Source organism: Trachypithecus francoisi, unplaced genomic scaffold (genome assembly GCF_009764315.1).
Source record: "Trachypithecus francoisi isolate TF-2019V2 unplaced genomic scaffold, Tfra_2.0 Lachesis_group2, whole genome shotgun sequence".
NCBI lineage: Eukaryota > Metazoa > Chordata > Mammalia > Primates > Cercopithecidae > Trachypithecus > Trachypithecus francoisi.
In genome coordinates, this window is record NW_022681465.1 from 47907948 (window position 1) to 48052126 (window position 144179).

Consider the following 144179-nt stretch of genomic DNA (forward strand, 5'->3'; position numbering starts at 1 on the left):
TTCTCTCCATTGTGAACATATGCAAAAAAACCACAGTGTTATTACAACCATTTTGGTGACTTTTTCACTTACAAAAATCACAAACATTTTCCTATTACATTACTATATTTGTAGATATCTCAAGATACAATTAGTATTATTATTTCAAAATTATACATTAGACCTGCTAGATTTTATTTAATGCAATAATAAAAAGTACATGTATAGTATACATTAAATATTTTGATTAACATATTTTAGTATAATTGATTTTATTTATAATCCTGTGCATTATATTTGACATACGAAAAACATTACTCTGAAAAGGACTCTCTAGGCTTCACCAGACTGTCAAAGGGATCTGTGGCATAAAAAAAGGTTAAGAAAATCTGTTACAGACTCTGGCATGGTAGTTAAGAGCATGTAGTCTGATGTCACACTGCTTGGGTTCAAATTCTGCCCTGTCACATATGACTTTGGTTATATTATGTATAATCTTTGTGTCTTAGATTCTTCATGTGTAAAATGGAGATAATAATGCCTACTTAAAAGTCTTGCTAGGAATATGAAGTAATATCAGTAACAAGCTTAATACAATGCCAGCATATAGTATCTTATTTACCCCTGTATCCACCCAGATGAAGAGTTTCATTTGGATCCTATTTACATTTATTTATCTTATATATTAATTATTTTTTTTACTGTGTTGTCACTAACACAGTTACTAACACTCACTAAAGTTTTTAATTATATTTTAAAATACTGACTAGTTTTAAATTATATTTTAAAAATACATGTATAAGGAAGAATGATAAAGTCCCACATGCCCTCCATCCAGTTTAAGGAGAAAAAAGTTACTTTTACTCTAAAAAGGATGCATATAATTTATTATCCAAACAGTGACAATTTGGGGAGTGACAATGCTACTAATCATAACACCAGAAAATCAGCAAACCAGAACTGTGCTAGGTAAACCACGACTGTTTGGCCAAACCAACACGTATAATTATCATACTCTTAAGCTCTTTGTTCACCTATTCCTTACTTCATTCCCTTCCCTCTGTAGCTAGAGGAAATCACTGAGTTGAATTTGTGCTTGTCATTCTTTTGCTTTAATTTATAGGTTTACTTCCTATGTTTGTACTCTTACGCTATTTACTTTCATTCGTTCTTTATATAAATGGAATCCTACTGTAAAATTATTTTGTGAATTGTTTTTTTGCTCAACATTTTGTTAGAGATTTATCTATGTCCACGAACTTGTAATTCATTTTTTCCACCACTATATTCTACTGTATGAGCATATACAATGTATTTAATCACTCTACTGTTGATGGACAGTGGATTTTTTTCCATGTTTTACTGTTATAAATGCAGTTATGAATTTTCTTGCTCATGTCTCCTGCTATACATTTTTCCTGGGTCACAGAAGATGTGCATCTTCAGTACTAGATAACACCATATTGTTTCCCAAATTGATTATATCAATTCATACTCCAACTAGCAATTATAAGAATTGCAATGATATTGCCAGACTTTTACATTTTTGTTCATCTGGTGGGTGTGAAATGGTATTTCCTTGCGGTTGGGTATCTTTTCAGGTTTTCTCCTGTATGAATTGCCTGTTTGGGGTGGAGAGCATTATCCTCATTTTTATTGAATTGTAGTGGTTCTTTACACAGTGTGAATACTGATCCTTTCGATAGTCATATGTGTTGCAAAGATCTTTTCTCAGTTTGTGACTTGTCTTTTATTTTCCTATGGTGTCTTTTTCCTTTTTAACTATTTATTATGGAAAATGAAAACATACCATAGTCTCCTTTTATCTATGGTTTTGCTTTCCACAGTTTTAGTTACCTGCAGTCACCTCCTGTCCAAAAATACTGAAATATTCCAGAAATAACTCATTCGTTTTAAATTACACATCACTGGCCGGGCGCGGTGGCTCAAGCCTGTAATCCCAGCACTTTGGGAGGCCGAGACGGGCGGATCACGAGGTCAGGAGATCGAGACCATCCTGGCGAACACGGTGAAACCCCGTCTCTACTAAAAATACAAAGAACTAGCCGGGCGAGGTGGCGGACGCCTGTAGTCCCAGCTACTCCGGAGGCTGAGGCAGGAGAATGGTGTGAACCCGGGAGGCGGAGCTTGCAGTGAGCTGAGATCCGGCCACTGCACTCCAGCCTGGGCGACAGAGCGAGACTCCGCCTCAAAAAAAAAAAAAAAAAAAAGTAAATAAATAAATAAATTACACATCATTTTGAGCAGCATGATGAAATCTGCCATTCTGCTCCATCTTGCCTAGTATGCGAGTCCTCCCTTTGTCCAGTGTATCAGTGCTGTATATGCTACCCACCTGTTAGTCACTTAGTAGACTTCTTGGTTATCAGATCAAGTGTAGCGGTATCACAGTGTTTGTGTTCTTTATTTTACTTAATGGCTCAGAGTGCAAGAGTGGTGATGCTGGCAATTTTGGATATGCCAAAGAGAAGCTATAAAGTGCTTCCTTTAAGTGAAAACATAAAAGTTCTCAATAAGGAAAGAAAAAACACAGGATATATAGGGTCCAGGACTATCCTCAGTTTCAGGCCTCCCCTGAGGGTCTTGGAACATATTCGCTGAAGATAAGTGGGTACTACTGCATGTAAAAGTACGCAGAACAGAATACTAAGTCCCCATATACTTATTATTCAACAATTCTCAACTCATAACCAATCCTGATTTATACTACCACCCACTTTCCACACCTCTTATCTTGAAGCATATCCCAGACATTGTATCACTACATCTCTAAATATTTCAATATGTATTTCTAAAAGGAATCTTTAAAAATTACTATGATCACACAGAAGTGGTTAATTCCCTAATATCATCAAATATTAAACAAGCATTCAAATTTCTATCATAAATGTGCCCTTACAAAATTTTTCAAAAAAGCAATTTGAATAATGATACAGATAAAATCCTGTGGTAGACAACCTCCAAAATGGCACCCAATAATCCCTTCTCATACTGTACTTGGTTGGTGTGTGTGTCTGTGTTAGTCTGTTCTGCATTGCTATAAAACAATACCTGAGGCTGGGTAATTTATAAAGAAAAGAACTTTACTTGGCTCACAGTTCTGCAGGCTGTAGAAGCATAGCACCAGCATCTGCTTCTGGTGAGGGCCTCAGGAAGCTTTTTGTCAGGGCAGAAGGGGAGGAGAGCAGCATTTCATATGGTGAGAAAGGGAGCAAAAGAGATGACAGGCTCTTTTAAACAACCAGCTCTTGTGTGAACTCACATAGCGAGAACTCACTCATTGCGCAAGGACAGCACCAAGCCATTCATAAGGGATCTACCCTCATGAACCAAACCAGCCCCACTTCCAACATTGAGAATCACATTTCAACACGAGATTTGGACGGTACACACATCCAAACCGTATCAGTGACCCACAGTTTGGCCACATGTCTGTGTAATAATGTCACTTTGGGGCCTAGGTCAAAAAAGGCATTAAAAAACCAGGGTGGCTTCTGCTTCTTTCTCTCTCAGATTACTTGTTTTAGGGGAAGCCAGGAAGCTCTATGAAGAGGTACATGTGGGAAGGAAGTGCGGTATTCAGCTAAATAGCTAGTGAAGAACTAAAGTGTCCTGTCAATAGCATGTGAAAGTGAATCCTCTAGTACTAGTTAAAACATCAGATGATTACAGTCTCAGCTGATGGTTTGACTGATAACTTCACGAGACAATGAACCAGAGCCACTCAGTTATGCTGCTTCTGGATTTTTGACCTTCAAACACTACATGAGATAATGAATGTTTATTGCTTTACATGATGTATTTTGGGGCAGTTTGTTATGTAGCAATAGAAAATTAGTATACATTCTGGTACTCGGAAGTGGGATGTTATCAAAAACCTAAAATGTAAGTGTGGTTTTGGAACTGGCAGTGAGCAGAAGGTAGAACTTGGAGGAGTTAATGAAAGTTTGAAGAGCTTTGAAGAAATTTTTTTATAGAAGCATAATAGAGGCCGGGCGCGGTGGCTCAAGCCTGTAATCCCAGCACTTTGGGAGGCCGAGACGGGCGGATCACGAGGTCAGGAGATCGAGACCATCCTGGCTAATACGGTGAAACCCTGTCTCTACTTAAAAATACAAAAAATTAGCCGGGCGAGGTGGCGGGCGCCTGTAGTCCCAGCTACTCGGGAGGCTGAGGCAGGAGAATGGCATAAACCCGGGAGGCGGAGCTTGCAGTGAGCTGAGATCCGGCCACTGCACTCCAGCCTGGGTGGCAGAGCAAGACTCCGTCTCAAAAAAAAAAAAAAAAAAAAAAAAAAAGCATAATAGATAACCTTTGAGGCGGCTGCAGGTGACATCTTAACAGATTTGAAATCTCTTGTTGGAAACTAGAGGGCAGGAGATCCTTGTTACATAATGGCAGAAAGTTTAGCAAATTTGTTACCCACAGATATGTACAAAGTAGAAAATATGCCTAATTAACTGATTGATCTAGCAAAGGAGATTGCCAGCCAAATGTTAAATATTTCATGTGTATTTTTTCTTGTTGCTTATAGTAAAATGTGTGAGGAGAGAGACAGGCAAAGGAAGGACTGTTAAACAAAAAGGAGCCATGGGTAGGCATGGTGGCTTATGCCTAAAATCCCAGAACTTTGGGAGGCTGAGGTGGGAGGAATGCTTGAAGCCAGGAGTCCAAGATCACCTGGCCAACACAGCAAAAACCAGACTCTATTACAAACAAACAAACAAGTCAAAACTTGCTGGATTTGAAGATTCCCAGCCTGTGCAGATGACAAATGATGCTAAAATTGGGGAATGTCTCCGAGCAAAAAGCAAATCCAGGACACTGCCAAACATAAAGTTGAGGGTGTAGTTATAAAGTCCTTTAATAGCTCACAAAGATCTTAATTTGTGCCTCAGAGTATTTTCATCAAACGATGTGTCTCAGAAAAATCTCTGAATAACATCACAGGTTTTAAAAAACTTTAAGGGTGTTTTCATCAGCAAAAGCCCGAGGTACAGGAGTTTATGTGGAAGAGATGTGTGTTTGTTGCTTTTGTCTAATGGAGTGAACTCAAAATTCACAAGTGAGCCACAAAGTTTTTGAGAGAAGTCTTTTAGCAGAAACACAGCCAGCCTGGACTGAAAGGCACAGAGGACCAAATGGAAAGAAGCTTGTGGGACATTCAAGCTTCTATAGGTAGAAAGCAGGCAAAACTGTAAACAAGAAAAAGAAAGGGTGACTCAGTGAGTAGATCCAAGATCCCAGAAAGCAGAACTAAGAGAATTCTAGCCTTGAAACTTGACCAAGGAACTACCAATCTGTGCCCAGGTGGGTTTCAGAATTTCCGTGAACCTATGTACCTCCAATGTTCCCTCTTTTTAAATATACATGTCCACATTTATTATCCGATTCATTTTCTATTACATGTGGAAGTAGAGACTATGTCTTTAGTGTATGGGTCTTCACATAAAAAAGAACTCTTCTTGAGGAGCTGTACTTAAGTGCACCTATGAGTGGCATCCACAATTGGAACTGATTTAGATTTCTAGACTTTGAACTAATGGTGTAATAAGATGAGAGCTTTGGAGAGCTTTTGGAGGGGATGAATATATTTTGCAAATCAAGAACTACCAATCACTGGGGCCAAATTGTGACAGCCAGCTTCCCAGTATTCATGCTCTTGTGTAATCTCCTCCCATATATTGTCAGGGAAATGTCTGTGTGACTAACAGTATAAAGTAGAAGTAATGGTTTATCACTTTGAGTGATCATGGTTTCTCTCTTGGATCACCTGTTCCGGAGAAAGCCAGCTGCCACGTTGCGAGAAAACAAGACAGCTCTAGGAATGAGCCCTCTAGGAAGTGGATCCTCTAACACCAGTCAAACTTTCAGACTACAGCCCAGCCAACATCTTGACTGCAAATTCATGAGACCTAGTGCCAGAATATATGGCTAAGACACCCATGGATCCCAAATCCTAAGAAAGTGTATAAATATTTTTAGATTTAAGCTAGGGTGATTTGTTATACAGTAAGATAACTAATGCAAGTTCACAGGCTGCTTCATATTGAACTAAGTCTCTTGTAATCTACGGTTTTCTCCACTTGTCCTTCTCCCTCTCCCTTTCTCCTGCAACATATTTGCTGAAATTAATTTGTCCCAATATTCTCCAAAATTGGATTTTTCATTTATATTTTCCATTCCAAAATATTACGTTGTGGTAGGTTTCATTGGCTTAAGGTTTTATTGGTGTTTATATTTCCTGCAAATTGGATGGATCTAAATACCTGATTAGTAACAGGGTCAAATTTTTGATAAGATTTTAAAATCAGTGGTGGTGTTTTTCCATTAAGAAGCATATAACGCTTTCTTGTCTGTCATGTTAGCAGCTGTTGAAATGCAATAAATAAATCCATGTGTTCATTAGGAATTTCAAAATGGCAATTTTCTATCACTCTTCTATTTATTAGCTGGAATACGTGTATAAAGAGAACCCTCCCCTCATCTACTATGTGGTTACCTACAGTTCACATAGAAGAGGCAGGACAAATGCCTACTAAAAAAAAACAAAAAAAAACTGGTTTTCAAAATAATGAATTGATGCAACAGCATCTTCTACTGTTGACCAACTAAACGCTGTTTTACAATCATTATGTACTCATAGATTTAAAGACGCTTGATATGTTCCAATCAATTGGCATTTACTGTCCTTATTGACACTCAAATGGTCTCATCTATGGCCAGGATTTTTTCAGTTGTCTCCTGAGTCCATTTGATATGACATCCTCGTAGTCTATAATAGCTTCCTTGCTATCTAGCACAACACCAGGCTCACCTTGTACGTTTCCTGTGCATGACTGAAATTAACCGCTATTCCAAGGGATTATGGAGTCTTTCGAACAGGGGTTTTTAACTTTAACGTTTTGGACATATACATTTCCCTTTACACATATTACATTTCCCTACCATAAGATCATAGAAATATTTTGCAATCTTTCTTTTGAAGGTTTAGTATGTTTTCCTTTCACACTTACATCTTAAAGTCATCTGAAACTACTTTTCCTGTATGGTGTTAGGTAGGGAGGACCAATTTCATTTTTCCCCCTATGAATATCCAGCATCATTTACTGAAATGCTCTAGCTTTTCCTGCTGGTACGCAATGTCATCTCTGCCATAAGTCAAGATTCCTTACAATCAGGATTCCTTATAAATCAATTTTTCCATCTCTAAGCCAGTATTACAATATCCTAATTACTATGGTTTTAACAGATTTATTGAGGTACAATTCACATATCAATTTACTCATTTAAAGTGCACAACTGGGCCGGGCGCGGTGGCTCAAGCCTGTAATCCCAGCACTTTGGGAGGCCGAGACGGGCGGATCACGAGGTCAGAAGATCGAGACCATCCTGGCTAATACGGTGAAACCCTGTCTCTACTTAAAAATACAAAAAAAACTAGCCGGGCGACGAGGCAGGCGCCTGTGGTCCCAGCTACTCGGGAGGCTGAGGCAGGAGAATGGCATAAACCCGGGAGGCGGAGCTTGCAGTGAGCTGAGATCCGGCCACTGCACTCCAGCCTGGGTGGCAGAGCGAGACTCCGTCTCAAAAAAAAAAAATAAAATAAAAAATAAATAAATAAATAAAGTGCACAACTGAATTCATTTTAGTATATCTACAGAAACGTGCAACTATACATTTTAGAACTTTATTGCCTCAAAAAGAAACCGCACCCTTTAGCTATCACTACCTTGGGCCCCCATCACCCCAAACTTTGCAAGCCCTAAACAACCACAATCTATTGTCTCAATACATTTCCTACTTTATACATTTTATTTAAATGGAATCATACGTGGTCTTTTGTGACTGGCTTCTTTATTTCAGCATGCTTTCAAGGTTTATCCACATTACAGCAGGTATTAGTACTTTATTCCTTTTTGCGGCCAAATATATCCCATTATATAAATGCATCACTTTTTGAGTATCTTTTCATGGATAAACATTTTATCTTTTGATGGGTATTTGAGTTGTTTTTATTTTTTTGCTGTTATGAATATCTACAAGTCAATTCTATCTTAAATTTGCTTCTGGAGTATCCTGAATTCTGCTCTTTGTCATAGGGACTTTAGAATCAGTTTGTCAAGCTCCTTGACAAACTCATTTGGGATTTCTATTGCAATTACCTTCATTGTGTAGGGGAGCATTGCCATCTTAACTCGAGTCTTTTAATAATTGAACATAGTAATTTTAAAATTAGACATTTTTAAATGTCTGCCAATAGTTTTGTAATTTTCTACAGAGGTCTTCTATACCTTTTGTTAATTACCTATAGATAATTTATATTTTCAAAACAATATAGTAAATGGTATGTTACAAAAATCATTTTCTAACAGTTCATTTCTGCTGGAGAGAAATGCAATTCACTTTTGTATATTGATAGTCATATCAGTCTGTTTTCACACTGCTATAAATACTGAAGACTAATTTATAAAGAAAAGGGGTTTAATTGGCTCATGGTTCTGCAAGCTGTACAGGAAGCGCAGTGGCTTCTGCTTCTGAGGCAGCTTCAGGAAGCTTCCAATCATGGTGGAAGGCAAAGGGGGAGCAAGAGCAAGAGACAGGGAGAGATATCACACAATTCTAAATTACCAGATCTCCTGAGAACTATTTCAGTTCTCAGAACTATTTAGTACCAAGAGCATGGTACTAAACCACTAATGAGAAACATATTCCCATGATCCAATCTCCCACCAGGCCTTACCTCCAACACTGGGGATTACAATTCAACATGAGATTTGGGTAGGGTCACAGATCCACACCATATCAATAGTATATTCAGAATCCTTGCAAAGCTCTTAAATAATTTATCTGTAGACTAAGTTATGGTTATTTCCAATTTTTAATCTTTTGTTTTTCTTGCCTTATAATGCTGGCTAGGATCTCCAACATAGCACCTGTTCCTGATTCTAATGGACTGCTTCAAATACTTCATCTTAAAATATTGTTGCTGTAGGTTTTATTGGCTTAAGGAAGTTCTACACAATTCTAATTTGCCCAAAGGTTTCTCCATGTCTGTTAATTTTTGCAAATAGTTTTCTTTTCCTGCATCTGTTTAGATAGCCAGATAGTTTTTCTAATCTTTTAATAAAATACATTCCTGGGTTAAATTCAACCTGATCATGTTTTATTGTCTTTTCTTAAAAACACATTTTCTGAGGTCTGTTTTATTCAGGATTTTTGTCTTTGTGAATACGACAGGGTTCTAATTCTTACTGCCCTTATCAAATCATTACTGCCCTAATAAAATCATTTTATTAGGTTTCTGTAACCTTGATGTTAAATTTGATAAGGGCAGTAAGGGCTAATTCCACAGTATATAAGTGGAATATATTATGTATGTAAGTAGAATATACTGTGGAATGGTTTGTGTAAAATTGAAATGAACTGTCCTTTGAAGGTTCAACAAAAGTCTCTGGGCATCATGATTTCTTACATCAACATCCCACCATTTATATTTTCCATTACTTGTTGGCTTTTGAAAAGTTACATTTTTCTGGAACTGCCTACTTCATTGATATTTTCCCATTACAAAGTTGTTCATAATTTTTCACCAATCTCTACAGCATTTGTAACAATGTCCCCATTTTCACTTCTAATATTTATTTATTTATTTATTTTTTCCAAGAAACAAAGGTCTCATTATGTTGCCTAGGCTAGTCTCAAATTCCTGGCCTCAAGGGATGCTCCTGCCTTGGCCTCCCAACGTGTTGAAATTACAGACGTAAGCCACCACACTCAGCTTGGACAAAATATAAAACGAACATCTGAGAGCGTTAGAGACAATGAAATATTCAGAAGGAAAAAACAGAGTTGTTGAATCCAGCATTTATATTAGCTTTTCCTCTGGAGTATCTTCTGATTCCTGAGATGATGGCTGAAAAGTTGAACAGAGCTTCTAACCCATAGAATTAAAAAGATAAAAATTGAAATTTAGGGCCTGGTCTGGTAAACTCTGCATGTTTGAGTTAGAACTTCAGAGGTCTACACTCTGAGAGAAAGTATGAACAGTAAGTAGACCTGCCTATATTCTAATTGTCTCTATTACTAACTGGATTAAGATGATCTTGGATTACTAGTGTCCAAAGGTCTTGACAGTAGACATAAATTCTTTCTTTAGAAAACACCATCATATTGGACTTCAAAGTATAGTTTTCCCATAAACAATTCAATCAAAACAATTCTGACATTCAATTAAAACATAGCCTAAACCAGGTTTTATATATTTATAATGTTTATAAAATAAATATATAACATAAAAATAAGGGACATAAAAACAAGAAAATGTGATAACAGCAAGAAACAAGAAAGTGTCAAATAATAGCAGACACCATAGTTATTAGATACAGGTTTTAAAGTAATTATGATTAGTATGTTTGAGGAAAGAAAAGATCCAGATATTGGGTAAACAACTGGAAACAATAAAACAGAATCAAGTAGAAATGTTTGAACTGATAACCAAAAATATAACTAAAATAAATGCTTCAAGAGAGTTTTTTTTTTTTTTTAACAGATTAGAGACTACTAAAAGAAAATAGTGAACTGAAAGTTAAGAAGAAATATCCAGGATGAAACAGAGAGGAAAATAAATGGATACAAGGGACAAAGTGAACTCTCAAATACACATGTAAAGGGAATATTAAAAGAAGAGGAGAAAGGAGAGTGAAGGCAGAAGCAATGTCTAATGAAACATACCAAGAATTTTCTCAAACAGCCTAAGGACATCACATCCAGATTCAAGAAACATTACAAATCTCAAAGAGAAAAAAAAAAAAACACACACACACACACACAAAAACAAACACAAAACACATGTGGGCACATCAAACTTAAGACAAACCTCTTAAAATTAGCCATTCAAAAAAAGAGATTATACCGTGGAATATACTTTGAAGAGAAAAAAACAAAATGGACATCATGTCTCAGAGGACATAATGGAAACCAGAAGGAATAAAATATATCTCCAAAATGATAAAATAGCTGCTAATTCAGCAAAAAGTTTCTTAGAAAATGAAAGTAAAATAAGACAGTTTCAGGACAGAAAATCTGAATGGAATTGCTACCAGTAGATATTCAAAGAAATATGAAAGTATGTCCTTCAAGAAGAAATAAGATCTTAGATGGAAGCTCAGAATCCAGGAACCACAAAACACAAGAGAAGAAGTTAATGTTTGGGAAATGTAAATTCATATTGTATAAAAAAATGTCTTGAGAATTTAGGAAATACATGCTAAGAATATATAATGTATATAACATGAGGTAGGGCAGTAAATGAAGTTGATGTGTTCTCAGGTCCTTTCATTGTCCCGGAAGAAGTATAATACCACATTATCTTAAAGATGATAAACCAAGGTTCCATGTTTTAATACCTGAGGTAAACAGTAAAAAGATACTAAAAGATATCTGTCAAGCTTATGAGGTAGAAAAAATGGAATAATTAAAAATAATCTAAAAGGTCTATATCCATACCACCCTGAATATGCCTGTTCTCATCTTATCTGGGAAGGTAAGTAAGGTTGGGGCTGATTGGCACTTGGAAGAGAGTGCCTGGGAATATCAGGTGCTATGGCCTAAGAAAGAAAAAAAAAATCAAAAAAGCAAAAGAGAGAAAATGAAAATAGGAGAGGTGGGACAGATAAAATAAAAATAATGACAAACTTAAATCCAAACATGTTAGTAATTATGTAACATATAAGCAGACTCTTTACTCCAATTAACAAATTACCAGATTTTAAAAATATATTATCTATCACTCTTTGCATTAAAATGCTCTAATTTTTTCCCCATTGCACATAGAATAAAATCTACACTCTTTCCCGTCTTTCAAAGGTAACATGATCTAGCCCTTTCCTATCCCTCCAAAGTTACAGTATTCGCCTCTTAAGTCACTATTCTCTAACCATGCAGGCCTTCTTTTGGCTCCTGAAATATTCCAGGCTAGATTATGCCTTAGATTTTGCAGTTGTCCCTTCTGCAAGCAAAGTTTTCCCCAATTTTTACAAAGCTGGATTCTCTTGTCATTTACATAGCAGTTTAAATGGTATTTTAGTTTCTTTAATCACCTAACCTAAAATAGTCATGTTTTAATTTCATGCCTAGTACTTACCACTATCTTCTATTTTTGTTAATTTATGGCTTATTACTACTAAAATGTAAATTTCCTCATAGTAGGGACAATATCTGCTTTATTTACCACTATTTCCTCAGAGTGTAGAAGAGTGACTGATACAGTTTGACATTCAATAAATATTTAATGGATGGATAAAGCTAATTAAAGTTTTAAACACATAGGTACTTTCAGACGGTTTTGTCTTTTTATTGCTCTTGGTGGTGCTGGTTGTTTAAACTTTATTGATACCAAAAAATATCAAATGGAGCCAAGTTCCCATTATGTATGTGAGTGGTCCTTGAAAATGTGCATTGTACAACCTGTGTAAAATTGTAAGGGTTATTTCACCAATTAATCAGCTATGTGGTATATTCCTAGATACAACTGTGGTAAGCTACATAAAAATAAAAACTCAGAAGTCTATTGAATTGCTAAAGGTTGCAATATACTTCAGAAAAACATTTAAAACATTTTTTTTCCAACCTAGAAAGATGAGAGTAATATAGTGGATGTTAAAAAGTATGTTGAAAACAAAAAAAAACCTCATCCTTTTTTTTTTTTTTTTCTTGAGATAGTCTTGCTCTGTCACACAGGCTGGAGAGCACTGGTGACATCATAGCTCTCTGCAACCTCCGCTTCCCAGGCCCAAGCGATCCTCCCACCTCAGCCTCCCAAGTACCTGGGGCTACAGGGGTGTGCCACCATGCCTGGTTAATTTTTATATTTTTGTAAAGAGGGTGTTTTGTCATGTTCGCCAGGCTGGTCTTGAATTCCTGGCCTCAAGTGATCTGCCTGACTTGGCCTCCCAAAATGCTGGGATTACAGGCATGAGTCACTATGGTCAGCATAAAATAAAATAAAATAAATTTAAAGAAAAAAATCCTCTAACATAGATAAGTTGTTTTACAGTGCTAATGCCAGCAGTGAGGATTGATATATTTTGGTTTTTACTCTTTGTGCTTACATTTTTTTTCATGTCAAAGCAATCATACTGGGCACAATTTTGTATCCTGCTATCTTAATATGGGCAGCTATAACCAAACTACCATAAACTGGGTGACTTAAACAACAGAAATTTATTTCTCACAGTTCTGGAGGCTGGGAAGTTAGAGAAGAGTGCCAGCATGGTTGCCACAAATCAGGCCCTCTTCCTGATTTGTAGTTGTCTGTTTTCTTGCTGTGTCCTCACATGGTGAAGAGCAAAGAAAGAGGGGAAGCAAGCTGTCTAGTGTCTCTTGTTGTAAAGGCACTAATCCCATGGAGGGCTTCGTCCGCATTATTTAATCACCCCCCAAAGGCTCCATCTACTAATATCATGTCATTGGAGATTAGGGTTTCAATATATGAATTTTGGTGTGGAGGGAGAGGGGACACAAACATGCAGTCTATAAAATGCTTTTTGATTTTTTGAGACAGGATCTTGCTCTGTGGCCCAGGCTGGAGTGCAGTGGCATGATCTTGGTTTACTCCAATGTCTACTTCTTGGGTCCAAGTGATCCTCCCACCTCAGCCTCCTGAGTAGCTGGAACTGTGGGCACACACCATCACACTCAGGTAATTCTTAAATTTTTTTAGAGAAGAGGTCTCTCTATATTGCCTAGGCTAGTATCTAACTCTTGTGCTCTAGTGATCCTCCCACCTCAGCCTCCCAAAGTGCTAAAATAACAGGAGTGAGCCACTGTGCCCGGCCTAAAATGCTGTTTTAACTTAGACAATACACATTTCCATTAGAAAGACTAGTCTAATGACTCTTTAGAAGAGCTAGATAAAATTCCACTAAGCATATATAACAATTGATCAATCTTATTGTATGTAAGACTGCAATAAACTTTTTACCATTATAGGTATTACTACAAATAAGTATTTGTCATAAAGCATTTTAAGGGCAATTTAAATGAAGTAACTTTTACAACATTCACTTAAATGATATTTCTTAAGGGGATGGCGAGAAAACAAAACAAGGTCCCAGCCTTGGAGGAATTTATAGTCTAATTAGGAGAACAGTATATATTAGGAAAAAAAAAAATTACAATGAAAGCATACGACACTTCTACTTCTTCAGAAACAGTAGAAATTTCTTAGCAGAAAAACTCATCAGAACATGTTGCAAAAAATATGGACTGAACTATGAAAAAGTGATATATCTTAATGGTTGAAAGAGTTCCAGGTCAGTGTGGGTATCGTAACTTTTTTTGGTCTTGAAAGCATTTGAGAACAGTTCTCACTCAGGATATTTCAACTCATCACAAAGCCCGAATGGTAAGCAACCAAGACTTTTCTCAAAGATTATGCTCCTAATTCCCTTGCTGAAACTACTGAATTTCTTTTCATCTCCATCATCTATCTTTTCTTCCCTTTCATAACTGTGCCCTTTCTTTGTATCTTCGTCAAAGACACCCACCTATTTTAAATAATGGAAACAGGGAAATTACTGTACTTCAAGGCAGGCAACCAACAGATAATAATATTATTCTACAAAATAAAAAAGACTGGGTGGCACTTCCTTAAAACATATATCCATTTTAATCATTAAATAGCATTACTTATATTACAGATTTTTCACATGTAATTGAGAGAACTGTATGAAATAGAACATTAAAGGATATTAATCAAGTTATTTATCAACTTGATTAAATAAGGAACATTAAACTCCGTGATCTATTAAAAATGGTAAGCAGATAATCAAAACTACGATTTCTTTTTATGGTTTTACTCTGGCAGGGATGGATTCCATTCTGATAGTAATCCCGGTTTTACTGTCACATAGAAGATACTTTGTGAACTTCAATGACTGCCAGGTTTAGGATAGATATTAAGAACCACAGTATCAGAAATGAAAGAGTACAACTTCACAGAATGTGTTGTTTCTGACAGGTTGATAGCCACTTACCTTTTCCATCTTTTCTTCCTCATGGATAGCAGCTACTTCCCACAGATACACCAACAGACAATTCCAGCCCCTCTCTACCACACTTACCAGTTGCAAGTGCCCTGTGGCTTGTCTATTTACAACCCTGTCCCTACACAGCAGAAGCGGAACCCTTCAGGAAGTTCTGGATTCATCCTCAGCAGGATCTGTTTCACAAACTGTTCTCCAGTCTCACCTCCCCTCCAGCTATTCTGTCAGTACCTACGATTCCTAGATCTTCTTTATTTGTCACGCTGCTCGTCCCCCCACAAAACCAAATTTAAATAACAACAAAACCCTCACACACTCAGTCTGTGTCCCTTTCCTGACATAAAGCAATTGACTCTGTGCATGCTTCTTTTGGATGGCTGAGAACTCCGATTCCTTTGGGTCATTTACAGCTTGGATACCATACCCTCCAGATACTTTGATAAGGAGGGTGAAATTTAGTATCTATACACCTTCCTACTCAACCTTCTTCTCTCAAAACTTCCTAGTTTCCCTTCCCAATTCCAACTTTATAAAAAACGTCACACTATGGCACAAAGTGAATTCATGGATGAAATTACTAACAGCTACAACTTAAGTAAGGATCCCCAAGTCGTGAGACAAATTTCTGGGTTGAAAGTGCTCTGTATATCCACTTCAAGCCTGCCTCCAGTACGACGTCTCATTATAATCAAATAAAAAGGCAGAAAAAGTTGACTGGAATAGAGTTTGGGAAAAACACAAAATTAAAAGGTGTATGAGAGTTTCACTTATTTGCATCTGATACAGATACATATCTATATATCGATAGATATCTAGGTATCTATCGATACATCTATAGAAAAAAAAAACCCTCATACATTCAATCTGTGTCCCCTTTCCTGACATAAAGCAACTGGCCCTGTGCATGCTTCTTTTGGATGGCTGAGAACCCCGATATATCGATACATATCTGTCTATATCATAGATATAGATCACAGATATAGACAGATATCTATATGGAAAACGTCCATATTGGAACGTATTAAACAGGCAGAATTTTCTTCCTGGTTTCTCTGCTCTTGGTAGATGTTCTTCCGACTTCAATTGCCACCTGTGAATAGTGAAGAAACTTCTCACTATGAGATTCCATTGCCATGAGGGAGGGAGAGCTACGGTACCCACTAAAGCAGGGAACAGAAGCAACTGAGGGGCAGGTCTGTGGAAATGAGGATATGCTAATAAGGGACCGAGTTGGGAAAGCAAGAGAGTAAAAAGAGGGCGTCAGTTAAGCTGAGACAAAACGACGGCCAAATGCGGTCTTTACTCTCTAAATCACCTGGGTCTGGAGTCGACTCCCTTCGTTCACCCTCACTCCCAATTCCGGCCCCCTCCCGCCCCCTCCCGCTCCCCACATCAACGTGTGCCTCCGTCACCTCTCAGACAGTGGATGCGTTCCTGCTGAAACCACCCAACTTACCTCGGGGTCCTGGCAAGCGCAGCCACTGCGCTCCGCCCGCCCACGTACCTGTGCTGCGCCTGCGCCTCCTCCGCGCTCTCAAGGTCAGCACCGCCCCCAGCCCATAACCTGGCACCCACGGAAGTTGCTTTAGAGGACGTCCTGCGTATCTTCACCTCTGCGTGGCGTGGGGTCGACGGCGCTCTGGAGAAGGGAGGAACTTCCTGTCCCGCGCGCGCACAACTTCCGGCAGAGCCGGAAGACCCTCTCTTTCGCTGTTTGAGAGGCTGCCGGGTCAAGGACCGGGAGGTGAGAGGTTTGGGACTGTCCCGGCGACTCCGGGGTGTCTGGTCCACGACTTATCCTAGGCGCCATGGTGAGTTCTTCTGTGAGGGCAGGAGTGACAACAGTGGGGCGAAAAGGGTGGGGAGGTCAGTCCTGTGAAAAGAGCCATCAGGTGCTCTGCTCAGAATGGAGTGAGTTGAGACGTTGGGATGAGCTGCTGGGCAGGACCCACCACCTGTCCCAGGGTGTCTGAGCCTCTGAGGAAGCACAGTTACGCCTGCCTGGCTGGGAAACTAGCGGGCCGGAGGTAGGGGCGTATCTGTCAGGGAGTATGGACTGGGTAGCCTGCCTGTTAATGGCCCATTTACTGTGTATGGCAGTGGCGCCAGGTGATCCCAGAGTTGACCTTGCCGGGTCAATCACCTCTTCTGCGCCCCCTTCCCCAGCCGCAGAACAGTGGCCAAGAACTTCGGATCTTAGAAATGCGTTTAGCCTCTCCAGGTGGACACAACAGGTCTCCTTCTTGTACAGGATCAACACCTGTCTTTTAAAGAAACGGCAGTCCCCTTATTCTTTACACTTAACCATTTCATAATTGAAAGGGGTGTCAAATAAAAAACCCGAATTAGTAAGGACAGACTTTATTTGAAAGGAATATTGCAAGGGTATGGAGGAGGTTGAAGGAACTGTTGCAGTAGGAAGAATGACCATAAGATTTGCATGCCCCTTAAAGATTAGGCAGAAAGGGTTTGTCTTTTATAGGGAGGGGTAAATAAGACGTCAGGAATTGGGATGAAAAGGTGGGTATGATCCGACAGTAACCAGATAATGTTTTACCCTGAGCCCATGTATTCTGAGGAGGAGCTGTTAAGAGAGGTTTGTATATGTTGTTTCAGACTGAGGAAAGGACAAAATTCAGGTATCCCACGGAAGAGAATCTTGAAGTTTGGCTAAGAAGTATTTTGTTCCGATTGATCTGTGGGACAGGTACTTCAGCAAGTCATTTACGGAGCAAAGGATGGGAATTAGAAGGGTCTGGTTATGGCCTTGTTTTAGGTAAACAAGGGGTTGGGGAGGGGGTATGGATCGACCCTTAGGCTTATCTGAGTTCTACAGGAAAGGTGATTCTTTGCAGCAAGCCAATTTCTCAGAACACAAACGGGGGCAAGGGGTTTCTTACCCTTTGCTGTTTTTCCAAGATCACAGGGCTCTGGTGAAGTTCATTATTATCATTTTCTTCACTGTATACAAGATTTCAAACCCTCGCCTGCAGAGGCGTCTGTCCTGGAATTTAACTTCAGTTTGCCATGTATTTTCAGGGCCAAATACTGCCAACGAACGTTAATGTGTGTGATGATTGGCTTTTGAATGGCTTAGAAACTTAAGTGAATGTAGAATAAAAACCTTCAAAATAATGTAGTTCCTGGTCCGCTTTAACAGATAACCTATCTCTTTAAAGTGTTTTTTTTTTTTTTTTTTTTTTTAACCTCAGTGGATAATATGGTTTGTATTGAGTTGTTTTTCTTTTGTATCAGTGAAATTAGGCAAGGATAGGGAAAACAGAACTGGGAGGAACTAAAGCCTAGTAATCACTCTTCATCCCCATTTTTACAGAAGAAAGAATCTGGAGTCTAGAAATTGACAGTGATTTATCTAAAGCAACAGTAGTTTGGCAGTCTGGACTAAAACTCATATTTTCATTTTTAAAATTTAAGATTAACTTTTGACTTTTTGGTCTGAAAAGTTGAAGATAAAGTATAATTAAAATACTTAAACTCATCGTAGTCACAGAAAAGCTGAATGTGAGCTTGTTCTCAGTGTTTTGGAATACTAGAAGTAGAACCCTTCTTATCCTATCAGTTCAAAAGAGGTGGTTAATGTTTGGAACTAATGTAATCTTACGCTGTTTTTCTGAATGCCATTTTAGAGCTAACTAGTTGGCTGTCTTCCTTCTGGAATTGCTTATATTTCTGAGTTAATTATCTTGGCTGAGTTTTATCTTTCCCAGCTATGAAATTGATAATGTCTGTATATGCAAGTGTGGTTAATGCTTGGAAGTTTTCAAAAGAAAGAGTTCAACCGTTAAATGGAGTGAACATGGACTGAATTTATTGAGGATTCAGCTTGTTGGAATCAGAACTTGTTTTGCATTGCTGGGGCCTAATGATATTACAGAAAGAACATTAGTATTGAACCCGGAGGACCCAGATTCTGCTCATTGTTAGTTATATAGATTTGGAAAAGTCACTCAATTTTGATAAGAGTTCCAAATTCCTCCCAGATAAGAGAAGTGAGACTTGATGGGTACTAAAGCACCTTCTTACATTTGTGATTCCATGACTGCTCAGAACATTTTTCAGGATAGTTATGTGTTTCAGATTAAATAAAAGTTAGTCTGATTTCCACTGTTTTGTTTCCATGCCATTTTGGTTTAAGTTTGATTTCTTTTATCATTCTCTTTTTCATTTTTTTCATAAGTCACATAGATAATACTTGGAATCTTTGTGTGTTTGGCCAAGTCTTTCACTACTGTCTTAAATACTGCTCTAGAATGGAATGCAATTCTTGGAATGTTTTGATTTAATTATTGTTTTAATTAATGATAAACTAATTCTGTGTTGTCATTCTCTGGTACATTATGTAAACCAAAACTCAATAGATACCTGTGTCTATAATAAGGTTTTTGTATTATGAATACAGGAGAATTAGGATTATGATACAGGCTGAAAATACTGAACTCACGCTTAATTTTTATGCTTTCAAGTTGTTGTGAAGACAAGTCTATGAGAAATTTACCAATGGAATAAAGCCATTTGCTCTATTGCACTTTCCTTTTTGAAAATTACAGATCAACTTTATCAAATAGAAATCTTTCTATCATTCAAGCTAATTTGTGGGAGATAGGTAGATTAGAGCTAGCTCCTGGAATTGCAGATATCATGGCTTGCATTTGTGTATCATCCTGTAGTAACTTACTGCTGGAATTGAACAATGGTTTGTGGGCAGGTGTGGGAGAGTGGGCCGTGGGGAAGTTGTAAACCTTTGCCATAATCAAGTGGATTTAATGAGAAGTTTTCTTTTTGAGGGTAGTGAGGGGAGTGTTGGGAAGAGTCTAGTAAATGCTATAAGAGAAACACATATAATAGTCTCAAAGAGTACAGTGGAAAGAAATTAATTCTGAGAGCAGGTTGGGTCATGTAGTAGGTTGCAGGTTCCCAACCCCTGGGACTGTGGACTCCTACTGGTCCATGGCCTGTTAGGAACTGGGCTGCACAGCAGGAGGTGAGTGGTGGGCAAGTGAGTATTAATGCCTGAGGTCCACCTCCTGTCAGATCAGTGGTAGCATTATATTCTCATAGGAGCGCAAACCCTATTGTGAACTGTGCATGCGAGGGATGTGGGTTGGATGACCCTTATGAGAATCTAATGTCTGATGATCTGAGGTGGAACAATTTCATCCCGAAACCATTCTCCCTCCACACTGCCCCCACCATGTGTGAAAAAATTTGTCTTCCATGAAACTGATTCCTGACGCCAAAAAGGTTGGGGACTGCTGTAGTAGGTGACTTCAACTGAGTTTTTAAAGTGGGTTAATATACTAGTTTTCAAGCTTGAGTTTGCATAGGAATCACCTGTGCTACTTTATAAAAACACTTCTCTGGGCTCATAATTTGGGGTAGCATGAAGTTTTAGAATTGTATTTTTAAATTTAAAAAAAAAGTTTACTTTAAGTTCTGGGATATATGAGCAGAACATGCAGGTTTGTTACATAGGTATACATGTGCCATGGTGGTTTGCTGCATTTATCAACCCATCATCTATGTTTTAAACTCTGGATGCATTAGGTGTTTGCCCTAATGCTCTCCCTCCCCTTACCCCCAACCCCCTGACAGGCCCCAGTGTGCGATGTTCCCCACTCTGTGTCCATATGTTCTCATTGTTTAACTCCCATTTATGAGTGAAACATGGTTTGGTTTTCTGTTCCTGTGTTAGTTTGCTGAGAATGATGGCTTTAAGCTTCATCCATGTCCCTGCAAAGGGCTTAAACTCATTCTTTTTTTATAGCTGCATAGTATTCCATGGAGTATATGTGCCACATTTTTGTGATCCAGTCTACCATTGATGGGCATTTCGGTTGGTTCCAAGTCTTTGCTATTGTAAATAGTGCTGCAGTAAACATACGTGTGCATATATCTTTAGAGTAGAATGATTTATAGTCCTTCGGATATATACCCAGTAATGGGATTGTTGAGTCAAATGTTATTTCTGGTTCTAGATCCTTGAGGAATCACCACACTGTCTTCCACAATGGTTGAACTAATTTACCCTCCCACCAGCAGTGTAAAAGTGTTCCTATTTCTCCACAGCCTTACCAGCATGTTGTTTGCTGACTTTTTAAATAATTGTCATTCTCACTGGCACGAGATGGTATCTCATTGTGGTTTTGATTTGTATTTCTCTAATGACCAATGATGATGACCTTTTTTTTCGTATTTCTTGGCCACATAAATGTCTTCTTTTGAGAAGTGTCTGTTTATATGCTTTGCCCACTTTTTGACGGGGGGTTGTTTTTTTCTTGTAAATTTGTTTGTTTCTCATAGATTCTGGATATTAGAATTGCATTTTTAGTAAGTTCTGCAATTAAGTTTTTTTTTAAATCCTTACTCTAGTACTGGATGCAGTTCAGAGTTACATTGGTGGACCTTAAACCCCTACTAGAGAGAAATGCAAGTATAAGAGACTTTGATGGAAATACTGGAGGTCCTTTTGCTAGCTGAGTGGTAATTTCACATGTACAGTTTGAAGGATGGATTTGGTCAGGTATTAGCAGTTAACTACTAAGGTTAACTTTTAGGTTTAAAACATTCAGGTTTCTTCTCAGTTCTCTGACTTTATTTTCTTCTGACTGCTTTCCTTCACTACTTTCTTACTACAGAGGCCTAGTTGAAATAATGTTATAGACTGACTTTTCTCTTGGTTAGTATTTAGTTGGTTCAAGGTTGTTTTTTAAGATTAGTTGATACCTTGGGCTTTGATCCACTTAAAAAAAAAATTGTTTCTTTTGTTTTCTCTGGGATAAAAGCCTAAAGTACATTAAGTTGATTTCAGAAAATCAGAAGATATTCCAAAGTGTTCATTTCTAAGAGAGAAGTTGTTATTTTCTTACTGTCATTAACATGGTTTTGCCCATGTTAATAAGAATGAATACAGCTTGTCTCAAAGGAACTTTTTAGAAATAAACTTAAGTGTAAACTGCCTTTCTACTCTTTGTATACCACTTACCTTTGAGTTATAGAAAAAAAGAAATCCTTACAGTCATGGTGAAATGAATATTCTCTTGGCTTCGAAATGACTGTAACTTTTATTTCACCAAACTTTAAAAAAAGTTCTTAAATCATTCATTTGTTATGTATTCACCATCTGTATGCCAGGCACTGTTCTTAGCAACAGGGATATAACTGCTTAAAAGCAGAGACAATCTCGGCCCTCATTTATTGGGAGAGGCTGATGATAATCTCATGATGAAATGGGCATGTAATATGTCAGTCATGATACGTTTAACAAAGATAGAGTAAGGGGATAGAAAATACCTGTTTTAGATAGGGCATGTAGGGAAAGCTTCAATGAGGAGGTGACATTGTAGCAAATTTGGATGCATAGATATTCAGCCCATGTGCCTGGTACCTATGCGTACATATTTATTAACTGCTCCTGAAAAATTATTGTAGTGCAGTGTATCTAAAAAGCAAGCACAAAGCTCATACTGTTTTCAATTGTATTCCATAAATTTATTTACTGTCAGCTTTCCAAACAGCAAATAGAAAAATAATAGAAGTGTGTGTTTTTAAAGATAGTAATTGATTATGTGAAATCTCATGTAATATATTTTATTTTTGTGTCACATTAAAATTTTTTTACAGACTTTTTAAAGAGTAGTTTTAGGTTCACAGCAATTTTAAGAGGAAGATACAAGAGATTTCCTAGATATTCCCTGCTCCCACATATGCATGTCCTCTACTATTATGAACATCCTTCACCAGACTGGTAAATTTCTTACAACTGATGAATCTACATTGACACACCATAATTGCCCAAAGTCCATAGTGTACTTTGGGGTTCATTCTTGGTGTTGTACATTCTGTGGGTTTGGATATAGTTGGAATCTTACAGTATGTAGACTTTTCAAATTGACTTCTTTCACTTAGGAATATGCATTTAAGGTTCCTCTCTGTCTTTTCATGGCTTAATAGTCCATTTCTTTATAGGGTTTAATAATATTCCATTGTCTGATGTACCACAGTTTATTCACCTACTGAGGGATATCTTGGTTGCTTCCAGATTTTGGCAATTATGAATAAAGTTGATATAAACATCTATGTACAGTTTTTTGTGTGGACAGAAGTTTTCAGGTCCTTTGGGTAAAAACCAGCAAGTGCAATTACTAGATCATATGATAGGACTGTAAGAAACCACAAACTGTCTTCTATAGAGGTTATATCATTTTGCATTACTAGCAGCAATGAATCAGAGTTCCCATTGCTCTACATTCTTGCCAGCATTCAGTGTTGTCAGTGTTCTGGATTTTGGCCATTCTAATAGGTGTGTAATGGTATTTCCTTATTTTAATTGACGTGATGTGGAACATCTTTTCATTTTCTTACTTTCTGTCTGTATGTCTTTGGAGAGGTGTCTTTTAAGGTCTTTGATGCATTTTTTAAATAAGGTTGTTTTCTTGTTGAGTTTAATTAAGAGTTGGTTATATTTTTTATAACAGTCCTTGTCAGATATGTCTTTTGCAAATATTTTCCCCTGGTCTGGTTTGCTTTCTCATTTCCTTGACATTGTCTTTTACAGAGCAGATTTTAATTGTAATGAATCCAGCTTATCAGCTCTTTCTTTCATGGATCATGCCTTTGGTTTTGTGTCTAAAAAGTTGTTGCCTTGTCCACAGCCATCTGTGTTATCTAACAGAACTTTTATAACTTTGTGTTTTACATTTAGGTCTATGTTCTATTTGAGTTAACTTTTGTGAAGAGTGTAAGGTGTGTGTCTAGAGTCATTTTTTTTTTTTTTTTTTGCACATGAATGTCTAGTTGTTTCAGAACGATTTGTTGAAATGTTTTTTTTTTTTTCCTCCATTGTATTGCCTGTGTCCTTCTGTCAAAGATCATTTGACTATATGTGGGTCTATTTCTGACCCCTCTATTCTATTCTGTTGATCTGTTTCTTCCTTCTTTCATCCATAACAGAGTCTTTATTATTCTAGCTTTCTAGTGAATCTTGAAGTTGGTTCATGTCAGTCCTCCAACTTTGTTCTTAGTATTGTGTTGGCTCTTCTGGGTCTTTTGCCTCTTCAAATAAACTTTAGAACATTTCTTTTTCTTTTTCTTTTTTCTTCTTCTTCTTTCTTTTTTTTTTTTTTTTTTTATATCCTTAAAGTAACTTGCTTGGATTTTGATTGTAATTGCATTGAATCTGTAAATTAAGTTGAGAAGGACTGCCTCCTTGGTAATATCCTTTTCATGAACGTGGAATATCTCTCCATTTATTTAGTTCTTTGATTTCAGTCATCAGAGTTTTGTAGTTTTCTTCATACAGATCTTGGCGTATTTTATTAGATTTATCCGTTAGTATTCATTTTTTTTCTGGGTGCTAATGTAAGTAGTATTTTTAATTTCAAATTCCACTTGTTCATTGCTAGTATGTAGGAAAGTGATTGACTTGTATATTAACTTTGTATCCTGCAACCTTGCTATAATTGCTTATTAGTTCCAGGATATGCCACCTATTTTTAGTCTTTTAAGTTATTGCAGTTCTTAGAGAATACAATTACAACTCACTTACCCAATGATTTTTATGTTCATATCTTTTAATTATATAAAACAGGCATAGTAGCTCTGTTGTTAAAGTAGGTTAAATATCTTTTGCGTTTTGGCTATAAACTATAAGATTTAGAAAACCTAAAACAGTTTAAACTTTTGCTACTTTGATACTGAGACTTGGGATCTTAGTATCTTACTTTACATTAAAAACATTCTTAATCATTATGAAAATCGACGTGCGTGAGGCGTGCTGGCAAGCACTTGTAGTTCCAAGCTACTTGGGAGGCTGAGGTAGGTAGATCACTTGAGCCCAGGAGTTTGAGATTGCAGTGAGCTGTAATCACGCTGCTGCGCTCCAGCCAGAGAAACAGAGTGAGACCCTGACTGTTATAAAACACAGAACAAAAACTAAAAATGACTATTTGAAAAGTAAAAATAAATACATGGCATTGAAAGTGTGCTTGAACTAGAATTCTATGATTTTTATAGTTTGATTCAAGTTTCTGTGATTCTGATTGTGTAAATTTGGAAATACTGTTGATGAACATTTAGCTGAATGTACAGTATAGGATACAAAGAGAAGAATATTCAGTTTCTGTGGAATTCGAGAAGGGTTTCGTAAAGAAAGGTTTAGATTAGATTTTTAAGGGTGAGTAGCAGTATGTCTGGTGGGTAAGAAATTAAATTTTACTTTTCCTCAATAATGATAACAGCTGCATTTATTTTGCATTTAATATTTACCAGGTATTATTCTACATTCTACTTATATTGACTCATTTACATCTTTATGAAGTAGTTAAATTCTGTTTTTTTAAACCTCTATCTTACAGATATAGAAATGGAGGCACAGCAAGATTAGATTAACTTGTCCAAAATCACACAGCTATTGATGACAGAGTTTGGCTTTTAACACAGGCTTCTTGTCCATTGTGTTGTTGTGCCAGTCTGACTATTGTTTATCTTGAGTAAGATTCAACTTATGAAAAGATCGAATTTCACAAGTTCAATCTCGTGTTTGAAATGCAAAAACATTTTCCTATAGAAATCATAGTTAGTAATGGTATTTTTAGAAAATGTTTCCCAAACCTAGTTAATACCTAATATATCTCTATATTATTCAAGCAATTAATCATTACTATCCGGCATAGCAGTACTGATTGACATTTCTAACTAGGTGTCAGACATATGTGCCACTGCTGCAGTAAGTCAAAAGATTCTTTCATATTTCTTCTACCTTAACTGCATCCACTTAAGGCACTGCTTTACACCAAAGCTTTAATTTCTCTTAGGCCTGAAGATGCACTTCTAGTAACACTGATGAGTTGAAGAGCAATTTGAGAAATTGAGGATGAGGAGTTCTGCTGAACTTGAATTTCTTATAAGTGTAATAAGCATTTAGTGAGTTGCACTTGTTCCAAGCCTATCTCACAGTTATCCCAGTTCTTTTCCTGAGGACTCTTCTTTCCACTTGGGCTATTTGCAACTAGAACTTTGTTTCTTCTTCAGGTTGCAAAGAAGAATGTAATCTTGTAGAGTACCTTGTCTTTCCTTCCATACATTCAGCAGACATAGTTCCTTTAAGAGATTTTACTGCTAGGAGAATTTCATAGGTCATATTCCCATGTTACTGCTTCACAGGTGTTTACTAATTTACTTACTTATCACAGAAATCCTCTAGGGGAAAAAGAGACAATAATGATGGGATGTTCTAGTAAATTTTTGGAAGTAGAGAGGTTCGGATTGTGAAGAGGAGATGAGATAAATAGTAAGTGGCACTGCAGAGAGAAAGGGAGATTTTTCTCTACTGGTAGAAGTGGCTTATGAAGAAGGAACTTCAACAAGCTGTTCTGCTCCATTTTATAAATATATGATTATAGACTGCCAACAGTTAATGCCATGAGTATTTGATACCATAAGGCTATGGCTGTTTTTAAAGTAAGATTAATACTTTTATCTTTGTGATAAGTAGTTAGAAGCCCTTTGAAATACTAATCTAAATTATTTGTTTATATAGCTATCTTATGTCTGCCCTTTACACAGCGCTTAGCTGATTTTTGTTATCTTTTACCTGGTGATTGCCACCACTTGCCCCAATGTACTGAACTACTTAGAAAAAGCAATGCCATAGTTTCCTGCTTTCTTTTTCTAGAAGAAAAAGTCATACAGCAAGGTTCTGTTACTGAAGTCAAGACTTCATTACCTTTACTATTATGGAGTAATTTTATTATTTCTGGAGATTTGAGGCCTTTTTACAATGAACATAAATGATCAAATTCTTATGGTTTATGGGGATATGTATTTAAGTATTCATGTTCCATAGCTAGAACCATTTGTTTCTGCATTCGCCCTTGGTCAAGAGAAAGCATGACATTTTTTCCTTGAAAGATTTGTTTTTATTGATGGTTAAATTTATTACTAGAATTTTACTTATGTTTAAATTAATGCTTACTTCCTCCTTCCTTCTTCTGAGAAGATTAATTAACATCAGGACAATGAAGCTTCATTGTGTCAGTTATTACTAGACAGTTTAGTTGTTTGGGTAGGATATTGCATGTCGAATGTAGAGGTCTTTTCTTATCACAGTTTTTAAGAAAAAGTAGAAAAGAGCCTGGATAACGGGAATTAAAAATAATTACCAACAAAATATGTTTTCTAGTTAGTAGGGACAGATAAGCAAGCTTTAAACATTGTACTGCAGGTCATAACTTTAATTGAGGCATTTAGTTCTTGATGATTCAAACTATTTTCTAATTTGATTTCAACTAACATTTACTGAATGCTTATTCTTGATTTTAATAGAGAGCTTCCCACTTAATCATTCTTATCAGAAGTGGTTAATGTCATCATAGTTCTTTCTCTTGATAGCCACTAAAAAGAAAACGTTTGGATTATAAAGAAAATGAATCATTTAAAAAGAGAGGATTGGCCACGTGTCTGAGAGATAGATTTTTTTTTTTTTTTTTTTTGAGGCAGAGTCTTGCTCTGTCGCCCAGGCTAGAGTGCAGTGGCTGGATCTCAGCTCACTGCAAGCTCCGCCTCCCGGGTTCCCGCCATTCTCCTGCCTCAGCCTCCCAAGTAGCTGGGACTACAGGCGCCCGCCACCTCGCCCGGCTAGTTTTTTTGTATTTTTAGTAGAGACGGGGTTTCACTGTGTTCGCCAGGATGGTCTCGATCTCCTGACCTTGTGATCCGCCCGTCTCGGCCTCCCAAAGTGCTGGGATTACAGGCTTGAGCCACCGCGCCCGGCCGATTTTTTTTTAAACTATGGAACTGTTGGCATATACAAGTCTTTCCTGAGAGAAATACCCACAAACTACTAATTGAGATGAATATAATGGGTGGTGGGCTAGGTGTACTCCTTTAATTTGGAACTCTGATTTCCTTTCAGGTCTTATAAATATTAGCTCATTTAATCTTTATGAGGAAGAATTATTCCTTGCCATTAGCAATAATTACACAGGCTTTTTTGGTGGTTTAGAAATGTTAAATCTGTGAATGCCAGTGATTAATTGTGTATTTAGCTGAAATATTGCAATCATAGACAATATGATCTGTTTGGTATTTTGGAGATCATTTGCCAGCCTTGTCATTTTGTAGATAAGGAATGAATCCCAGGGAGAGCTGTTCTCATTGCTGTGTAGCTAGTTATTGACAGAACTATTTCGATCCTAGCGTGTTTAATTATTTAATGCTTTAAAAATATTTACAATGAATGCATTTACCTAACAGTTAACATTAGGGGTACACATTAAATTTTCTTGGCTTTTGTGTATGGCTTAAAATTTAGTTAAGCTGAAATTTTTATATTAAATTTGTTTAATAAAGCTTTATCAGTGCACTTTGAGCAAAGTTTTGATTTTTAGTTTGTTTAAAGGAAATATTTTGTTTGTTTGTTTGTTTGTTTGTTTGTTTTTTGAGACAAATTCTCGCTCTGTTGCCCAGGCTGGAGTGCAGTGGTGTGATCTCGGCTCACTGCAACCTGTGCCTCCTGGGTTCAAGTGATTCTTGTGATTCTCGTGCCTCAGTCTCCCACGTAGCTGGGATTACAGGCTGTCGCTGCTACTCCTGGCTAATTTTCGTATTTTTACTAGTGAGGAGGTTTCACCATGTTGGCCAGTCTGGTCTGGAATTCCTGACCTCGAGTGATCTGCCTGACTCAGGCTTCCAAAGCCCTGAGATTACAGGCCTTAGCCACCGCACCTGGCCTTAAAAGGAAAGTATTTGTAACACAAAGCTATCGCATTAAACTGAGAAGATTGTCTTGTAAAAACAGATATACTCCTTCCTTTGAGAAAGGAGAAAGCACAATATATTGTATGTAGAAAGCACAATTTATTATCTTTTAAAGTGAATAATTTTCCTTATGCTAAAGCTTAGTGTGTGACACACAATAGGAACCTGAATGCAGTGAAGAACAGTTTATGTTTTATCCATTTATTTTATCAAAAGGTAAAGATTTATTCAACTTGTGTTGAATATCTGTCATCTCCCACCATCCTGGGAGTGGAGGCTGAAGAAATGAGATGAATGCCATTTTAGAGGGGGAGAGACCCTTAAATTAGTGGTCACAATTGAGCATGATACAGGTTATTTTGGAGTTATGCATATGTTCTTTAGTAGAAGTTGGAAAATCAATGAACGTTTTATAGTGCACGTAAATGTTGAAGACTGAGTAGCAGTTGGTCTAAACAAGCTGATTTGTACATGTCAAACATGTCTTTTCATTAATTGATTTTGGCTAATGACTTCTTTGAATATATACCTGTAGAGATGTTTTCTATAATGTTAGAAAATACTCTTAAAGAAGAGTGGCAGAATTTAGGAAGCTTTCTTCCATTGAACCTTTTATTTGTTACTTTTTAGTATTATAGTGAAATATTTATACGTGTCTTGGCTAGAGATGAAGTGGGTTGTTAATATGTTTAAGAATATTTTCTTCCTTGTCAACATTTTAATGACTATGGCATTGCTTGATATGAGGCATTACATTATTTATTCAAGCTCTTTTAACTGTGGAAAGTTAAATTTTAAAATAAACAATTTAATTTGAACACCAATATGTTAAAATGGTTTATGTCTTATGTTTAATTAGAATGTCTTCTATTCTTATGAAAAAGTATCTTTTTCCTTGCCTTCTTTGTTGTTGGTCTTCCATTTGCCTTATCATTTGTACTATGGAAAATGTCTTTTTATTTCTAAATTTAATCAAAATCTGATAAATGATTTTGTGTCGTCATCTTTATCTGAAAGTCTAGAGCTAGTATTTTTTAAGATAGTTATGTCAAGTTCACACATTCTACTGTTATAGTTCTAATCTTTAAAAAATTTAGACTGTATCTAGGCATTGAGGATTTATGCTTTTTGACCTTTGAAAGGGTCAAAAAGCTATTTTGAGGTATTGAGGATTTATGCTTTTTGACCTTTGAAAGGACATTAAATTTCTTGTTTTTCTGATTTAGAAAATGGCAAAAAAAAAAATATGCTTTCACTTCTTACGGAAATTAAAAATGTATTTTATGCTATAAAAAATTGGTGCTGACAAACCCAATTAATTCTGTAAACAATTACATTTGGAAATTTATCTGAGTTCAAATTATAGTTGTTGACAATTACGTTTTATATGTAATTCTAGTTGTAATATTAAGGTGAACTATATGAAATTGCCATTTTGTAGGTCAAGACAATTAAGTATTAGCAATTTCATAGGATTCAACCAATAAATGTGTACTAGATATCAATAGGTGATCTTATTCTTTAGCTGCTTTTCTACCAAATCTTCCTGTTCTTTCATTTCATGTTTAGTATAGCTCCCCACCCCCAGTTTTTACTTCCAGTCCAGTTTACGGTCTGTAAGGGCTGCAGGTATGTTAGAAAACCAGTAAAGGCCACGGTAGTGGGATACTAGAGAAGCTTTATGGGAAGGAAGTCTGCTGGTCTCTTCATGATTGTTTTATGCTGCTTTTATCAGCTTTGGCATTATATGGGAGAATTTCTCTTTTGGATTAAATATAGACAATCTTCAGACGTACTAAAGAACCTATTGGAAATAACCATCTTCAAAAACCCATTTTGGGTCCGTCAGTTCCACATACGTAGTTTCATCACACTTTTCTTCTCAGGTTTCTAGACCTCTTAGTCATATTGCCAGAGTGGTAATCCTGGTTTTTATCTTATGACGTGACATTTTTTTCCTCCTTTGAAGACCCTGATCTTGGTGTAGTTGTTCTTCAGGTTTTTCTTTCAAACTTTGTCTATTTTGGTGCTTTCTTTGGTTCTTTTGATTACCCACTTAATCATCCTGGATTTTCCTATTCTTGTAACCTGTATAAGGTCTCATAATAATCAATCTTTTTTTTTCTCCCCTTAAATTTTTTTTTATGGATACAGAGGGTCTCACTTTGTCAGGCTGGAGTACAGTGGTGCGCTCATGGCTCACTGCAGTCTCAACCTACTGGGCTCAAGTGATTCACCTCAGCCTTTGGATTACAAGCACATGCCACCATACCCAGCTAGTTTTTTTGTTTTTATTTCTGGTAGAGGGGTGTCTTGCTATGTTGCCCAGGCTGGTCTTGAACTTCTTGCCTCAAGTAATCCTCCTGCCTTGGCCTCCCAAAGTGTTGAAATTATGGACATGAGCCACCACATCCTGCTAAATCAGTCATTTTTCTGATGCTTGTACCTAATATGCTGAATCATGCAGATTTGCAGGTGCTTGACGATCATTCAATCAATTCTATATTCCTCTTTTGTCAAAATTTTCACAAATTTTAGCTGTCCCTTCTTCCCCTCCTTTCTTTTACAGCTCAACTCCTTACCCCATTGTGGTTCTTAGGAGATGATCTGAGAATTTTGAATTTTGAAATAATCTATAATAAGTTCTTAAGATAACTTCCTATCTGCTGGAAGGTAGGAGATCTAGAACCTTGACCTGGTTTTTCCACTACCCTGATCAAATTCATATAAACTGTGAGACCTCTGTGTTCAGAATTAATACATCTCCATACCTATTTGTGCTTTCAATTCAGTAGGATGTATGAGATCTTGTAATAGATAAACTTCTTTATGTTTTTTATCTCATCTATTTCTGACCCTTAAGCAATTAAATTCCCACATGTAACTCTTCAGCACCTCCCTAACATTGGTTCCTTCCCTTTTGCTTTAAGCATGTACATTTCTCATATATAATAAATATATTTACATAATCACCTAAGTCTTATCTTACTGAAACTTGCAGAGATAATTACTAATCACATACCTAATTTATTTTTTCTCTAAAACTTTTAATTTTAAAAATTTTGCTTTTGATTTAGAAACTGTTTTGGTTCAAGCTTTTATGGTATTGCTTGGACTATTTCAGTGGATTTCTAATATAGTTCCTTGCTTCCAATTACTTTTACCACTTCAATTTATTTTTTCCCATTATAGTTGCAGAGTCATTTCTCCAAAACATGTTTGATTTGGTTACTTTCAGGCTTTATATCCTGGGATTATTTCCAAGTACTTGCAGAAGAATCCATTATGTGCAATCCATACCAAAGTCTAGTCATGTGGAACTTCACATTATTTCTGGATTGTGCCGTTTGTTCTCTTTGTCTTTGTACAGGTAGATATAACTGCCTGACCTCTTCTTTTCCTGTTCTGATAGTGGACTACTCTTTTAAACCTTATCAAACTGGTTCAGATGTCACCTCTGTGAACCAGTATTTCCCAGACCTCCTTTGTATATTTAATCACTCTTTTGGAGTGTTCCCGTAACATTAGAGATTGATCTCTACCATACCACTTATATTTTATTTGTAGGTGGCAGTGAGGAGTGATTAACACTTACAGTGTTTGATAAAATCCACATATGATGAAAGAAATGAGTTAAGTATTCCTTCCAGGACCCATGGTAGACTAGATTGTAGCCAAATTAATGGTATTTACATATCCAAAGAGAGTAATTTTTTGATAGGCTTTATCTAAAGAAAGAATATATCAATAAAAATAGCTAGAAATGAACGTAATTTACCCAAAATCATTTGGGGGTTGAGAGTATTCTACACTCCAGAGTGGTATTTTGTATATTTCATCAGACTTTCATCACTCCTTGAATGAAATATCCTTTAATGATATTTGCTCCTTTCTGCCCTAAATCACTACTCACCAAGCATCCTGTTTCTAATTTGGCTTCCAGTATATCATTAAGACAGTAATCGAATGGAACACTTAGTAAACCTAAATATCTGATCCACTTCATAGTTTGTTTCACTGTATATTAAGTGACAAAACTCTCACAAATCTTATTACAACCAGTCTGTCAATGCATAAAGATTGATCATCCTTTATATATTAGCAAAAGCCTATTTGCTCTGTGTTCGGAAAAGCTGAGGATGCACCCAGGTGCTTTCCTTGGGAGGCCTGTTGGGAGGCCTGTCTGAAGCTTGTCAGCCTTCTTCGTGAGTTTCTTTCAGTCAACAACTTTTCCTGTCAGTGGTTCTAGTATTCTACCAATCATCCAAACTAAAACATCTTGAAATAACCTTTGAAGCATTCCTCAGTTTTATTCTACAGTTGATTTATGCTTTATGTTCAGTCACATTCAGAGTTTGGTTTTCTTCTGAAGTAGCTTTTATTTTTGTTCTTTCTTTTTGTTTCAACTACGTTTATCTTATTCTTAGTTTTTATCTTTAATTGATGAATATATCGCTATGTCTAATTTTCATCATGTGTTACTTGAATTATTTCAGCTCCCTACTCCTGCCTGTTTAGAAGTCCTAGGTGATCTTTCTATTAAACATTTCAGCTAAATACCTTCTCTTGGTTTTAAAGACTCAAGGAGCTAAAATTCAGTCTTCATTTTATTTTCCACAGTTCCTTTTTATTTACTAAGTTTGCTTTGGTTGAGCTAGGTGTTTTGCTGTTGCATGTACCTTCTGTGTTCATGCTTGTCATTTAGCCTGAAGTTCCCTTCTCTTTACTTTTCTATGTGATTTTAGTTTCTATCTTTAGGTTTCATCTACCATATGAAACTTTATCCAATTAAAAAAATTTCTACAACCCATATTCATAGTACTGTGCAATTTTGTGCTCAAATATTATTTTAATATGTATATTTATTGTTACATAATATGTTAATCTTGGGTTTTAAGCTCTCTTAAGACAAATTCTTTTATAGTAGCTGCGTTCATTCATTGAATTTTCATATGCTTTTTCTATTTATAGATATAATTTTTGTGGTGACATAATTTGAATTTACAGTGATTTTTAACATTAAGATCATAAATCATTTGTTATGTAATTTATATTGATATGTAGTTCTTTTTGAAACCACCTTTGTGAAATTATGACAGTAAGAGAAATCTGACATAGGTGACTCCATCTTGCTTCTAACCTCCAAGCTGTCCTAGGTCATTTTTGGGCATAGGCCAGGCTAGCCTTGGGAGGCATTTACTTTATAGTTTAACTTTGAAGCTAGGATGATAATAGTTCCTTCCTAAAACTAATCCCTTCCTGTTAAAACCACCTGAAACTGCCGTTTAAGACTAGTGAAAGACCACAAGATTAGAATTATGGGAGGAGCCTGAGTTCTATTAAGATGTAGGTGTAGTTTTTATAATCCTTCATTGCTCAGGAGTCATGTGGCCAGAAGTCATAATTCCCCAATTACTCCTATAGATAACATCACTATTTTAATACCTAAGATTGTTTTTTTTTGAGATGTTTTTCAGACTGACCACATGCAGACTGTGACTCATGACTCATCTGATCCTGTGTCCCAGTTGAGTGTATGAAGCCGACTCCCGTTTTCTATACCCCTATGATTTCATCCCCAACCAAGCAGCAGTCCCCATTCCCTAGCCCCACTGTCCACCAAATTGTCCACAAAAGCTTTTAGCCTCTGAGACTTCGGGCGTGATCAGTCTCACTCAAATCAGTCACTTCTCACTCAAATCGGTCTCACTCAGTCAGTTGAGCCATTTCTTCCATGTGACTGGCCTTGCATTAAGTAAACTTTTCATTGCAGTGCCGTGATCTCTGTAAATTGATATTGTCTATGCAGCAGTCAGGAAGAGCCCATCAGGCAATTATAAATTTAGGGGCTTGTCTGGGGTCTGCGCTTTTGGGTGCCTGTCTGCTATTTGTCAGCTTTCCACTGGTACAGTGGAACGGGGGGTGAGCTCAGACAGTTGCTTATTTGTCTCGAACTGAGGGCCGTCTCTGATACGGTCTCTGCCAATGAGATGCGGTCAACCCTTTGTGCTTGGGCCTAATTGCAGTGAAGAAACAGTTCCTGGAAGATGTCTTTAAATTGGGCTGGTAAGTGTACAAAGCACTACCAACATCCTCTTCCTTCTCCTGTTCTGGTTGGCCCCTTTTGGGCCAACCTAGCTCTCCCTAGATTGTACAGAGAGTCTTGGTATAGCGAGATTTCTCTCCAGTTGGATGGAGAGCAAGGGCTTTTTTGGAAAAACACTCTTCTGGTCTGTATTCTGGTTCTGAGAGGCTTCTTGTCTGTCTTTGTCTGTGTTTTCTTACATGTATATCACTCTGGCTGGAATGGGAAATGTTAATGGGAGACTTTTGCCTATAGTTCTATGAAATGGAAAAGGATGATTTTTCTTTTGTAACATGTCTTGGCCCCGTCACCAAAGCCACTCAGAAAGAGGGAACCTAGAAACCCAGCAAGCTAACAAAAGGGTAAGAATTTCTTACCAGCCAGGCTTCTGGTCTCGGTCTCTCTTTCTCTCTCTTTCTCTCTCTCTCTCTCTCTCTCTCTCTCTCTCTCTGTGTGTGTGTGTGTATGTGTGCACGCGCAAACTGGCAGAGTGGATGGTAAAAATCACTGTTTGTCTCCTTTGCAAGATTTTGATTAATGGGAAAAAAGATTTATGAGTCTGGTCTTAGGCTGTAATGAATCCGGTGTCTTTCTGTGTTGTTCTATCATGGTGAAGGATACCATAGGATAGAACATAGGTATAGGACCCCTGCAAGCCTTCTGGTCCAGCTGGCCCTGCAGATTGGTTAGTTAAAACTTTGTTGTGGGTTTCTGAGGCAAAAATGGGATGAGGTTTCCCTCTTGTCTTCTTTTGTGTCCATGGAGCTTGACTTTGTGACCACGTGGGGATACTCTCTCTTGGTCTCTGCCATCTGGAGTTAGGAGTTTTGGGGTTCATGTGAGGCAGCTGATCTGAAAGCACTGAAAGTCTGAGAAAGGCCAGCATACTTTTTGGCCCCAGTGTATCCAGTCCTTCAGTGAGTTTTGTCTTAAGAGGTCCCATCCCTATGGGCCTTTTATTGTTTTTTTGCTATCTTAAGCCCATTCTTTCTGAGAAAGAATTATCAAGGATAATTCTGGGGAGTAAGGATGCTTCCTCTACTCCTTCTCTGGAAATACCTCTTGCTTATGTGGTAAAACCCTGGAAAATTACGATCTGAGTTTTAAAAAAAGTTTTTGGGTTGAGTTGCCATTGGAACTAAGTACACGATTGAAAGAAAAAAAGATTTTAGAAATTTTGTATTCTAAACAATTGAAAAGAGGTTAAATAATAGTGTCATGACTAGCCTTGAGAATCCCCTTGTGCAGTTAGAAATGCTTTGCAAGCTCAAAAATGACTGTGCTAGGCTCCTTCTGGGAAGAGTAATGGTGACTGCCCAGCACTGTAGCTCAGTAGCTAAGGATTTTGCCTTTCATGGTGATGGCATGGATTGAATACCTGGTTTAGGGATTGAAACCTTTCTGGTTTGACGTTTGTGAGACATTTTGCCTCTTATTGACCCTTTTCCCTTCCATGGACAGCTTTCCATTTCCTGCTTTCTTTCTGTAGAGGGCATACAGGGCTTTGAGGCCTTTGTATGTAGATGATTAGCTGGGAAACTGAGACTCTAGAGAATGTGGCCAGACAGAAATGTGAGTTGTACCCAGTTTGCATCACCAGACTGTCCTTTCTTTGTGCCACTTTGCCATTTATAAAACCACTTTTCATTTCTTTGGAAATACCTAGTGTGTCTGTGGTTAAGTCATGATCTTAGTTAAGGCTTACTGGGGAGTGGGGGGACAGAAGACTTAAAAGCCAGAGGTGTCATCTGTTTGTCCTGGCTGGAGTCTGGTAATAAGAGATTTAAAAGAGCTCTATGGTTAAAAGGTGAATTAAAAGCTGGTAGGTAAGCTATACATATATTTAAAAGGCCTTTATAAGCTTTTTTTGTCTTCTTGGATCTTGTTTTTTTGAGGAAGTTTTTTTTTTTTTTTTTCTCAGTCGACTGAATTGTTTCTCCATTTGCTTCTGTCTGTCCTCTTACTACCCTTGATGCCCACGTGAGATGACCTAAGGCAGTTTCTGGCAGCCTGGATCTCCTTGGAAAAAACAGAGGTACCGCGATTTTGGGAGAAACCTCTGTTTTCCTCATGGAACCGCAAGAATTGTAAGCAGAGCAATCCCTTTCAGAATCGAAGTTGATGCTCTGTTTTGTGTAGTGTTACCTGACTTTTTTTTACTTTTGGAGACATCAGAAATTATTTGGCATTATGAGAGAAATTTTAGCCTTGGTGTGTAATAGGAGATATACTTTTAGGGTTGGCTAATGGCAGTTACGGAGGGGATATTCAGGTTTTTGCATATTTAGATAAGAAAAGCATGCTTTTGACCACCTGGAAGGTATGGAAACATCCTACCTCCCACTGAGAAGTGAGACTCCTGTGGGAAGAATGGGCTTATTTACTTTGGGTTGTCCACCAGCCTTGAAAAAATGTCCTTACAGTGAAATTCACTATTTTGTCCTGTAGTGTTGCTGTCTTTTGGGGACCCAGGATATGGTGTAAAAATGGAATCCTTGATTTTTTTTTTTTTTTTTTTGAGGCGGAGTCTCACTCTGTCACCCAGGCTGGAGTGCAGTGGCCGGATCTCAGCTCACTGCAAGCTCCGCCTCCCGGGTTTACGCCATTCTCCTGCCTCAGCCTCCCCAGTAGCTGGGACTACAGGCGCCCGCCATCTCGCCCGGCTAGTTTTTTTTTGTATTTTTAGTAGAGACGGGGTTTCACCGTGTTAGCCAGGATGGTCTCGATCTCCTGACCTCGTGATCCGCCCGTCTCGGCCTCCCAAAGTGCTGGGATTACAGGCTTGAGCCACCGCGCCCGGCCGGAATCCTTGATTTTTATCTAGAGCTTTCCATGTGAGGCAGACATCACTGATGATTCACAAAACTTCAGTCCACTGGGTCTTGACTCATACATTACCTTCCAAATGCCCTTTTACACCTTTTTGCTGTCAATAGTTTCTCTCTTCTTTTGCTGTGTTCTCATAGAATCCTCTTCCTGTCTTCTTATTACATTGTATTGTAAGCAATTACAATTGCAATACCATTACAATTGTATTGTAATGCTCCATTTACTCTCCTAGTGAACTGGCTGCTTATTGATGGCAGGGACTGTGTGCTTTTCCCCCATTGTTAGTGATCCAGTGCCCCACACGTGTAGTTTGTTGTTCAATAAATGTTCACTGAATACACCAAATAGACTGGTGAAAAAAGCATTGAGTTGGAAATTGTCTGGGTGCCAGATACATCAGTAACCGGGTAGTTGAGTGATGTTTGTTGTTTGGACCCTGTTTTCCTGATACATAAATTGTTCAAAGATGGCTTGTTTAAATACGTCTAGTGTGAATTCTAAATTTTATGTGAACCTGGGTTGAAATGACAGTTTACATATTCTTTTATAGTATAAATTATATGAGCATCCCTAAGAAGCCTGTCTCAACATATCATGCTGTCACTAAAACACGTAAACAGTCAAGAAACAAATGAATAGGAAGGTCATTGGGATATAATATCCTCTTTTTTATTTTCTCTTTTCTAACTTATTTAGGGAGATAACTGAAACCATTCAGGGTGGTCTGAGTCCCAAGTATATATGCAAATATGCCTTTCAGTAGTAAACAATGTATGCTTTGTTTCAGTCTGTCAGCAGGAAAGCTAGTTTAATGAAACATAAATGTCAACTCCTGAGGTTGACACAATACTCAAAGTTTGAATTTATAAATTGCAGCATGTTTGTATTTAAATTTTTAGAGTTTTATTTTCAGTATTAATAAAGCAAGACAAAATACTGTTATTTGGTACATTTTATTTCTTGGAGAATTGTTTAATTTTTCTTGGTAAGAATTTTTGTAACCTTCCAAGAAACTATTACAAAAATTGTAAGGATAGTTCTTTTAGAGACTAAAGGCAGGTAAGTTTTTCTTGCTCTTCATGGCCTTATTAACAATAGATGTGGAAAGGTTGGAACCTAAGTTACCCCAATGTTTCACCCTTCTTGGGGCTTATGAGCTATTTTTTAAATGGCTTTCCTCCGTTCCAGTTATCAAGAAAATCAGTGCCTAGAGGCATTGAATCCAGACAGAAACCATCTCTTTGGTCAGTTATTGTTTTGAAGTGTTAATAAAACCATTAAGGCTACTTGAATCAATGACCCATATGGTTGTGTGTTTGAGACCTCAGCCATGGTAGACTTGGTATTTTCATTGCATCTCTGCTCATTTGACCAGTTTTTTATTGTGAAATTTATGTTTAAGATTATGGATAAATTTATTTAAGCATTCTCCTTTAATTAAAAATTATGAAGAATATTCAGGATATTTGATTTTTGAAAATTTCAAAGTTCTGCTTTTGTATAAACTTACACAGTGACACTAAATTGGTTGGTGAGACAGGTTATTGGAATGGTTTGTTTTTGAATTTTAAATGATTGTATTTCTTAGTTAATGAACTGAGTACTTTATACATTAATACATTAATCCCTGGCATGTATACTGTAATTGTCAATTGCATAGTAATATCTTAAAAGTTGATTTTAAGTTCAACATTAATAATATATTAAATTTATAATACATATAATTCTCTAAAATGATTACTATTTTGAAAGTATATTCTGAGGATTCGTTTTTAAATGTATATGAAAAGGAGCAACTGTGGTGAACTGTTTTCCACATAATTTAAAAATTCTCTCTCCAAAAGCTTGTGTAGATTCCTGTATTGGAATAAAAGTTACTTTTTTTTTTTTTTCAGTAGCACATATTTAGTCACCTAAGAGCAGATACATTGTAGGATAGATCTGTTGACTTATATAGAAGAATATAATAATATATATTTTTTAGCACAGTATTCAGGTGATGTTTTGGGAAATTATTTTCAGCCTCATTTAAGAAGACAGAAGTGGCATGGTAAAGAGAGTGAGGTTACATTTTTGTATTGAACATTATTTTAGTCAAACATTAACAATGAGAATGTACCAACTATAGTATGATGTTTGCCTTTCTTAGGGTCAGTCTCTTTAATTTCTTCTTTGCTTTTATGTTTGATCAGTCTCTGAATTCTTCAACAATGTCTCTAAAGTGTATTTCTCTTCTGGGTACCGAAGATACCACTGTAATTTCATCATTTCTTGTCTGGATTGTTACAGAAAGCTAGTTGGTATTTCCTAATTCTGGTCAGTCCAGCTCACTGATTTTTGCTTGTTTTTGCCTTAATATAATTTACATCTTTAAAGGTAGATCTATCAGCAGTATCTCATCATGTTTGGTGATTTGGAGGAAGGGGAGAGTTGGGCAAGATGCCCTCTTCCCCAGTTTATACACTGCCTCATATGTATCTTCTAGGTCAGTCTTTCTGAAATACCATTTAACAGCTGTGACTAGTAGTTGTGACTGACACATAATTTTTGCTGTTAAGGAGCAGAAATCACATACTCTTAATAAATTATTATATATGTTTGTGAGAGATTTTACTGAATTATTACCTTGAAGATTCTGTGTAATGCTGTCACTTCTTTCAAAGCTAGGCTGATGTTCACTTTGTCCACAAAACTTTCCATGACTACAAAATGGTCTCTTGCTTTTAAGTCTATAATCTCAAATAGACCAACCTTCTGGCATACTTACTAATGTATTTCTTGGTCTTGTTCTGCCCGAAAGAGTTCTTTGTAATGGCATTCATTGTATGGAGATTGTAGAACTTCTATCATAAACTACACAGAAAATAGGATAGTAAATTCAAATGATAGGAAATGTGAAAGAAAAGGGTGAAAAATGCAACCTTTGATGTTAGGTCAGTAGAAAAATGAACTGAACTTTAACCTAGTTGATAGAGTTTAAGACATTAAAATATCCACAAATAAAACCATAATTGAGTCAGGTTTGGTAGACATTTTAAAAACAGTTGGGTAACATGATACCTCTAGTTTTGTTCTTTTTATCCCTGTTTGCAGATGACATGATTCTATATCTAGAAAACCCCATAGTCTGTGCCCAAAAGCTCCTTAATCTGACACACAACTTGAGCAAAGCTTTAGGACACAAAATCAATGTATAAAAATCAGTAGCATTCGTATACATCAACACCAAGTTGACAGCCAGGTCAAGAATGCAATCTGACTCACAATAGACACAAAAAGAGTAAAATACCTAGGATTACAACTAACTAAGGAAGTGAAAGACCTGTATAACCGGAATTACAAAATACTGCTCAAAGAAATCAGAGATAACGTCAACAAATGGAAAAGCATTCCATGCTCATGGATAGAAAGAATTAATATTGTCCAAATGGCCATACTACCCAAAGCAGTGTACAGATTCAATGCTGTTCCTATCAAAACTACCAGTGACATTCTTCACAGAATTAGATAAAACTATTTTAATTCATATGAAACCAGAAAAGCTCGTATGGAACCAAAAAAGCTCAAATAGCTGAGGCAGTCCTAAGCAAAACAAAAAAACAAAGCTTCGACTTCACATTATACCACAAGACTATAGTAACCAAAACGTCATGGTAGTGGTACAAAAACAGACACGTAGACCAATGGAGCAGCATAGGAACTCAGAAATAATGCCCCACACCTACAACCATGTGATCTTTGACAAAATCAATAGAAACAAGCAATGGGGAAAGATTTCCTGTTCAGTAAATTGTGCTGGGATAACTGCAAGCCATATATAGAAGATTAAAGCTGGACCCCTTCCTTATACCATGTACAAAAATCAACTTAAAATGGATTAAAAACTTAAACCTAAAATAAAAAAACAATAAAAACCCTGGAAGATAACCTAAGAAATACTATCCTGGACACAGGACCTGGGAAAGACTTCCTGACAAATATGCCAAAAACAATTACAACAATAGCAAAAGTTGGCAGATGGGACCTAATTATACTCTTTTAAAGAGCTTCTGCACAGTAAAAGAAACTATCAACAGAGTAAACAGACAACCTGCAGAATGGGTGAAAATATTTGCAAACTGTGGATCTGGCAAAGGTGTAATATTCCGAATGTATAAGGCACTTAAACAAATTTGCAAGCAAAAACCAGACAACCCATTCAAAAAGTGGGCAAAGGACATGAACAGGCACTTTTCATAAAAAGTGGGCAAGGGACACTTTTCAAACGAAGACATTTATGTGGCCAACAAGCATATGAAAAAAAATGCTCAGCATCACTAATCATTAGAGAAATGTAAATCAAAACCACAGTGAGACAGTGTCTCTTACACCAGTCAGAATGGCTGTTAATAAAAAGTCAAAATATCACAGATGCTGGTGAGGTTTTGGAGATAAGGAATCACTTATGCACTGCTGGTGGGAATGTAATTTAGTTCAGCCATTGTGCAAAGCAGTTTGGCGACTTCTCAAATAACTTAAAACAGATTACCATTTGACCCAGCAATCCCATTATTGGATTTACATTCAAAGGACTATAAATCAAATCATTCTACTGTAAACACGCATGCATGCATATGTTCATTGCAGCACTGTTCACAATAGCGAAGGCATGGAATCACCCTAATGCCCATCAATGGTAGACTAGATAAAGAAAATGTGGTGTTAAATACGTATATACCATGGAATACTATACAGCCTTTAAAAGAATGGGATTGTTATGCCCAGACCGTTTGTTCCCCGAAGAAGACCACCAGAGTCCAGAGTCAAAGCCAAGCGGCAAGGATCTTTAATGCAAGTTTGAACTTGGTCCCTCCGTTCTACAACATACAAGAGGGCCCGGAACAATGCATGCGCTTGCTTTTTATAGCTCGAGGAAAACAGGATTTGTAAAGTTGCAGGGGAACGAGGGAATTCTCTAGGTTACAACATTACAATTGGTTAACATTTTAAGTTTATATATTTAGCAGTTTTTTTATTGGTTCCTGCGCTTTCACAAACGGCTGTGTTCTTATCGGGGACTTCCCAGGTGGTGTCTTTCTAAAGTTGAGGTATATGGTAGTCTTTGAACTGAAAGATATATTGGTGGGGAGACATATGGTGGGATGTGCCCAGGAAGTTGAGAGACATATGGAGGGGAGACATATGGTGGGATGTGTTTATACGGGGCTCAGGGAGTTGAGAGATATATGGCAAGCACTGGTAATTAGAACAGAAAAAGAACAAGACAGGGACTTTTACAATTCTTGTCTATACAGCGTCAGGAATCTATAGATAACATGATCGGTTAGGTCCGGGGTCAACTTTTAACTAGGCTCAAGGCGCCGCCCGGGCTGTCTGCCTGTGAATTTCATTTGATCTCTTTCAGGATCATGTCCATTGAAGCAACATGGATGGAGTTTGAGGCCTTTATCCTGAGCAAACTTATGCAAAAAAACAGAAAACCAAATACTACATATTCTCATTTATAAGTGAGAGCTAAACACTGAGTTTACATTAACACAAAGAAGGGAACAACATACACTAGGGCCTACTTGAGGATGGAGGGTAGGAGGAGGGTGATGATTGAAAAACTACCTATCAGGTACTATGCTCATTACCTAGGTGATGAAATAATTTGTACCCCAAACCACTGTGACATGCAATTTACCATATAACAAACCTGCACATGTATCCCTGAACCTAAAATAAAAGTTAAATAAATAAATAAAATAGTCCTGTTTAAGAACCATTTTTAATTTCTTTTTTGAGAATTGTCCGGATATATTTTTTCTTTCTTAAATTAGGCAATTGATCTTTTACTAATTAATTTATAATCTCTATAATATCCAATAAGTAAATTTATCTCTTTGTGATGAGTTATACTTTTCCCCAGTTAATGTTTTTACATTGTTTATATTATAGTTTCTTCATACAGAAATTTTATTTTATTTTTTCAACTTGTTTTGGTCTTCTTTATCATTTAGGAGACTGCTGTCTCTTTTTGAAAGTCTTTATTCTTGACATCGTAAGAAAAAATTTGTCTTCTAGTAGTGATAATAACAATGACAATAAAAACAAATAGTACTAACATAACTTTGTACCAGGCACAGTTTCTAACCACAGCTTGATGAAGTAGATGGAATTTCTAACTCCATTTTATAGAAGGGGAACTAGACTTGCAGAATGTTTAATTAAATAACATGTCCAAAGTCATATAGCTAGTAGGTGATGGAGATCAGCTTATAACTGAGGCAGTTTGGGTTCAGAATCCATTTTCTTAAACCAATAGGCCATACTGTTTTTTCTTCTTAGATTTTTTTTTTTTTTTAACATTTTAAAGTACTTTTTTGGTATATTAGGTTTGAGGTAGGAATTCAACTTTGTTTTTGGAGTGCTTGGCTAGAGGAGGAGCCAGCAAAGGGTAGGGTAAAGGATTGATCATCAATGTAGTAATAAAGCAAGGAACGTGGTGTACCATGAAGTATACTACTGAGATTTAAGTTGAGGAAAAATAATTTGTCAAGATAGAGTGATCTTCCTTTATGGTATATGTTTCAGTGGAATATGCTGAAGTAAAAGTCAGATGGATACTGTGTGGGAGATAGGAGAAAATGGAAACAGTGAGAACAAGTCTTGAAAAGTGGCTGTGAATATGAGGTTGAGAGAATGCTGTCAAATGGGGAAATTACTGTTATTCTTTAGAAAAAAATGAAAGAGACTTGCAGGTGTTACACAATGCTGATAGGAAGGATTCAAAATAGACAAGAGATTAAAGAAGATAGAGGAAGACTATTCAATGGCAGAAGTTCCTGAAAATCAAAGAGGGTGGGCTCTAAAGCATAGATACAGAGATTTGCTTTCTATAGAAGATGCTCTATTATTTCTGGGGTATAAGAAAAGACAGATGTAGATACAAGTGACTTTGTGAGCTTATTGGTGGGAGGTGAGAGGGTTCCCATTTGATTGTATCTGTTTTTCCTGTAAAGTAGATAGATGTCTTCTACCGAGTGGAGAGTTAGACGTTTGAAGGGAGTTGGAGGGGTGAGGAGAGGAAAGAAGGTTCAAATTAGCCATCATGGAGAATATGGGAGGGACTGATGAGAGTAAACTAAGAGGATTTTTGGACATTAAGACTCATTCACTGGAAGTAGGTGGTAACAGCATGAGTTCAGTTTTCTTTATTAGTGACTTTCAGGCCAGTTCTGCCATCACATTTAGTGCAGTTAATGGTTTATGATCACTACCACCTAGGATTAAAAACAGGCATATTACTTTTAAAGCTTGTCAAGCTAATGTTTTCAGTGTGTTGAGTAAATTGGAGAAGGATGAAGATACCACTTTGCACTTCATTTTGATATCCTTAATTTATGAGAACATTTCTTGAGAATAGATTATAGATGTGTATGCCAATTCATTTTAAGTTTATATTAAACTATGTGATCTTGAATACCTAATTGCCAGAATTTAACAGTTGTCCCTCAGTATCCACAGGGAATTTGTCCCAGGACCACCCCATACCAAAATCTGAGGATGCTTAAGTCCCTTATATAAAATGACATAGTATTTGCATATAACCTATGCACTTCCCCCTGTATACTTGAAATCATCTCTAGATTACTTATAATACCTAATACAATGTAAATGCTATGTTGATAGTTATACTCTAATTTTAAAATTTGTAATATATTTTAAATTGTATTTTTTTTACTGTATTTTTTTCCTGCGTATTTTTGATCTGCAGTTGTGGAGCCTGCAGATATGGAGGGCTGAGAGTAATGTATTTTAATAGTAAACTCATTTTTTTAAAATGTAATTTTCAAAATGTACAGAAAGTTTTCCAGCAGTGTCCCCAAATCCAAATTCACTCATTATTAAATTTGTTTTTTTTTTACACAGGGTGTGATAGGTATACAGCTGGTTGTTACCATGGTGATGGCCAGTGTCATGCAGAAGATTATACCTCACTATTCTCTTGCTCGATGGCTACTCTGTAATGGCAGGTAAGGCAAGGATAGGCTGATTTCACCTGGCACTTTTCAATCTCTAGTTTACCAAACTGATTAACTTCCTAATTACTGTTTCTACAAGTATAACAAAGGGAAGTCATAAGAAAAATCTAGCTTTCTTATTTCTCTTAAAAAAATGTTTTTCTGTTGTTTTTTTTTTTTCTGTGGAGACAAGAGCTTGCTATGTTGCCCAGGCTATTCTTCAACTCCTGGCCTCAAGCAGTCCTCCCACCTCAGCTTCCCAGAGTTCTGGGATTGTCTCACTATAGCTTCCTTATTACTCTTAGTTTGAGATATTAGTAGTTTATCTGTTTAGCACAAAGGTAATAGGGTCGTGGACAAGAATTCAGTCCTCTCACCCCTGCCTTTTTTTTTTCTGTCTGTGGGCACTGAAAACATCACATATTTTTCTAATTACCTTAAAAAAAATTTGGTCAACAAGGGGGTAAGAAATTGTAAATCCAAGTGCTTAAATATTTTTACCATTGTTCGAAGAAAATACTTAAAGCGTATATATTCTGTGGGTGACCCAGTCCAGAATTTATTATAATACAGATATTAGGAGGTCTCAGTTTTACTGCAAAGAATTTTAAACTGTTTAATTTAGCAAGGAGGGGATGAAGTTATGTTGTGGGATTTTAATTTTGTCTACTACACTATAAGCTCACAATCCCTACTCCTTCCACAAAGGAGCTAAGTCGACTTGCTGAAACATGTACCTCTCACTCCCCAAAATATTAGATTTAAAAAGTGTAGGTATAAATACAGTGGGGCAAAATCAAGGAAAGTCTGCACACAGAAAAACATGCCAAAATCCTGTGTAATTGTGAAAGGTAAGTGATAAATTTGGTACCATGACTATTTACTTCAATTATTCATTTCAGTTAAATAACCAAATTTTGTTACTGCTTTGTATGTCCATTTTCTTTTGGTTAGGCCTATTGAAGTTAGAGAAACAATGGATACCTGTCCTAGTAATGATTTTATGTTCTACGTGACAAATACACTTTTCATTCAGGGTCTTCCCATTTACAAAGCTTAAATTTCCTTCACAGAATTTATTTTCTGTTTTAAATTATTTATATTCTTCTCTATGCTTTCTACTTTTTCCATATTGATGTTTAATATTGAAAAATATTATTCAGACTGTTGTAAAATTTGAGACAATGTGATACACAGGTGTGTGTATGTATAATGAACGTGTGAGAGCTGTTCACAAATGCACATTTTTAGGAGCAAAATAAATAATGACTAAAGTTTTGGTGAAGTGTAAAATAAGTGAAAATCAATAATCTTTTTTTTTTTTTTTTTGTTCTTTTTTTTTTTGAGATGGAGTCTCGCTCTGTCGCCCAGGCTGGAGTGCAGTGGCCGGATCTCAGCTCACTGCAAGCTCCGTCTCCCGGGTTTACGCCATTCTCTTGCCTCAGCCTCCCCAGTAGCTGGGGCTACAGGCGCCCGCCACGTCGCCCAGCTAGTTTTTTGTATTTTTTAGTAGAGACGGGGTTTCACCGTGTTAGCCGGGATGGTCTCGATCTCCTGACCTCGTGATCCGCCCGTCTCGGCCTCCCAAAGTGCTGGGATTACAGGCTTGAGCCACCGCGCCCGGCCGAAAATCAATAATCTTTAACTATTTTTTTTTACTGTGTAGGCTTACTATGCCTGTGCTATCTTGTTTACTGATTTCACTTATCTAAACCATTTTCGAAGACCAGGAAAAGATAAACATCAGCTGGGCAAATTATAATTAATTTGAAGTAAAAAGGGTCTCAGGAAACTACATAACATACATTAAGGTAGCTTATTTTCTCCTGAGAATTGTGTGTTTCTAAACTATGTTTATGATGTAATGTCACTTCCATATCTCCTTTGTCTGTAAAGACCTTGACAATTTTGTCCCATCTTAGTGTACGTGCATTTTCATCTTGTTACATATTCTGCTTTCCATCTATTTCTATAAAATTTATGCTCACTAGTGAAAACTAAAGCCTGAGAGATCAAAAACCTGATTATCTTTATTAATATTGGAAGATTTATATTTAAAATCTTTTTCTGATAAGAATGTTTCATAAGTATACGTAGATAATTTGAGGGTAAGCTCAGCCTTTAAAAAGCAACACGAAATTGGTTTTCTTTGTGATCTTGACTTGCTTTTGTAAATAGATTAACTTTTGTGTTAATTAATGCTGCCTTTAATGCCATATCAGGGTCTAAGGATATCGAGAAAGTCTAGTAATGGTTACTTTTCTGCTACAGGCAGTTTCATTTCTTCTGAATTTTGTTTTGTTTTGTTTTTAAGATTATTTACCTTTTTTAATGTTAAATCCTGAAATTTTGAGGTCATGTTGTCATTTATCTCAATTGAATAAAATTATTGATTTTATCCTTTTGGCATAATTATTGTTTTATGAGCCTTTTGTAATATATAATGATCCTGTTTTAATAGAAAAAAACCTAAAATTATAAATTGCCTATGTAAAAATATTACTGATCAGAAATGACAGTTTGCATTTTAAATCATATGATGCAGTTGGGTTGAGAAATCTGAGGGCATTCTTTAGGGTCCATAAATGCTTAAAGGAATTAAAGGAATTTAAGGAGAAGATCATGAATTTTTTTTTACAATGATGAATAGTGTAGGATGGCTTGGGAGTGACTATATTGAATAGGCTGGCTTGGGAGTGATTATATTGAATAGAACTATTTAAAAGAACTATTCAAGTAAATAGATGTGTAGATAACAGAGATTAATCATGAGTATGACAGAAGAAATTTGTTTCTGTATATATCATGTTAATATTCATGTATTCCATTGGTATCCTAAATTGTCAATAAATGTTCTTTTTTTTTAGTTATGGCTTCTCTTTTGGTGTCAAATAATCTGTCCTTGTCTCTCATTGACCAGCCAATTGTGGATCAAAAATATTCAGAAAAAAAATACAAATTTAAGTTTAAAAAAACACTATAAAAACTATTTATATAGCATCTACATTGTATTAGGTATTATAAGAAACCTAGATATTATTTAATGTATAAAGGAGAATATGTAGTTTATATGCAAATAAAAACTTTCATTATATAAAGAGTTTTAGCGTCTTTGGATTTTGGTATCCTGGAAGGAGTGTTGTGGGTATTGGATGGTCCCCCACCTACCCTCAATTTCCCTCAGATACCTGGGGACAGTTGTATGTTGACTTAATGAGTAAGCCATTTTCCTCGATGAAATAAGCAATTATACTTGATGGAATAAGCAGCTTTTACTTACAAATTAGCAGTTTGTTGATTTTTAATATTAAAAAAATTGACTTATTTTCTAGCTCTTGTTAAATAACACATATTGCTATTAGTATTTTTTTAGACTGTTCTTTTAAACTTTTTTTTTTTTTTTAAAGAAACTGTGTATAGTCTTTAGTCTGGTTTAACTCCGTTAATATTACCCTTATAATTGTTTAAAACTTTATACTGATACAATTTTTTAAATGTTTTGTTTCATTTAGATCTGTTCATTGAGCTAGGGAGATATGGTGATATGTTGCAACTTCCAAAATCTCAGTGTTATAAAATTAATGAAAGTTTCTCAGTTTCTTCAGACAGGAAGCAGGGTCAAATGGGGAATCAGAAAGGGATTGGGCAGCTCTCCAGGTAGGTCCTTCACAAAATGATGACTCAAGGGCTCAGCTATCCTCTGAGCTATCCTTCTTCCCTTATGGCTCCTCTGTTCCCCCTGCTACCTTGGAGTGCCCTGCTAGATTGCTGTGCCAGTTGGTGAGTGAAGAGAGAGTAAGCTGTGGATCTTTCAGGATATTCTAAAGTGTCAAACTTAGAAGTAGATACATCATTTTTGGCCACATTACATAGGCTGGGGCCCTGTGACTAGTTCTGGCCAAAGTGCTGGGGAGGCTGGGAAATAATACTTATGATATAAAAAACAAGATTGCTGAGTACCTAGTTGCTTTCTGCCATAGGTGATATTATCTCCATTTTTACAATCACTGTGACTTTTGTTGGCAGTTTACAGAGTAATTTATTTAAATTATTTTCCTTTTCTATTTTGTTTTTTGAGCCATACTTTGTCTTTTAGAATATATCCTTCAAGTTATAAGTAGTATGCAGTTCACTTGCTATGTTCTTATGGATTCTTCACGATAACATAATCAGCTTTTATTTAAAGCAAATTAAAAGGCACATCAGCATTTGATTACCAAAAGCATGCTAAGTATTAAGTAGAGTTTAAGAACCTAATGCCCTCACACTATCTCTTTCTCTTTCCTTCCTAAAAGGGAATAAAAATCCTAAGAAGTTGCTTCTCTGTTGTGAACTGCTTTCCCTCATATAAGGAACACTTGTTCTAACAGTTGGTCATATCAGTTAAAGACGTTCTTATCATGTCCCACATACCACTGATTTGTAGCCAAAGTATTCTCAACTTTGTATTGTAATAAAAGTTCCTTTTTGTTTTGAAGTTTGCTTGGCCCCTCTTTTCTTGGAGAGGTAAGTGTTAGGTTATATTCTTTGTACATTTGAATAGTGGGTTTTGCATGAGGAGTAGGATACTGCTTTTTCTCTGTAATAGCTTCCTTGCTGAACCTGCTTTCTGTTTTTTCTAATTGCTTAGTTCAAACCTCATGCATTTTTCTCTACCCTTTTATCTTCCTAAGTCTACTTTTGTCTGCTGTTTCCCTTCATATGTCCCTCACTGAAAATATATTATGGTCAGATTTATTCTGATTTTTGTCTCATCCCATATCGATTAAAGAGGGTGTTATATCACCTTCATATTCAGTTGCTCAATTGCTCTAATTCTTTGTGCCTGTTCTTTATTGCATGTTGCCTGATCCAGTAATCTGCAAGTTCCCTTTGGTGAGAGAAACCTACTATTCAAATGCACAGTAGGTGGGACCTATGACCTAAGGGAAAGGTTTAAACCTTCAGCTAGCACCCTTATGGAATGCCTGAGTCCTTGCTCTCCTCGCCTTAGCTTTTCTAACTTCCAGTTCCAGAATGTTCATGATATTCTATCAAAATTTCCAGCAAGTGTATATAATGTGTATAACAAATAGTATTTTAGCTACTTACGCTGAAAGATTGTCTAGGTTTTAAGTGGTATTTGTTTTCGCTTAAGCCTCCCCGCCACTGGTCAAAATTATAGAGATTTAGAATGGAGACTAAAACTGTCATTAGTGACTGTTTTAGTAGGTTAGGGCTGCGATTACAAAGTACCATAGACTGGGTGGCTTATCAACAGCAGAAATGTATTTCTCAGTTCTGGAGGCTGGAAGTCTGAGGTCAGCATGCTTGTATGGTCAGGTTCTGGTAAGGACCCTGTCTCAGGTTGCAGACTGCTTACTTCTTGTATAGTGGAAAGAGAACAAGCTAGTTCTCTGACCTCCTTTTAAAAGGGCAGTAATCCTATTAATGAGGGCTCCTCTCTCACGAACTAGTAACTCCTGAAAGTTCCCACCTCCAAATATCATCAAATTGGGGGTTAGATTTCAACACAAGAATTTGGGGGGTTGGGGACCATAAACATTCAGCAGTGACCTATGTTGTGTATTATGAAATAGAGGTTTATATGATTATGTATTAAAGCTTATTTAGCTTGCGTTATTAAAACTGTGCTTTTCTGTGTTTGCTCACATTTAGGTTTCTATTTTAAATTTCTAAAAGTTTTATTTCTTCAAATTTCTAAAACACTATAAATGCTACTTACATTTTAAAAATAAAGTCTAGGTCAGGACATTATTTTCTGCTACATATTTTTTCACTGGTATTGAACTGTTGTAGTATGAGTTGTAGTTGTCTGATAATATTTTATATTAGAGGTTTATGTAAGAATGATCATTGAAAAATTATTTTAATTATTTAGTAGAGTATAATATCAGATTGCCTTTATTATCAGAGTCACTACAGATAATCTGAGCATAAGTGAAAAAAGCCACCAAGTAGCCAAGGTAAAAGCTATGTACTGAAAAGTTATATATTTAACTTAAATATGAGAGGCTTATTTATTTTAGAGACAGGATCTTGCTGTGTTGCTCAGGCTGGTTTCAGACTCCTAGGCTCAAGCAATCCTCCTGCCTTAGCCTCCCAAAGTGCTGGGATTACAGGTGTGAGCCACCACACCCAACTGAGTTTTTAAGTGAGATTCTGTTAATACTTACTCTCTATTTTCTAAGAAATATATATTTTTCCCGTTTCAAAAACAGTACATATCTATAATGTGGAAAAATATAGTAAACTGATAAGTAAAATTAAAAGGCAATGAACTATATTCCCATCATTCAAAGACAGTCGCTTTGTAAATTTTTTTGTATTTCTACTTGTTTCTGTTCATATTTTCCCCTCATGCTTGTGATATTTTATGTTTAATTTTATATCATGTTCTTTGCTTAACATATTATCATAAAGCATTTTTCTCTAATTGTATTTTTGTGACCATTGACTTGCTGCATTCTAATGACTTTTATATCTGTATCTGTCTTCCAAGCCCATATTAGAAAGGCACGCATAGTGCAGCAGTTGCAAGCAGGCAGTCATTTTACTGAGATAGACATACCACCTAATAGCAAAGGAAAAGACTGGAAATTGAGACAGAATACAAAGTGTAGTAGCTGGGAACCATAGCATATGGAATCAAACTGTATATGCAGCACTGACTGCTAAAGAAAATTGTGAAACTGTACTTCTGGATTTTACTTGGAATCTATGATCACAGACCTTAGATGCTGCTTTATACTGCCTGACAGAGTTTGTATGCTGTACTTCTCAGACAACTTTTTCAACCTAAATCCTTTCTCTCCAAAACTTAAGCATCCCTACCTCAACCTCACCCTAAGCTCTTGAAACCAGAGCCCATCACTCTCATCTGTATACTACCAAACCACAACTCTGGTTAAATGTGCAGCCCCTCTTCTTTATCTTTAAATTTGTAAAATATATTTTGTCACCTGCTCCATTTCAGTTGGATTATTCCTGTTACCACACACACTTTTTTTTAAAAAAAGTTCTCCCATTTAAAGTAACAACAACAAATAAGTCACAGCCCTACCTCTCTCCTCCTTAAAAAACAAAGCCCCTCCATATCCATTTCTTAATTTTTGGCCATTCCTTTATTTCCCTTTGTAGCCAAATTTGTTCATATGTTGTCTACATAAACTTTACTTTTTCACTTTCTCAGTAACTAGTGTTACACTATCTTTTAGTTCCTTTTTAGTTGATTTTATTAATCCCTATGGATTTAGATATCACAATTATATAATCAAATTATCTCTGAACTGCAGATTCTAATATGCAGTTGCCCTCTTGTCATTTTTACTTGATGTCTCACGGGTACTTAAAACTCAGTATTTTTAAGTTCGTGATTTCTTCCTGATCTCTTCCATATCAGAAAATGTACCATCATCTTCAAATCAGAAATGTGGATATTATCCTTTATTACTTACTTTTGTTCACTCTCTACCTTTAGTCCATCAGCAAGACTGTTGATTCACTGCCCTTGTCTCCCTCTAATTCACAGAACAGTGAAAAGGATCTTAAAATGTGAATCAAATTATTTATCTACATTGCTTTGAGACCATTATTCAGCATAAAATCTAAATTCCATACTATGACCTATTAGCCTTTGCATGATCTGTTCCCGTCTTACCTCTTCAGCCCCCTCTTATGTTTCTCCTTGGAGCTCTTGCCTCACTGGCTTTTAGTTACTGCAATGTCTTGTGTTCTTTCATGTCTCTGTGCTTTTGGACTTGGTGTTCTCTGCCTGGAATGCTCTTCCTCTGTTTTCTCATTCTTAAGGTTGCTGGTTAAATGTCTTAGAGAAGTTTTTCCTCACCTAATATCTAAGGCTGTCTCTCACATTTTCACCACTTGTTTCATTCTTTCATGTGGTATTAAAATTTATTTTTCACTATTTAATTGATTAGATTTTACCCCCCAACTGGAATATAACCATCAAAAAGGCAAGGGCTTTGGCTTTAATTGGTTGTGATTATATCTCCTCTGCCTAGCAGAGTATCTGAATACAGAAGGTTCTTCCTAAGTGACAGATAAATTAATGAATGGGTAGGTGAGTTACAGACTAGAAGTAACCCTAAAAGTATCACACATCCTTAGATTCCAACTTTGAACAATAGTTCTCACTAATAACGATAACCCTGAGTTATCCCATAGGAAATGTAATAAATCTAAGCCATTTTAGAGAAATGAGTTTACAAAATAAGATTTAACAAACATGAGTATATTTAAAAAGAAAATGTGTCTTAATGCCGGGCGCGGTGGCTCACACGTGTAATCCCAGCACTTTGGGAGGCCAAGGCGGGCAGATCACGAGGTCAGGAGATTGAGACCATCCTGGCTAATATGGTGAAACCCCATCTCTACTAAAAATACAAAAAAATTAGCCGGGCGTGGTGGCGGGTGCCTGCAGTCCCAGCCACTCAGGAGGCTGAGGCTGGAGAATGGCATGAACCTGGAAGGCGGAGCTTGCAGTGAGCCGAGATCGCGCCACTATACTCCAGCATGGGCAACAGAGCGAGACTCTGTCTCAAAAAAAAAAAAAGTAGAGAATGTGTCTTTAAAATATTTCATTACTATAGGGCTCTAAATAAAACCTAATTTTTCCTATACTGAGAGTTCTTTCACCAATTACTATTTCTCAAAGCTGAAGAACTGATTTTAATCTTTATACATGAGTTATTCTGGATCATGTTCTTTTATATGAGTTATTTCTTATAAGTGTTCTTCTAAATGTTATGCACTCATCCTCATTATTTGTGGATTTTGTTTTGGGGTTTGCCTACTTGCTAAAATGTATTTGTAATTCCCAAATCAGTGCTTTTTGTGGTCATTGATGGACATAGACGGTGATGAAAAATTTGAGTGGTCTGTACGTGCATGCTCCTGGTTGAGGTCTAACAAGGCAACAGTCTGCCTTATTGTTTTGGCTGTCATACTGTAAACAAATCTCTTTTTTATGATCTGTTTAGGGCCACATTTTTTTTACAATTTTGCTTTTCATTGGTGATCTTGCTGTTTAAAATGACCCCCAAGCATAGTGCTGGTGGTAGTGTCTAGTATTCCTAAGCACAAGAAGGCTGCCTTATGGAAAAAAATTGCTGGAATGACGCACAGAACTCAAAAAAATGCTATACTTAATGATTACTGGTATTAGATAAGCTTTGTTCAGGGATGAATCATGCTTTTGGCTGTGAATTCAATGTTAGCGAATCAGGGATATATATTAAATAAGATATATTTAAACAGAAACACACATAAAACAAGCTTGGGTATTGATCAGTTTATGAAAATGTTATGACCGGAAGCTCACAGGAACCTAACCCTGTATTTGCCCTAGGAGCAATGGTTCAGTGTTCGCAGCGACTTTATAAAACATAACTACTGCGAATAATGAGAATCAATTCTGTAAGTTAAAATTCTGGACTTCACTATAAATTCAGGAAGTGCCTCCTTACCTGTTTATTGTAATTTAGGGACTTTTAGGTTGGGATATATATATTTTTTTTATCTTAAATTCATTAAGCAAAAAACTGAATTCATTTTGGTTCAGTTATCCTTTTTGAGCACTTACTATATGCCAATAACTACTAGCTTTGAAGTATACGAAAAGCAAGAAAGCCATAAAATCTTTTCTCCAAGCATCTTTCACTTAGGGTAACATTCCATTTTAATTTTAATCCAACTTATCTGAAACCAATTGGGTATGCTACACTTGTATTCTGACAGTAATTACCTGGAATTAGTACAAATCCCACAGGTTAAAGGCCAAGTTCTCCATAAGACTGCCCCTACTTCAGATACCAGCTTCAAGTTTTCAGGGTACCCAGGCCACCTGCACTTCTGACTTATTAATAGGTTACAAATCTGAGGATTCCCATGATCCCCTCAGGTCCAGTAATGATGGAATCTAGAATGATTCATAGAACTTAGGAAACTGCCTTATCTATTATTACAGTTTTATTTAAAGGAAGCACATAGGGTAAGGTCTGGGAAAGAGCAGAGTTTCCATGCCCTTTCTTTCCCTCTGGAGTCTGAGGATGTCACCCTCTGGGCATATCAATGTGTTAACCAACAGGAAGTTCCTCTGAGCTTTGATGTCCAGAGTTTTTTTGAGTTTCGTTATATAGGTACAATTTTAAGTCATTGATACAGAATTGATTTCAGTGATCCAACTCAGTTTCCAGGACCCTCCCATCCCTGGAGGTCAAGTTCCTGAAAATCCTGACCCTCTAATCTTGTGCTTGGTGTTTCTGATAATCAGCTCCATCCTGCAGCTATCTGGGGCCCGCCTTGACCTACCTCATTAGCATAACAGAGATACTTCTACCACTCTTGTGTTTATAAGGACTTTTAAAACTCTGTGTCAAGAACTGGGGACAAAGAGCAGATGTATTTTTTTTATTATACCACAAGAAGACTGCTTGTAAACACTAAGAGATAAATTAAGAGTTTGCCAAGTAGGGAAATAGGTATTTACAAGGAGAGAAGAATATATGCAAAAAGCACCAAGGGATGAAAGAATTTGTGAGGAAGAAAATGTCACTTCGTCAAGCCAGAAAGTGTCACCTTCAAATGAAAATGGTTGAAGGTGTAGGCCGGTCGCGGTGGCTCAAGCCTGTAATCCCAGCACTTTGGGAGGCCGAGACGGGCGGATCACGAGGTCAGAAGACCGAGACCATCCTGGCTAACACCGTGAAACCCCGTCTCTACTTAAAAAAAAAAAAATACAAAAAGCTAGCCGGGCGAGGTGGCAGGTGCCTGTAGTCCCAGCTACCCGGGAGGCTGAGGCAGGAGAATGGCGTAAACCCGGGAGGCGGAGCTTGCAGTGAGCCGAGATCCCGCCATTACACTCCAGCCTGGGCGACAGAGCGAGACTCCGTCTCAAAAAAGAAAAAGAAAAAAAATGGTTGAAGGTGAACCTGGAAAAGTAGACATCGGTCAGATCATGAAAGGCTGTAGAAGCAAGAGATAATGCATGACTCCCATACAGATGTGGGCCTTGTAATATATGTTTTAATGGAAATTTTCAAGTATACAAGGAGTAGATAGAATGATGAATTCCTGTGTACTCATCACAATTAATAGCTGGTGGCCAAACTTGTTTCATCTGTACTTACCCCACCTTACATTTCAGTGTATGTATCGAAAATAATGAGTTTTAAAAAATTACCACAATCTCATTATCGTACCTAAACTTTTTTAATAATAATTTTTTAATATCGTCAAATATTCAGTCAGTACTCAGATTGCCAATTCTACAGTTGCTGGGTTTTTTTGTGTGTTTTTGTTTTTGTTTTTGTTTGAGATAGGGTCTTACTTTGTTGCCCAGAGTGGAGTGCGGGGGCATAATGATGGCTCATTGCAGCCTTGACCTCTCAGGCTCAAGCAGTCCTCCCACGTCATCCTCTCCCCCGACCACAGGTGCATGCCACCAGGCCAGGCTCATTTTTTAATGTTTTATAGAGGTAGGGTCTCACTGTGTTGCCCAGGTTGGTCTCAGACTCCGGGCTTCAGACAGTCCTGCAGCCTTCTAAAGTTCTGGAATTACCAGTATGAGCCACTACGCCTAGCCTGCAGTGTTCTTAAAACAGCAAATCAAAGAGACCGTGTGCCATAACTAATGTTTGTAATCCCAGCATTTTGGAAAACTGAGGAGGGAGGATCCTGTGAAGCAGGGAGTTTGCGACTCTTCTGGGCAACCAAGTGAGCCCCTATCTCTATTTGGGGGGTGGGGGGGTAACAGCAATTGGGAAATTTCAAATTTAAAAATTATAGATTTTTGTAATTGAAGAATTGGGGGTTCTAGCATATTAGATGCATTTCTTCCTCTATAATAATAGGGCCTTTGTCAAAGTTTTTGCCTAGCTGCCTTATTCATTGCTTTTCTCTGTGAGGAGCCTTGGAAGTGATTTAAACAGACATGGATCTTGATAAGATTTGTATTATGAAAAAAGAAGTAAAGGTGGTCCACCTTTCTATAAGGTGAAAAAACAAGAAAACAATAACTAGAGGTAAGCTCAGATGGATTTGATGAGTAATATGTCCACAGGAAGGCAAGGAGGATACCAGTGAGAGAATTTTGCAGTAGTCAGATATTCAGAGGAAGATACACTGAAGTAAGGTCTCTGCAGTAGGGCAGAGTTTAGAATTTTAAGAGACGAGGAACAGAATTAATAATAACATGTGGAGAGGGCACATTGAAAATAAGATATAAATATCAAATTTAAGTGATTGGTAGATAGTTAGGACGACTAGGCAAGCCATGAAATTCAGGATGAGCCACTTGGTGCTTGGGAGGGAATAACTGTTTAGTTTGGATCTTGAGTATTCACTTCAGATTAAAGTATTTTGACTGTGGTAGAGAGGAATACAACCAGTTGTTGAATCCTTACCTGAGGAAGGTTAGATATAGCTGAAAGTAAAGTGTTTTGTAATACAATGATTTTCTCTAATTATTCTACACGTAAAGTTTGAAAATTCTCGAACTAAATTAAAAAAGCAAAATAAAGGAAAGACTACCTGTAAACATGAGAGTTCATTCAAACAACTCTCTTTTTAAGATAATTCTCAGTTCCTTCAAATGAGGGATTAGTAGAGAATTAGTGTGCTCCTGCCCACTTGGCTACAGACTTCATTTACTTTTAATAATAAGCTTGTATAATCTTAATATGTATTAATACATTGTCATTTGTAAGAAATATAAATACAGATGGCATTGCTGGACCTGGCATCTAGTAAGTGCTTGGTAAGTGTCTGCTGGATGTTTATCTAAACCCTTTTAAAGTTTAAGAGGTAGTATTTGCTTCAGATTACAGTTTGCACCTGATATTTCTCGACAGTGTCTTCACAAATACGAAACTTAATAAATATTTATAGGATAAAGAATAATTCTGGTGATTTTAAGTGCTTTATTTAAAAGGATTCTTTTTTTGCTTAGTTTGAGGTGGTATCAACATCCTACAGAAGAAGAATTAAGAATTCTTGCGGGGAAACAGCAAAAAGGGAAAAGCAAAAAAGATAGGTAAGTTATATTGAGCTTGTAAAGTGTTAAATATTTAACACAATTTATATAAATATATTTTATGCTTTGAGTAAAGAAACGTACCAATTATTGTAAGTAGTTGACAAATTTGAGATCAAAACTGATGAAAATCTAATCTGTAGTAATATATACACACAAAATAGTGATTATTTTACTCAAGAATGGTTAAGTTTATTCTTTGTTTAAATCATGAAAACAATATAGCCATCATACTAAAGAAAATGTAGTTGGGGTTGATTGGGGAGAGACTTATAACCCGTATCTTTATCCTACAACTCATTAAAGATGTCAGTTGGTTTGGGTTATTTTCCAGTTTTTGCTGCTACTGTGTATTATGACATTGGGGAAATTAACCTGCTCTTGGCCTCAGTTTCCTCATTTTAAAATTAAAAGGGATGGACAATATAACTGTGTAGGTGCCATCAGCTCTGGAATGTTCTTTTCATGTTTAAAGTTTATGAAGAGAACTGCCTACTAATAAACCTCACAGAACAGACCATAGTAGCCTCATCTGTGAGATGGAAAGAGCAAACAAAACAATGTTTTGAATAATCCTTCCAGCTTTAAAATTTTATATCTCTATTTAAATAAAATTCTTAGGGAAAGTGCATATTAATTACCTCTCTGAATGGACCGTAGTTTTCTCAACTGGGGATCCAAGAGGACGTCTTAAGTCCCCTGTGACTCTGAAACTGTGATTGATTGACAACAAATTATAACCATGTTTCTCATGTATATCATAAAAATGCTAACCTAGCCTAATACATTTATAGAAGCTAAAAAATAATTAAACATTAATGATTATTTGGCATGAAATTGGAAATTTGAAAAGACTGTCTTTTTTAATCTTACTACCATCCTTTTTCACTTATCATTACAAATATACCTGGAAGCTCATTGGAATATTAATAGTAAACCTTCCTTCTTTTTAGTCCAGTAGTTAAGTTCTTTAATAAAATAGTCCTGCCTAACATTATAGTTTCCAGAGCACTTTTATACACAGTTCTACTTAATCCACAAAACAACCAAGAGTGTTGGCTAATAATTTAATTTACTCTTTATTAATGAGAAGCTATTGATCAGAGATGTTAAATGAGTTGCCCAAGTTCACATAACTAGTAAGGTTACGTACTGATAACCAGGATTTGAATCCAGGTTAGTTTTTAGTTTCTGTTTCTTTTTAACTATCCCACTTCCACCTATTTATAGCTACCATGTTCAGCATTTGTAAAATTTAATTATGTAGAAAGAGTCTCACTCTGTCACTCAGGCCAAAGTGCAGTGGCACAATTCTGGCTCATTGTGGCTTCAACCTCCTAGGCTCAAATGATCTTCCCACCTCAGCCTCCCAAGTAGCTGGGACCAGATGCATGCAACACCATACCCAGCTAGTTTTTTTAAAAACAAAATTTGTAGACACAAGGTCTCCCAGTACTACCCAGGCTGGTCTCCCTGAGATTAAGCAGTCCTCCCACCTCGATCTTCCTGGCCTCTCAAAGTGTTGGAATTACAGGTGTGAGCCACTGCACCTGGCCTGAATCCTTATTATAGTGCCTTGTAATGAATAATTATGTTCTAAGTAATTTTTAATAGGTTGAACATGCCTTATAGTTACAAAAAGATACATTAACGTTGCTGTCTTGTTCCTAGTAACAAGAATTATTTTTTGGTTTATTGACATGAAATTATTTTTTCCTGAGGCTTCCCAGTTTTTTACTCAAGGATAAATGCAAAGTTGTTTTTCAGTATTGAGATTAATAGTATTAAAACTTAGTTGAAGCTGGCCACGGGGGTGTGTACCTGTAGTCCCAGCTACCCAGAGGCTGAAGCAGGAAAATTGTTTGAGCCCAGGAATTTTGAGTCCAGCCTGGGCATCTGTGTGTCTAAAGAAATACATAAAATAATAAATTGAAACCTTAGTTTATTACTTTCTATATGTTTGTCTTTAAAAATTAAATTTAGAAATCATACAGATACACCGGAAGAATTTGTTTTCCTTCATCTGTGATTTTTAGTAAAAACTATTGCAAATTAGTCTGTCTTGTTTCTGAATTTCTCATACACATAAATCTTAATATAATTCTTCAACTCTGATTTGCATATGGTTCCGAGTCTGTTTATATGTATGTATGTGTGTGTGTTTATACATGTCACTTCAAGGAGAAGTGCACTTTGTCTTCATTTGCATTTACTCTTGTGCCTAAAGAAAAAAGAGAGTAGGAGAAATGGGTGTGAAATGCTAAGCTAGAAAAAAAAGTTTTCTTGCAGTAACTAATTTAGGTAATTATTTCCCTGGTAATCTGTATATTCACATGATAATTTACATTCAAATTTTATAGTACCCTTTTTAAAACTACCTTTGAGTACTTTACCTCGTTATTGATGAAATATTAGGAATTCTGCCTTTACACTGTGAAATTTAAAACTTCATTTGTAATTAGTTTGAAACAAGCACTTGGATAACAGTGTAGGTAACTTGTTTTTTGTGTCACTTGTCTGATTTTTATAGGAAATATAATGGTCACATTGAAAGTAAGCCATTAACCATTCCAAAGGATATTGACCTTCATCTAGAAACAAAATCAGTTACAGAAGTGGATACTTTAGGTAAGGGAAATCTTGGTAAAATGTTCTATAAATCTCAGTTTTATATTATGGTAGTGAAAGTACTTTCATTTTAATCATTAAGTCCATTATACAGAATAAGGAATCTTTCTAAGAACTTAGATGCTCAAATGACTTCATTTGAATTGAATTTCTTTTTTTGTTCACCTAACTTGTATTATTTTTCCTATTTTCGGAAGAGGCTAACTTACACAAGTTTATTATGCAGTTCCTGTTTATTAGATTGAGATCACAGTCAATTTTTATTATCTAGAATTCTAGACTTCCTTTTAATCTTTGTTTCAGCCTGCCCTTTTCTAATGTGGCTTGCAAAACTGCATTTGAAAGGTCTGGCCATGAGCAGCCCAGGGGTTGGGGTGCCTACTTTTATGCAGTTGAAAAATCGAGGACAACTTTTTACTACTCATGAACCTAATTACTAACAGCCTACTCCTGACCAGAAGACTTACCAATAACATAAAAAATCAACACATATTTTTTGTGTTATATGTATTATACACTGTATCATAACAATAAAGTAAGTTAGAGAAAAGAAAATGTTATTAAGAAAATCATAAGGGAGAAAAAATATATTTCCTATTAAGTGGAAGTGGATCATCATAAAAGTCTTCATCACTAGGATACTTTCAGTAGGCTGAGGAGGAGAAGGAAGAGGAGGGGTTGGTCTTGCTGGTCAGAGGTGGCAGAGGTGGAAGAGAATCTGCATATAAGTAGATGTGCGCAGTTCAAACTGTATTGTTCAAGGGTCAACTATATTTCTATTGATTTACCCATATTTAGAGTAATTCAATTTTATTCTCACATATATTAGAAAGGAAAATGGTTTTAGAATAATGAACTGGATTAGAAATCAGAAAAATTTACTTATTCAGGATTTACTTTCATCCATTTGTTATTTCCAAATAGGTCATTTAGTTTTCCTCCTATAAATTATAGAACTGTGGTGTCTCAATTATTGTAATTATATAATGACTACAATGATTCTAGTTTAAAATGATATTAATATGAAATTATTTGAATCCTAGAAGGAAAAAGCATCTGAGGTGATATAATTTAAAATACTGGTTTTTAAACTTTGGGATATATCAAAATCACTTGATGAGTTCTTTGAAATGGATTCTCTACTCCCATCCTTGAAGATTCAGTAAATGTAGAGTAGGTTTTGGGAATTTGCATTTTTAAAAGTGCTCCAAGTGATTTTGATTTTTGACTAGGTTTGAGAACCACTGGTTTATGTGATAAATGAAATGCATGTTTTTTAAAAATAATTTTGATAATGTCAAATAAGGTGTCATTATGTAATTTGACTCTTCTTGGGTTAAATCATACCACCATCAAAAAATTTTAAGAGGTCTAACATCTCAAATAGGATTATTTTATGATACAAGGTGGCTTCGAAATACGTGAAAGTTTATTATTACATCTGTAAAGGTTGTATGTATATGTAAAGCATGTCCTAGAACTAAAAAATATCAGTGAAGAGCAATATAAATCACTTGTCTAATATCATTTAGACTTTTTTTTTTTTTTTTTGAGACGGATGGCTGTAGTGCAGTGGCGTGATCTCGGCTCACTGCAAGCTCCACCTCCCAGGTTTATGCCATTGTCCTGCCTCAGCCTCCCGAGTAGCTGGGGTTACAGGTGCCTGCCACCACACCCAGCTAATTTTTTTGTACTTTTTAGTGGAGATGGGGTTTCACCATGTTAGCCAGGATGGTCTCGATCCCCTGACCTTGTGATCTGCCCACCTCAGCCTCCCAAAGTGCTAGGATTACAGGCGTGAGCCACCACGCCTGACCCGTTTAGACTTTTAAGACTGGTTATGTCTTCCTCTTTTTTCTTTTTAACTATTTTACATTCAACATTTAAAACATTTAAAGGCACTTTGACTTTTTGATTGGTAGTTGTCACATATGTTTCACTACTTCTATATGTGCTTACTTGTATAAAATGTTCATAGACACGTATAAATACAATAATATATAAACGTTCTTCCTGATTTTTAGTAGTTTTGACATTTTTACAAAGAATGTTTATTGAATAATTTGTCAGCTAGCTTTAATAAGATCTTAAAATTGTTGAGTATCAGACATTGTTATAATATTTTACTTGTATTACCCCATCCTCACAATTCTGAAGCAGGTAACTGTTACCAGTTTTTGTTTTTGTTTTTTTAACTCATTAGGAAGAAGAGTTAAATAACTTGGACAGGGTTACACACTGAATGTGGTACAGCCACTCAATGAGAACTAGGCTATTTTAATGAACTTAAAAAAAAAAAAAAAAACTGAATTTAGGGTATTGTAGCTTTAGCATGTAGTTTATGGAGTATTTGGTTTCACTTTTAGGATTTTGATAACTAGTCGCAAATGATACTCGTTTATCAACTGGTCATGTGGTCATGTAATATCAAGAGCATTTCCAGTTAACCAAAATAACAGGGAGATGTTCATATATGTTTGTAAGTTTTCGTAGTCATTTGTGAATGCATGTTGTATATGTGTGTTTAGGTGAAAGTACAGAGTTTTCTGTCTTCTTTTGACTTCAATATTTTATTAAAAGGCATATATATAATTGTATTATTGATTACACAAAGAATGTAACACTTGAGTTAAATAGCCAAGAATATATATAATTTGTACTTTCATGGAATGTATATATTATTGATGTCCCAATAATTATCATAAAAGTCTATCTTAATTTGTATTAACTATGTATTATAAGAACCTCTTAAAGAACATTAGAACTTTTGAATGTCACTTCACTGTTTGCTATGAGTGAGTTCCATGGAGGAAGTCCCTATGAGTATGGGTAGGTTTGGACAATTAGAATGCTTATTTAAATTATTGATAATAAAACTGAAAACCTTAAATGGATTTTGGTCTGTCCTTTCCATCCACTTCCCTGACCTTCCAGATAGAAAGCTCAGTATGGGTGATTTTTTTTTTTTCTTAGTGGGAGGAAGTGATTGAGGGTAAGCATCCTGTAACCACATCAGTATGTTTCAGGCTTATGTTCAGAAACTGTAGGTCAATCACAATAGAAGACCTAAAGCAGGGCTGGGGGCAGTGGCTCATGCCTATAATCCCACCTCTTTTGGAGGCCGAGGTGGGAGGATGACTTGAGCCCAGGAGTTTGAGAACAGCCGGGGCAATATAGTGAAATCATGTCTGTACAAAAAATTTAAAAATTAGCCAAGTTTGATGGTGTGCATCTGTAATCTCAGCTACTAGGAAAGTTGAGGTGGGAAGATTGTTTGAGCCCCAGAAGCTGAGGCTGCAGTGAGCTATGATCACACCGCTGCACTCTCAGAAAACCTAAAGCAGTTAACCTAAAAGTTAAAGTATGTTGAAGCAGATAAAGAGTGTTACAATAACTTGATGCAAATTTAAAAATCATAAAAGGATTTTGGATTATTAAAATGTTATGATCATCTTACAGAAATGGTATAAAATTTGGTTAGTTTTGATGCTACTTTTAATAGATCTTACTGTAAGTGATATTTTCAAAATACTTTTTCTATAAGAATGTTGTATCTTCAAGTGTAATTGTATTATATTTTATCACTAAAAACTGTCCAAAGCAATGCAGATCATTTTATTATGTGCCATAAGAACATCTGAATTGATGGTTATGTACATGATTTACTTCCACATTTTTAGGAGGCCTTCTAAAAAATGATGTTGATGTTTTGGACTACACTCTGGTAGAAGTAAACCAGAATACCTATGCCAACTGAGATGCAAAGGGTGATGGAATTATATTTACTTTCAAAGAATGTTAATTTCAATGTAAACTCTTAAGAATGGAATAGTTTGTTGAAGGGGTATGGTTTTATGGAAAATCAACAGACATTTTATAAACTTTTCTTGCAGAACAAAATAGGGTATAAGAGGTATATTTAGTTCATTATTTTTCTTGAGACAGAGTCTTGCTCTGTCACTCAGGTTGGAGTGCCATGGCGTGAACTCAGCTCACTGCAACCTCCGCCTCCCAGGTTCAAGCTCTTCTACCTCGGCCTCCCAAGTAGCTGGGACTACAGGCGCCTGCCACAACACCCGGCTAATTTTTGTATTTTTAGTAAAAACGGGGTTTTGCCGTGTTGGCCAGCCTAGTCTCGAACTCCTGACCTCAGGTGATCCGCCTGCCTTGGCCTCCCAAAGTGCTGGGGTCCAGCCTTGTTTATTATTTTAATCTGTAATATTTCATAGAATTACTAGTTTACAATTAGTACAGCCAATAATTGTAACATAAAGTTTAACTCTTACTTCACAGAAGTGAACAGTATAACTAAATTGTTGTGTTCCAGACTAAGTTGTTTTCTGAAGTGAAGGTATCATAGCTAGATATTTAAAAGAAAGCACTTATAATTTCTGTAAAAAATAGCTAATCAGTTAATACCAATAAATTTGCAATCATACTTTATCAACAACTTAAATTTAACTTTGGTAATCTTTTAAGGTTTATTTTAATTTGTGAGGTATTAAAATTTAGTTTTGGATGCTAACATCCTCGGTCTATTTTCTGCATTTTTAGATTCATATATTTATAAATCTTACATTGCAAATGAACAAATAAAGTCTAGCATATTTTAATTATAAATAGGTCCTCATAAGTTATTTATGAAAATTTAAGTGAAAGTTTTTTTTTTTTTCCAGCATTGCATTACTTTCCAGAATACCAGTGGCTGGTGGATTTCACAGTGGCTGCTACAGTTGTATATCTAGTAACTGAAGTCTACTACAATTTTATGAAGCCTACACAGGAAATGAATATCAGCTTAGTCTGGTGCCTGCTTGTTTTGTCTTTTGCAATGTATCCTTCAAAACATCATTAATATTAATTTATTTTGCAGATAACACCATTAGACCTCATCTCTGATTTGAGAAAGATTTTATGTCATTAGATAACTTTTCTTTATTGAAATCTTTTTTATGTAATTGAAAATATTTTCAAAGTAATAGAGTTAAATAATTTAAAAAGCTAAATGTAAGAAAAATGCCACTGCCCTGCTTTTCCTTTTTATCCAAGTCTAATGTCACAGAGACAACCACGTTCACCCCTTTTAGGCATTTATTTTGGGAATTCCTTCCTTGTGTTTAAATATTATGTGATAATGGTACTATTTATATATTACTGCACCTTTCTCCCTCTTCCCTTTTCTTCCCTTCCTTCATTCTCCCAAAATAGTTAGAGATAACATTTTATTAAATGTATACTCAGTTTTACCATGTTATGCCTATGAAAATATTATTAACAGCCAGGCATTATAGTGTATTATTACCTTCTGTAAATAATTTTTTATTTTTGTAATTGTGGAAACTATAAACTCTTCCACAGAATTGGTAGAACCTCAGTAGTTCAGATACTTCATTTCTGTTTTTTTCCCCATAGAAATATCCTCCTGGAGCCCTCAGTTTTCTAAACTTCAGTATAACTAATATCCTGTGACTTTCTTCACTGTCTTCCAAAAATTCCCTCTACCCGTTTCTGGATCTCATGATTTCCTCTTCCTTGGTTTATTCTTTTTTTTTTTTTTTTGGCAGAGCACATTCTCCTGTGGTGTCCTTAGAAAGGGTGCTAAATTTTTATTTTTAAATCTTGCTTGCCTGGAATTATCTTTATTTTTTCCCTCATACTTGATAGATAGATTGGCTCAGTAGAAAATTTTAAGAAAGAAATAGGTTTGCCTGGAGAATCTTGAAGTCTCTTGAGAAATTGGATGTCCTTTTGTTTTTCGTATATACCTATCCTTCCCCTAGTACATACACCCTTTGGAAGCTTTTTCTTTTTATTCTTCTGGTTTCTGATATTTTATCATTGATAGTGCTAAGTTCTAGATTTACCCTTTAAATCTGAAAACTCATGTCTTTTACTACTATTTTTGTTTTCTTATTTTTATTAAAATTAAATATGTTCCCCGCTCTTTTTTTTATTTCCATCTCTCTAGCGGCAACTTCTTCTAGCTCTTCTCTGTTTGTTTGATGCTTACTTTTATATTTGCATGTACTTCCAAGGCTATTCCTTGATTTTAATTTTAAGCTTAACTATTGCCATTTCACTTTGGAAATAAGGATTAAGCATGTATCTTTGGGCTGCCAGTTAACCACTGATCATTTTCTATTCATCTTCCACATATAGTAATGTCATGTTTATGCCATGATCATGTAAACACCACTTACAGATGAATAGTTAGTTGCCTTAATGTATTCAGAAATATCAAGTAATATGTCAATTTCATCTTGAGTAGAGTTCCTCCTGGAGCCCTCAGATAAGCCCCAGTCTAGATTGGTTGACCTTCCCACCTGATGTGCACCTATTCCCCTGGTATCACTCATTATCATCTTCTTGGAGATTCTCTTTGCATTTCCCTCAAATTGGAGCTCTTTTTAAAGATATTCTATGTCTACCTCCTACTTGATTTACTTTCTGATTTTGGTGGAGCATATTCTTCAGTGTCATCTTCAAAAAGGTTGCATGGGTACTGCATTTTTTGTGACCTTGCTCTTTTGAAAATATTTTAAATTTTCCCTAAAAATTAATTTTTCCTTTGGCTGAGAATGTAATTCCATGCTGAAAGTTATTCCCTTGATAATTTTGAAGGCATTATGTTTTTGTCTTTAAAGTTCCATTCTTACTCTTAAGAACTGAGCTGCCAATCCAATTTCTGATTTATTTTCTTTTTCTTTTGAGACAGGGTCTCACTGTGTTGCCTAAGCTGGAGTACAGTGGTGCAATCACATCTCTCTTTATTTTTTGTAGAGACAGGGTCTCCCCAGCTTGCCCAAGCTGGTGTCAACTCCTGGCCTCAAGGCTTCTCCTGCCTTGGCCTTCCAGAGTGCTGAGATTACAGGTGTGATCTATTGCGCCCAGGAATCTGATTTTTTTATAAGTTCTGTTTTTTGCTCTGTGTTATCATTACCATCTTTTTTTAGCTAGCCACCTGGTGTGCTAAAATTTTATGATGATATGCCATATTTAGGGTCTGTTTTCATCCCATGTTGGGACTTTACCAGTCTGTGAACTCATTTTCTTGAGTTCTAGAAAATTGTTTTGAATTATTTTATTCGTGTCTACAGCCATACCACCCTGGACACACCCACTCTCATCTGAATTATTTTATTGGTGGTTTTTCTCTTCTCTATTTTCTCTCTTTCTGGAATGCTTATTATTCAGATATTTCATCTCCTAGACTGGTTTCCCAAGAATGTCATCCTCTTTCTTGCATGTATATGTTTATGTTTATATTTTTATATTATTTGTTTTTCTGGGACATGTTCTTAACTTTCTTAACTTTTTATTGAGTTTATTATTTTGAATTTCTGCTATAATTTTTAATTTTCTTTTTTTTTTTCTGAGACGGAGTCTCGCTCTGTCTCCCAGGCTGGAGTGCAGTGGCCGGATCTCAGCTCACTGCAAGCTCCGCCTCCCGGGTTACGCCTCCCGGGTTTTCTCCTGCCTCAGCCTCCGGAGTAGCTGGGACTACAGGCGCCTGCCACTTCGCCCGGCTAGTTTTTTGTATCTTTTTAGTAGAGACGGGGTTTCACCGTGTTAGCCAGGATGGTCTCGATCTCCTGACCTTGTGATCCGCCCGTCTCGGCCTCCCAAAGTGCTGGGATTACAGGCTTGAGCCACTGCGCCTGGCCTAATTTTTAATTTTCACAGCCTCTTGTTCTTAACTTTCTTAACTTTTTATTGAGTTTATTATTTTGAATTTCTGCTATAATTTTTAATTTTCACAACCTCTTTTTCTTATGTTCCACTACCCCTTTGATGGAATTCTGCTCGTCTTATGGTTACATTATCTTCCCGTGTCTGTTTAAGATATTAATGATAGATTTTGTTAAGGTTTTTTTCTTTTGTCTGCCTAGTATCTTTTTACTCTGAGTTGCTTTTGTTTGGTTGCTGTCTTTCACATTGAAGGCTCTTAGAGAGCTCTAGTGACTGATGTTTGCCTGTCCGTAATTAAGTGTGAGACACTAAAAAACTGAATGGAAGCTCTGAGCACATGGTGAGGTAAGTTGCTGAATCATCTGGATAGGCCAGAGATTATCTTTTTACCCTCTCAGAAGCATAAACCTCCATACTTGCTTCAGATGTGGGCAGATTGAACTGGTTACTTTTAAAAAGTACTGATTTCATTAGTACTTATTTTTAATACCTCCTATTATTACTGCCCCCCCTCCCCCTGCCGCTGCCGCCACCACCACACACACATTCAGTAACCAGCACTTTCACCCTAGTGTAGAGAAGTATTTGTCATCTAACCAATTTCCTTATCCTTTTGGGGAGTTTGGCAGTAAAAAGGCAAATTTCTTCTTGGCTGTCCGATTGAGCTTCTTCATTCTGTTGAGCCTGCTTTCTAGCTTCCACAATTTTTTTGCTTTTTCTCTTACTTTATTCATGTTCCTTAAAACCAGATTCCTTTACCATCATTTTGGTGGGATTTAGGAAGAGATAAAAAGTAACTGATTTGCTTAATCTGTCTTAAAGACTGTTTTTTTTTTTTTTTTAGAGACTGTTTTTTTTTTTTTTAGAGTTTTTTTTTTTTTTAGAGACTGTTTTTTTTTTTTTTAGAGACATGGTCTTGCTCTGTTGCCCAGGCTGTAGTGCAGTGGTGTGATCATAGTTCACTGCAGCCTCTAACTCCTGAGCTCAAATGTTTCTCCCACCCCAGCCCTCCGAGTAACTGAGAGTACAGGCACGTGCCATCACAATTGGCTAGGTCTGGGAAGTCTTAATAACTGCAGTACAGACTTTTAATCTTCCTGTTTTATCCATTCATCAACCCTGTGTTTGAAGGTACCTCGTGTCTCCAGTACTTTTCCCAGGTTTCTGATGAACGAATTGGCTTTCTTCTTACTGAGTTCCTCCCCTTGCAGATCAAGTATAGCAGAGAAAGCTGAAACCTAATTGCTTTTCTCTATCCACTTAACATCTTCCAAAATTTTGTTGATTTCTTGTTTATTTACTTACTTACTAATTTTTGTCTCTTTTTCTATTCTCTATTCTTGAGGTTTTTGACTTTTTTATGTGCCTTGCTGAGTTAGATTGTGATAATGAGCAGAGGAAATGCATGTCTTACGTCTTAATATTTAACCGGAGACTGTAGCACTATCTTTTAAACTTGTTAAGTGGATACCATTTAAAATATGTGACATAATTTGACAGTTCATCACCAGTGTACTACCCTTCTGTTGCCTCTTTTGGATTGATTTAGGTATAATTTAGACTAGAAGAGCCAGAAAAAAGTCTTAAGAGTCAATATCCACAAAGTATGTAGTATACTGGGTAGAAATACTAATCATGTGTGTCATTTGAGAAACATCCTTAGATATCCAGTGTTGCAGTAACTCTAAGAGCAGTTTTTAAATTCAAGCTCATAAAATATTCCTGTTTAATTCTGTGGTATTAAATACGTGAAAATAACAATCAGAATAAAGACCTATCCCTAGACATCAAGTCATATAAAACACATCAAAAATATTTTCCCATGATAATTAGCACGAGCTGATTATATGTCATGTTACTTTTTTTGTACTTCAGTGAGTTCTCATGTTCTCCAAAATACTGCCCTTTGTTGTTTTTTTCCCCAGAGACAAGGTCTCACTCTATCGCTCAAGCTGTGGTGCAGTTGCACAGTCCTAACTCACCGTATCCTTGAGCTCCTGGGCTCAAGTAATCCTCCTGCCTCAGCCTCCAAAGTAGCTAGGACTACAGTTGCACCCAGCTAATTTTTGATTTTTATAGAGATGGGATCTCACTATGTTATCCAGGCTAGTCTTAAACTCCTGGCCTCAAGCCATCCTCCTGCCTCGGCCTCCCAAAACACTGGGATTACAGGTATGAGTCTCTGTTCCCTACCAGTATTGCTTATTATTGAATATTCTTTTCTTCACTTTCTTCATGGCTAACACATATGTGGGAACTCATATACTTGATTTGCAGTTTTATTTTAATGTGATTGAGCCCTTGATATATACCTACCAGATAAATTAGAAAAATATGCTTTTTAATAGCTATTCATATTGTTTATGTGAGTAAATTTTATGTTTCATTTTACTCTCTAACGTCTAATAATGCAGGAGCAAAGGTCCAACACAGCCTTTAGCACTGAACTGACTTTGCTTCGTTTTAAGTAATGCATTTGTGAAAGGCATCAAACAGTAACATCTCTGCAGGAATCCTGTAGCTGGCTGTCTCCCTATCCCAGAGAGGACAGAAAGTGCTGAAGAGTTTACAGGCCAGGCTACTTTCTGTCAGCTTTGATACTCCACAAAGAGGGTGGGGAAGAAGGCAGTAAAATTGTGTGTATGCTTGGGTATGTGATTTTTTTGTTGTTGTTCAAACCTGTAGCATGTGATGAAGTTATCTACCACCTTTAAAGGCATATAGGAGACCAGAATTAAATTCCAGATATCCAGATTAACGCCAGAGAGAAATAAGTTTACAGCCTATCTTTTTATCTTTAGATAGGCTGGAATATAGCTGAAGTAACCCCCGTCTGGCTTCTCTTTGTTTTCTTATTGTATGTGCCTACTTATTAGTCAAACACATGTCTCCATTGATTACATAGGACAATAGCTTTGCTTAATTCCATAGTCATACATACCTCAGTTAATTCAGAAATTCTCTGCAGTTGTTACTGATGAAATGTTCTTTGTTAAAATGGTCCCCAAATTAAATGGTCCCCAGAATTAAAATGGTCCCCAAATTAGACACATACAACTTTAAAAATCAGTTCTCTTTAAGGAAGAAAATTATTTAATTTCCATGATTATTTTTTTTCTTTCCCCCATCACTTATATGTGACATAAATAGGACAGCAAATTATGCTTTCTACAGAATCTTAAAAGTTCTAAAAGCACAGGAATGACTTTTTAAAATTTCACACTAAAACCTTGAACCCTGAAACCTAGAACTAAGTCTTCTCTTGTCATCAGCTCTGCTTTCTGCTTTACCTGAGGTGTTCAGGCATCTCAGCCATCAGAGCTGCTTTGAATCTCACTCCTAAAGCCAAACTAATTCTCAGCTCTACTCTACTTTCTTTCTCATTTGTAATTCTAACCATTTTCTCTGACCAAGTCTGTGTGTTCCCCTTCCATTTATGCCAAGTTATATGTTATGGGGAAGGAAAAAGGTAAAGAAACCCTTGCAATGAGGATGGAGTATTTCTAGTAAATGTCTTTCCTGTATGATGGCCCATGAAGTCTTAGAGTCACTGTAGAAATGTGTACTGATTTTATGGATATGAAGCATATCATTTTCACTTATGAAAAAATGAAAAGTAAAAAGGTAAAAATATGGCTTGCAAAGCCAGAGGTCCTTCGGTGGAAGTAAAACTTTAAAGAATGAAAATATTCTACAATGTATAGATTTTTTTTCCCCAAGAACTTTTCTTAGAAATAAGCTGTAGCACAGAGAGTAATACTGAGTCAATTATGTGAATTTGAGTGAGAAGAAAGCTATTCTACAAAGAGTGATAAAGCTTCTCAGTAGTCCTATTATATTTGGTTAAAGACCTGGATCATTAGTCACATTTCCACAGTGCTTGTATTTTGCAATGTGGAGGTTTAAGGTACAAAACCCTATTATGTATGTTTTCATGGCTATGTTAAAATTTTAATTTTCTTTCGTTGCCAGGCATACAAATTTTATGCAAAGCTAAAAACTGTGACTAGTTTAAGTTAAAAATAAATTCTAAAGTTTTCTGGTTTAATATTCAGTTCTGTATGTAGATTTGTATATTAAAGGTCAACAAATGTTGCATTTATTTGCTGTGGGAAATAGACAACTACAACAAACTAGTATAACTTAGTCACCATTTCTAAATTCCTTCAAAGGCTCTAAGTTACTGTATTCTTTTATTTACAAAAGTGTTCTGCTTTAGATTAATAAGGAAAAACAAAACATTTAATCCTGAAGTAAACTATAAGATTTCAGTTTTAGTGAGAAAAAGAATGAAACTCAGAGTTATTGAATCTGAGCCAAGGTACTTGTTTTATGTTGAAAATTTGTATATGGCATGTTATATCAAAGCCTGTTTGTTGTATGAACTTGGAGATTTTTTTGTGACATTAATGCTGTCTTATTACTCAGATTTCAAGACAAAAACCTAGAATTAAATAGGAGTTTGGGGTAATAGGACATTATTTCTATTTATTAATTTATAATTGAGTCTGACTTTGCTCTTTTAGCTGCAAAGTGATTTTTTTTTTCTTCTGAAACTAAAAGATAGTTTTCTTTTGTATTTTAAATAAAGGTTGTATATTATGCTTTCAGAAATTTTTGGCTATTATTTCTCTTCACAGTCTGGTTAGGTTGAGGCTGGCTCTAAGCTTTTTTTGTGGAATGGCATTTTAAACATGCACGATGCTTTTTTGCGTATATCTAAGGGAATTTTAGGTTCTTTTTCTCTATAAAGTAATGGAACCTGCATATCTAAGAAAGGATGAAAAATATTTTAGTTTAAAATTATTTTTGTTAAAAAAATTTTTTTAACTTTGGAAGATACGATCATATTATTTTTAAGACTTTTTTACTTAATAGGTCATTAGGATTAATGTACTTAGTTTTCAGTGTATATGTGTAATAAGTTCTTGGTATAGTTTGTAGGTTTCTTTGCAATGTAGAATGTGAAGTATAATGTATTTTGAGTATTTTAGTTGCCTTTTCTTATGGAAAAACAAAGGTGGAAGATTTAATTATTTGAATAGAAAAAAATTAGGGATTTTATTTAGTAGCGATGGTCAGAAAAACAATAGAATCTTTTTTCACAGAACAGAAAAACTCAGTTTGCATAAAAATCACTTAGTTGAATGGAAATATGTTCCATTTTAAAGAGGTAATTATAAATTTGTGAAAGTTTTTTGAGAAATCTCTATTTACTATTGTGTAGTAGCAACAAAATATTTCTTCTTGGAATATGGGTCTATTTCTTTTCTTCTCAAAAGAGCATTGATAAAATATCTTTGAACAATCTTGGGATGTTAGCGTGTAGACTGTTTTTTTAATTTGAGAATTGGGCCTTTAAAGCAGTTTATAAACTAAGTTGAAACATAATGGTACTTTTTTTTTTTTTTTTTTTTGAGACGGAGTCTGGCTCTGTCACCCAGGCTAGAGTGAGTGCAGTGGCGGGATCTCAGCTCACTGCAAGCTCCTCCTCTCGGGTTTACGCCATTCTCCTGCGTCAGCCTCCGGAGTAGCTGGGACTACAGGCGCCCGCCACCTCGCCTGGCTAGTTTTTTTTTTTTTTTTTGTATTTTTTAGTAGAGAGGGGGTTTCACCGTGTTAGCCAGGATGGTCTCGATCTCCTGACCTTGTGATCCGCCCTTCTCGGCCTCCCAAAGTGCTGGGATTACAGGTTTGAGCCACCGCGCCCGGCCTGAAGTCCTGATCTTGGCATATTGCAGCCTCAGCCTCCTGAGTTCGAGTGAGTCTCGTACCTCAGCCTCCTGAGTAGCTGGGACTATAGGCCACCACACCTGGCTAATTTTTTGTATTTTTGGTAGAGACGGTGTTTCACCACATTGCCCAGGCTGGTCATGAATTTCTGAGCTCAGGCAATTTGCTCACCTTGACCTCCCAAGGTGCTAGGATTACAGGTGTGAGCCACCGGACCCAGCCCATAATAGTACTTTTATAAGTATATGTTATTTAAGTTGTTATTCTAAATCTGAGAGAAATTTGCCATTTTAGACCTAAAAATTGAAACTGTTTATCATTTGGAAGCTTATCTTCAGCTTGAAGGTAAACCTCCTGAGGAAATTGTACTACCTGTCCTTGACTTTTCTTTCCTATTACAATTTAATGTCTTTATTTCTTGATTTGTTGAAATGTTTTGGTGGCGCTTTCTGCTAAAGCATGCGTATGGGGTAGGTAGCTATTTTTAGACTTGGCAGTTTTGAAAGTTAATTTTATACTCATGCTGTTGTTGGCATTTGGTTGGTTATAGAATTCTGGATTATCCATATTTTTCTCCATAATTTTGAAGGCATTGCTCCATTGTCCTCAACCTTGCAAAATGCTATTAAGAATTACTTATGGTGGGCCCGGCGCGGTAGCTCAAGCCTGTAATCCCCGCACTTTGGGAGGCCGAGACGGGCGGATCACATGGTCAGGAGATCGAGACCATCCTGGCTAACACGGTGAAACCCCGTCTCTATTTAAAAAATACGAAAAACTAGCCGGGCGAGGTGGCGGGCGCCTGTAGTCCCAGCTACTCGGGAGGCTGAGGCAGGAGAATGGCGTAAACCCGGGAGATGGAGCTTGCAGTGGGCTGAGATCCCGCCACTGTACTCCAGCCTGGGTGACAGAGTGAGACTCTGTCTCAAAAAAAAAAAAAAGTTATTTATGGTGATATTTAATCTTTTGCATATACCTAATTTTGCTTTATTGTTCTTCTGAGGAAACTTTTACAGTTGTCTCTTGGTTGGTCTTGTTTCTGAAGGTTCATGATGATGTACCTCATGAGGATCTTTTTTACTTCTTTGTGGTGGGCTTTTGGTAGGCTCTTTAATTTGGAAACATCAAGTTTAGAAAATTTCTTTGATTATGTCTTTGAGAATTTCTTCTCTCCCTCCACTCCCATTTTCTTTCTCTGTCTCACTTTTGTTAGTCAGATGTTGTATATTCTGGATTAACCTCTCATCAACTTTTTTCTTTTTTTCTTTTCTTTTTTTTTTTTTTTTTTTTTTGACAGAATCTTGCTCTGTTACCAGGCTGGCGTGCAGTGGTGCGATCTCGGCTCACTGCAACGTCCATGTCCTGGATTCAAGCAATTCTCCTTCCTCAGCCTCCTGAGTTAGCTGGGATTACAGGCGCCCACCACCTTGCCCGGCTGATTTTTGTATGTTCAGTAGAGACGGGATTTTGCTCTGTTGGCCAGGCTGGTCTTGAACTCCTAACCCCAGGTGATCCGCACACCTCAGCCTCCCAAAGTGCTGGAATTACAGGTGTGAGCCACCATGCCTGGCCTTGTCTTACTTTTCATTTTGTCTTTTTGTTCTGCTTGATGGAACTTTTGATTTTTTTTTTCTTATTTTTCCTGTCCTGTTTCTTGTTGATGCCTAACCATTCCTTTTTCATAGCATCCTGCTCTTATTTCAAAGATGCATTTATCTTTGTCTAGCTTTATGAAATACACATATCCTATGTTTATAAATATCTCTAAATAAAAATGTGTGTATCTGTTTCTGTATATATAGTTATATATCTAAACTTCATTCTGCTGCCTTTATCATCTCTTTTTTTCTTGAAGTTACTTTTTTTCTGTTGCCGATTTTAGCTCTTTCTTTTTTTAAATAAGATGTGATGCTCTAATACAGATATTGCCTAACTATGACTTGCAGTATCTGGGTTGCAGCCTGTTTTTGTACAGCTCTTGAGCTAAGAATGGCTTTTTAACCTTGTTAAAGTATTAGTGGAACAAAGTAGGCAGAAGAATATGCTACAGAGACTACATATGGACCACAAAGCCTAAAGTATTTACTATCTGGTCTTTTATAGAAAATGTTTTCCAATTCCTTTTTTAATGTCTGAGGATTCCTTTCATTTTTAAGAGATGGCCGCTAAAAGCTGATTGGAAGCTCTGTATATAATTAGGGCTTGGTTAGTTTCACTAAAGAATAACTTGATAATACTAAAGCCAGCTTTATTTTAGGTAGCCCAAAGTGTCATTGTTTATTGGTCTTTTCCTTGAGGCCTTTCAGTTTCTCTAGAGGAGAATCTCTTAATCTCCTGCCTGGAGTGTACAAACTTGCTACACGTTTCCAAGATGAGTACTACCTTTTTGAGTGTAGACTTTCACCTGATCATCCTGTTTTTGATGCAGTTGACTAAATCTGTACTCTCCTGTGCCTCAGGTTCAGTTTCTTCAGAGGCAAAAATCTTAGTCTTCTGCTGGAGTCAGAGTGGTCTGGCTGCATAGAAAGGCAATCAGTGGAGAGTTGTGAGCCCAGTTGCCACTTACATAGAAGTCAGTGCACACCACATCACTGCCTGTATACGTCTTAATCTTGTACCTCTTAAATTAAATTATCGAATTTTAAAGATTTAAACACAATCAGGAATGGTATCGTTATCTGTTTGTATTGTATTGATCCATATGTTTTTGTATACATTCCCATAGTTTTGGTATTACATGTTAAATATTTAATTCAGTTATCTAGAAAACATTTTGTTGCTGAGAACTAGGAAGACTTAATCTTTGATTTTCAAAATAACCCTGTGAGATTGTGGATTATGGTGGCGACATTTTACAAATTAAGAAACTGAGACACGGAGAAATTGATTTTCATGTGGAAGATCACGTAGTTTAGTAAGAGTAGAACGAGGATTAAGCCAAACACTCTAGGTCTAGAGAATGCTTTCTTTACAACTTGGTCACACTATAGTTTAAAATAGTATATTGATTACATGGCAAGTAAATTATATTAATAAGTGATACAATAAGTTCAAAAGAGGAAAAGAATGGCCTCAGCTGAGAAGGTAATGGTAAGTATCATGAAAGATGTGGAGCTTTTGTTGAGTCTTGGATTAGGTAGGAGGAGGGAAGCGGGCAGTTCAGATGATAGATTATGATCGAAGACAGTGTAGTGATGACACTCAGGAGATGGTAAGTACACTATTCTGATTAAGGTGAAGATTTGGGGACTATGGAATGAAAACTTGAACTTGTGGGTGTGGCTAGATCATAGTATTACATATGGGTTATTGGGAGATGGTGTTCTAATATGGAACTCAATAAATAATTTGGTTTTTAAGATTTATCCAGTATGCAATATGAAGTGAGGATGCAGTGATTATACCATTTTAGGCATTTGTGGTGTGGGACTGTAAAGCATTAGTGATAAGTGCAAGACCATGCTTCATGTCTGGATCAGATTGCATATAATTTTGTTTTCCTTTAGTGTTGACATATTTTGTAATTTCAGTATTCTAGGATAACAAAGTGCAGTGGTAGGTGTAATTTTTGGGAAATTTTATTCTGATGATTTGGTACCACTTTTGGCCAAAGATACTATTTTGTTTTTCAGTCTAAGAAAAGAAGTTGGAAATTGTCTCCTTATAGATTCTAGTAAACATTTTCAGTAAAAATAAAACAGTGTTTTTCAAACCTGGGTTTAAGGCATTTAGGCTATTAGAGATCATCGCTGTATCTTAAAAGCAGTTCAGTTGTGGTTTTGCAGCTTGACTATATTCATCTTTCTTTGTCCTCTTCTAATATGTAAGCTCTTCCTTATAATGCCAAGAAAGAGATGGATGGACCTGTATTGTTTGATACAGGTTGAACATTACAGTCCAAAATCCAAAATGCTCCAAAATCTGAAACTTTTCCAGTACTGGCATGATAACCAGAAGTAGAAAACTTTACACCTGGCCTCAAGTGAGAGACTGCAGTTAAAATGCAGTCAAAATTTTCTTCATGCACAAAATTATTAAATATATTGTATAAAATTACCTTCAGACTGTATATATATATATGAAAGGATTCTTCTGATTATGAGAATGTTTTAATTCTTTACTTCTGTCAGGGCGTTCTATTTTGAAAAGATTTTATGTGTTACTGCTAAAAGTACCACATTGACTTAGGTGCTATGTACAGTTTTTTAGAGGCAATATAATCAATTGTTAATTGCACAGATTCTAGATCCAGACTGTCTAGTTTTAAATCTCAACTTTCTCTAATCTAGCTGTGATTCTGAGGTTTTTACTTTTACCTCTCTGCCACAGTTGTTTTGTTGTTGTTGTTGTTTGTTTGTTTGTTTTCTGGGACAGAGTTTTACTCTTGTTGCCCAGGCTGGAGTGCAGTGGTGCTATCTCGACTCACTGCAACCTCCATCTCCTGGATTCAAGCAATTCTCCTGCCTCATCCTCCCAAGTAGCTGGGACTGCAGGCATGTGCCACTATGTCTGGCTAATTTTTGCATTTTAGGTAGAGACGGGGTTTTGCCATGTTTGCCAGGCTGGTCTCAAACTCCTGACTTCAGGCGATCTGCTCACCTAGACCTCCCAAAATGTTGGGATTACAGGCATGAGCCACTGCGCCCGGCCCATAGTTTGTTTTGTTTTGTTTAAGTTTTTTAAAATGTCTGTAAAGTAGCAATAATAATGTGGTTAGTGTGAGAATTAAAAGTTAATTGGTATTGCCCGGCACATGGCAAGTACTAAATGATAGCTGTTATTTTCCATTCTTGACATAAAGTTTACGTAAAGGTTGCTTTTCTAGGTTTGTTTGCCAGGCACCTTATTTTGTTTGTTTTGCGATTTCAAGGAGAACAATTTGGTGTATGATGGAGATCTGAGTTCTAGCTTTGGGCCATGCACTGATTTAACCTTGATTAAATCAATTTGTGTGTGTGTCGGGGTGGTTCAGATAAGATAATCTCTTCAGCCTATTTTAATAGATGAGCATGTTGAAACTTTGGCTGTGTTTGAATACTCAGTTGGAACTTGTTTTCTCTAAAGATTTTCACTTAATACTAATGTGAAGTGGTGATCCCGGATATTTAGTTTTCATACTACAGATCAATAATAGCTACTAGTAAAATTCTCAAGTTTTAACTTGTTGAATTATTATGGATGATTCCTGTGTTATGTGTTTAATTATAAATGTAAACTGGTTTAACAGACATGCCTAATAAAGACAGTTCTCTAGAATAACCTCTACTCTGGCTTTTCATGTCACTGAGAACATATTGCATAAAAATCTTGAAATAATCTTCTAGTAAAATTGGAGTGAGATAAACTAGAAGTACATTCCCTAGCTATAACTTAGTATGTGGGTGCTCTTTTCCTTAATTTAAAAATGTTATAAACTCCACTTAGAAATAAATGTTGTAGCCAGATTTTATTGGAATCAAGTCCTATAAAGATCATTGTGTATAGTTCCCATAAAGTTATTGTGGTTTTTCCTGAACTTTTCCTTCTGCAGCAAAGTTCTATTTTCATTAACTACACACTATTTTAAAGTAGAAGATGGTGGTGAAAGATCTGTTTGTGTCACCTTTGGATTTTTTTTCTTTGTCAAAGCAATGGCAGTATTGATTGTAACAGAAAATTATCTGGAATTTGGACTTGAAACAGGTAATAGTTTCATACAACTTTAAAAATCAATTTTGCTTTATCTAATGCTAATATTTTTGACCTCAGTATTTAAGTTTTATATCTGATAAATATTTAAAATTAAATTTAAAGTGTATACTCTGTAATGTTCTAAATAATTAACCTTTATTATTCTTAATTAAGATCTTCTGTTTTTGCTTTTGTTTTAGCTAAGTTTTTAATTAATGTGTTTTCCAAAAATACTGTCTCATTTTTTTCCTTACAGTTAAATAAGTTTCTGTAATGCTAAAGTTTACTCACACAGTTAAAGAATTAATGCAAATTTTATGCACACTCATGGAATGTACAAATATCAAAGGGATGTTTTCAAAGCCTGTTCCTGCTAATAACCAAATTTTATTGCGTTATGGCATACTAATTAACACATGAAAGAGCTGAGCTAGTCACTTGAACATTTAAGATGCTCTGTTTTCTAGCATTTTATTTCCACAGAAAGATTGTATATTTCACATCTGTGATAAGAGTAATCTGGTTTTTGTTTTTTTTTTCTACAGGGTTTACAAATTTTTCAGACAGTGCGATGCAGTTTCTTGAAAAGCAAGGTTTAGAATCTCAGTAAGTCTTTGAAAAGTTAAGCATTATTTAAATTTAACATTTTATATTTTAATAAAGCAGTATTTACTATAGCTGTTTTAAATTAGTAAAGAGTTTTAAGTTGGACTGTCACTTTTAGAAACATCCTTACTCATAATTTTTATGACTATATAAAGTTAGTATCTTTCATAGAATTCTTATATAAATTTGCATTTCTTAAATTCATCTCCCTCAAAAGATTAAATTTCTATCCAAGTTATATGTCAGTTCCTTGTTGAATGTGTAAGTTAGGTTGTTGTGACTGTGACTAAAGAGATGCCTCATTTAGCTTACAGTTCACCAGAATCCATTATAGGTACTTGAATAATAGCAGTCTTTTTGTAGAAATTTGCTTTGTTTTACTGTTATTGTTGTTTGTAACATAATTGATTAGAAGAAAGGAAATTCTTTGAAAGCTAATTATAAAAATTTATCAGCTTCTTTAAAAATTTTATTTTTAGGAGTCCTGTTTCAAAACTTACTTTCAAATTTTTCCTGGCTATTTTCTGTTCACTCATTGGGGCTTTTTTGACATTTCCTGGATTACGGCTGGCTCAAATGCATCTGGATGCCCTGAATTTGGCAACAGAAAAAATTACACAGTAAGCGGAAAATGTACATAAGCACATGCAGATAAATATATGTTTTCCATCTTAATGAAGGTATAATATTGTAATGTAATCATAAATTATTGTATTGAAAATTAATAAATAACTGATGTCACATTACTTCCTCTTTCAACTATAAGCAAGTTTCTTTTATTTGCTTCTAAATTTTAAGTCTTGTATTTAAAAAGATACAGCATCAATTACTAAATTTGTCTTACCTGTTAAAATGAAAATCTCAAAATTTATGTTCTTTCTAATTCAAGGGCTTATATTGCAATCTCTACAACTAAACTGAGGCTCCATAGAAATTTCCCTTAAAAAATAAGATCATTTTACTTTAAAATATTGTTTTAAATTTTTATATGAATCTATTTAAATTAACTTTTTAATGTAAAATTTTATTTAAAAACATTTTAAAACTTAAAGTTGTATGTAAGAGATGTTTGTTTTCCTTAAGTTATTGACCTGCTTATTAGACTCTTATTAAAATAATACATTATTTTGGGATTGTTAATACTCTACAATGTTATATGTTGTACATTACTTCTAACTACCAAATTCTATTTTAGTTCTGAAATTCTACGTTAGTTTGGACAAGTCATATTTCATCTTTATATGTAGTTCAAAGCCCATTTACTATATTCTTTGTGGTTGTCACAGATTTTTTGTTGTTGTTGTTGATGTAGACATCTTGGCAGAAAGATAGGCTTATATCTACTTCAACTCATATTCAGATCAAAGTTCCTGTCTCATCGTTTTGTTTTGCAGTAGAAGCCCAACTTGAGAATATTTCATTTTGATATGTGTATTTATAATCATTAAGTTTCTCTGAGTGATCTTATTTCCTAACATTTCTATTCTTTAAAACCTATTTTTAATGAGGCTGAGTCTTTAGTCTTTGCACATTCTTGTCTCTGTTACCTATGTCATTTCCCTTTAATTTAATTTTGACTTTTTTTTTAACCTCACTTCCATTTTTCTACATATGCTTTATACGTGTGTTTACCTATTGTCACCTTCCACTACACACTCCTTCATCCTTCTTTTTTTTTTTTTCCTTCTTTTACTCAGCGTGCTTTTGGCTACATCCTGCCTTTCTCCCACCACCCGTCTCCCTAATGACTTCCTTTAAGACAAAACCTGGTTCTCCCCCTCCTCCCTACACACACACTTCAGTCCACTAACCCCAGTGTTATGATTTAAATAAGCTGAAAAGGGTGGGTGGAGGGGAGCCCTTCACAAGCTACTGAAACCGCTGTGGGCTGCTCCTTGATACTAGAGTGTTCCCTAGCAACACTGCATACCTAATACTGCTTCTTTCTTCCCCACATCCGATGGTTTACCCAGGCTGTGGGATGAAAGAATCACTTTATAAAAACATTTAAAGCGTTTAGTGGTGGTTGGGGGTGGAGCGCACATTTTAGTGCCATTTTTAGTAAAATGTGGCTTCATTTTAAGATTTTTTCCCTTTGGGAATTTGGGGTTTTATTTTCAGTTATTGCAGCCCCTCATTGTGTTGTAGCACTCTGCCTTGATATATGGGTGTGGGCAAGCTAGTTCTGTTGTGAGAATAACATGACTGGCACAAAGAGCAGCATTCTCTTCACCCCCATGGCCAGGCACTACGACCTGTTTTTATATCAGGTTAGAGCGAGAGTTCTGCCTTTCCCTGTCAGGTGTTCATGGCTTCCTGACCCAGCCCTGTTCACTCACACAGATCCCTGTCATTTGCCTGTGTAGTAATACTTTAAAATGTGGTGTTTGTGTGTATTTTGAATCTTCCAGTTTAGCTCTTAAGTGTGGTTGATAATGAAAGCAGTTTATGGTAATAAAATGCGTGAAGAATTTGCCTTTTTTCTAAAATAAGAAAAATGTTCATCAGCCATCTGTCTCTGTAGGGTACAAACTTGGACAATTAACAATGAAGTTATAGTGCAGACCTGAAACCTTTGCTGTATTAGGTATATTGCCTTGTCAGGAGTAATGCAAATTTTTTTGATATATATATATAGGATAGGGAAATTATTTCAAGTGTGTTCATACTCATTCAAAAAGAATTTAAAATGTGGAATCACTTATGATTTTAACAATGGAAATTAAAAATTATACATGATCATTACACATTGAAAAGTTCCTCAGTTGCAGGTTGTTGGAGTAGGTTCCATCTGCCATATGCCTTCTAGTCATATGGACCTGGCTAATCACTATCATTTACTTGTAGATAATGAGGAGACACTTTGTTTCAGTTGCACTAGAAAGTATCAGACAACTCTTCTGTACTGAAAATCCATTAGATTCATTGACTAAAGTTAGAATCATTAAATACCTGCTTATTAAATCAGGAATAAAGTATGAGATTACTAAAGAATACTAGAATAGAAGTGAGCAAATCTGAATTTTAGTCCTATATTTACCTCTGGCCTGTTATTGCCAAGAGCAAGTCATTGAACTTTTCTGAATCTAAATGTTCTCATTTGAAAAATTAAGATAATGACATAATTTCTCACAGGCTCAAATCAGTGTTAAATCATAATGATAAATATAAAATGATGGTGATAGTAGTACCGTAAGTAGTAGAATATTGCAAATAAGTTCCTACCTCCATTTTAGTAAGACCCAAGCTTCCGTAGTTTATTAGCACATGTTGTTTCTGAATTTTTATATTTATTTCTTACATATTTTCAGAACATTACTTCATATCAACTTCCTGGCACCTTTATTTATGGTTCTGCTCTGGGTAAAACCAATCACCAAAGACTACATTATGAACCCACCACTGGGTAAAGAAAGTATCCCTTTGTAAGTATGGGCATTTGAAGGCTGATTTTTATCACCAAAACTGCTTTACTAAATGTTATTTACTGTATTTGTTTTTCAGTGATGAAATCAGGACACTGTATTTTTCAGACATTAATAGGAATACTAAAAGATGTGTTAGAAAATTGAAGCTACAGAGCATCATTTAACATTTTTGTGATCTTTATTAATGTTAATGATTATTACTTTGCACTAATATTATCTTATACACTGTTTTTTTCTCTTCTTTACGTCCAGTCATCATCATTTTTCTGTTGTCATTGTGCCTATTGTTTAGATACCTTCTGGAGTTCTTTTGTTTTAATTGTGAAAATTATGGAGAAAAAAAGTAGTATAAATGGAAACTCATATACTCAACCCCTATATTTGACAGTTGTTAACATTTTCCATATTTGCTTCATCCATTTTTTATTTTGTTTTTTGATGAAGCATTTTTGAATTAAATTAGAGACATACCAGTTTTATCCCTTCATACTTTCTTTAGCTTGCACCTCTAAAAAAAATAAGGATATTTTCCTATATAACAATAATATCATCGTACCTAACAAAATTATCTAATACTAATACCTTAACATTATTATCTAATACTAGTTTATAGTTCTATAGTTAGGCAACTGTATTTTAGCAGAAGATGGTGAGGAAACAAACAGTTTAATAGGCGTTAATAACTAGACTTGATATGTTAGCCTTGTAGAACTGTTAGAGTAATAGAAAGTTTCAGACAGAACTTCTTCAAACTCCAGCTCTCCTCCTCACTAAAATCTTTGCTTGAGGCAGATTACTTAACTTCACTGAGCCTCTGTTTCCCCAACTGGAAGACGAAGATAATAGTATCTGCCTCACAAGGTTATCATTGAAATAAGTGAAAGAACACATGTAACGCAACCAGCTGGAATTAAGTGCTTAATAAATGTTCTTTTCACTGCTTTGCCTCATCAGAATTAAAATAGAAATTCTTGACTAGTCATTGACTCTGTAGTGTACCTTTTATATTGTGTACTTCTTTTAGATCCTGGTACCAGTTTTTCTTGGAGTATGTATAAAATCAGTGATGACCATGATAATTTTTCTTTTTAGATTTAATCCTGTTGAACCCGGGAAATAGCCACTGAAACAGTAATGCTTCCCCCATGCCGATACACACTAATTACCTTAATGGTAATTTTAACTTGACAGATTCCTTAAGTATTGAAGGGTAATTCTAAGGATCCTAGGGTTCTAGAAAAATCTCCGAGAAACTGCTAATTCATATCTTTGATACTGAAAGCATTCCCAATCCTTCCTTGAAATTTGGTCATGGAAACTGGATTTCATACTCCTGTAATTATGTTCTCTGATTTTATATTTGCCTTAGTTAAATTGAGAAAATAAAGAAACTAGCATTTATGATACACTTATACCAGTTATTATGTGAGATATTGATACTTTACATATTGTATCTTTTTATGGTAATTGTGCATATGTTGTTGTTCTCATCCTATTTTATAAATGAAATAACAGGCTCAGAGGTTAAATAATTGGACTAAGGTTATTCAGCCAAATCGCGTGTACATAAAACACTTGGTAGTTATACCAACATTCACTTCCCACTTCCAGTCTGATTAAATTACATGTGGATTCATTAGTAGTGAATACTTTATTTAATGGAAATGAGAGTAAGGAACTTTTCCCTTGTGTGTATATTAAATTATAGAAAAAATGTGGTTTGTACATAAAGACCTGAGGTTCTCTTTCTATGGTTTTACCTCTGCTCTCTTTTATTATTCTTTAATTTGAATTCATGGTTATTAGAGGCAGTTTTTAATTTTTGTTAAAAATCTAAAGTGCATATGGTAGATTGTGAAAAAATGGCTTCCCATCAAAGAGGGTAGGATGAAGGAAAAATGAAGTGACAGGTTCTTCTTCTGTCACAGACAAATTGATCTGTGGAAAGGTCTTTGTAATCAGAAGCAAAAACTATGATATAATGTAGTTTCAACCCAGAAATGTATTTGAGTCCATCATGTGTTCTGATAAAGCGTTGAAAAAAAATAAAATATTGGTAAACAGAGTCCATGTGTGCTTATAACCTCATAAAAAGAACACAACATATGCAGGAAAGCTCAGAATGGCATCAGGAATTTAGGGTGATTTCTTCTGCCTGTGCTTTACCTGTGTACTTTAAGCCCCTCCTCATGCTCCTTCTTGAGATATTCTATTAGGTCAACTTTTCAGATATTTATGATGATACTGAATAATCTAATTAGAAAGTACTATTTAATGACTATTATCCTAAATCCTGAACCCATAAACTAAGCAAATAATTTTCTAGTTCACTACCTTCTTCTATTCCTTTCATTCACATTACCTGTTCTCCTCAAAGGCTGTGAAATAGCCGTCTTCAGGCTGCTCCCAGTTAGTTGTCCTTGTTGCACAACTGGAGGGAGCACAGTATTGTTTATAAGTCCCCAGGAAAGGGTCAAGGCTGTGAGTAGGCTTGTGTCTTATGTACTGTTACCCTCACATGATGGCTCCCTAATCTCATTGTTCATTGTAGTGGAAACATGTTGATAAAATGTTATGCCTTTATCTTTCTTAGCCAACAGTGCATTTCCATTGGAATTTTATGTCCATGTCCCCTCATGACTTAATAAAAAGAGAGAGTATATAAAGTAAAGCCTTTGTCCCATCCCCATTTCTTAACTCCATTTCTTAGACAGTTCGAGCAAAATATTACACTTCAAATTTTCCTATATTGTAGTTTTAGTTATGAGGTTTTTTTTTTTTTTTAATCTTTTCTCATTTGTTCTTCTTTATATGCATCCATTCTACCCTCATGTTCTTACGAATTTCAGGGAGACCCTTCTCAGTTCCAGGTTTTACCTGGCAAATCAGTCTATGCATCACAACAGTCATATTAAGTGCCTGATAGGTACTAGATACAAGACTAGATGCCAAGGGTGGTCTAGTCACTACATTCAAATTACTTGCAATGTAGTTCTTCATCAGAGCAGAAACCCATGGTCTTTTAAAAACATTAAACACCAAAAGGACATCAGAAGTTATCTCTTCTTTCTAAAATTCTTTAAGCAGCCCTCATCAGTGATCTGGTTTCTGAAACGATGTCTTTACGTTATATATTTTCACCTAGAATCCTAACCTTAAGTTTGAGGAATTGCTCAGAACCGAACCAGCTTCAATGCATAGCTAGTTAAATGAATTGTTGTAGAGGAATTTCAGGCATCTGATATCTTCATAATATATCAGAAGTTTTGATTTTCCAGTGGTCCCAAGTGAAGGCTCAGCAGAGTGAAAGATCCCATCCAAATAGGTATATGATCAGGCAAAGCTGTACCCAGTGATGTTGGGTGATTGACTTGATTAGTCCCACAGGCAATCCCTGCAGTTTTCTTGCTTTCCCCAACTTCTCTTTTCATGTTACAGCCAGTTTTTATCCATGGAGGAGGGTATATAGAGAAAAAGGTCTCATGTATTGCTCTACTTTTTTCTTCTAGATACCTGTTAACTTCTTATACTTTCATAATACATTTATCTAGTTCTGTTATTCAAGTGAAAGTATTATACAGATAAGTCTATGGCAGAGTCAGATTCTTTTGTGTGTCTAACTGTTGCTAAGTATAGACTTCTTATATTTTATATGGTGAGCATTAACATACAACGAGCATGCTAGCATATTGTTGTCTTTGAGAGCACCATATCAACTTTTTGATCTATAGAATGACAGAAGCCACATTTGATACTCTGCGACTCTGGTTAATAATCCTGCTGTGTGCTTTGCGGTTGGCCATGATGCGTAGTCACCTGCAAGCTTATTTAAATTTAGCCCAAAAATGTGTGGATCAGATGAAGAAAGAAGCAGGGCGAATAAGTACGGTTGAGCTACAGAAAATGGTAAGTTTTATACCCTAGTCAAAATGAAAAATAGCAAAAACCGCACTTTAAGAAAAAAGAAAAATACTGGTTTCCTTTAGTAGATAGTATTTCAACCCGTCTTATTCTTATTGTAAATAAACAAAACAATCTTAAGCTAACAGATATCAAAGAGACCTTTATCTGATTTTGGTGCCACGTGAAGGAAGGGGTCTTAATTCTTCTTCCTGCCTTAAGTGCTTGGTGTCATACAGTGGGTGGTACAAAGCTGTTTTATGCCTAATATTGCTAAATGGGACCCTTCTAATAGATTTGAAAGACGTTATAACATATTGTCCAGACTTTAAGACTTAAAGAGGAGGAAATACTACTTTCAGTGGCTAAATTTATTCATTTTAAATGTACTTGAACATGAAATGTAAGTGTTTAATTTATTTGAGGCTTCCACAGAAGAAAAGGACAAGGAATCCATCTGCCACTATAATGGACCAATAACTTGATTGTATCTTTTTTAAGAGAGGTGGTTTTAGCTACCTCCTTTTATTATTATGATTGTTATTTTTTTTTTTGTAGAGACAGCATCTCTCTTTATAGCCCAGGCTTGTCTTGAACTCCTGAGCTCAAGCAATCCTCCTGCATCACCTCCCAAAGTATTGGGATTACAGGCTGAGCCACCACGCCCAACCAGCTCCAGTTTTTTATTCACCTCCATAGTTAGAGGCATTTATTAAGATTTAGACAACTTTTTTCTGTTTTACCTTTTATATATTTTTATATTTTCCATAGTTTGACTTCAAATATGTTCATGTAGAATGAGGACTTAATTTTTTATTTATGAGGGATTTATGCTCATACGTGACTCTGCCTACTATTGTTACTTAGTTGGATATTTTAGGTATCCCTTACATTTTGTTTTATCTTTGAAATATGAGTAAATGTATACCATTTGAATCTTAGTCATTATTTTCTCCAATATATATACATCATTTAAGAATTATTTTTAAGGAATCTATTTTAATGCTCTCACAATTCTAAAAACTTGTCTTCAAGTTGAGCCTTTCTAGAGTCATTTTGGGGACATTTAGCATTGACATTTAGCTTCCTTCTTGTGAAAGGATTGTCTCTTAAACATTTTGGTATGACAATTATCTGAAACTTTAATTCACTCCTAACATGTCAGTTGTATTAGACACTTAAGAATGTTGTTGGTTGCAGGTGGCTCGAGTCTTTTATTATCTTTGTGTCATTGCACTGCAGTATGTGGCGCCTCTGGTAATGCTGCTTCACACAACTCTACTTTTGAAAACACTAGGTAGGCATGCCCTGGCAACTAGGAAGCATCTTTTACTTTCCACCTATAATTAATAAGGCTTTTTGTCACCAACAAAGAAATGCAACTGTTAAATTTGTTTCTCTTTTTAAAAGCTGTAGAAAGAACCACGGGAAAGTTTTAGCTGTGGAAGGTGATTTATCATTTTCATTTTGAAAACTCAGACGCATAGTTTTATAACTTTATGCTTTGTCTTCAAGAATTGTTTACTAAAGGTTAAGTCTCAGATTTACCCAGTAACTTTAGTAAGCACTGTTGATCTTAGTTACTTTTGTGTTATAAGAAGATGATTTAAGGTTTTGTTATTGCCTAACGTTTATATTATTACAAGGCAATTATAAATTTACATAAATTACAGAATGCTGTGGTAAGTTCTAGTTTAGATAACTTACATTGAAAGGGTGAAGATTTCTCAGTACAAAATTCTACAAGTCTCTTCACTAAGCTATCAAGTCCCCATGTGGTGTTATTCAAGAAGTATCTGTTACTGCATTAATCATTTCCCCTTTTTTAGATCAGGCAATCAGCCACTGTTAGGGTTTAAGAAACCCAAAGGAACTAAAAGTATTATTTGACTTCATGGACTTAGTGGGTGTCATAGACCTGATGATAGGTGTAGTTGCCCTGTAAGAATCTATGGAATGGAAAGGGATAAGTAGTTCAGTTGTAAATTAAGTGACCCATATCCTGTCCACTATAGGAAAGTATATGATGAAAAAAATTTCTGGAAGCTATTAATAGGTTATCATAGATAATTATCAGATAATTTCTGAGAAAGGAACTTATTTTGATATTCTAGTAGAAAATATTTCTCAGAAGTTATTGAATCTCTTTGTCACTCCAGTAGAGTTAGCTGATTCATTTCTTATACAATGAGGAAATTATTTTTGTTATTTTACCCATTTTTAGTGCAATTAATTAAAAGTATATCAGACTTTTTGCTTTTATGTGTACCTTTACTGATGAGGCCAGATAGTCTCTAGTCATGTTAATTTCTTAGGGATCTAGAAGGATTATTATTTTACTTTATTTTCAACATAAAATGACGTACTATGCCTCTAAACTTACTGTTAATTTCAAATATAGTAAAGATTTTTTTTTAGTAAAAAGCTTTGTAATTAGTTACTCTTCAAATTGTATTTGTATCTTCGATTTTCTAGGTAATCATTCCTGGGGTATTTATCCAGAATCTATCTCTACCTTACCAGTGGATAATAGTCTACTCTCCAATTCTGTTTACTCTGAATTACCATCAGCTGAAGGGAAGACGAAGGTAACTGTTACGCAAATAACAGTGGCACTGAGCAGCTTAAAAAATATTTTTACTCCTCTTCTTTTTCGAGGACTTCTGTCTTTTCTGACCTGGTGGATTGCTGCTTGCCTCTTTTCTACAAGCCTTTTTGGGCTTATCTATCACCAGTATCTGACTGTGGCATGAATCTCAGTTAACAAAAGAGCATATCCAAATCACACTTTAAATTCAAATATTTGTGCCCTTAAAGGGCTGATGAAAACCAGAAGAAAGCAAATACAATGGGAAAAAAAAAAAAAACATATCAGAATGTCTTGTATTAAATGTTTCCTCTGTATTCTCAGGGTGAATTAATGTTGTAATATTTAAAATTACAAAATAGATTGTTAACTGTTACACTGTGGCATTGGAATTTTAACTCTTTGTATTTACTGGTAGGAGAGGGCTATCTACAAGGGTAATATTTCTGATTACCCTGGTTTACACAAACCTCCAGCAGTCTTTGAAACATCTCACATGACTCTAGTTACTGATTGCTTTTAATGCTATTATGGTACTGTTGATAGTCATAGTGGCTGCCTATAGAACAATCTTCAAACTGAGCCATGCTTTAGGGGAGGGAAAGGGGCTAAAGTCGCTTCTGTTGGTAATATATTAGTTACTGTTGAAACAATAAAATCCAACAGAAAGGAAGAGATAGCTACTGTATATTACAGTAAAGAAAGCTGCAGTTATTTTAAATTTAATGGAGATGAATATGGTTAAAATATATAACTACTGCTGCTTGAGAATAGCAAGAGTATTGTTTTAAAACATATTCTACCCAACTTGAGAGTTCTTTTAAAATGACTGGCCATATGAACATTTGTAATCTTGCCATTAGGTTTGGACCTGCCATATTTTATTTTATTCTACGATCCTAAATAGTTCCTTTTAATAGGCTAAAAATATTTATCAATACTGATCAGACTTTAAAGAAATTACTTTGTAAACCTGCTGACTACCTGTATGTATTGTATATATATTATATATTAAATATATAATATATTGAGATTATAAAAGATGAAAATATTGAATCCTTATAATTTAAGTTGCAGAATGTATGTTAAAAAGTGACTTGAATGAGATGTATTTGTATCTAGAAATTTTATTTCTTCTTGGAATGAGATTAAAATACATTTTGAAAGTTCAGCAGAGTAAGCAATTTATTTGTATTGCCTATATGTGAGTGTATTTAAACTTCTATGGATGCTTAATAATTTCTCCCAAATTAAAATTCTTTTTCTGTCATTTCTGAAAATCAGAATCTTTCCCTCCCAAATCAGGTCTACAGGTATCATGTATGCCTTGGTTAAATAGGACTCATTTTAAATTTGTAGTTTCTAGAATAAGAAATATTTTTGTTTTACTGGCCAAAGTTGAGATAATTTGAATGAAACATTCAAGGGAAATGAAAAAAAAAAAAAAAACTCTTTTTGATTCTTTTTACATCTAAAGTTTAAAATGAAGGGTCAAGATTGTAAAATGTATAAGAGATAAACAAAGGTAGTTTTTTTCTCTTTTTAAATAAATGAATAAATACTTTTCCATATAACTCTTAGGAGGCTGTCTTTATGTTTCAGTGCTGTTTCCACTGTTGAAAGCAAGTTTGAAACCCGTCTTTTGGAATAACTTTCAGGGCTTAAAGTTCACATTCACTTGAAAATTTTAATATAGCAAATTCCTGTCTTTGGGTGTAGATTTAAATATTTTGGAAATAGCCATGTTTTAAAAGAAAAGGAATGCTTATACACTGCTGGGGATGTAAATTACTTCCACTTCTATGAAAAACAGTATGGAGATTTCTCAAAGAACTAAAAATAGAACTACCACTTGACTGAGCAGTTTCAGTATTAAATATCAATCCAAATGACAGGGAATCATTTTATCAAAAAGAGACCTGCACTTATCTGTTATTGAAGCAGTATTCACAGTAGCAAAGTCATGGGGTTAACCTAAGTGGCCATCATTGGTTGACTGGATAAAGAATATGTGGTATGTATGCACCATAGAATACCATGCAGCCGTAAAAAAAGAATGAAACATGTTCTTTGCAGCAACATGAATGAAGCTGGAGGCCATTGTCCTAAGTGAACTAACTCAGAAACAAAATGAAATACCAGATGTTCTTTTATAAGCGGAAGCTGAACAATGAGTACTCATGGACATAAAAATGGAAATAATAGACACTAGGGATTCCAAAAGAGGGGAAGTGGGAAGGAGACAAGGGTTGAAACACTACCTGTTGGATACTATGTTCACTATTTGATTATGGGTTCACTAGAAGTCCAAACCTCAGCATTGTGCAATACACCCATATAGCAAACCTGCACATGTACGCCCTGAAACTAAAATAAAACATTTAAAAAATTGAGTAACAAGTACTTAAACTGGATAAAACTCTTTGAAATGAATTGTGAAGATATCCTTTTTTTTTTTTTTTTTTTTTTTTTTTATTATACTTTAAGTTCTAGGGTACATGTGCATGACGTTTATATCATGTATAACTCCCCAATGCAATCCCTCCCTCCTCCCCCCTCCCCATGATAGGCCCCAGTGTGTGATGTTCCCCTTCCCGAGTCCAAGTGATCTCATTGTTCAGTTCCCACCTATGAGTGAGAACATGCGGTGTTTGGTTTTCTCTTCTTGTGATAGTTTGCTAAGAATGATGGTTTCCAGCTGTATCCATGTCCCTACAAAGGACGCAAACTCATCCTTTTTGATGGCTGCATAGTATTCCATGGTGTATATGTGCCACATTTTCTTAATCCAGTCTGTCACAGATGGACATTTGGGTTGATTCCAAGTCTTTGCTATTGTGAATAGTGCCGCAATAAACAAACGTGTGCATGTGTCTTTGTAGTAGAGTAATTTATAATCCTTTGGGTATATACCCAGTAGTGGGATGGCTGGGTCATATGGTACATCTAGTTCTAGATCCTTGAGGAATCGCCATACTGTTTTCCATAATGGTTGAACTAGTTTACAATCCCACCAACAGTGTAAAAGTGTTCCTATTTCTCCACATCCTCTCCAACACCTGTTGTTTCCTGACTTCTTAATGATTGCCATTCTAACTGGTGTGAGATGGTATCTCATTGTGGTTTTGATTTGCATTTCTCTGATGGCCAGTGATGATGAGCATTTTTTCATGTGTCTGTTGGCTGTATGGATGTCTTCTTTTGAGAAATGTCTGTTCATATCCTTTCCCCACTTTTTGATGGGGTTGTTTGCTTTTTTCTTGTATATTTGTTTGAGTTCTTGGTAGATTCTGGATATTAGCCCTTTGTCAGATGAGTAGGTTGCAAAAATTTTTTCCCATTCTGTAGGTTGCCTGTTCACTCTGATGGTAGTTTCTTTGGCTGTGCAAAAGCTCTTTAGTTTAATTAGATCCCATGTGTCAATTTTTGCTTTTGCTGCCGTTGCTTTTGGTGTTTTAGACATGAAGTCCTTGCCCATGCCTATGTCCTGAATGGTACTACCTAGATTTTCTTCTAGGGTTTTTATGGTATTAGGTCTAACATTTAAGTCTCTAATCCATCTTGAATTAATTTTCGTATAAGGGGTAAGGAAAGGATCCAGTTTCAGCTTTCTACTTACGGCTAGCCAATTTTCCCAGCACCATTGATTAAATAGGGAATCCTTTCCCCATTTCTTGTTTCTCTCAGGTTTGTCAAAGATCAGATGGCTGTAGATGTGTGGTATTATTTCTGAGGATTCTGTTCTGTTCCATTGGTCTATATCTCTGTTTTGGTACCAGTACCATGCTGTTTTGGTTACTGTAGCCTTGTAGTATAGTTTGAAGTCAGGTAGCGTGACGCCTCCAGCTTTGTCCTTTTGACTTAGGATTGTCTTGGCAATGCGGGCTCTTTTTTGGTTCCATATGAACTTTAAAGCCGTTTTTTCCAATTCTGTGAAGAAAGTCATTGGTAGCTTGATGGGGATGGCATTGAATCTATAAATCACCTTGGGCAGTATGGCCATTTTCACGATATTGATTCTTCCTATCCATGAGCATGGTATGTTCTTCCATTTGTTTGTGTCCTCTTTGATTATACCTAGGAATCCAGCTTACAAGGGATGTAAAGGACCTCTTCAAGGAGAACTACAAACCACTGCTTGTGAAGATATCCTAATGACGCTTCATGTGTATTTCCAAAGAAAGCATTTCAAATGTATTTTGAGATATATCAGCATCATCAAAATGTGTTTGTTTTGTAGTAAGATGGCACCAAAATTTAACATTTGTTTCTGAAAGTTCTCACATGTTGGTTTAGAAAAGAATCTCACCTGGTATTTATAATCATTCTTACCAAAGAGCTGCATTTTAAAAAGTAAAATTGAAGTTATCCTTTTGGGTTTCAAAGATTATACAGTGGAGTAATATGGGGTAAAAGACATAGAATTCATTATTGGATGGAATAATGTGTATTCCTAAAGTTCTGTTAATTCATTCTTTTTAAACTTAAACTCTAAGTATACTCTGGCTTGGGTAAACCAAGTATTATTTTAACAGGTTTGGTTTAGTGTTTTTAGCCTTTCAAAGCAAATTTGAAATAACTGGTTTATTTATGCATTTTGTCTTTGAAACAAGAGTTATGTTCTCTAAATGCAAAAGGGTTTGTATTTATGTAAACCCAATAATATTTTAATATCCCCAAATTAGACCAATATAGTTCTTTTATTTTGTATTTTATACTTTAGTCAATATAATATGCTTCAAAGCTTATATAGTTATTTTTATTATATGTGTTTGCCCTTATAATCTTGCTTTTGTATGATTAGTAGGATTGTGACTATTGGTTCCTGTCTTTCCTACTCCCCCACTTGCTAGCAATTGCATTATAAAATCAGAGCTGTATTCTTCCTGCTACCCCCATTGATTTGTCTGTAATGAAAAGCATATAATTTTATCTTGATATCCATGTGCATTTTTATTGTATTGGTATTTCTCCCAGAATCCCAATTGATGTGGATAAAATGACCAATGCATGCAAGCAGAATGGGCTCATTGTCTTATTGTTTCTGATATAAATATCATTGGTAAAATAGTGGCATTTCTTCTTCAGTTGTGATTCAGAAGAGATACTCATCCATTAATGGAATTGACAGGTCCAGGAAGCAATAAATAGAATTCATTATGAAATATATAATTGGAACTTCACTGGATAGATTTTATTCTTTCAAATGAAAGATTAAATTCTCAGTATTATGAAACCTAAGTTCTCAACATTCTCTGAATTCATACATAGTTTCTGAACCATCACATAATCGAAAATGGTCTATCAAGGTGTTTGGCATTATTCAGCAAAATAAAACTAAGTGATTTTTAAATGCAGATCATCCTGTGTCTTTGCAAAGATTTAGGTGGCTTAAGGAATCAGATTTAAACACACTAGTGATACTAGAGCTTGAACCCAGTGTCTCGAATAGTTGTACCATCTCATCTTTTAACTCCTATCCATCTTATGTTCTCACCTCGGCTTTAGAACTGGCTCGTTATGTGCTGTGAAGACTCTGACATGGACACCAAGGATGGTCAAAAAGCTAATGTCTTGCTTGATGATATCTTGGGATTAAGATAAAAGCTAATGTCAAACTTTTCTTTTTTAAAGTGGTAAACGTTTTCACATATTTTTGTTTTCTTAAGTTGGGGAACAAAAACAGGTCGAGCCTTTTTATATGTTTGTCTTCTGTTTCCACTGGACTCCTTTTTTAGCTATGAACTCTTCATGTTGGACAGGCCTATTTTTAATGGATCAGAGTGTGTATTTTTCCATCCTATTGTTTTTTGTTTTGTTTTCTTTTGTTTTCCTCCCATCACTCCCTGCATGCGGGTACTGTTCTTTCTCCCGTTTGGGAAAAGACAATTTATTTTCTTAAATAAAGTAGTAGCATAATTTTGTAGGTAGAATGCTAATCTAAGAATCAGAAAACATCCCATTTCTGTCTATAGTTTTTTTTTTTTCATCTTTGAAATGAATTTACATTAAATGTGTGGCTATATATTTCTTTGTGTGTGTGTGTGTGTGTGTGAGATGGAGTCTCTCTCTGTCACCCAGACTGGAGCACTCACCCAGGCTGGAGTGCAGTGGCGCGATCCCTGGTCACTGCTAGCTCTGCCTCCCAGGTTCACGCCATTCTCCTGCCTCAGCCTCCCGGGTAGCTGGGACTACTCACCACGCCCTGCTAATTTTTTTTTTTTTTTTTTTTTGTATTTTTAGTAGAGACGGGGTTTCACCATGTTAGCCAGCATGGTCTCGATCTCCTGACCTCGTGGTCCACCCGCCTTAGCCTCCCAAAGTGCTGGGATTACAAGCGTGAGCCACTGCGCCGGCCCAACTAATTTTCTTGTATTTTTTTGTTGTTGTTGTTAGTAGAGATGGGGTTTCACAGTGTTAGCCAGGATGGTCTCGATCTCCCGACCTCATGATCTGCCCGCCTCAGCCTCCCAAAGTGCTGGGATTACAGGCATGAGCCACCGTGCCCGGCTGGCTATACATTTCTAAATGTGATAACTGATTTATCTGTGTTATGAGAAAAACATAACAGCTATGTTTGATTTTAGGAATGGTTACAGATCATGTTGGAGGTCATTCATTTATTGTTATTTGAAAATGACTTCACAAAGAGTGTTTTCTCTGGAGTAATTTGGTTTATACCCATTTAATTATTTTTCAATAAATACCTGTTGAGTGCCTGTAATGTGCCATAGGCTGTTCCACATACCCTAGCTACAGCAGTGAACAAAACAGCAAAATCTCTTTCCTCCAAGAGCATAGCATCTAGTGGGGAGAATGCAGACAATAAATTAAGATGAAGAGTCTAATATGGGATATCTGTATGTGTATTGTTGAGGCGATGTCCCTGTTAGGGGTAGGAGGGTCTAGGACTTTCTCTTCTGCCATCTTGCTGACGTCATTCTCCGTTTGGAATTACATCTTTAATACATTAAAAGAAAATAGCTACTAGGCCGGGCGCGGTGGCTCAAACCTGTAATCCCAGCACTTTGGGAGGCCGAGACGGGCGGATCACGAGGTCAGGAGATCGAGACCATCCTGACTAACACAGTGAAACCCCGTCTCTACTAAAAAATACAAAAAAACTAGCCGGGCGAGGTGGCGGGCGCCTGTAGTCCCAGCTACTCGGGAGGCTGAGGCAGGAGAATGGCGTGAACCCAGGAGGCGGAGCTTGCAGTGAGCTGAGATCCGGCCACTGCACTCCAGCCTGGGCGACAGAGCGAGACTCCGTCTCAAAAAAAAAAAAAGAAAAAGAAAATAGCTACTAATGTAAGATTTCATGGCTTTTAATAGAAAGACTTTAAAAAGAAAAACTAAGGAGATTTGTGGTCAGGATGAAGGGCAGTAATCATAGATGAGGACATGGAAATGGACAAGGAAGGCATTATAAATATTTGCAAATGGACAAAAAACATTTATTGAATGCCTCGCGTTATTTTAAAATTCAGCATATCTAAAGTTCACAGTAACAATGGAAAAGGAAAGGATAAATGAAGTTAAAATAATATGTTTTTAGCAGTATCATGAAAGTGTGAATGTAATTTGTATTGTGATAAAAGATTAATGTACATTGTAATCTCTAAGATAATCCATAAAATAACCCATAACAAGTAAATAGAAGAAGGAAATGGAATAATATTTAAAAGATGAAAACAAACCAGATAGGACTGAAATCAAAAGTAGTGGAAATGAACACAACTATATCAGAAATTAGATTAAATGTAAATGGACTAAATACCCCAAATAAAAGTATTTTCAGATTACTTAAAAACAAAACTGTATGACTACATGGCACTTTTAAGAGTCAAATCTAAAGTTAAAAAGACACAAAATTGAAAGCAATAAAGTGAAATACTAAAGGAAACCTAATTTAATTTACTCTATTAGAACAAAGTATGCATTAAGACAAGAAGCGTTACTAAAGAGATACATTTCATCATAACGGAGGTCATTCACCTTTAATACATTTCAGTGGCTGAAAACTCACATGCACACACAAGACCATAGAAATTCTGAACAATGTTGGACTTATAATCACGAAACAGTAACAATCACATTCAAGATTACATGGAACTTTATCAGTATGACCACTGTATTAGGATTTTCTAGAGGGATACAACTGATAGGATATATGTATATATGTAGGGGAATTTACTAAGGAGAATTGACTCACACAATCACAAGGTGAAATATCACAGTAGGCTCTCTGCAAACTGAGGAGCAAGGAAGCCAGTCTGAGTCCCAAAACCTCAAAAGTTGGGAAGCCCAACCTGCAGTCTGTGGCTGAATGCCCAAGAGCCCCTGGTAAATCAACTGGTGTAAGTCCAAGAGTCCAAAAACTGAAGAACTTGGAGTCTGATGTTCAAGGAAGGGCAGGAAACACCAAACACTGGAGAAAGAGGACTACCAGCAGACTCAGCAAGTGCAAGTCTCCACTTTCTTCTGCCTGCTTTATTTTATCCTTTATACTTTTTGTATCCTTCAGTCCAATCAAGTTGACACTCAATATTAATCATCACAATCACAGTCTGGGCCATTCAGATAAAAAATAGATTAAGAAATATAAAAATACTGAAATTATTTGTAATGTTTTTCTGACCACTATGGAATTAAGCTAGAAATGATCTAAAAGATGGCCAGGCACAGTGGCTCATTCTTGTAATCCCAGCACTTTGGGAGACGGGTGGATCATCTGAGGTCAGGAGTTTGAAACCAACCTGGCCAACATGGTGAAACCCTGTCCCTACTAAAATATATATGTATATGTGTGTGTGTGTGTATATATATGTATATGTATATATACATATATATACACACACACAAATAAAAAATTAGCTGGACATGGTGGTGCCCACCTGGAATCCCAGATACTCAGGAGGCTGAGACAGCAGAATCGCTTGAACCCGGGAGGCAGAGGTTGCAGTGAGCTGAGAGCATGCCACTCTACTCTAGCCTGGGCAACAAGAGTGAAACTGTGTCTCCAAAAAAAAAAAAAGTAAAAATAATGACATATTTGTAATGTTTTCTGACCACCATGGAATTCAGCTAGAAATGGTGAAAAAGACAATAAAATTTCAACTGTCTTAACTTTAAGCATTCTATTTCTATATAAGTCATTGGTTAAAGAGCAAATAAAAAGAAACTGAAGTATTTTGAACAGAAAGGTAAAGAACGTGACATCAAATTTTAATGCAATTTAACCCATTGTAGAACAAAATTTATAAAGTTTCCCATTCAAGAAGCTATAAGGGGTCATCAAACCTAAGGAAAGTAGAATTAAAGGAATAATTCAGCAAAAACCAATGAAATACTACACAAATGTATAATAGAGAAAATTAATAAAGCTAAAAATGATTGTTCCAAAAGGTTAATGAAGTTGATTATATTCTTACCAAAATTGGCTCAAGGAGAAATAAAGTTAAAAACAGTAACCCATATCAATGCTAATTAAAAAACGGTCATCAAAATATGAGATGACTACAGACATTTAAAAAGGCAGTAAGAATACAAGCAATGAATACTTGAAAAATTAGTAATTCTTGTTACAATAGTGTCAAAAAGCAAGTTAGAAGTAGCTTTTTACCAGCATATATAAGACCTGTACACTGAAATCTACAAAACAGTAAAAGAAATTAAAATAGACATAAGTAAATGATATGTTTCACATGAATGTATTGGAAGACTCAAAATGTTACATAAATGTTATATAAATTAACACAAATATTATATAAATTCAACACAATCCAAATAATAGTTTCACCAAACTCTTTTAAATAAAAATGTTCTATCTGATCGTAAATTTATATGGAAAAGGCCGGGCGCGGTGGCTCAAGCCTGTAATCCCAGCACTTTGGGAGGCCGAGACGGGCGGATCACGAGGTCAGGAGATCGAGACCATCCTGGCTAACACGGTGAAACCCCGTCTCTACTAAAAATACAAAAACTAGCCGGGCGAGGTGGCAGGTGCCTGTAATCCCAGCTACTCGGGAGGCTGAGGCAGGAGAATGGCGTAAACCCAGGAGGCGGAGCTTGCAGTGAGCTGAGATCCGGCCACTGCACTCCAGCCCTGGCGACAGAGCGAGACTCCGTCTCAAAAAAAAAAAAAAAAAAAAATATGGAAATGTAAAGTACCTAGATTGTCCAAAGTATTTTGCAATGGAAAAATTTAGAGAATTTGAAATTTACTGTAAAGTGACATTGATTCTGCCTTAAAGACAAACAAATGGATCAATGAAAGAGCTCAGAAATAGACTCATACTTACACACTCATTTAATTTTTGACAAAGGTGTCGAAGCAATACAATGGGGAAAGGAGAGTCATTGCAGCAATTGGTGCTATATTAATTGGATGTCCACATTTAAAAATAAATGAACCTCAATCCATACCTCCTACTATACTCAAGAATCAATTCATGAGCCAAATGTAAAAGCTACAACATAGTTTGGCAATTAGCGGTGAGTATATATTTCTTAGGACACAAAGTATTAACCATAAAATTGGTTTTTTTGTGGTTTTTTTTTTTGAGATGGGGTCTCACTTTGTTGCCCAGGCTGGAGTGCAGTGGCACGATCTCAGCTCACTGCAGCCTCTGCCTCCCGGGTTCAAGCAATTCTCCTGCCTTAGCCTCCTGAGTACAGACGTGTGGCTAATTTTTTTTTTTAGTAGACACATTTTGCCATTTTGGCCAGGCTGGTCTCGAATTCCTGATCTCAGCTAATCCACCTGCCTCGGCCTCCCAAATTGCTGGGGTTACAGATGTGAGCCACCATGCTCGGCCCCCATAAAATTGTTTTTAATAATGAAAGATTTCATAGAAATTAAAAACGTAGGCTCATCAAAAAACTTAAGGAAATAGACATGCTACAACTTGAAATAAAATACTTGCAAAACGAGACAAAAGACTGGAATCAGGATATATAAAGAATTTTAAAAAATAGGAGATGGATGAGAAATGTGAATAGGCACTTCACAGTTGACAGTTAAGCACATGAAAAAGTGTTCAACCTCTAGCAATTCGATTACGATGATCCTTGGTATCGTTTTATGTTTCTTATTACTTGGGTTCATTCAGGTTCTTTGATCATTGGCATTTTATTTCAGGCCATGTTAAAGGCTGACTAGTTTTTCCTCCTGAGAAAAGAGGAGAAATTTGACTACAATGCTTTGTTGGATTTTACAATTTTCTTGACATCTCTTTCTGCAAAAGAATGTGTTTAAAGGGTGTTATATTCTTAAAAGTGTCAGGATGGCTACATAAAATGTTTAGTAAAAGCACTACCTGTATAAAAACATATAAGACCTTTCAGTTACATACTCAGACGTACGGAGTAAACTTGATACTATTAATAGTTTTCTTTGACTCTTTATAGGTGTCGATTTTGCTTGAGAATATTGAAGGTCTTGACAGAAGTTGTGGATTTCAGTTTTAACAAATGCGTTTTAAGTGGAAGAGCATTTTCCTGGTCTTGTCCCTCCAATGTGAGAATTAGAAGTGCCATGTTTATGATTATTCAGCTGTATTTGTTGCTAACTTGTAAAGCAATACAAACATTTTTTGGTCTGTTTGACTGAATTTGTCCCACAACTCATTGTTGCTCTGTTCATTTTTTCCAGGTTTCTTTTTTCTTTCTGCGTTTCATTTTGGATAGTTTTTATTGCTATGCTATGTTTTCAATTTGTCTTTTTATTTTTGGCAGCATCCTGTCTGATATTTAATTCAGTGAATTTTTCAATCTCAGACATTTTTAAAAACGTTTAGAACTGGCCGGGCGCGGTGGCTCAAGCCTGTAATCCCAGCACTTAGGGAGGCCGAGACGGGCGGATCACGAGGTCAGGAGATCAAGACCATCCTGGCTAACACGGTGAAACCCCGTCTCTACTAAAAAATACAAAAAAAAAACTAGCCGGGCGAGGTGGTGGGCACCTGTAATCCCAGCTACTCTGGAGGCTGAGGCAGGAGAATGGCGTAAACCCGGGAGGTGGAGCTTGCAGTGAGCCGAGATCCAGCCACTGCGCGCTCCAGCCTGGGTGACAGAGCGAGACTCCATCTCCAAAAAAAAAAAAAAAAAAAAAAAAAAAATTTAGAACTAAGTTCAAATTGAGTCTTTAAAGGTGTGTTTATGCTTTCCTCTACTTTCTTGAACATATAAAATATCGTTATGATAGCAAATTCAATGTTCTTGTCTACTAATTTTATCTTGTGTCTGTTGACTGATTTTTCTTTTCATTGTGGGTCATGTTTTCCTGCTTGTTTGCATCCCTGAAAATCATTGACCGGATTCCAGACATTATGAGTTTTGCTTGTTGAGTACGGGATATTTTTTTCCTTAAATAGAGGCATGTACTACATGACTTTTTGGTCAACAATGAACTGGGTATGTAGCGGTGGTCCCATAAGATTATAATGGAGTTGAAAAATTTCTATCACCTAGTGATGTCGTAGCCATAATAACATCGTAGTGCATTGCATTGCTCATGTTTGTGGTGATGCTGGTGTAAACCTGCTGCCCTGGCAGTCATATAAAAGCTTAGCACACAATTATGCACAGTACATTGTACTTAATAATGAGCTACTATGTTACTGGTTCATATATTTGTTATACTTTTTATTATTATTTTAGAGTATAGTCCTACTTATTAGAAGAAAAAAGCAGGTCCTTCAGAAGGTATTCCAGAAGAAGGCATTGTTATCTTGGGAGATGACAGTGCCATGCTTGTTACTGCCCCCGAAGACCTTCCAGTGGTATAAGATGTAGAGCGTAAGACAGGGATATTGAGGATTCTGACACTGTGCAGGCCTAGGCTAATGCAGGTGTGTCTTGCTTTTTAACAAAAAGTTTAAAAAATAAAAAATAAAAATAAAAAGCTTTGAAAATAGTAAAAAGCATATAGAATATGTATATAAAGAAAGTAAATATTTTTGTACAGCTCTGTGTATTTGTGTTTTAGGCTAAGCTATTACAAGAACCCAAAATTAAAAAATAAAAACTTTATAAAGTAAAAAGTTACAGTAAGCTAACTTTAATTATTGAAGAAAGACAATATCTTTGTAAATTTAGTGTGGCCTATGTATACCATGTTTGTAAGTCCACAGTAGTGTACAGTAATGTCCTAGGTCTTCACTTTGCCTCACCACTCACTGATTCATCCAAAGAAACTTCCAGTACTACAAGTTCCATTCATGGTAAGTACCCTAGACAGTTATACTATTTTAAATCTTTTATACTGTATTTTTACTATACCTCTTCTGTTTAGCTATGGTGAGATACACAAATACTTAAAATTGTGTTGCAATTGCCTGCAGTATTCAGTACAGTAACAAACTGCACAGGTTTGTAGCATAGGAACAATAGGCCATGCCATATAACATAGATGTGTAGTAGGCTGCACTATCTTGGTTTGTGTAAGTCCACCCTGTGATGTTTGCACAATGATTAAATTGCCTAAGGACACATTTCTCAAAACCTATCTCCATCATTAACTAGTACATAATTGTATTCTTGAGCTTTGTGCTGGGATCCAACTAAGTCAATAGGAAACCAAGGAGGCAGTTTTGATTCTTTTGAGGCTTGTATATAAGGTGAGATCAGACTTTAATTTCATGCTAATTTTTACCCATACTGAGTTAATACCCTTTTGAGTACTCTACCAATGCCCCATGTATTAAAAGGTTTTCCTACTTTGGCTAATGGGGACAGGAATTACAGTATTCCTATCCTTGTATGAATTCAGAGGATTGTTCTGCCTGTCCTTTTTGGTGATTCTTTCCCCAACACTTAGAAATTTCCTCAAATGCATGCATTGGGCAGAACTTGGCTGAAGATGTGAGGGAACTCTCAACTTCTGTAGAGCTTTCTCACCCCGCAGCTTTCCTTTCTGGTACTCTTTTCTGTCAATTGTGGTAGTTCCCTTAGCCTTACCAGATTCTCAACTCAGGAAGACCATTGGGCTCTGTTTAGTTTTTCCCCTGTGCTGTGACTGGACAATCAAATCAGTAAGCTGGAACAATCAAGGTTTCATGTAGAATTTCTTTAGTTATTTAGTTTTGTAAAATAGAGGAGTGGATCTGGTCCCTATTAATTTCACCTTAATTGGAAGAGGAATTCCCCAGCTTCTGATTTTAATATCTTACTAGAGAATTTTTATTACCCCAGTAATATTCCTTTCAGAGACAGGCTTCCATTCACATACAATTTTAAAAGATGTGTAACTCAACGTTATTAGTCATCAGAGATATTCTAATTAAAATCAAAATGAAATACCACTATACCAAATGTAGACAAGAATATGATGCAACTGGAAATCTGATACTTTGTGGTACAACTACTATGAAAATGACACGGCTACTTTACCAAAAAAGTTGTAATAGTTTCTTATAAAACTAATTTACACCTGTCCTGTGACCCAGCAATTTTACATTTATGTGGTTACTCAGGAGAAAAACACATCTACAAAAAGGTCAAGAATGTTCATAGCAGCTTTATTCAAAGTAGTCTCAGACTAAAAAAAAGCCCAGGTGTCCATCAGTGGTAGAATATATACACACACTGCTATAAATAAACAATGGAATAATAACAGTGAAAAAGTACAAACTGATGATTTATGCAAAACCTGGATGAATCTTTAATATGCCGAAATAAGTCTTATACAACAGAGTATATACTGTAAATTCCATTTATGTAAGTTTCTAGAATAAACTAATGTACGGTGGAAAATAGCAGAAGAATGGTTGACTTTTGGGAATAGTGGAGGTGGGGATTGACTGGGAAGAGGTATAAGAAAAATTTCTGAAATGAGGATGTTTTGTATCTTGGTAGGATTTGGGTTAAATGGGTATATGCCTCTTTCAAAATTCAATGGATGTCCACTTAAAATTTGTACATTTCATCTAATGTGAATTTTACCCAAAAAGGAAAAAGCTATGAGGAAAAAAACTAAACATATTGAACTCTAATAATTATGCAAAGAATATTTAGGGGGAAGTGTATCTGTAATTTACTTAAAAATTCCCACCGAAATAAGATAAATTGCTAGAACTATGAGTGATGAGTTGATAGATATATACATTTTAAAACAAAATATTCAATATTCAAAATAGCATCCAAGTGAAGCATACATGTGTGTTCATTGTAAAATTCAACCTTCCAAGAATATTTATTACTTGAAATATTTATAATAAAATTTTGAAAAATGAAGAATATATAGGTTGAGCATCCTAAGTTTGATAATCTGAGATCTGAAATGCTCTAGAATCCAAAACTTTTGAGTGCCCACATAATGCTCAAAGGAAATACTAATTGGAGCATTTTGGGTTTCAGACTTTTGGATTTGGAATGCTCAACTGGTAAGTATAATGCAAAAATATTCCAAAACCAGAAAACGCCCAAAATCTGAAAGACTTCTGATTGCAAGCATTTTGGATAAGAGATAATCTCTATTATGAATAGCCTTACATCAATAAATTTGACAAATGAAGTGAAACATTTATTGGAAAAGTCAATTACCAAAGCAGCAAAAGAAGAAGTAGAAAAATCTTAATAGCTTACTAGCTATTAAATAAAGGAAATCCGTTATTTAAAAATTTCTGTACAAAGGAAATTCATAGCCCAGATGGCTTTATCTGCGAATTTTGCCCAATAGTTGAGGAAGATATAATACCAATTTTGCACAAAGTCTTCCAGAGTGAATGGTTCCTTACTCATTTTATAAGCCAAGGTAATATTGACTCCAGAACCTGATAAGAGATATTACAAGAAAGGAACAAATTAAAAATGAATCTCTCTCATAATTATAGATGTAAATACCCTTAGTAAAAACATTAGCTAATCCAATTTAGTGCTGTATGCATCAAAGCAAGTGAGATTTAATCCAGGTTCGCTTTACATCTAAAAGCCAGTTAACATAATTTATCAGATTGAGAGGAGAAAATGCACAGAGCTAAACTAAATATTATGATTCAGGAAAAGCATTTGACAAAATGTAATAGCCATTCACAATAAAGCCTTTCAGAAAATTAGGATGAGAGAGAAGCATCCTTAATTGGAGGAAGATTATCTACTAAAAACCAATGGCAAACATTAATCATGAAGCATGTTATTGAAGACTATTCTCCTGTACTCAGAAAAGAGACGAGGATTCCTACTATGACCATTTCCATTTAATCTTGTACTGGAGGTCCTAGGCAATAAAGTAATGCAAGATCAAAAAAAACAAACATTAAGATTAGAAGGGTCAAAACTGTCATTATTCACTATTCAATATGATTGTGTATGTGTACCTAAAGTATGTATTTAAAATTCCTCATCAAAATATAAAAACTAAACTATTTGGCAAGGTTGCTGTACACAGGTCGGTATTAAAAAGTTAGTTGTATTTTCACATGCCAGCAACTGACTGAAAACAGTATTTTAAAATGTTGCCATTGACCATAACATTGAAAACCCCCAAACATATAAGACTAAATCTAATAAAAGATATGCCAAGACCTCCTCACTAAAAAATTTCAAAACATTTTTGTAAGTGAAGAATTTCTAAATAAATGGAGAGATATATAAAGTATTATTGCACAGATGTCAATCCATCAAATCTACAGTTTCAGTACAGTCTCAGTAAAAAGCTCAGCAGGTATTTTTGTGGAAACTGATAAGTTGATTTAAAAATTCATATGGAATACAAAAAGCTGAGATTCGTTAATGCAATTTTGAAAAAGAAGAACCCAGAGAAAATGATACATTCTAAAGTTCTTCTGATAAAGTCGAAGTGCTATTGCTAAGTGGTTTTAGAAAAATGTGACCAATAAAACAGACAAGAAATTCCAGGAACTGACCCATACATACACAAACACCTACTTTAATTGTTTTTAAACTTGTATTTTTCATGGCTACGTAGTAGGTGCATACATGAGATATTTTGATACAGGCATGCAATGCATAATCACATCAGCGTAAATGGAGTACCCATCACCTCAAGCATTTATCCTTTGTTACAAGTCATACTGCAAGTAAGTACAAGAAGTGATCTTTTCATTTAATGATGATGAATCAGTTGCATATCTATATCGAATAAAAGTGTATGTTGACCCTTTTCGCAGACCATACAAAAAATTACAGGCAGATTGCAGGTTTAACCTACACGTGATTTTAATTAGTCAAAATTGGGGAAACTGGACCAAAAAAAAAAACCTGCTAATAAAGAAAATTGGTTAAATGGACTATATTAAAATTAAAAACCCCTGTTCACAAGAGAAAAATACTATCAAGAGGGTAAAACAAGGCCTTATAATGAGATTTTAAAAATACATTCCAAAAAACCTCATACCCGGAATCTACAAAGTATACTTACAATCAATTATAATTATATATTTTTAAAAGACACCAAAAAAGAGAAAATGGCATGTCACACATGAGGATATCCGAGTGGTCAATAACATGAAAACATGCGTGACTTCATTAATCATCAGGAAAATTAAAGTACAATGTGGTACTACTATACATCTAACAAAAGGGCTAAGTTTGAAAAGGTGGAAAATATCTTCAACATCTTTCTTATTGGTAAAATAAAAGATGGAAAATATCAAGCATTGGCAAGAATGTGAAGAACTTTCACAATGTAAATGAGGATTTAAACTGCTATACATTTAAGCAATTCCTATGTATTGCTATGTATCCTAATTGCTATACATGTTACATTGCAAAAACGTAGTCATTTTCTTCTAAGGCTTAGCATGTTTCCTTGTGACAATTTCACTAGTAAGTATTTACCCCCCAAATTCCATACATGTTATTAAATGACATGTACTATATATACCATAGATAATAGCAGTGTAGTCCCAAATGGAGAAATATTCAAATGTCCTTCAACATTAAAATGAATAGATAAATTGTGGTACATTCACAATGAGTGACATCAAAATGGATAAATTGTGGTAGAGTCACAATGAAATACACAATATCCATCAAAATGGATAAATTGTGGTAGAGTCACAATGAAATACACAATATCCATCAAAATGGATAAATTATGATAGAGTCACAATGAAATAGTAGATGTAGTGTATAGCAATGGGAAGAAATAGTCTATAACAGAACACAACAATGTAGATGAATCTCACAAACATTGATACTAAGAAAACATGCAACAAAAGATACTTTGCAATTCCATTTATGCAAAGTACTGAAATAGACAAAACAAACATGCTGTTGGAAATCTGGATGTTGTAATTATTTCAAAGTAGCTCGAAGGGGGCTTCTGAGGTGCTGGAACTACTTTGCATCTTAATCTAGGTGCTAGTTACAGAGTTGTGTTCTATTTGTGAAAATTCAGGCTATGGAGTTATAATATGTGCAGTTTCCTATATGACTATCATACCTCTGAGAAAAAGCTAAAATTAGTGATGCTACTGATAAGTATATGATAGGCTGTTAAAATAGTGTGACTCCCCCCACCCAGCAAACATTATGAAATCATACATAAAAATATATTTTTTTAAATCTTAATTTTACTCCTGCCCACTCCTGAAAGAAAAAACAAAGCTAATCTGATATCTATTTGCTGAATATGAAAGTCTAAAATGGCTACAATAAAGGTTTTTATAATTTTAGTAATAGTATTTTAGTATTTAAAATCTTAATCATACTGATTGGGATTACCAAACAGATATTGAAGAATGGACTTGTAAATGTACAAACTTGTTTCAATCACCATTTTTAAGAATTGTTTTCAACATTGTTAAATCAATCAGTTTAAACTTTGAAAATTATCTTGCTTGCTCTTGAATGTGGTGATGACTCTTACATATTTGATAACTTTGACTTTAAGTCATGCCAACTAAATAATACAGCAACTGTAAGATCAAAGGTCAATAATTATTTTAACTTTCATTTGGGTGGTTGATCACATTATTTCTCTGAATACCACACAACCTGGTTCTTCTTAGCTCCTGCATGTCATGAACCAAAAGGAACATCATGTAATCCTTCAAAGCATAGCACCTAATCCTTGATTGATTACTTGGCAACTGGGGAATGTGTATGCTATTTTTAATAATAAAGAAGACAAATAGATTCTAAGAAGCTATTATTAGGTTCCTATTTATACCAATGTCTAATTATAGAATGGATTTGTTATTATTTGGCATTTGGCATTCATTTTTTGGATCAGGCTTTTAATAGTTTTAAATAGTATGTGAATATAAATAATATATGTATAAATGTTAAATATTCAGACTTATTATGTTGCTCTTGGACAAATTAAGAATTTTCAGTTCTTATGTGTATCTAGACAGTGTAAAAACTGTCTTTTACTCTGGGTCATATTCCTACTGCCTTAACATATAAGCTTTTCGAGAGGAGTCAGGAGTTGGGAAAGAGTAGTAGTCTAAGGCTGCTTCTGCTAATTTACTATGATGTAATTACATGTAATGATTCATTTATTCACTTAATCATATATTTATAAATAAAATACACACATGTGTATAATATAGCAATGAACCATCACTACATTACCATTTGGAATGGCTAACATCCAAAAACCCAGCAATACCAATTGCTGGCAAGGATGTGAAACAAGAACTCTTGTGTGTTCCCGGTGGAAATGTAAAATGGTACAATCACTTTGGAAGACAATTTAGCAGTGTCTTATATAGAAAAGTTTTTCACATATGAAAAAAAGCTCAACATCACTGATTGTTAGGAAATGCAAATCAAAACCACAATGAGATACCATCTCAAACCAGTCAGAATGGCTATTATTAAAAACTCAAGAAACAACAGATGCTGATGAGGTTGTGGAGAAAAAGGAAGGCTTTTACACAGTTGATGGCAGTGTAAATTAGTTCAACCATTGTGGAAGACAATGTGGTGACTCCTCAAAGACCTAGAGGCAAAAATACCATTCAACTCAGCAATCCCATTACTGGGTATATACCCAAAGGAATAGAAATTGTTATTATTATTATTATTATTATTATTTTGAGACAGGGTCTGGCTCTGTCACCGAGGCTTGAGTGGCATGATCTAGGCTTCCTGCAACCTCGGTCTCCCAGGCTGAAGCAATCCTCCCACCTCAGTCTCCCAAGTAGCTGAGACTATAGGCATGTGTCTCCACATCTGGCTAATTTTTGTATTTTTGTAAAGATGGGATTTTGTCATGTCGCACAGGCTGGTCTTGAACTCCTGAGCTCAATCAATACACCCGTGTTGGCCTCCCAAAATGCTGAGATTACAAGCATGAGCCACCATGCCGGGCCTAAATCATTCTATTAATATTATAAAGATACATGCATGCATATATTCATTGCAGCACTATCCACAATAGCAAAGACATGGTATCAACCTCAATACCTATCAATGGTAGGCTAGATAAAGAAAATGTGGTACATATGCACCATGGAATATTATGAAAGCCATAAAAAGGAATGAGATCATATCCTTTGCAGGGACATGTATGGGGCTGGTAGCCATTATCCTTAGCAAACTAATGCAGGAACAGAAGACCAAAACCAAATACCACATATTCTCACTTATAAGTAGGAGCTAAATGATGAGAACACATGGACACATTGGGGGAAACAACACACACAGGGGCCTGTTAGAGGGTGGGACATGGGAGGAGGGAGAGCATTAGGAAGAATAGCTAATGGACGCTGGGCTTAGTACCTGGGTGATGGATAATCTATGTAGCAAACTACTGTGGCACATGTTTACCTATGTAACAAGCCTGCACATCCTGCACATGTACACCTGAACTTAAAAGTTGGAAATAAAAAAACAGTTTTTCCATACCATTCAGGAACCACACTCCTAAGGTATTTGTTCAACTGCTTTGAAAACTTAGGTCAATACAAACCCCTGCATACAAGTGTTTATATCAGTTTTATTCATAATCACCAAAAACTAGGAGTAACCAAGATGTTCTTCAATAGGTGAATGAATAAATAAACTATGTAATGGAGTTCTACTCAGCAATGAAAAAGAGTAAATTATGAAGTCATGCAAAGACTTAGATGAATCTTAATTGCATATGGCTAAGTGAAAGAAGCCAAACTGAAAAGTCTACACAGTGCACACATATCTTGGTTTCTTTCATTTTTGTGGGGGTGGGGGCATGGGGTCTGGCTCTGCCTGGCTAGAGTGCAGTTGTGCGATCTCGGCTCACTGTAACCTCCACCATATCTTGGTTTCTAATACCATTAGTCAGCAAATGAATCAGGGCTCTTTGAAGAAATGGTCAATTCTAGAATTGGGGCAGTAAATATACAAGATGAGCATGGAGCATCTTGTGCCAGAATGTACAAGAAGTACTCAAAACAAAACCACCAACACTACCACCAACAGAAGAGCCAGAACCAAAGTCAAACCCAACAAAAACATAGGGCAAAAAAAAATATTAAGACCATGTCAAAGGGACACAGGAGCCAACTTAAAAGTGCTCCCAATGTTCAAACTGGTACAATTTGAGCAGCACAGTAAAGTGGTATTAAATTATAACCCAAAGCATAACGTGAACATCCATGAGTCCATACTGATGGAAATAAATGGTTGAATAAGTCAATAAGTGGGGCAGAATAGATAAATCTCCAACGCAGACCAGTTCCAAATAATTTGCATACATATTCCACCCTCAAGGAGGGCGAGCATAACTCCTTATTTATTTATTTTTGAGACAGAGTTTTGCTCTTATTGCCCAGGCTAGAGTGCAGTGGTTCAATCTCGGCTCACTGTAACCTCCGCCTTCCGGTTTCAAGCAATTCTCCTGCCTCAGCCTCCTAAGTCACTGGGATTACAGGCGCCTGCCACCACGCCCAGCTGATTTTTTTGTATTTTTAGTAGAGATGAAGTTTCGCCGTGTTGGTCAGGCTGGTCTTGGACTGCTGACCTGGTGATCCACCAACCTCGGCCTCCCAAAGTGCTGGGATTGCAGACATGAGCCACCGCGCCCGGCTGAACTCCTCATGCATAAATGTGGGAAATGCAAAGCGACTTTCCTAGGAAAAGTACGGTACAAAAAGGAGAAAAAGAATAACCTTATAATGAAGAAACCTGAAAAACATCATCTTAGCCAAGTGATCAAGGTTAACATCAACAATGATAAGTTATGTTAATAGTTTGTACCCTAGATATGATGGGATGAGAATGGCATTTTGCCTCTGTGGTGTTTCTCCCACAAACCCATAATACCAGTCGAATCATGAAAGAAATACCAGAAAAATCCCAAAAGAGGAACATTTTACAAAATACCTGACCAGTACTACTCAGAAATTTCAAGAATACCCAAAACGAGGAAATTCAGAGAAACTTAAAGCCAAGAAGTGACTAAGGAGACATGACAACTAAATGTAATGTGGTGTACTATACATGGTCCTGGAAAAGAAAAGGGACATTAGATAAAAACTAAGGAAATGTGAATGAGGTGTGGACATCAGGTAATGTATCAAAAGTGGTTTATTAGTTATAATAAATGTACCATACTAATGTAAGATGTTGCTAATATGGGTACCTGGGTTTAGGGGATGTGGAGCTCTCTGTACTATCTTTGCTATTTTTCTGTATGATAGTTCTCCCTATCTGCAGTTTTGCTTTCTGTGATTTCAATGATCAACCTATGATCAACCATTGAAAATACTAAATGAAAAATTCCAGAAATACACAATTTACAAGTTTTAAATTGCACACTATTCTGAGCAGCAGGATGAAATCTCTTGCTGTCCCACTCCAAGACATGAATCATCCCTTTGTCCAGTGTACCCATGTTGTATATGATACCCACTCAATGGTCACTTAGTAGTCGCCTTGGTAATCAGATTGACAGATCACAAGAAGGGTGAGTATAGTACAATAAGTTATTGTGTGAGAGAGAGAGAGATCACATTCACATAACTTTTATTAGTATGGTGTTATAATGATTTCATTGTATTGTTAATCTCTTACTGTGCCAAACTTATAAATTAATTTATAAATTAAACCTTATTATATACATAGGAAAAAACAGTATGTATAGGGTTTGTACAGGGTTTGGTACTAGTTGTGGTTTCAGGCATCCACTGGGGTTTTAGAACATACTCCCAGAGGGTTGCTGGCAAGATGGTTGAATAAGAACAGCTCTGGTCGCAGCTCCTAGAGAGATCGACAAAGAAGGCGGGTGATTTCTGCATTTCCAACTGAGGTACCCAGTTCAACTCACTGGGACTGGTTTAACAGTGGGTGCAACCCAAGGAGGGTGAGCCAAAGCAGGGCCGGGAAGCCCAAGGGGTCGGGGAACTCCCTCTCCCAGCCAAGGGAAACCACTACGGACTGCACCGTGCACTCCAGCCCAGATACTGCGCTTACCCCACGGGTCTCTGCAACCCCTAGACCAGGAGATTCTTTCCAGTGTCTACACCACCAGGGCCCTGGGTGGCCTGGGCGGTCTTTTGGGCAGACACCAAATTAGCCGCAGGAGTTTTTTTTTTCATATTGCAGTGGTGCCTGGAACGTCAGCCAGACAGAACCATTCACTCCCCTGCAAAGGGTGCTGAAGCCAGGGAGCCAAATAGTCTGGCTCGGCGGGTCCCATCCCCAGGGAGCCCAGCAAGCTAAGATCCCTTGGCTTGAAGTTCTTTCTGCCAGCACAACAGCAGTCTGAGCTCGATCTGGGACACTGGAGCTTGGTGGGGGGAGGGGCATCTGCCATTGCTGAGGCTTAAGTAGGTGGTTTCACCCTCACAATGTAAACAAAGCCTCCAGGAAGTTAGAACTGGGCAGAGCCCTTCCCAGCTCAGCAAGGCCACTGCAGCCAGACTGTCTCCTCTCTGGGCAGGGCATCTCTGAAAAAAAGGCAGCAGCTCCACCTTATAGATATAACCCCCACCTCCCTGGGACAGAGCACCATGGGGAAGTGGCGGTTGTAGGAGCAGCTTCAGTAGACTTAAACGTCCCTACTAGCAGCGGATCTACCAGCACAGCATTCGAGCTCTAATAAGGGACAGACTGACTCCTTAGGTGGGTCCCTGACCCCCGTGCCTCCTGACTGGGAGACACCTCCCAGCAGGGGTTGACAGACACCTCACACAGGAGAGCTCTGGCTGGCATCTGGCAGGTGACCTTCTGGGACAAAGCTTCCAGAGGAAGGAAGAGGCAGCAGTCTTTGTTGGTCTGCAGCCTCCACCAGTGACACCCAGGCAAACAAGGTCTGGAGTGGACCTCCAGCAAACTCCAGCAGACCTGCAGCACACGGGCCTGTTAGAAGGAAAACTAACAGAAAGGAATAGTATCAACATCAACAAAAAAGATCTCCACTCAGAGACCCCACCGAAGGTCACCGACTTCAAAGACAAAAGATAGATAAATCCACGAAGATGGGGAGAAATCAGTGCAAAAAGACTGAAAATTCTGAAAACCAGAATGCCTCTTCTCCAAAGGACCACAATACCACACCAGCAAGGGAACAAAACTGGATGGAGAATGAGTTTGACGAATTGACAGAAGTAGGCTTCAGAAAGTGGGTGATAATAAATTCCTCCAAGCTAAAGGAGCATGTTCTAACAATGCAAGGAAGCTAAGAACCTTGAAAAACGGTTGGACAAATTGCTAACTAGAATAACCAGTTTAGAGAAGAACATAAGTGACCTGAAGGAGCTGAAAAACAGCACGACAACTTCGTGAAGCATTACAAGTATCAATAGCCAAATCGATCAACTGGAAGAGAGGATATCAAAGATTGAAGATCAACTAAATGAAATAAAGTGAAAAAACAAGATTAGAGAAAATAAGAGTGAAAAGAAATGAACAAAGCCTCCAAGAAGTATGGGATTGTGTGAAAAGACCAAATCTGTTTGATTGGTGTACCTGAAAGTGATGGAGAAAATGGAACCAAGTTGGAAAACACTCTTCAGGATATTATCCAGGAGAACAACCCCAATCTAGCAAGGCAGGCCAACATTCAAATTCAGGAAATACAGAGAACACCACAAAAATACTCCCAGAGAAGAACAACCCCAAGACACACAATTATTATTAGATAGATCAATGAGACAGAAAATTAACAAGGATATCCAGACGTGAACTCAGATCTGGACCAAGTGGACATAATAGACATCTACAGAATACAGAACTCTCCACCCTAAATCAACAGAATATACATTCTTCTCAGCACCACATAGCAGTTATTCTAAAATTGACCACATAATTGGAAGTAAAACACTCCTCAGCAAATGCAAAAGAATGGAAATTAAACAGTCTCTCAGACCACAGTGCAATCAAATTAGAACTCAGGATTAAGAAACTCGCTCAAAACCACACAACTACATGGAAACTGAATAACCTGCTCCTGAATGACTACTGGGTAAATAAAGAAATGAAGGTAGAAATAAAGATGTTCTTTGAAATCAATGAGAACAAAGACACAGCATACCAGAATCTCTGGGACACAGCTAAAGTAGTGTGTAGAGGGAAATTTGTACCACTAAATGCCCACAAGAGGAAGCAGGAAAGATCTAAAATTGACACCCTAACATCACAATTAAAAGAACTAGAGAAATAAGAGCAAAAAAATTCAAAAGCTAGCAGAAGAGAAGAAATAACTAAGATGAGAGCAGAACAGAAGGACATAGAGAAAGGAAAAACCCTTCAAAAAAAAAAAAAAATGAATCCAGGAGCTGGTTTTTTGAAAAGATCAACAAAATAGACCACTAACAAGACTAACAAAGAAGAAACAAGAGAAGAATAAAATAAACGCAATAAAAAATGATAAAAGGGATATCACCACAGATCCCACAGAAATACAAACTACAACTAGAGATACTATAAACACCTCTATGCAAATAAACTAGAAAATCTAGAAGAATGGATAAATTCCTGGACACAGACACCCTCCCAAGACTAAACCAGTCAGAAGTTGAATCCCTGAATGGACCAACATCAAGTTTTGAAATTGAGGCAGCAATTAATAGCCTACTAACTGAAACAAAAGTCTATGACCAGATAGATTCGGAGCCGAATAATACCAGAGGTATAAAGAGGAGCTGTTACTATTCCTTCTGAAACTATTCCAAACAATAGAAAAAGAGGGACTCCTTCCTAACTCATTTTATGAGGGCAGCATCATCCTGATACCAAAACCTGGCAGAGATACAACAGAAAAAGAAAATTTCAGGCCAATATCCCTGATGAACATTGATGTGAAAACCCTCAATAAAATATTGGCAAACTGAATCCAGCAGCACATCAAAAAGCTTATCCACCATGATCAAGTTGGCTTCATCCCTGGGAGGCAAGGCTGGTTCAACATATGCAAATCAATAAACATAATCCATCACATAAACAGAACCAATGACAAAAACCACTTGATTATCTCAATAGAGGTAGAAAAGGCCTTTGACAAAATTCAACAGTCCTTCATGCTAAAAACTCAGAATAAACAAGGCATTGATGGAACATATCTCAAAATAATAAGAGCTATTTATGACAAACCCACAGTCAACATCATACTGAATGGGCAAAAGCTGGAAGCATTCTCTTTGAAAACCAGCACAAGACAAGGATGCCCTCTCTCACCACTCCTATTCAACATGGTGTTGGAAGTTCTGGCTAGGGCAAAAGGCAAGATAAAGAAATAAAGTGTATTCATTAGGAAAAGAGGAAGTCAAATTGTCTCTGTTTGCAGATGACATGATTGTATATTTAGAAAACCCCATCATCTCAGCCCCAAATCTCCTTAAGCTGATAAGCAACTTCAGCAAAGTCTCAGGATACAAGATCAATGAGCAAAAATCATAAGCCGTCCTATACACGAATAATAGACAAACGGAGTCCTATACACCAATAATACACCAAAAATAGATAAATGACTGAACTCCCATTCACAGTTGCTACAAAGAGAATAAAATACCTAGGAATACAACTTACAAGGGATGTGAAGGACCTCTTCAAGGAGAACTACAAACCATGCTCAAGGAAATAAGATAGGAGACAAACAAATAGAAAAATATTCCATGCTCATGGATAGAAAGAATTAATATTGTGAAAATGGCCATATCGCCCAAAGTAATTTATAGATTTGATGCTGTCCCCATCAAGCTACCACTGACTTTCCTCACAGAACTGGAAAAAACTACTTTAAATTTCATATGGAACAAAAAAAGAGCCCACATAGCCAAGATGATCCTAAGCAGAAAGAACAAAGCTGGAGGCATCACGCTACCTGACTTCAAACTATACTTCAAGGCTACAGTAACCAAAGCAGCATGGTGCTGGTACCAAAACAGATATACAGAACAATGGAACAGAACAGAGGCCTCAGAAATAATGCCACACATCTAAAACCATCTGATCTTTGACAAACCTGACAAAAACAAGGAATGGGGAAAGGATTCCCTATTTAATAAATGGTGTTTGGAAAACGCTAGCCATATGCAGAAAATTGAAACTGGATCCCATCCTTAAACTTTATACAAAAATTAACTCATGATGGATTAAGGACTTAAACATAAGACCCAAAACCATAAAAACCTTAGAAGAAAACCTAGGCAATACCATTCAAGACATAGGCATGGGCAAAGACTTCATGACTAAAACACCAAAAACAATAGCAACAAAAGCCAAAACTGACAAATGGGATCTGATTAAACTAAAGAGCATCTGCACAGCAAAAGAAACCATCATCAGAGTGAACAGGCAACCTACAGAATAGGAGAAAATTTTTGCAGTCTATCCATCTGACAAAGGGCTAATATCCAGAATCTACAAAGAACTTAAATAGATTTACAAGAAAAAAAACAACCTCATCAAAAAATGAGCAAAGGATATGAACAGACACTTCTCAAAAGAAGACATTTATGCAGCCAACAAGCATGAAAAAAAGCTCATCATCACTGGTTATTAGAGAAATGCAAATCAAAACCATAATGAGATACTATCTCAAGCCAGTTAGAATGGCGATCATTAAAAAGTCAGGAAGCCACAGATACTGGAGGCGATGTGGAGAAATAGGAACACTTTTACACCACAGGGCCTGTCGGGGGGTGGGGAGCTAGGGGAGGAATAACATTAAGAGAAATATCTAATATAGATGATGGGTTGATGAATGCAGCAAACCATCATTGTACGTGTATACCTATGTAACAAACCTGCACGTTCTGCACATGTATCCCAGAACTTAAAGTAAAATTTTTTTAAAAAAAAAAGGAAGAAAGAAAGAAAAAGAACTTTTTCAACTCAGAAAAAAGGAGAATATATTCCCCATGGATAAGGGGGAAAAACTATAAATACAAAATTATTTTAAAATAAAATTTTTATTTTATTATTCTAAAATAATAGAAAAATTAAAACAAAAAATTATTTAGAATAATAAAATTAAAAGTTTATTTTAAAAATTTATAAAGTTTATCCAAATGTTTATGAAAATTATATAAATATTGGATTTCAGGAATGTGAAGAGTAAGACTTGAGCTCCCAGACAGGTTTCTAAATGTAATGGTGTTTTTTACTGTTCTGTAGCAAAATAAGAATAGGGCGATGTAATATATTTTTCATGAAGCTAAATTGATACAATATAAATAATTATTCCTTATTCTGAGATTGTTTGTAGAGTTTGTGCTGTTAAAATATCTTTTGCTTTGAAATGATGCTAATACTAGGTCTGGTCTACTAGTATAAAAAGTTGATATTGGTCCCTGAAATAAAAAGTCTGAGATCCATATCCTTTAGAAAATCAATTCCTGACAATTCAGGGATTTGCTCCTCTTCCTAAGCAGAGCCAAAATATTACTGTTCCATGGCGTTTTCTTATACCTTTCTCTACCTGTATTTAAGAGTCTAGATGGGTATCCTATACCTCTGGCACCCTCAGGCAAAGGAAATAAAAGCAGAAGAACCAAATAAAATCAAAGCAAAGATTTCCCACACTGGTAGGAGGAAATGCCGCCTTCTCCAAATTTCAGAACCCTTGAAAAAGACTCCTTTATCAATTCTTTTCAATAAAGAAGAAAATGAAGACTAGAGAAGATGGCACCTCAGGGCAATAGATTCAGAAAGTAAGTAATTGATGTAAATCTGTTTTTAACAGAACCCAAAAAGGTTGATTGTGGGCTTTTGTGTTTAAGGGTTCAGTGAGCTAGGCATTTTTCTTCTGAGATTGCAAGAGTTGAAAGTTCCACTGCCTAACCTTTTGAGGTTATCTGAAAATAATTAAAACCTCCATTAACTTCCACAACTGCTCTTGCCTTGCATAACAGTTAAATGAAAAAAGCCAGGAAAAGTTTCAAATGTTTTCATTGATTGTCATACCTCTATAAAGTAAGTGTGTGGATGTTTTAGTGATGTGTATTCTTTATTCAAACGTGCATTAGTTTGTCCAGCAAACATTTAGTGGTTGCTATTTGCCACTGTAATGTATGTGCTGTACATGTAAATGTGAACAAGACATTCTTTGCCCCTAAATGGTTCATAATCTAGTTCAGAAACATAGTTGCCACACAGTATGGTAAGTGCTTCATTAAAGACTAATACAAATTTGATATTTAGAGAAAACTTTATGGAGGACAAAAGCTGTCTTGAAAGTTGGCTCAATGTTAAGAAAATACAGATTATTCAAGGTGAAAACTTCAAACTTCAGTTGGAATAATACTGAAAAGAAAAGAGATATTCTGTATCACAGATACAGGGGAGCAGTATAAAACATTATTTAAAATGCTATTTTAGACACCTGGGAATCTGAATTATAACTCTTTTATAATTTATACTCCTGCTGTGAGAGGGATTCTTTATCCATAAGATGAAGGAAAAGAAAATAGTCTGAGTCTCTTTCCTAAAACTTTATCTTTGTATCCGCTAATAAAACACATGTAGCAGAAATCACTAAGTGTTCAGAGGATATACTTATCCAGAGACAAAGCTAGAGAAGCTTAGAGGTGGGGCCATATTAGAGAAAATGGATGAAGGTATGAGTTCTCTCTTGCAGAGAGAAGAAAGGCAGCCTTACAGTGGGGTGTCTTTCCACATTCAGTGCTAAGGCTAAGATCATGTGTCAATCTCAAAAGAAGACAATCATTTGCTACTAGGCAAAATTATAAAAGTTGCACCAGCTGTTTTCCTGGGCGTCCTACAATGTTAACATTACCTGAAAAAATTGTAGTTAAGATGGGTGGTGATTCCACTCAGACATCTCCCCAACTTGCAAAGCTCCTGAGATTGGGTGATGTTGGTTGGAATGGCTGGGCATTTGGCCAAGGGAAGTTGAATTGTTGATGTATGTCATTTGGGCTTGGTGAAGTATATTTGTGTGGTGTTTTGCCACTCTCATGTACAGTTAAGTTTTGCCCACCATCTAAGTACAGGACAGACTTCTAGGATATTCATAACTCCCAGTGTGCTGATTCATCCAGCATCATGTCATTCGATGCTGAGTCAGAGGTGGGTCACCTAATAAAAATGTTATTTTTCTGAATATTTTGACATTTGTGTTACTTTCAGTGTTATAATAATTGAGATTTGATGTGATATTTTATTCTAAGTAAATATCCACTTTTTAACCTAATCATGTTTACATTATTATATATTTTTCTTTTATTTTTATTTTTTCTGGAGGGGCACAGAGTCGCTCAGTTGCCCAGGCTGGAGTGCAGTGGTGTGATCTCGGCTCACTGCAAGCTCCGCCTTCAGAGTTCAAGCAATTGTCCTGCCTCAGCCTCCTGAGTACCTGGGACTACAGGTGCGTGCTGCCAAGCCTGGATAATTTTTGTATTTTTAGTAGAGATGAGATTTCACCATATTGGCCAGGATGGTCTTGATCTTCTGACCTCGTGATCCACCTGCCTCTGCCTCCAAAAGTGCTGGGATTACAGGCGTGAGCCAACACGCCTGGCCTATTTTTCTTAAAGAGGATCCCCAAAATTGTTTATGCTTCAGGCTCTGCAAAACATGAATATGTCCATGCTTAATTCATCTAATGGGAATTAGATAAATTCAACTCACTCTCCCTCTTGCTCATTATAATGATCAATCAGTCAAACCAACAACAACAATAATCTTGTCCATCTGCCTGTTGATGCATAGAAGTACAAGAGAGTGACATTTTTATTTTATATTTAGAGATCTAAATATTACAAAAAGGTGAATTCTTGACTGAGGTACTGTTTTCACCTGCCTGATTTTTCAGTTACGTGTAACTAGTTATTCCAAAACTCCGTGTGACTGCCATATAGTTTTTCCTTTATTTAATATTGAGAGAGGATGAAAGGCACAGGAATGGTCTAGAGATGAGGATACATTGTCACCAAGGAGGTACACAAGCCAGAAGGAGAAGATTGAGAACTTGGAAAGCCAAGTCCAGTGACAACTCTATTAATAATCAGCCTGATCGTTATAAATAGAAGATGGACAAAGGGACCATTCCTCACTGGGAAACTTTAAAAAGCAGCTTCCGGTGACTCTAGAAGCTACACTGGTTTTTCAAAAGTTACCTTTCCAGAGACTACGTATCAAGAGAATAATTAATAAAATAATAACTCTATGAGCATCCTGAGGAACTTGTAGCTTTCTTGGACTTGATTGTTATCAGATGGGTGGAAATATGATTAAAACATTTGATACACAGAGGAAGCTAATTGGAAGGATGAAGCTGAAGGGAAGCCTCCCAGTTTAGGTAGATGAGTTTTGAAGGCTATTTTATATGTTAAAAATACTACAAGAGGCAAGATACATTGATTCAAATCCTATGTATGCTACTTGATATGGCCCAGTTACCTCTAATGTACTATGAGGACTTTCCATACACTATTTTCCATACAGGGTTGTCAGAAAATGAAATTGAGATAATCAGTGGCTGGCACACAGAATTACAAGGGTTCATTCTAAGAACAGTATTGAGAAGGGAGGGTGCTTACCAAACTCCTGAAATTTTATGCAAATATTTCTATGTGTGAACATTTTGAGGAGTAAGAGGTTCACCACTTTTATTAATTTCTTGAAGAGATCTGTGACAAAATAGGCTAAGAAGAATGGAAGTAGGAGCTCATTTATGTTTGTGAATGAATTGCAAATAAAAAGGGTCTGAAATTTTCTAGAAGGATAATAGTCATCAAAAAGTAAAACGTCCGAGACAGAAGAGAAATTGAGTGAGATTATAGTGGGAAAAGTATTCAAGTTGATGTTGATCAGATAAAGTAACACTCTATTTGTACTGATCGTTCAGTGCTATTCTTGCTTTCTAAGCCTTTTTTTCTATGCCTAAAGAAGTAGAAAATATTTTCTGCTTTTTCATGCTATGAGCCTATGAACATGGCTGACATATTTTCAATGCAAGTAATTTTTAAAAAATTGATAATAGTTTAAAAGTTAAGGATGTGGTCCTGAATCTACATCTAAATAATTATGTGGACTTGTGCAAGTAATTTGCTTCAGTTTTCCCAAGTGTGAAGTTGTAGTGATGAACCATTTCTTCTTCTTAAGAATAATGTTTAAAAAATGGACTAATAAATAAAAATATACTGAATTTATTTGAGTGAAGTAGCTATTTAATATCAACATGTTAACTAATCATTAGCGAAATGCAAATAAAAACCACAATGAGATTTCATCTCACACCAGTTAGAATCGATATTATTGAAATGTCAAAAAATAACAGATGTTGGTGAAGTTGCAAAGAAAAGAGAATGCTTATACACTGCTGGTGGGAATGTAAATTAGTTCAGCTATGTGGAAAGCAGTTTGGTGATTTCTCAAAGACCTTAAAACAGAACTACCGTTCAATCCAGCAATCCCATTATTGGGTATATACCCAAAGGAATATAAATTGTTCTCCCATAAAGACACATTCATGTATATGTTTATCACAGCACTATTTACAATGACAAAGGCATAGAATCAACCCATCAATGGTAGAGTAAAGAAAATGTGGTACATATACACCATGGAATACTATACAGCTGTAAAAAAGAACAAGATCATGTCCTATACAGCAACATGGATGGAGCTGGAGGCCGTTATCCTAAGTGAACTAACACAGAAACAGAAAACTAAACATAGCGTTTTTCACTTACAAGTGGGAGCTAAACGTTGCATACACATGGATACAAAGAAGGGAACAATAGACACTATGGCCTGCTTACAGGTGGAGAGTGGGAGGAGGGTGAGGATCAAAATATAACCAATCAGATAATATGCTTATTACCTGGGTTTTGAAATAATTTGTACACCAAACCACTGTGACACACAATTTGCCCATACAACAAACCTGCACATATACTCCTGAACCTAAAATAAAAGTTAATAAAATAAAAAATTAAATTAAAATGTTATAGCATATTTTTCTTTCAAAGAGTAATCTACTTTTACACATTTTATAGTAATGATATTATCTCAATAAATTAAACTATTTCTTGAGAAGCTTAAATGTACTATTGGTATCTACATTTCAATATCCATTGGGATTGATGGTGAACATCTGTTTTTGTTTTGTTTTGTTTTGAGACAGAGTTTCACTCTTGTTGCCCAGGCTGGAGTGCAATTGTGCTATCTCATCTCACCGCAACCTCCGCCTCCCGGGTTCAAGCGATTCTCCTGACTTAACCTCCCAAGTAGCTGGAATTACAGGCATGCACCACCATGCCCAGCTAATTTTGTATTTTTGGTAGAGACAAAGTTTCTCAATGTTGGTCAAGCTGGTCTCGAACTCCCAACCTCAGGTGATCTGCTTACCTCGGCCTCTCAAAGTGCTGAGATTACAGACATGAGCCAACTGGCCTGGACTGATGGTGAACATCTTAAGTCATTAGTTTCTTTACCTATCTAGTGGATTTTACATCATTATATGATTATCAAAATCCCAAATCCCCATGTCTCATTGCACATATACTCATTCAGTCTTCACCCAACTAATCCAATAAATTGTTAACATAAAGATCACTTTTTCAGGGGGCCATCACTTGAATCTCTAAAGTTGAACATCTTTTTCTCTTGCATATTTAATTACTTGTTCAACTCTTGTTTTACCTGTTAGACAATAAGAACCAGGTAGCAAAAACTGAGGTTTTTTTTTTTTTTTTTTTTTTTTAATACTGCTGTATCCCTAGGACTTAGTAAACAGCTTAATTTATAGCAAGAACCCAAAAAAGTTTGTTGTCATCATTATTTATTTTAAAACCATCCTAAACTTATAGTAAAGTTGCAAATGCAGTACAGAGGACATGTTTTATGTATTTATTTTTAATTTGCTGGACCATTTCACAGTAAATTGCTCACAAGATGCCTCTTCACTCATTAAAATTATAATGTGTGTGTGTCTGTTTTTTTTTTTTTTTTTTTTTTCCCAAACAAAGACACTCTCCTAGGTAATCACAACACAATCATCAAAATCAGGAATTTGATATGGATATATGACTCCCATCTGAACTTTAGACCACAGTCAGATTTCACCAATTGTCCCAGTAATGTCCTTTATAATGATCTGGTGCAGAATAAAATTTAGTTATTGAAGTAATTAAATTTAGTTATTCCAGCCTTTTCAGGCTGAAATCGTTCGTCAGTTTTTGTTTGTTTGTTTGTTTGTTTTTGTTTTTGTATGTTTTTTTGAGATGGAGTCTTGTTCTGTTGCCAGGCTGAAGTGCAGTGATGTGATCTCGGCTCACTGCAACCTCCACCTCCCATGTTCAAGCAGTTCTCCTGCCTCAGCCTCCCAAGTAGCTGGGATTACAGGCACACACCAACACACCCAGCTAATTATTGTATTTTTAGTAGAGGCAGAGTTTCACCATGTTGACCAGGATGGTCTTCATCTCCTGACCTCGTGATCTGCCCGCCTCGGCCTCCCAAAGTGATGGGATTACAGGCATGAGCCACCGGGCCTGGCCGCTTCTCAGTCTTTTCTTGTTTTTCATGGTCTTAACTGTTTCACAGACTATAGGCCAGTTATTTTGGAGGATGACTCTCAGTTCAGACTTACAGTATGTTTTCTTATGAGTAAATTCTGGTTATTCAACTTTGGCAGGATTATCACACAAGTGATACCAAGATTTTCTCATTTCTCAGCTGGCACACAATTACTGATGATGTCCACTTAAAGCCCTAGATTAAGGCGGTGTTTGCCTCTGTAAAAATAGTCTTTATCTCTTTGAATTATTAACTGTTTTGTGGAGAGAGTTTATCATATAAACTCATCTTTGTTCAATGAATCATTATCTCTTACCATCATTACGTATACTGATGCTCAAAGTATCCCATGTTTAGCCAGAGGAAGCCACTTCAAGCTGGTTCCTGTGACCTTTGATGTGTCCCCATCATTCTTTGAGCATATTTTACTTTCTGGTACAGCAAGACATTCCAGACTCATCTGGCACTTTCTGCACTCTGGAGTCAATTACTTCTCCAATAAATCCTTGTTCCTTTTAGTGAATAATGATATTTTTAAAGCCACAAGCTGAGCTTTTATGTGTGTTTATTTCTTTTCGATTGTCGTTGTTTCTAGAACTTCACAGTGGACAGTGGACAGAGGACAGAGTTGTGGAATGGACAATCAGCCCTCTGTATTTGTGGGTTCTGCATCTGTGGATTTAATCAACTGCAGACTGAAAATATCTGAGGGGAAAAAAAAGAATGGTTGCATCCATACTGAATATGTACAGACTTTTTTTCTTATAATTATTCCCTAAAAAAAACAGTATACCAAGTATTTACATAACATTTAAGTTGCATTAGGTATTATAAGTAATCTTGAGATAGTTCAAAGTATATGGGAAGATGCGTGTAGGTTATATGCAAATAATACATCATTTTATATCAGGGATGCCGTGGGTTTTGGTATCCTCACAGAGTCCTGGAACAAATCCCCCACAGATACGAAGGGTCAACTTTACGTGAATACATACACACGCACAAGTGTACACACATTTACATTTACTTTCGTATTCATCAGTATATACGGAGAACTGTGAATTCACATTAATAACTCCACTTCCTCCAAATCAACACCACAGGAACCATTCTATCTCCTTTTCCAGATTTGTAACTCCCTTCTTTGACAGTGAGAAACCTGACTCTTGTTATCCTTCATATACTTACTTACTAAGTAATCTCCCTGTTTGTAATAAATCTCGTGTCACCTGCACCATGCACCCCATGGTGTGGATGCTCTGTTCATTCTGTCCAGGTTATGACTCCCTCCACAGGACTGGTACTGCTGACCCTCTGTGGAGAAGCTCCTTAACCCACTTCAGCTCCAACAACAGTACTGGGGCCACTTTCTGCCTGGACACACTCCTCACCTCCTTTGGCTCAAACTCCCTGCTCTGTATCATGAGGAATGTCTTAGTCTGTTTGTGCTAATAAAACAAAGTACCACAGACTTGGTAATTTGTAAAGAACAGAAATTTATTTCTCACAGTTTGGGAGGCTGAAAGTGCAAGATCAAGGCACTGACAACCTCAGTGTCTGGTGAGGACACAATCTCTGGTTCCAAGATGTTGCTTGTTGCTCATCCTCCAGAGAGGGTGAATGCTCTGTCCTTACATGGTAGAAGGAACAGAAGGGCAGAAGGACCTAATCACTTTCAAAAGGCCTTAACTCTTAGTACTATCACACTGGACCTTAGATGCCAACACATGAATTTGGGGGAGAATGCATACACTCAAACCATAGCAGAGGCCTCCCTACCACCAGCATGGATGCCTACATTGCTCAGCCCACCTGATGCCTCTAGGACTACATTGCTCAGAAGGAGCAAAGGGTCAAAGATTACATTTTAAACTTATGAATGAAAACTAACTTAAAATGTTATTGACCTTTTTTTCAAGTATATCCAACCTCTAGATATATTTTATCTCTTTTTCCAGACTAATCTGTGTTTCTCTGGATATATGATACAGTTCTGCTTTATCAGAGGAGGAATATTAAGAAAATTCCATGCTTTTTACACTTTTATTGTTAAGTTTTTGTATTTGTTTAGCTCAGCATTTCTCAACTAGAGAAATTTCCTGCCATTTTTGGCAGGAAATTCTTTGTTATAGGATTGTCTCACATACTGTAAGATATTTTGTATCCCTGACTCTCCATTCACTATTGCCACAAAAAGCCCCCCACTAAAAACTTGGCATAATTAAAAAACAAAAACAATAATAAGTTACTCTACCCATTTCCAGCTGCTTCCTAGGAAAGCAGTCTTCGCTCTGTTGAGAACTACTGGAGCCCTTTGCAGTTTGTATAATAGCTATTTCCTAATAAATTCTTAGGTTCACACTAATTCACACGGAGACTCACATAAAACAGTTCTATCACCATTTGTTCTACATCAAGTTTGTCAACCTTGTAGAATCCATGCTTTTTTGGTCGAGTAATATCATATCGTCTTTGGCTTGGTAAGTGTCTCCTGATGATCCTGTTTTAGGTTTAGAGGCCCACACCACCAAATGCTGCTTTGTAAAGGAATTTTCTTTGGTCACTAAAATGTCCCTGAAATTAATTGAAGCATGTAAGCCATAAATACAAAGCTGTCTGAAACAACTGGTTAGAAATATTTAAATTAAGTCCTCAATGCCATATATGAAATGTAAGTGTGTTTTTGGCTTCTTAGCTATATATTTTCATAGAAATGGTGGATAGTTTGTGTTGGGGCAAATCAACTTCTAGTTAAGAGTTAGGGCTGCACTGAGTATGCTCTTTCCAGAGCATCCTGAGCCTGTTGCCTGCTGATATGCTGAAGGCAATGCCATTCTTCCCCTGATTGGACAAGGAAGGGTGGTGTTTTCTCTTGGACTCACAGTCTTTTGCAACAATTTCATCTCCTGTCTTCACCATGTGTATATATGACAATCTACCTGCAGTGGGAAGAAGTCATAAGCTCTTCAGCTAGAGAGCTGTCTCTTTCCCTCTGGAACTAAAACAGATAGAAGATTGCTTGTGTTTTGCCCTTATGTTATAAATTTACGTTTTCATCTGGAGGAGAAAAAATCTGTTCCTTATTCCACCAACTGTGCAAATATAGAAATGGGAGTTAAGTTTCAATGCATGATATATTTGAAAATAATCACCTTAGACTTGAAAGTAAGATCTCTGTGAACGCGTGGTATGATTTTAAAAATTAGTGGGGTGCATCTGCTGATGTGAGCAGAAGCTGTGGCAGAGATATTTACTGCTTTCTAAATATGTAAATTATCGAAGAGCTACACATTTTATAAAGTGCTTCAATTTGTTACCACACTTCCCAGTTGCATTCCAGTTAGGTGGGGGCCATGTGACTAGTTCTGTCAACTAGTGTAAGCTAGAGTTGGGAGCAAAAGTGATGTATGTCACTGCAGCCTCAAATTTATAAGGATATGTTCATTTTATGCATGCTTTCAAGTAAACTAAATTTGAGTTGCACTAAAACTGGACATAGAATGTTTCTGTTAAGATAATTTCAACTGTCCTGGAAAATAGAAGACATTATTGCACTAGTTTGATGAAATACCTCTGTTTAGAAACTAGTGCTTGGTTTTATTTGGTTTGGTTAAGAGTTAATATAATTCATTAGCTTGAAGGATCTAATCTGAATGGGATTGGCTTAATAATTCAAAGACAAAAGCAAACTAGGGAATTGTGTCAATATGACAATGTTTCAATGGCCCTCCGTTAGTGGCTTAAGCTGTAAGAAAGTACTTTTAACTCATGCTACTTTAACTGCATAATCCATTTCCTTTTTCATCCTTACTCTTATTTTCCCAGACAACATGGTGCATATTATTTCAAGGGCATTCCCAAAGATTTGAATCAGCAGAGTCTTCTTTGCACCTTTAAATGACCTCTTTCAGTTCATTTAGGATTCTAGACAGATCACACACACACACACACACGCACACACACCACACACACATCCCTACCTTTGGACAACTTATCTAAAATAAAATATTTCTTCATCTGAGAACTTTTAAGAATTTCATTGCTTGGTGCTGTTGAAAAAGGAGGATTTTGTGCACTGAGTCCTTATGACCATTTTTTTTTTCTAGGTGAACAACAAAAACAACGAGAAAAAACACATAACAATTTCACACCTAAAATTGAAGGAGTTGATTACTGTCATTTTGATGATGTGCCTTTTACACGTTTGCAGTGGTTAAGAAAGACTTTATGGTTTGGAGCATGAGCACTTTAAAGTGATTCAAAATTATCGAAAAGCTACACATTTTATAAAGTGCTTCAATTTGTTACCAACTAGAGCAGCAGTAGAACGATTCTACAGAGCTTTTAGCACCATGCACAGCCTGCAAATGCTCTCATAATCTTCCCAGGTGTCGCTCCTTTACATGTGGGGGCTTGGAATTTTCCTGCCCAGAGACACTCCATCACTAACAGCGGCAGAGCTTCTCTTCTTGAGGCCTGCATACCACAAAAGCAGTGCTCACATATGGGTTCAGTTTTGGCAGTGCTGCACACTCCAAATCAGCCTCTTATGGTCGTTTGGCTTTGCCAGAAGAAAAAACTATTGGTCTAAAAATGATTGGACAATTAAGCACTCAATTTCGTGTCTGGAGGAGCTTAGGCATGTGAGAAGTAAAAATAGGTGGAATAAGAGTGTCAAGGTGGCTTGGATGACACTGCCAAATGAGTAAATGACTTTTCAGTTCCTTTGCGTCATAAAAAATACTAATGTTTAAAAAGTTAGCGCTTTTGAGAGAGACTGAAACTTTTTAAAAGCAGGGTTTAATGATTTCTTTCTGCTTTGCTATTAGCTTCCAGTTTTTACTGGCCTTTGATTTATATATTTTAAAACAACAGTAAGCCTTGCTTATGTAAAAGAAAAAATAAGGCATAATTTTTGAAATTTAAAATGACCAAGTGGCTTAGCTATTGGCTTGTAATGCAGGGTTTCACTAGAACACAGGTACAATTTTTCCTTTTAAAATGAATTTACACAGCTAAGATGCATCCTGAATGATACGTGGCCTCTCCGTGTGATGGCCATAAATGGCACATTTTATTTCTTTAGAACTAGAGTTGTAGAGCTCAGCTAGTTCATTAAGGAGAGGGCAATCTTAAATCAGAACAAAGCTAAATGAGTAAAATCCGTTTAAATCCCCCAAGTCTGGGAGGGATTTGCTATTTCTCTAGTATATGAGTACCTGATGACTTTAAGAGTGTTTGGAAAACTCGGGTCTTTGTGGTGGTTCTTCCCTGAGTTGAGGTTAGACTCTACACTTCCAAGACCCTTTTCTCACATGTGCACTTTTTACTTACCATGCTGTTGATTATTTAAGGGCATGAGGTGCTATTTTAGAAGAGGATTTGCACAACTTATGAGTAATTTTAAAAACACCATGCTATCTGAGTTTTACTTGTAGAAATACAGCATTTATATATAGAAATGTAGCATTTACATTGAGAATTATTAATACAATTAATTTGAGTGCGTGTTACCCAAACATTTAAAGGCATTAGGTATTTCTCTCCAGCTGGCTGTCTTGGTGGAGTTTCCAGTGAATACCTCAGTGAATACTTCTTTTATCACCTAAACTGTTAAGCCAGACTGATTTCTGATAAGATCTAAGACTTCAGAGCAACAATATGTATGGTAAGACAGAGAGCCTAAGTTCACCACACTTCCTCAAGGACAACAGCGGGAAGATTGTATGTCATTTTAAGATAAAAACTTCCCCAGAAGATTTTATTTTTCCCCTCCCTCTACTTTCCTTCTTTTTCTTTTTTTGTCACCTCAAATTAACTAATACATGTAAAAAACCCACAGTGCTTGACTATTACTACAATTTTATCATTTTTATTATTTATTCCCTTTCTTTGCCTGCTTACATTTTTTCCTCCAGTAATCATGGGTATCCCTGTCTTGGTTGAGATGTCACTTTCTCTTGTCAGGAAAATTGGAATTGATGGTGACTTCCAACTTTTTGCTCTGAAGAAGACCCTGATAATACCATTGCAAGTGTGTGCACTGACCCACCACTGAAGGTCACAATCTGTCGCAGGCAGTGCTCTGTTGGGGAATTTTAGCCAGGTTTATTTACTTCTGCCTGATCCACTTTGTGATTTATTTGATTAAAGTGCAAGCACTTGGGTATTTGTAAAACAGAGTATAAAATATGCAAAGCATTCTGTTTTCGTTAGGAAAATCTATGAGCTATGAGTTGAAATTGCCAAAACTTGGTAAAATAATCAGGAATGAGAGATATTTGTCCTTACTTCCTAAGCAATAAACTGCAAATAAGGTCCATTTGTATACTGAATTAATAATATATTTTAATTCAGTTACAAAGTCAAGCAGATATGATATGAAGCTTTTTAACCTTGTTTCAATAATACATTTATTTGCCATGGTGATTATGTCTAAATGTCCATTCCGTATATTTTATAGAGTTGATCTAAGAGAGGAAATCGGATCTCCCTTCAGTGATTCTTTAGGAAGTTCTTACTTTTGAATTCTCTAAGTCATGCTTTTGTTTTAAGTTAAATATATTTTAAATATATTTTTAATATATTTAAATATATTTTAAGTTAAATATATTTTAAGTTAAATGAATACAAACATTTATAAGTTGGACATTATTTAGACTTAAACCATTTATGCCATGTAAAGCTCCTCCCCTCTCATTTCTACCTATCCAAATCCTATCCCTTATTTTCTGCTGTATATTCTAATCATCTTGGCTTAAAGCAATCTTTTCCTCCTTTGAATACCTATTATTGCACTTGCTCAAGTGACACTTATGATGACATTTATTGAATGCTGTAGACTCTTATTCCTAATACATCTTAATATATCTAATTTCCCAAAGCTGATTTTCAGTTTCAGAACCTTGTCTGGACACATGGTTCATTCAACATTTACTAGACACATGTTTAGCCATTGACCACAATGTGCAAAAGTTATGTTAACACTGGAGATGTAGTGGTGAAAAACATAGATATGACCATAACCCTCGCAGGCCTGATATATAAGGTGAACATACGAATTAGAGTCAAAGAATGTGTACAGTTTTCAGTATCAATTATAAAGCTTAGATCATTGTGAGGGTACAGAAGATACTTTTGCGGAAGGACCTAAGATTCCATTTTTGTTGGTAAGCAAACTTACATCTAGTAGTAGAATGTCAACTGTTGTTGTGCATGCTTTTGCTACAAGTAAGATGTCTAGTTTCTTTAAGTTTCTTTAAAAAGGATGTGCAGTATAAATAAATTTCATTAATCCAAAGTTGTCTTAAGGATCTTAATACTAACATAGGGTCCCCTAGAAATAAATGTTACATATCCATTTCACATTATGAAACATAAGTTTGAAAATAAGTTGTTAAATCACTCAAATAATCAAAGAGTGTTTTAGAATTAGCTGAATCTTCCTGCTAATTTATTTTGTAAATTAAATTCAGGTTCATGATTGATCAGAAATTGCCAATAAAAAGCAATACATTAATTGTAGTATTAAGTAAAGTATAAACAATATTAGAAGGGTTTTAAAATTTTAAAATATAGCTTCTGGTTCTATATGGCAATCTGACCTTCCTAAAATGTTAAAAAATATAGAAAATAATATTTAAATGTATAAAACAAAGGACACAGGAAGAGGCTAATAGAAAAATTAGGTTTTTTTTTTTTTTTTTTAAAGTTCTAGGAGTTGAAAAATGGATGGAGAAGTGGGAAATGATAAACCAAAGCTGAAGCAGCCACTATTTAGAACATGTGCAGAGTTGACTACAGCCTAAAAGGAGACAATCTGCCATGTGGAACCCTCAAGGGCTCACAACTCAGAAATACCAGGGGTGTGGCAGCATAAGAGATATGTAACTAATAACAGATATTTAATTGATTGCATGTGAAACTACCATAGACCCCATATCAGTGTGTAGTATATAGGCATTGTACCACCTTCCAGACAAATATAGTGAAGGGACTTTGCTACAGAAATTGCCAAAATGGGTACAGGGACACTCAGGTAGGTGTTGATATCTCAGAGCAAAGACCTCCGAATTATGGCAAGTATGTGTCTCCATACACAGCTTCTCAATCACATTTCATTGATTAAACTGCCAATATATAAGACCCCGCCCACATTCAGAGAGCTACAAGTCAGTCATTGTACTATATCCTAATTATAAACAGAAACCAAGTATCTCTAGTCCTTTGAAGAAAGCCAGCAATATAAATGAGAAAGACAAAGCAAAGCAAAACAAACAAACAAAAATCTGAAAACAAAAAACAAGTCATAAAGAGAGAAACAAACAGGAAGGGAGCAACACCCTGTAGGAAACAGGCAATTCAGGAACAACAGCCAAAAAGACTTAAAAATTCTAATTCATACATCCCAGATATTAAAAATGTAATGAAAATGCATCAGTAAAACAAGAACACGATGTTATCTATCTATATATAGATATAAGTAACTATCTATATACAGATATAGATATCAGTTAAATGGCTGAACAATAAAATTAAGTAAATTTCAAAAAGGTAAAACAAATAGAAAAATAAGTGAAAAATATAATGGAAATGCCAAAGATAAAGAGATTAATCTTGGAGACTAACTTCAACTAATAGGAATTTCAGAAAGAAATAAATAAAGGGAGATATTAGACAAAGTACTAGAATTTTTCTTAGAGCTGAAGAGCATGTGTAATTAAACTGAAAGTATCTATTGAATGTTCAGAACAATGAAAAAGTGCAGACCCACATTAGATACATTATTTGAAACTACAGAACACTAAGGATAAAGAGAAGATCCTAAGCTTCCACAGGGGAAGAAAGCCTGAACTTTTACAAAGGAATGAGAATAAGATTGGATTAGTCTTCTCATTAGCTATAGAAAATTGGGAATCACTGTCTTAAAATGTCTGAGGGTAAAATATTTAAAACCTAGAATTCTACACACAGCCAAATTATCAATATAGTTGGAAAGTTGAATAAAGAACATTTGTAGTCAAGAAATAACTTAGGAAAATTGCCTCCCACCTACTTGGCTTTAAGAGGTTACTTGAGCAAAATAGTGGAGAAGAGCGAGGAGGTGATCCAAAAATAACATGAGATCCTATACAGAAAATGTTGGCTACAGCCCAGAAAATAATGAAGAGATGTTTCAGTCTGCGTTTTGTGTAGAGAGTTTGGATAAGTATTTGTCAAGATTGGAGTAGAAAAGAAGATGGCTCATGGAGACAGGCATTTAAATAAATAATAGATTCTAAGGATTTGATACCATTCTTGAGAATACGAGAAACCTATGAAGCCAACAATAATAGACAATTCAAGAAAAAAAGAAAGGCAATAGGAAACTCTACGAAAAACAAAAGGCTGCATGAGAGGAATTACAATTATGGTTGTGCAATAAATAATATTTATTTCATCGTGACAATTTAAAACCTTTCTTGATTTTCAATTTTATGTTGATCTTATAAAAAAAGTACAAAAATCTTATTTGTATGAATTAAAAAGCAGAATATAAGGTCATCAATTGCAATAATTTTTATTTCATCCTGACAATTAAAAATCTTTTTTGGTTTTCAATTTTATGTTGAACTTATTAAAAAAACACAAAAATCTTAATTTTATGGATTAAACAGCAGAATATAAGGTCTTCAATTGTAATAAGATAATCACAGAATGCAAAGAATATTATTTGGGTGGTGACAGGAAGAGAGCTAAAGTGTGAAATCAAGAGATATTACTTGTGGTTAACAAATCAAGAAATACATGTGAAAATTTATTAATTAAAATTAAAAAGACAATATAGGCAAGAAAAATAGTGATGTAACTATATTGAGAAATGGTGTGGAAAGTGGTAAGGGTAAACTATGTCTGCATTTTTTATGGCAGAAGTTTATGACCATGTCCAAAATTGATAAACCAAAAACTAGATGTGTAAATATATTATTTACCAGTATGGTAGTAATCAGCAGCAGAATAAAAATCAGAGACAGTTAAAAACATTAAAACTGATTTTTAAAATGAAGAACTGTAATGGAGGGGGAGAAAATTGGGGCAAGAGACTGTAGCTTTTCATTGTAAATCATTCTGTACTATTTTAAAAATCATGTATATGCTTTACTTTGATAAAAATTTAAAATATTAAATAAATATAAATCATCATAGACAGAGAGAACTCTTCTTACCAAAAAATTAATGACCAGATTAAAAATTCTATTCACTCTGATTTCAAGCTCTCTCATACAAGTATAGTAGTCTTCCTCTTTTTACAGGCCTCCTCCAGATGTGACATTCTTTATACCTTCAAGAAAGTACTTTCCATGAGGACAGGGACATTGTGTGCAAGTTGACCTCTGAAATGCAAAGGAACATAACTGTTTCGTTTCATATTAAGTGTAACAGAAAATTCTCTGAAAATATAAAGATGAGAAAAAAAGAAGTAGGATGTTGTGGAAGCAACTAGGGGGAGTATAACCTAACTGAATACTGGCATTTCAATTTTCAGAATAAAGCCAATACTGCCTCAGACAACAATTAGGATAGAACTCAATCTTATAATCTACATCCCACACAATAATAATTTATATTTATCATATACTTATTATACATGTTACTTTGTATCCATTATATTTAATCATTATAATTCCAAGGGGTTAGTATTTGTACTGCCAATATAAGGTTAAAGTAATGACTCAGAAAGGTTAACTCAGAGAGGTTAGGTAACTTGTCGCAGGTCTCATAGTGGATAAATGGGAGTTAAGACAGTGAACCCAGCTCTGCTGAATCTACAATCCAGGTCACACTGCCTTTTCTTTTCTTTCTGTTGCCACTAGCAATATAGGCATAGTCTTTGGATTCTTGGAAGCACCTGCTAATTTTCTGAAATTTTCTTTAATTTTATGTTCCTATACTTTCCACAAGTTATATGAGCATTAATTTAACACTCTTCTGTGTGAAGCACCACCTAATCGCTAGGAGTTTTGTCTCTGCAACCGGATTGCCTACGTTTAAACATTGACTCTAGAATGCCAGTCATCAATATCATATGATGCTAAGCAGTGGGTTAACCTCTCTAAGCCCTGTTGTCCTTACCTGTAAATTGGTCATTATTGTCCATGCCTTCAAATGGTTTTCCTGGGTGGATTGAATGAGATAATCCACACAAAGCACTAAGAACAGTGCCTGACAATGTAACCTTTTGGCCTTTCCAGTAAGTTTGGTTTTACTGGCCCCAATTTCCCTCTGTTGGAAGACTTCTAAAAAGAGTTTTATGATAATGGACTGCTATAGCAATTTTATTTCAGATTTATGACGTATACTTAGTATCTTATTGTGTCCATTTAATATTTTTATTTAAGAACATTTATAATATAGAACCCATGCTAATAATCACTAAAAAGCTACCACTTCTTCCACAGGTCTAAATAGTTAAATAGACATTTGGTTACCTTGCATATTTATTCATTCATTTAATTCACTCATTCTCTCAGACACATGCCAGGTATGCTGAGAGGAAATAAGGTGATGCCACATTAGTGTTCTAACTATATCTACAAGAAGGTGGGCAAAATATAGTGCCCAAACTGGTTTTTGATCTTCTATCTTGTGTGAATGCTAGCTGTGGTAGGAATTAAAGTAATGGCGTGTAGAATTCCAAATATTCCACTGTTAGTCACTTGTAATCTGCTAACATTTAACACTTAGATGGTTGTGGACTAGAATAGCAGGATGGGCCAAAAATCCTGTCAATGAATGCAAGGGGATCTTAAGCAGCTTATTGAAATAAAAAAAAAGGGGGGGGTAAAGTTTTAAAAAATGTATTCAGCCTTTATTCTGTAATGGGAAGAAAAATGCCAGTGCTTTAATTATAAACATGATTTTCTAAAGCATTCCAAGTTTTCCTTGGAGACTTTCAGGGCCAGGGATTGACTATCCTGTGCCTGCTTGGATAGAAAAGGGCTTGATAAAAGTGCTGTGTCCTCTGGCATGGTTTAATCACTTAATACCTTGTTCCAATTGAAAACATAACTAACCCTATTCAGATGATGGAACATCTACACTTGATCTGCCTATGGCTTGTGCAGTCACTGATATTTCCAAGGGAAGTCTTGTGATTATCAAAATGGAAATTAATTTCATAGACTTGAGGCCAAAATAAAAAAAAAAAGTTCATCGTAGTAATCTGCTGATGATGATTCCTGAAAATGTTGCTCAGAGTAAATAAACTCAGCATCTGCCTGGAAGAATGGGTCTAGGTGAGGACTGCACATTGGGAATAGAGGTGAGACTGCGGACAAGGGGTGAAGAATTGAGCAAAGATTCTTTGTTATTGGAGAAAAAGCCTCAACAATACTATCAGAGAGTATATATTTTTGTAGTTATTGATTCTTATAACCACTGAAATGAACCAGTTGTCTTCCACAGAAAGTTATAAAATTATCAAATTTACCAACTTCAATAACTGAAGGAAAATTTAAGCTTGCGTTAGGGGCATGAAATTCTTATAAATAACATCATTTCTGAGAACATCATTTCCTACAACTACAAGCAGTACCACTGGAGAACTTTACATAGTGTTTGGTACCTTTAAATTACTTTAAGAACTAATCATTTCATCCACGCAAAGGAAGAGCTACAGAAAGGTGCAAAAAATATCACAAAGAAGTAAAGCATATTCTTACGACTAAATTGTGATGTTTGCTTTGAAAAACACTGAATAATGACAGATCCAGTTACTCTGCACACTGTCCAGAACTTTAAGTCTGTCTTACTTGTAAGACTAGACGGACTTGGGGAGCTCATCTGATTCAATTTCTTAATTGTATGGGTAAATTAGGCCCCAGCAGGATAAGGTATCCCATTTAAAATCACTAGATATTTAGAGGAAGACCCAATCAAAAATCTCTTCATTTTTAGCTTACTGATCTTTCTAACATTTTACATTCCAGGATGTCTAGAAAAATTGTTACTTATACCCAAAATGTAAATGCAGTGATTGCTGTGGTGGTGGTTGTGTTCTCACTTATGAAGGCTTCAAGTGTAGATCAGTGGTTCTTTTTTGAATCATGAATCTCATTGGGTATCCAGTGAAAGATATGACCTCCTTTGCATAAAAGTAAAGATATATGCATAAAGATATACAATTCTTTTTCATCTTTACCGTATATTAATGGATTCTTAGACTATTAGGAGTGATGGATCAGGTTAGGAAGTCTTTGTAGATAGCAAAAACATGAGTTGGTTCTAATTACATAAAATATTATGGGGAAATTTTAATTTTGATATTATTATTGCCTTGTTATTTTTATATAACTGCAGGGTACATTGAAGTAAAGTATTTCAAAAACTATAATTTTTAAATTGGAGATTATTTAGTTCAATATCTCAAATTAAAAAAGCTGTGACATACTAAGAGTAAAAGACTTGAATTTCCCTGGCTAGTTAATAGCAGAGAAAAGACTATATTATGTTGTATGCATAAATTTATACACATATACTACACTCAGAGCTGCTTTATGAGAAGAGCCAATTTAAAGGACAAATTTGACTTTTAAAGGATATATTTCTTGTCAATACCATCTATTCTGATTTCTGCTTCAACATATTGTGACATTATGAAGTAAAAGGAGGAATTAAATTAAGAAATGCTTATCTTTGTGTTTATTAAATCAGAAAATGTCATTAGCAAAAATATTCTTAATATGTCTATATTTTAAAAATATCACCTATTTCTAACTTGATTGTGTAAAAATACAGTATATTTACATTTACAAAAAATTTTGGAAGCAATTAATTTTCATGAAGCTTTAAATTCAAGAAATGTTAACATTATTTTCAAGGGAAAAGTATTTGAAAACTGAAATACTTTTTGAATTGTTAAATCGATATATTTGTTAACAATCAAGTGGTTTCAGTTTATAAACCAGATACAAACAAGTAGAACAAATAGGAAATAAATTAAGTGCTATTAGGAAGAATTTTAATATTGCAATATTATTGTAGCCATGTACCAGAAACTTCTGTAAAGGATCACCTGGAGGTGATGGGGCCCTGGCATTTGCCTGACAGTTGATCTGTGTCTCACACTCTGAGAAACCCAAATGCGGATCCTCAGTTCGTCCTGTTGAGGCATTGCTGCCTCCTCTGGAACCGCTATTGTTTTGGAACAACGGTGTCACATCTGTGTGGGGCGACAAGATTCGTTCCCACTTCCACACTCATTCTGGACCCTTAGAACCTCTGGGAAGGGAAAACTGTTTTGACTTAAACTCCGTCCAGAACACTGGGTTTTGGAAGGGAGTTATTGCCAGGTGATTAATTCTCACTCCGGAGGTTGTCAGCTTGCTAGAGACGGCTGACGTCCGGTCGTGGTGTGCAGGGGATACTTCCTGCCTGCCTCAGCGACTCTTGTCGCTCTGGGCCCAGAGCTCGGCTTAGTACAGTGAACGACTCCTCTCCGCCCCTCCTGCCCGCCAGGGTTTTCAGGGTTCAGGTTTTTGGTGTTTAACTTTGAACACCATTCATTTCCAGATAACCTTGACCCAGCTGGCCAAAGGCATCAAATGATCAGGAGTGGGTTCCAACTCTGGGGCCTGCAGGAAGAGCAAGCGCTGGCTCTGCACTTCCTAGAAGTTCTGCCAACTTTGCTCTTGTTGGTTTCCCGACCGGCTCTCTTCAACTCTCTCCTGAGAGCTGGAGAGAATAAAGACGCCTCTTAAACAGCAATGCTAAGGGACCGGTTTAATGCAAACAAGAGGCGTCAGAGTCCGCCACTGGTGCACTTGGGCACCAGGTCCCGACTTGGATCCACTCTGCGCTCACCCCTTGGGAATTCGTGACATGAGTAAGATGTGACACCCTGAGCACATCGCTGCTGCTAGAGGACATTGCACGGGGTCTATGCTTTATTTTGCTTTACTTCTTAACGTTTTTTACTCTCGAGTTGGGCTTGGAAACATGTTTTACTTGCCCACTTTCTCCCAACACATCCTCTTAGCTCTTTTTCTGCATCCCCTAACCCCCAAGATGAACGCGCATGCCGGCAGCTGTTCTGACTTGACTCCAGTGACCATAGCCCAGCTTCTCAGTCCACTACCCCTGACCCTCAGGGTCCCGGGGTCATACTAGTCCACTCGAGGGATGGGGGTCCCTCCATCTCGGGATACTACTTTTGGGACTTTTCCGCCTACCGCGGATGAAAGTCAGATAACAACCACTCTCAGGGGCGCTACAGCAGCCAGAAGCCCGGGAAAGACTGGGCCAAGCCCCTTCCAAATCCTCTCGTTAGGTCTCAGAAAGACTTTTTTTAGGGTTCCTACTCCCTTTTCATCCGAGCTTTACACTTGACTTCGGCTATGAATTCCCAAAAGGAAGGCAGGCAATGGGGGAGGGACCTTGGAGGAAAAAATAAGAACTAACAGGAGACACTCAGATTATATATTTATTTTATATAAAGAAATGATACATATGTAATTTTAGATTTTCTTCCGAATTAGAGTTCTGAGGCTATAGAAAACCTATTTTTAACACCCCCTTCTCTCATAACGGCCTTGATTGCTCAAATTGCTTCTAATTGGGTGGCACACATTACTGGAGACGAAGGACGAATGACAAGCAGCCTTCATTCTTTTGCAGATTTAGATAATGTCTCTGGATGAATATCTTTTCTGATCAGGAAGAACAGGAAAACTCTTAAACTGCCTGCAGTTTTCATAAGGGGTTTGTGCAATAGGGGGAAAATGTCCTGACCATCACACAAGCATGCAAATTGATGGCATTTTACAGAAAGCACCGCATAATAATCTAGTGCCACCATTTTTCCTTCCGGATCTGTCATGGTACAAAGAGTAAACACACTTTTTTTTTCTTTCTTTTCTTTTTTCTTTTCTTTTCTTTCTTTCTTTCTTTTTTTTTTTTTTTAACTCACTTAACCTTCCTTCCATCTCCTATTTGGGATCTGTAAAAGTTTTCAGTAAACCTCTTTAAAACATATACGTTATCCATATCCCCCTTCCCCTTGTCCAAGGTTTGGTCGGCTCTTAGTGCCCTTGGTGCCGCGTGCCAGCCCCGACAGCCGCGAGCAAGGTCATTATTACCTCGCAGACAGGCGCGTTTCAGAGTCAGCGACTGGCGGATACCCAGGGTCTCCGGGCTATTGGACCACTGAGAAGTGTAACCCCAACTTGAGATTGCTGAAGGCAAGCTTCCAAGGTGAGGGCTGGGTTTCCTCAGTTGCTTTCCGGCCGATCCCGGGTGGGGCACCTCAGAGGCTAGCACTCATCTAAAGCTGGAAGAAGCTGAAATATTATGGACACCTGAACAAATCCGAGACACACATGATGTCTCGCTAAACTGCAGTTTCATTTTTTCCACTACTCAGAAACAAACAAACAAACAAACAAACAAACACAAATTAAAGTCATTGTTCTAGGCCAGAGGAAATGTGCCAAGAGGAAGTCACCCTTTCTGTTTCAACTTCAAAGGCAATGAATTTTTCTTGCAATTCTTATATTTTAGAAAAGAAAACCTAGAATGGCAGGGGGAGGCCCCTCCAGGCCACTTTAAATTTCGTCACAGTAGAGTCCTGGGCGAAGAGTGAAGATCCTGGGGTAAGGGTGTTTGCGGGTCTTTTGAATGGAAGCCCACCCAGGGCACCTGCCTGCAGAGTAGGGCATTGGCACCGCCCGGGGCGGTAGCCCGCCGCCTGCGCCTTTCCACCATGCCCAGGCACAAGTTTCCTTTTCTCTTTGTGCATCAAAGTAAGAATGCCCCAATTTTTGAGAAATCTAACTCTTCTGCTGCATCAAAGGCCCATTGGCTCTATAGTTTCACATTTTACATTGGCCCTGAAAATGAGGTTATTAGTCTCATAAGAAAAGATTGAGCAGTGAGAAATGCTCAAAGATGGAATTCCAAATTGGCCCCTGCAGTAGGAGTGTGCCGCACCCCGGCCTTGACTGGGTCGCCAAATACTGTCGAAACTTTCTGGCTGCCTTTAGAAGGTCCCCTCTACTAGTCACTTGACGGGCAGGAGGTGCAACGCGGAGGGAAACATCACGGATTGCGGGTACTGGCAACTTTTAAAGGGTCTGGAAAATCCCTCCGATTTAGGGGATGCTTTTCCGCGGCAGTTTAAAAACTGGAAGGCAACATAAAAGCTTCTACTTTAAAAATGTAGCCCTGGTGATCCAATCCCGATCTTTTGGCTGGCAAAGACGCAATTGCCTGAAAACGAAATTGGCATTCGAATAGGGTCAGGTAAAGCCCAGAGTCCCTGTACTCATTTTGGACTCAAGAAAAGGCGCTTCCCGTCCCTACCTCTTTTAGAAAGAGAAAGGAAAAGGAGGAGAAAGTAGGAAGTGGGGAGAGCCGAGAGTGCAAGAAAGAAAGAAAGAGAAGAGGGGGATATTTAGCAAGTTAAAAGGTTAAATGTTTGAACAGATTTGTAAATATATAGACAACCCTCGTTATTTGGGATGTGTAATAATGCCTTTTTGTGGCGCTGTCTGGCTGTGAGGCTGCAGAGGACCGCTCCCCGGCACTTTCTGCACTAGGAAATGAACTGTAAGCTCATGGACTCGAAAAACAAAAACAGGGCTACCCTCCTTTGGAGGAAAGGGGATTCTCCCTCTACTCGGTCATTGAAAAAGAAAAAGAAAAGAAGAAAAAAGAAAGTAAAAGGAAAGCAGGAGCAATGAGAAGATTTTATTTTTCTTAGGTATGATTTTTTCAGGGAGCAACCCAGAAAGCTATCTTCAGGCTGAAATAATTTCAAAGTATTGTTTAAGCGGATGACATTCTCCAGCACTCAGTTATCCATTGTGCATCTATTATTTCTTTGAACTCAACTCTCTTGTCTAACAAGGGGGTGTGTGTGTGCCTGTTGTGTATGTGTGTGTGTTTAGAAAACCTCGGTTCTCCAGTGGTGCTTCCGTGGCTGAATAGGGTGGTTTTCTTTCGTTTTTCTCACATTGATGTTTTCTGGACAACTGTACTGAGCGCTGTTGATGGCATCGGTGCTCTGCCCGTGCCCGTGGGCGGAGGACATAGGCTGTGGGTGTGTCCCGCCCGCAGGCGCGCGTGCGTGCGTGTGCGTGTTTGTGTGTGTGTGTATACACGCATTCTCTGGTGTGCATCAAATGGAGCCTTTTTCTTTTCTTGCCCGTGTCTGCGTCCTGCGTATATTAGTATTATGCAAGTCATTTCGCTTGAGTATTTTTTTTGGAGGGGGAAGGGATGAATCATTT

General features: G+C 36.3%; 1 protein-coding gene across 10 annotated transcripts; it reads left to right on the top strand.

Annotated features, from left to right (window-relative positions):
* Positions 1-16699: 16699 nt before the first annotated feature.
* Positions 16700-92206, top strand: TMEM161B (transmembrane protein 161B). 10 transcript variants are annotated; one of them, XM_033179190.1, is made up of 12 exons: positions 16700-16858; positions 58711-58794; positions 61325-61422; positions 65103-65189; positions 66099-66255; positions 80375-80526; positions 81060-81120; positions 81600-81740; positions 84432-84545; positions 88280-88454; positions 89649-89745; positions 90924-92206. In XM_033179190.1, the coding sequence occupies exons 5-12, from the start codon at positions 66191-66193 to the stop codon at positions 91199-91201; spliced, it is 1083 nt and encodes a 360-aa protein (XP_033035081.1). In that variant the 5' UTR covers positions 16700-16858; positions 58711-58794; positions 61325-61422; positions 65103-65189; positions 66099-66190; the 3' UTR covers positions 91202-92206. The 10 variants fall into 10 exon arrangements, with proteins under 10 accessions (XP_033035081.1, XP_033035080.1, XP_033035086.1 ...); XM_033179193.1 differs by lacking the exon at positions 65103-65189 and adding an exon at positions 45652-45755 and having other exon boundaries at positions 16705-16858; positions 80413-80526; XM_033179187.1 differs by lacking the exon at positions 65103-65189 and adding an exon at positions 45652-45755 and having other exon boundaries at positions 16714-16858.
* The last annotated feature ends 51973 nt before the right edge of the window (positions 92207-144179 follow it).

Coding starts and splice junctions, on each gene's coding strand:
- TMEM161B (XM_033179187.1), top strand. Junction 80,527..81,059: donor GGAATTTGGACTTGAAACAG/GTAATAGTTTCA, acceptor TTTTTTCTACAG/GGTTTACAAATTTTTCAGAC. Junction 81,121..81,599: donor AAGCAAGGTTTAGAATCTCA/GTAAGTCTTTGA, acceptor TTTTATTTTTAG/GAGTCCTGTTTCAAAACTTA.